We start from the raw sequence: 144,179 nt of genomic DNA on the forward strand, positions 1-144,179 counted from the left end.
CCTTTATCTTCATGTGGCCGTTTTCTCCCTGTGTGCACATCTGTGTCCGAATGTCCCCTTCTTATAAGGACCCAGTCATACTGGATCAGGGGCCCGCCCCACTCCAGGATGATCTCAGCCTAGCTTACTTAATTCCATTTACGATGATCCCATTTCCAAGTAAGGTCACATTTTGAGGAATTAGGGGTTAGGACTTCAATATACAAACTTGGGGGGAGGGACAGAATTCAACCCATAACAGAAGAGAAATGGAAATTCAAGTTCATCTGATGCCAAAGGCCACCTTTTATCTCAACACGCTGGTGCTTCTCAAATTTTGCCACGGAGCCTCCCTAACAACTGCAGAAAATGAGATTCTGAGTGATCATCCTTGGTACTGACCTCCCAGGGTATCTTTTGCTCAGGGCCACCTCCTAATGATTCACATGCCTTGGTCTCCTGATGCCTCCCTCCTCACCCCACCCTCCTCCTCACCCCACCCACCCCACACCGTCCCAACCAAGTCCAGGGTTGATTTTAAGCTCCTCGATTTGTTCCAGACTCCCAATCTTGGTATTCCAGCTTTTCTTCCAGAGGGGAGGCTTGGGTGTTACCACGTAGGAAGGATTCCCTTGGTCTACTACGCAGAGCCCCAGAGTGTCCACAGTGGCTCCCAGGTTAGTCTTCCATGGGCACCTTAACTGCAATTCATTGTCCTGCCCATTTGCACCATCCTCTAGACTGGGAGAATGTTATTCTGGCCCAGGCTTCTGGGTTTGTGAAGGCCTCCAGACTGCATCTTGAAGAGGAATTGCTTGGGGGACCATGTGGAGCCCTTTCCTGGATATGCGGCTCCTCATTTGCTGCGGGCTGTCGGTCAGAGCCTGAGGGTTCTATGATTCCCCTCTCTGCATGCTGGCCGCACATTTACTTTTAGACTCATCTCAGGAAAGCACGCTCCGATTTAATGCCTTTCAGCCACACTTTCACACTGCTCAAACCTGTTTCTATTTCACAGTGTGAACACTGAAGTGCCTTGATTAGAATAATCAATTCTGTATCAAGAAACCGCCTCCCCAGGAATGCAGAATCCAGCCAGGTGCCCCGGTGCTGAGAAAATGGTCCCGTCTTATAGCCACATTACCCTGGTCCTCAGGAGCTTTTGTGCATGGTGGGCTCACCATTCCCCAGGTCCTGCCACTATGAGAAAGGAAATCAGTTGTGATCATGTCCTTCTCAAGGATTTACCAAGGGTGACTGCTCCTCCTGCACAGCAGCTTTGGGTTTTAAGTTGTCAGCCTTCTTAGCCAGCCTGTTGTCAGTTGATGCATTTTAAGGACAATCAAGCATTCGTGATAAAAAAAAAACATTTTTTTAAAGGAAATAAATAATTTGAGGATTTGATTCAGCCTCTTCATCTGTGGGTAGGGACACTGATGTCTGGGGATAGAAAGGAACCTGCCCAAGTTCATAGGGCAAGGTGGAGCCAATGTGACTTCACAAGTCACCACAGTGGGGGGATGAAACGAGCCCCTCAGAGATCAGAAGGAGAGGCCATTGCTCTGACTTGTCTATACTTGAAGCAGTCCCAAATCTTTTGAATCACCCCTTGAGTGTCCCGCTTTCTTCAAAGGTGAGAAAACCCCAGAAAAATCAATCCTATGCTAACTCAGAATGAGGGTCTTGCACTCTTTACCTCTGGGCATTTAGTCACACCTTCAAATATTTATCATGCACCTAATATGTGCCAGGCACTGCTCTATGTGCCAGGGAAACATGAGTGAACAAGACAGACACAAGCCCCCACCCTCATGGGATTTACGTGCTAGAAGGGAGACAGCAATAAGATGGGAAAAAGTAGGAACCCCAAGTGGAGAACATGGTATGATGCCATAGAGAATAAGTGGCTTGGGTAGTCAGGGATGGTCTCAATCTAGCCATGGGAGGCTATAGAGGAGCACCGCAGGCAGAGAGACCAGCAGCTGCAAGATGCGGTGTGGAGAGGAACTTGGTGTGTTGAGGAACAGGAAGGAAGCCAGCATGGCTGCGGTGTGATGAACATGGGGCAGAGTGGTAGACGAAATGAGAGAACTTAGCGGGGCTGGGCCTGTGGGGCTTTGTGAACTGAGGAAGGGTCATGCTGATTTCTGTGGAGAAGAGGCTGGGAGTGGGCAGGAGAAGCAGGGAGACCAGTCTGGATGCTGCGGTGGGTTAAGTGGTCCTCCCCACCCCTCCGTGCCGCAGTGTGTCCACCTGGACCCTGTGAATGTGATCTTATTTTGAGAAAGGATCTTTGTGGATGTAACTAAGCCAAGGACCTTAAAATGAAGACCATCCTGGATTGCCCGGTGGGCCTAAATCCAAAGATAAGTGTCTTTACAAGTAAAGGGAAGCTGAGAAGGCATATGAAGATGGTGATGGGGGAGCAGAGATCGGAGTGATGTGGCCACCAGCCAAAGAACACCTGGAGCCACCAGAAGCAGGAAGAAGCAAAGAAGGATTCTCCCGTAGAGCCTGCAGAGGGAGTGTGGCCCTGCAGACACCTTGATTCTGAATTTCCAGGCTCTAGACCATGAGAGAAGAAACGTTTGTTGTTTTAAGTCACCAAATTCATGGAAATTTCTTACAGCAGCCCTAGGAAACTCCTACAGATGCTGCTGCAAGAATCCAGGTAGAGGTGATGGTGGTTTGGACCAGGGTGGTAGTCATGGAGCTGGAGAGGTGTGGACAGTCTTGGGATATGTTTTGAAGGTCCAACTGGTAGGACTTGCTGATGAATGGACTGAAGGAAAGGGAGGAGATTGCTAGCTACAGATCTCCAGTGGGCACCCCACACTACCTGGCCATTTTAGAAGACTGCCTGGATTTGCTACTTGAGTAATAGGGAGAATAGCAGTGCCATGTATTAAGATGAGGAAGACTGGGGCAGAAGGCTCAGGAGCAGCCAATTGGCAATGTGTTTGGTCAGGTAGCTTTGAAGGACCTGTTAGATATGCAGGCAAGGTTGACATGGCAGCCAGATATTTGGGTATGAAATTTGGGATGGGATCTTGATGAGGATGCCTAGATTTAGGGGGTTGTTGGTGTAGACATGATATGTTTTTTTTTAATTTTTTATTGTGGTAAAATACATATAATAAAAAATTGACCATCTTAACCACCTTCTTTTAAACAGTATATATTTTTTTATTTTTTAAGGATTTTTTTAATGTTTACTTATTTTTGAGGGAGAGAGAGAGAGAGGGAGAGAGCAGGGAGGGGCAGAAAGAGTGGGGGACAGAGGATCCGAAGTGGGCTCTGCATTGAGAGCGGAGAGCCTGATGCGGGTCTTGAACATACGAACTGTGAGATCAGGCTCTGAGCCAAAGTTGGACACTCAACCAACTGAACCACCCAGGCACCTTGACCACCTTAACCAGTTTTAAGTGTACAGTCCAGTGGTATTAAATACATTTACAGTGTTGTGCAACCACAACTAATATCCATCTCCAGAACTCTTTTTCATCTTGTAAAGCTGAAACTGTCCCCATTAAACAGTAATTCCCCATTCTCCCCTCCCTCCAGCCCCTGGCAACATCATTCTACCTTATGTATCTATGATTTTAACTACTCTAGGTACCTCATGTAGGTGGAATCGTGCAATATTTGTGTTTTTACAACTGACCCGTTTTCCTTAATGTAAAGTCCTCGAGGTTCACCTGTGTTGTAGCATTTGTCAGAATTTCCTTCCTTTTTAAGGCTGGATAATATTATATTGTATGGATACACCACATTTTGCTTGTCTATCCATCCATAGATGGACACTTGTGCTGCTTTTATGTATTAGCTAATGTGAATAATACAGCTTTGAAGATATGTATGTAAACACCTCCTTCAAACCTTGCTTTCATTTCTTTTGGGTGTATATACAGAAGTAGAATTGCTGGATCATATGGTAATTTTATTTTTAATTTTGTAAGCTTATTTATTTATTTTGAGAGAGACAGACAGACAAACAGAAAATCCCAAGCAGGCTGAACACTGTCAGTGCAGAGCCCAACATGGGGCTCAAACCCACAAACTGTGAGATCATGACCTGAACCCAAATCAAGAGTCAGATGCTTAGCCGAATGAGCCACCCAGATGCTGCTCTATTTTTAATTTTTTGAGGAGCCTCCAAACTGTTTTACACAGAGGCTGTACCATTTTACATTCTCATCAACAGTGCACAAGGTTCAGATTTCTCCACATCCTGGCCAACACTTGTTATTTTCTGTTTTTTTCTTTTTAGTAGTAGCCACCCTAATGGGTATGAGGTGGTATTTCACTGTAGTTTTGATTCATATTTCCCTAATGATCAGTTCTGTTCAGCACTTTTTCATGTGTGTATTGGCTATTTGAATATCTTTGGAGAAATGTCTAAGTGCTTTTTTTTGGTTGCTGAATTTTGAGAGTGTAGAGGTGATATGTTTTGATAGTCATGAGACTGGCTGATACTATCTAGCAGGGGAATACAGATAGCTAGGAAAGAGAAGTCTGAGGACTAAGCCCTGGTGCATTCCACTGTTTATAGATTGAGTTAGTGAGGAGCCAGCAAAGAGTCAACTGCTGTCAACAGATCAAGGAAGATGAGGACTGGCTGTAGGTCATTGGTGACTTTCATGGAAACATTTGTAGTGGCATGATGAGGCTGCAAACCCCACTGGAGGGAACTGCGGAGGTAGTGTGAATGAAAAATGGCATTATTCTGTGTAGAGAACTCTTTCAAGAAGTTTTGCTGTGAAGGGAAGTGGACTAGTGAGGCAGATAGCTGGAGGGAGATAGGAGTTGGGGTGGGGGGATATCTCAAGAATGATCTAGAGAAGGGATAAATCGATGCAAGGGTGGTGAAAGGGGATGACTGTATGAGCAAGACCTTTGTGAAGGCGAGGTAACTGGGGTCCAGGATGTATGTGGAAGGGCACAAGGACATGTCTTCTGTGGTGACATCAGGGAAGACAGGATGAGTGGGTACAGATGTGAGTCCTTGGTAGGTATGGTATTGTTTCTGTTTTTGGATGGGAGGGAGGAAAATATGTGTGATAGTAGTTTAGGGAAGAGAGGAGAATGTGGTAGGGTACTGGGCAGTGTTGAGTGCCCACATGGTATGTATTGCTACTATTATATTTAAGCAGACTTAGGTAACACCACGTCTAGGCATCACTGCTTGACAAGTGGTATCATAGGTGAGAACTCTGACTTTGAATGTCTGCTTCTTGGAGGGGCCCTTCCTAGCTGGGGAACCTTCACCAAGTCACTTACGTTGCCCAGGACCGCATGGCCAAAAAGTGATGGAGCTATGCTTTAAACCCAGAACCTCCAGGCTTCCTCCTGTGTGGCATGGACTCTGTTCACCAGAGAAAATGCAAAATATCAAGAAATAGCCAAAATGCTTTTACTTTTAAGATATTGTTTGGGAAAATGTGATTTGGGGGTCCATACAGTTTGCCACAGGCTCATTTCTGGTTATTCCAGTCTGGGTTTGAGAGACCATGGAATGCTCCATGGGCTGCCCCTGCCAGGTTCCCAGGCTCTGCCTCTCCTCTCCCCATCCCTTGGGCAGCTTGTCCCTGGCACCTATGAGCCCCTCTCTTGGGGCCTGGAGCCTAGCCCAGCCCAGCTCAACTCTGTGCACCAAGACTTTTGAAGAGAGGCAGGCTTTGTCAGGCTCTATGGGATTCTTCCCTCATGTTCCCAGAACTAAGAGGACCCAGGCCTGGGACTCTCCGATGGTCAGATAACTCAAAACTGCTCTGAAGGTCTTGAAGAGACTGGCAGAGAGGCAAGGGCTTCTAGTTCCATCCCACTAGGCACCCATTAAAAAACGCTCAGCCTGGTGTCAGACGTTCACGGAGGAAACATCTCAAGCACTATGATTGGTGTTAAAAAGAACTTTAGACACAAAGGTATTCTGGGCCAAAGAAAAAAATCTCAGAATTTTTCAGTGAAATCTTCCATTTTGTTTGTTTGTTTGTTTATTTATTTAGTCATTCATTCATTCATTCATTTGAGAGTGAGCGAGAGAGAGAGAGAGAGAGAGAGAGAGGGAGAGGGGCAGAAGGAGAGAGGGAAGCCTAAGCAGGATCCATACTCAGTGTGGAGCCCAACACAGGGCTTGATCTCACAACCCTGGGATCATGACCTGAGCTGAAATTAAGAGTTGGACACTCAACTGACTGAACCACCCAGGCATCCCTGAAATCTTCCATTAAAAAAATGTTGGCTGGGGCGCCTGGGTGGCGCAGTCGGTTAAGCATCCGACTTCAGCCAGGTCACGATCTCGCGGTCCGTGAGTTCGAGCCCCGCATCGGGCTCTGGGCTGATGGCTCAGAGCCTGGAGCCTGTTTCCGATTCTGTGTCTCCCTCTCTCTCTGCCCCTCCCCCGTTCATGCTCTGTCTCTCTCTGTCCCAAAAATAAATAAACGTTGAAAAAAAAATATAAAAAAATGTTGGCCATCAAATCAAATCAAAAACACAACATTAAGTGTCCCAGGCCCCTGTCCTCATCATTGTTTCTTCCTAGCACAACATGAGTCTCTTTGGTGGATTAGAGAATATGGCAACCATATCTTTAAGGCATTCATGGAAACCAAAAGAATCACAGAGGGATCCAGTTGATTTCATGGGTGAATTGAAGATTTGCTTCATTGATGAGCATTTTTGGAGACTTCTTGGAGTCTTTTTGATATTCCACTGCCGCTTACCTTTTGAGTTTGTAGCAGACCATTTTGCTGGTAAGGTTAGAACAGGAGTCAAAGAACCATGCACATAGGCTTCATTTCTGTCCAACAACAATGTCCTTGAGCAAAGGCATTTAACAGAAAGGATCAAATTGGCCAGCTGGGACTTGGCCACCCCACCACCCCTTGACCCCATACCATGCTTTGCGTTCTACCTGGGCAGCCTCCAACAGGAATGCTGACAACCTGGGACTATCCCAATGGTAGGTAGATATCACAGAAGGGCTGTTATGAACTGAATGTTTGTGTTCCCCTAAATTCATATGTTGAAGCCCTAACCCCAATGTGACTATATATGGAGATAGAGCCTCTGAGGAGATTAATGAGGTTAATGAGGTTAAATGAGGTCTTAATGGTGGGACCCTAATCTGATAGGGCTGGTGCTCTTATAAGGAGAGGAAGAGACACCAGAACTCTCTCCATCATATGAAGACACAGCAAGATGGTGGCCATCTGCAAGCAGCGAAGGGAGCCCTTACCAGGAAGTGAATCTGTTGGCACCACTGCCCATTCCCCATGCAGGTACCAAGCACATCTTGGTACAGAGGTTGCACTCCCTTGGGGGTCACTCACCCACCAGGGGTTGGGCAGTGGATTGTGGAAAGGGAGAATGACTTCCCTGGCCCCAGCTTACGTGCCACATTTTCATTCTGCAGCTTTTTTATTGCTGAATGATAGGGTGGCGTTCACCATTCTGTCTGTAACTCTTCTGCCTTTACCATAACACCCAAAGATGAACATCCCGGGTAGGACTGGGCAGGTAGTGACTCTACATGCATGTACCTGGGTGGAACAGTGCATCCAGATGGTATCCTTGGCTATCCCACAGCTGTGGTACCTAGTGGATAAGAGTGGGGGGACAGGAGTGCACCCAAGGGTTTGTCCTGACTTCACCTTTATCAGCTACATGGCCTTAGGCAAGTTACTCCACATCTCTGAGCACCAGTTTCTTCCTATGTAAAAGGACGTCATAGTACCACCTCTTGAGTGTTAGTAAGAGAAGAATACCCTATGCCCTTAAGGCTCTGAGCTCAGTGTCTGGGATATGTCAAGTGCTTAAGTGGGATTGCAAATTTACCCCCATGAAACTCTTCACATGTACAAAGAAAAAGGTCACTTCAGCAGGTGATATCACAGCTTTACCCTTGCTAATTGATGGTACTGGTCTTGTCAGGCCTGGAGGTAAATGCATCCCTTCCCTGTGCCGCTTTCCAAGACGGCATCTCAGGCAGGCCCAGGTATCACCCCCTCCACCCTCACTACCTCTGGGTCTTTTCACCTTTACTACCGTGGGCTCCTCCCATGCTCTTGGACGGCATGAGTGGAATTAGCTTTCATGTTCCCTGAACCACCGTCCAATGTGCTCCTAGTGTGCATAAAGCCTTCCTGGGATGCTAGTCCCAACGAGAGAAAAGAGACTCATGTGCCTACATCTCTCTTTGCTTTCCTTTCCCCATCAACCCTTTGGCCTGAAATGGGTGTGGGGAGCACTTTCTACCTTTTTTCATCACAGCCTGACCTTGTGCTGCCCCTAGCATAGAATAATATGGGCTCATCTTGATATGATGATAATGGGAACTCTATTAGTCAGGGTTACACCAGAGAAACAGAAACAGTAGGATATAGAAAGTGTGTGTGTGTGTGTGTGTGTGTGTGTGTGTGTGTATTATAAAGAATGGGTTTAGGGGCGCCTGGGTGGCTCAGCTGATTGAGCGTCCGACTTTGGCTCAGGTCATGATCTCTTGGTTTGTGAGCCTGAGCCCCGTGTCAGACTCTGTGCTGACAGCTCGGAGGAGCCTGGAGCCTGGAGCCTGCTTCAGATTCTGTGTCTCCCCTTTCTCTGCCCCTCCCCTGCTCATGCCCTCTCTTTAATTCTCAAGAATAAATAAACATTAAATTTTAAAAAATGGGTTTATGTGACTGGGGAGGCTGGCTAGGCAAGTCCAAAATTTGCAGGCTGGAAACTCAGCTCTTGCTGCAGCATCGAGGCAGAATTTCTTCTTCTTCAGGGAAACCTTAGTCTTTGCTTTTAAAGCCTTTCAACTGATTGGATGAAGCCCACCTCAGCTTATGGAGGATAATCTCCTTTACTTAAAGTCAACTGATTACAGATATTAACTACAGCTATGAAATTCCCTTCATAGCAACATCCAAATTAGTGTTTGATTAAATAACTGGGGGCTACAGCCTAGCCAAGGTGATACAGGAAACTGACCATCGCAGGAACCAAAGGAATTTAGAAGAAACATCTTTCTCTGTAGATAAAGTCTGGCTTTCAAGACTATTGTCTAGTCATGGACAGAAAAATCCTATTTTAGATATCAAAAGCGGACTTTATCTTTCTTGTTATATTTCTTGTTATGTTCTTCCTGTGATCAGAATATTGTGGGTAGAATGTCGCCCACAGGAAATGTGAATGAGAAAAACACATTAATAAATTTTTAGCACAACGTTTTGCCCAAGGAAGGACATTTTGTCTTTACAGCCACGAGTTATCTCACCGGAGAATAAAAGGAAGCAACTAATGAAACGAGCAAGCTCCCATTTGAAAAGAGCGTGAACAAGGGTGGGTGGTGGGGCTTGTCCATAGACTGTCAGAAAGACACCAGGAAGGCCAAAGCTGAGGGGATGGGAGGCACAAGAGGTGCCGAGGACACAGCCAGGGAGTGTTTGTAGCCAAGCCTGGTCCTTGGTGAACCCGGAAGGATGGGCTTGTTGCCTTAGGAGGCAGGTTTAATATTATCAGCTGATAGAGGTGGGGAGAACAACTCAGTTTCTAATTTACTTCTCATCCAAGAGACGATCTCACACCACAAAGGGCCCAGCTAATGTCACCAGCTGGTAATGGCCTGATTCCAGGCTCCACTCAGCCCTGGTTCATGCTCCCGTGCTCTTGGAAGACTTGACGAAGAAGCAAGAGGGAGGAAGGTCAATCTGTGCACAGTAAACTTGGTTTGCTTCCAGAAAGTGTAAAGAAGGTCCTCCCAAACCTGGACCTGTTACTGTCTTCTCCTCTTTTGATCCTCGCAGCCCAGCCAGTGCCAGGCCATGCCCAGGGGTGGGGGGCCAGGAGCTTGGGTTACATTTGAACCCCCTCCTGGGAGGCGGTGAGGATACTGGAGAGGTGGGCAGCTGGGGTACTGAGCACTGTTCTCCAGTCTTCGCAGGTACTGATGCTGTATCTTTCCATGTAATTCAATGGGAACGGACAGTTTCTTTTATTTTACTTTGGTAAATAGTTTAACATTTTTGGTGTTTCAAAAGACAGTTTTGTTGACATCTAATTCGTATAACATACATTTTACCCACTTAGAGTGTGCAATTCAATGGTTTTTTAGTCTACTCACAGATATGTGTAACCATCACCATAGTGAGTTTTAGGGCATTTTCGTCACCACGATGAGAAACCCTGTACCCCTTAGCTATCATCCTCCGTGCAAACCAGCCCCTGGAAGCCACTAATCTCCCTTCTGTCTCTATGGATTTGCCTCTTCTGGACTTCCAAATGAATGAAATCCTATAAAATATGACCTTTGGGGGGAGGGGCGCCTGGGTGACTCAGTTGGTTAAGTACCTGACTGTGGCTCAGGTCATGATCTCATGTTTCATGGGTTTGAGCCCCATGTCAGGATCTGTGCTGACAGCTTGGAGCCTAGAGTCTGCTTTGGAGTCTGTGTCTCCCTCTCTCTCTGCTCTTCCCCTGCTCAGGCTCTCTCTCTCTCTCTCTCTCAAAAATAAATAAACATTAAAAATATTTTAGGGGCACCTGGGTGGCTTGGTCGGTTAAGTGTCCAACTTCGGCTCAGGTCATGATCTTACGGTCCGTGAGTTCGAGCCCCGTGTTGGGCTCTGTGCTGACAGCTCAGAGCCTGGAGCCTGTTTCAGATTCTGTGTCTCCCTCTCTCTCTCTGCCCCTCCCCTGTTCATGCTCCATCTCTCTCTGTCTCAAAAATAAATAAAAACGTTAAAAAAAATTAAAAAAAATTTTTAAAAAGTAAAAATATGACCTTTGGTATTTAACTTCTTTCATGTAACAATGTATTCAAGGTCCATCCAAATTGTGGCATAGATCAGGATCTAATTCCTTTTTATGGCTGAGTAATATTCCATTGTACAGAGAGACCACATCTTGTTTACCCATTCATCTGTCAATAGACATCTGGGTTGTTTCCATTTTTTGGCTGCTGTAAATAATGCTACTATGAACACCATGTCCAAGTTTTTATGTGGACATTTGTTTTCATTTCTCTTGGCTATTGCCCAAGAGTGTCATGTGGTAACTCTATGTTTAATCTTCGAGAAACCTATTGGTTCTTTTACTCTGCACAACAGCCGTATGGGGTATAGATACTACTACTATCTTCATGCGGCAAATGGAGAAACTGAGGCACAGAGAGGCTAAGTGGTTTGCTGAGCTGCCCAAGGCCCCATAACTAACAAGTGGTAGAGCCGTGATTTGAGCCCAGGGGCTCTGGCGCCAGAGTTCCAGTGCTGACGGCTGCCCTTTGCTGCCCCTTGGCTCACAGACCATGTCCAACTCCCATGAGGCTCTGGGGCAGGCAGGTCTTTGACTTTGGCCGGCATCCACTCTTGCCAAGTCCTCCCACTGCTGCTTTGCAGGCCAGGATGGTCAGTGTGCCAAGCCTGTTCCTTTTGTTCCCAGAGGAGATTTGCAGCCATGGCTGCTCAGAAGGAGGCCGGGTCTAGGCGGTGCCTTGAAAGGCCCACACATTTCTTTATTTCTTGCTGACTGTGGGCCATGCTATTGAGTGCAAGGAAATTGATTTCTCAAATCCAAAGGCAAAGCAATGTAGAGAACAGGATGAGGGTGCTGCATTTCCACGAATGCTCTGTGCCCCACACCCCTTGCATCTTTAATGATCAGAAGAATTCAGTTTACAAAGAACCGGTGAATGTTTCAGTGGCCATGATGAGGCTCCAGATCTTCTAATAGAGCAGCTTCCACCTACAGCCACCCAGCAGTAGGGGGTTGGAAAGAAAAGGAGGAAAATCCACTGTAGAAGAAAAGAAATGGAGCTGGTCTGTGCCCATGGAGATGGCCTGGGGGCTGGAGCCAAAGCCAGGCAGATGGGGTCAGAGTAAGAGCCTTCTGCAACCTGAGATTTGGAAAGCCTTGCACCTGAATCAGCAGCCCCAGTCCTGTCTCAGGGTGAACCCCTTTCAACTGTGGGCTAGGTGACTTGGGGACAAATTAAACCTGCTGGGGTCATAGCTCCCCCATATCAGAAACCACAGCAGCAGAAAGCAGGATTCTCCCTCTTGTCTGCCCAGGGACAACCTCGGGTAACATCTCTGGGTGCCTTCTTCCTGATGGGTTGACCAGGTTACTCTAGGTGGCAAGAACTCTCATGAAAAGATCATTCTGTGTAAGTGTGTGTGTGTGTGTGTGTGTGTGTGTGTGTTCTCTTTACAGTCCTCCTATCCCCAATTTCAAGCACATCTCTGCCCCAACAACCTTTTGCTTCATACCCTTACTACTGGGTTGCACCTTGTCATTGACTTTAGAATCTGAAGACACACATGCACATGGGATGTGCCAAAGGAATGGACAATTATGCTAATAATCATAATTCTTTTATGCAGGTATAATTCTGCGTCTTGTTGCCACCTTGTTTTCAGCTCCCAGAAAGCCTCTTTGCAAGGCAACACAGACATTCACACCTGTATCCAACTGGATCTCCATCCTGCGTGCAAGACAAGCCATTAAAAGTGAATCTCAGATGCTTTGGAGTTTCTGTGTCATGAAGAAACACCAAGTTCCCATTTCTGCTGACTGTTTGATTAGATCTTTTCTTCTTTGTCTGGCTGCTGGAACAGCTCTTCCAGTAGGTGGTAGTAGGACTGGTGGTCAAGTTACTGAGGCCCTTAACTGGCATTCATGAGGACAGATAAGAGGGTGCTTTCTTTACTGTAAGATTTGAAGAATGATTTACGAAATTCAAATTCAAATTTCAATCGACTCTGATAAAATAAATGCTGAGTGAGGGTTAAGTGCTAAGCAAGAGCTCTCTGTTTCATTAGTTTTTCAACATCCAAAGTACTGTGTCTGTTCTCATGGCCTCTTTTGTTGGATCTCTTCCTTATCGTCCCATGCTTGGGGCAGTCAGTCTGGTGGGGGGATGGGTAGTTGGTACCAGGACTGAAGGTCAAGTTACTGGAGCCCTCTATCAGCATTTCTGAGGAGGAATTTCTGAGAAGCTGCTGTGTCTTCTCGAGAATTTTCTTTTGAAGGCATCTGGGAAAACTCAGGATCTAAGGCTAGGTTGAACTTCTGTGGTGGCTCCATGGAGCTCTAGTCACAGCTTGAAGCTCCTCTTGGATCATTGCGTCTGAACAGGAAAGTGATGCTTGAGGCTCTCATGTTGGTATAAGTTGGCTTGGGAAGGAGTTCCAGGCTAGTTTGGGCAGTGGAACCCAGACTTCCAATAAATAGGAAGCCCACATGCTTTTTCACAGCTACATAGCTGAATGGCTTTACCTAGTCCCTATTTTGGACACTTAGGTTATTTCTAATTTTGGCTAGGTCAAACAATGCCGCAATCAGTAATTCCATACACACATCTTTGAGCGCTCGTGAGTTTTCCCTGTAATGGATTTCCACCATGTTGAAGGCATAGCCAGTTATCCTCAACCCTGTAGCTTTAAATACAGATTCCTGGGCTTTCCTCTAGCCCCTCTGAGTGATATTCTCAGAGGTTAGGCCCCACATGGATGTATTTATTCGAAAGCTCCAGGTGGTTCTGACTCACAGCCCAAGTTCAAACTCTCCCATCAGGGAGAGAGAGGGCCTGTGTGTCCATGCTCCGTCTATACTGGCTGTCATCAGTTGTTACATCTGGGGCCAGTCTGGTAGAAAGGCATGACAGAACATCATTGGTGTTCCTGTAATTTCTGTCATTATGAGGGAGGGCTAGCACCCTCTCTGTGTCCACTGGCAATTTGGGTGTCCTTTGCTCTATTTTTAGTTTTTGAACCCACAAAATAATAAATGTTTATTAACATAAATAATTTAACTATGAAACATGAAAATGGGGAATTTTGCAAAGATCCATTTCAAAGATATTGAGAACATAGAGACAATTGAGTTGAATAAAACAGGCGAGCAATGGTTTGAGCGAGCAGTTGCCGCAAAATTTTGTCAGAATAGGGGGAGACAAGACCGATCTGTCTAGTTTTTCATGTAGCGACTGGCTATGAGCTCCCTGTGGTTTTGTGTTAAGCCATACGGGATTCCAGAACAGACGCTGTAGGAAAATCAGGCACTATTCCTCTTCCTCCTTCCAAATATAAACTTGGTCTCTGTGGCCTTTTTCTTTCACTTCAAATCGCTATATTTGTACTTAAAAGCACCTCTGTACTTTAAAAAATTTATTTTCTTCAATGTTTTGTTATGAAAATTTTCAAGTAGTCAGAAAAGTTTGAAGAAATGTACGTTGAATCTTCATAGACCACCTCCTACGTTCTATAATTGACATGTTACTCTATTTACTTTACCATATCTCTCTCTCTACCCATCCCTCTACCCATCCACCAATCATCTTTTTTTTTAATGTATTTCCAAGTAAGGTCCAGACATGAGTACATGCCACCCCTATGCACTCCAGCAGATAATCAACTAGAGTTCAATATTTGTTTATGATTTTAAAAAATTTTAATGTTTATTTTTGAGAGGGGGGTGTGGAGGGGCAGAGAGACACGGAGACAGAATCTGAAGTATGCTCCAGACTCTGAGCTGTCAGCACAGAGCCCAAAGCAGGGCTCGAACTCACGGACCGAGAGATCACGACCTGAGCCAAAGTGGACAACTTAACTGACTGAGCCACCCAGGCGCCCCTGTTTAAGATTTTTCTATTTTAGGTAAAACTCACTTACAGTGAGATTTCTAGATCTCAAAGGAATCATTCTCTGAGTTTTGGAAATGCATGCACCTATGTAACCCATGCCCCTATCAAGATAGAGAATTTACCATCACCCCAGAAAATTCCTTGTGCCCCTTTCCAGTCAAGCCCCATGCCTGTCCGGAGGATCTCCTAGTTCTGATTTTTTTGTTCCCCATGGATCACTTTTGCCCATTGTAGCACTTTATATAGATGGAATCATATAGTGCATATGCTTTAGCATCTGGCTTCTTTCTCTCAGCATAATGCACCTGAAATTTATCCACATTGTACCTTGTTATCAGTTCATTCCTTTTCATTGCTGAGGACTCTCACTTGGTACACACGAGGAGTACCGCGTTGCATGAACAGACCACTTTGTTTATCCACTCTCTGATTGGTAGATGCCCAGGTTGTTGGCAGGTTTCGATTACTGTGAATAAAATTGCTATGAAATTCTGGTATTTGTCTTTGTAGACAATCTACTACCTTTATTTGCAAGTATTAGGTATATCAGCCTTTGTCTACCATGTGTTCCAAAATTTGTTTCTAATTTGTCACTTTGGACTTTCATGGTGTGTTTTTCTGTATGCAAGTTTCTATGTCTTTTCCTTTATGGGTCCTGGGTTTCGTGTCATGATTGGGGAAGTTTGATCTACCCTATATTATAGGAATAGCCATCCTTGTTTTCTTATAGTGCTTTTACGGGTTATTTTTGCTATTGTAATCTTTGAATCATCTGAATTTATCTTGATGTCAGGAATGAGGTCAAGGATCCAGATTTATTGTGCAAATGGCTAGTCAATTTCTCCAACACCATGTATTGTGTCTCCCTCACTGATTTGAAATGCCATCTTCCTCATTGTCTCAGTTCCCGTGTATGCTTCTATTTCCTTTCTGCTGGCTCATCTGTCTTGCCCTGTGTCAAGGGCCACATTGGAAGAGAGAGAGAGAGAGCTAGAGAGAAACAGTTAATTATATACAGTTGAACCATGAACAACACAGGGGCTGGGGGGCCAATCCCCTATGCAGTTGAAAATTCCACGTATAGCTTTTGATTTCCTCAAAACTTAACTACTATTAGCCTACTGTTGACTAGAGCCTTACTGATAACGTCAATAGTCAGTGAACACATATTTTATATGTATTATATACTATATTCTTACCATAAAGTAAGCTAGAGAAAACGTTATTAAGAAAATCATAGGCAAGAGAAAAAAGATTTACAGTACTGTTAGTGTATTTATTGAAAAAAATCTGCATATGAGTGCCCCCACATAGTTCAAACTCATGTTGTTCAAGTGTCAAATATGTAGATAATGTTTAATTTTATGTGTCACCTTGACAGGGCCATGAGCTGCCCAGATTAAACCTTGTTTCTGGGTATGTCTGTGAGGGTGTTTCTGGATGAGATCAAAATTTCAAACAGTGGACTCAGCAAGCAGATGGCCCTCCCCGACGTGGGTGGGCCTCTTCCAATCTAGTGACGAGCTGAACAGAGCAAAAGACAGAGGAAGGTGGAATTAGCCCCTCTTTTCCCCTGCCCCGCTCCTTGAGCTGGGACACTTCATTTCATCTTCTCCTGAGTTTGGACTGGGATTTACACAAATGGCTCCCCTGATTTTAGGCCTTCAGGCTCAGACTGAACTACAGCCCTGGGTGTGTGGAGTCTCCAGTCCGTGGATGGCAGACTGTGGGACTTCTCAGCCTCCAGAATCGTGTGACCTGATTCCTCATAATAAATCTCAATCTCTCTCTCTCTCTCTCTCTCTCTATATATATATATATATATACACATATATATTTATGCCTATATATCTACAGATATCTCTATATATGTATATATATCTATAGATATAGATGTCTCCATCTTATTAGTTCTGTTTCTTTCTTTGGAAAACCCTGACTCACTCTCTCTCTCTCACTCTCACACACACATACAGACACACACCACACGTATAGCTCCCACGGGTTCTGTTCTCTGCTATAACCCCGATGGATATCCCCCCCCCAACATACCCAGTTGACTCCATGAGGCAGGGGACCATGTCTGTCCCCGTCCCTGTGCATGGCACCAGCATGCCTATTGAATCGCTGAATGGCTACACAGCAGAGAAGCCAACAGTACGTGCTTCTTCAGAACCCCATGCCCACTGGCACATCCCCTGGGCTGAACGGCAAGTGAGAGATGGTACCTTATCTAGGGATCTTGGCCCTGGGGCCTCCAGTGGCTTGAACCTGCTCTAGTGAAGGAGGGAGGCCCTAGGTTGTCACAAAGCTACCTGGGGACTTGTAGCATTTCCCCTGGGGTTGGCCCCAGAGTTGGGAGGGGTGTGATAGGAGAGGGTGTGGAGGCTGTGACTGTGGTTCTTTCTGCAGCACTGCGGGAAGGCCTTCAGGTAGCCGCCTGTAAGCTCCTCAGGAACCACGGGCAGTGGATGCTCTGGGTCTTGCGGCCCCCCTCAAGGAAGGACTTGCTCAGGCCAGGGGCGTATGAGGGACTCAGGCCAAGGCTGCTTTCTGAAGCAGACGAGGGAGAACTGTCTTCTCAGGAGTCATCTGCAGGCCTCTAAGCTCTTTCACTCTTTCTTCAAGGGGCCTAGAGGGTTTCAGCCCAATGTGCCACCCAGTCCAGAAGCATTCCCTGGGGGATTGAAACTTAGACCCTGGCCCAGATGCACCATACTCTTCTTGACCAGGCCGTCAAGATGCTGAGATGCTGGGATGCTGGGACACAGGCTCAGAAACCTATTTGTCTGCCCAGGAGAAGGAAGGCAGAGGAGGAAGGAGCAGTGTCTCCTTATAGAGGGGCGGGTGAGGAAACACCTCAGAGCAGGACAGGGCCAGCCTGCAGGCCAGAGGGGATGAAGAATCCAGGGGCCTGTGGCTCCTAGGAGCCAAGGGGCAATGTTTTTCTAGAAGGAAGGAGAGTGTAGTGCTACTGAAGGGGCAAATCCACTGAGGACTGAAAAGCTTGCATTGGAATTAAGGCCAGGAAGAAGCCATACTCTGAGCAGTGTACTTAGGGGAGAGATGGGGGACTGGAGCTAGGTTGCTCTGGGTTGAAGAGTGAGTGGGAGGGTGGCAGGGAGCTAGGGTGGCAGCTGGTTGCACTGTGGTACTTAGGGTCTTTTGAACACGGGTAGGTTGGAAGCCCTTGGGAAGAATCCAGCAGAGGAGAGGCTGAATGCACCAAAGAGAGGGGAGCTAAGCAGTGGCAGAATGGCGGGAGCTGGCACTCCCCGAGATCGGAGGGAAAGGGCTGCTGGGGGGCAGGGAGACCATGCTGGGGTCTGGTGGCAGGCATCGCTCAGGGAGCTGTCAGTACTGTGGTCCACGCTGGCTCAGCTTTGAGGTCACGTCTGGCTGGGGTGGGAAGTGGGCCCCCTAGGACTGGAAAATGGAACCAGCCCAGTGGGCCAAGCTCAGCTTTTCTTTGGGGGTTTGGAGGGCCAGCAGAGTGGGGACAGCTGTGATCCCCAGAGCCCTCTGGAAGGCTGAGGAGGCCTGACTGGGAGTGCTGGACTGGGGGATCTATGGGGATTCAGCTGCCCAACTGACTGGCTGTGAGCAGCATTCACTGGGCAGGTGGGTCCAACACAGAATCAGGAAGGGCACCTGGTCCAAATCCGGATACCCCGGGGCCATTGGAGAGAGGGAACAGGAGAGCTGGGCCCAAGTGCCCTGGCATGGGCCTGACGTGAAGCTGGGGACTGCCTGGGGCCTGGAACCCTGGGGCATTTGGGGTAACACTGGGAGCCCCCGTGAGGATGGTTCCTGGGGACATACTGCCTGTGAGGGGCAGAGGGAGCAGGGACAAAGAGTGTGACAGGGAGTGAGGACAGGAGCTCGTGAGAGACACATACATTACCCAGACCTACAAGGAACGCTCTGTCAATAATGGTGGGTGGGGGCGTCCTCTTGGAGCACTTCAGGCTCTATTGGACAGGACAGGCCTGCCTCAGTGTTCCAGCCTCCCTCGGCCCCCAGAGTGTGCCATTATCTTGGAACATTCTGTACCTCCAGGATAGGATATAAAAGTCTCCCAGCCAGTTTGGAGGGTAGATGTGATGTATTCAGTTTCTGCAACGATCTACAAATGATCACAAGCAGTGCTTCGGCTCTGCTCTCAGAGCTCACGGCAGGGGCGTCCTGGCTAGCTTCCTCGCTGCCTCTGCGGAGGCGTGCTTTCGTGTGCACCCCCTGCCACCTCCTGGGAGAGGCACAGGTCCCAGCCCTCCGAGTAAGGTTCTCTTCCGAATGAGGCCCGACCGTAAGCCAAATTCCTATTAAGCTCTGTGGAAGCCACTTTTTTGCTGTGAGGGGGTGGCTCGAGCGTGGAGTGACAGCAGTCCCTGCTGTTTCTGTGCAGTTTAAATCGGAAACAACCAGCCGCCAAGCCGCGTGCCACAAATGCCAGCGGGGAGGGGGTAGGAGGGGACCGGAGCGAGGGGCAGGGGGGTGGTGGTGGTGGCGGGCTGGGCCGGGCAGGTGCTGACCGCGAGGGCAGCTCCGGGCCTCCAGGGGGCGGGGCTCCGGAAGGGGTGGAGCTCGGCGGGGGGTGGGACCGCGGGGCAAAGCTGTGGCAGTAACTTCCCGTCCACAGCGGTCCCGACCCTGAAGCCAAGTTCTGCGCCCCGTCGCCCCCGCCCCCGCCCCCGGGCGCGCTGAGCTGCTCCCGCCCCACACTCCGGAGGAACAGGGTTGGATTTAGCCTAGGCTTTGGGGGAGGAGGTGGAGGGGAGGCGGGAAGGCCCTCCTCTCCCGGGTGTCTTTGTGAAGTGACAGGACTTCTCTCCCGTGCAGCAGACTGCCTCAGCGCCACCCTCCCCCCCCCCAACTCGCCGCCCTACATGGGTGTCCCTTAAGTGGGAAGAATACAGATCTTTAATTGGGTCTGTCACCCTCTCAGGGGTGAAAGGATAGTGGTGCAGAGGGTCTACATTGGCAGTGGGAGTCTCCCCCTGCCCCTTGCCCCCTGCCCCCAGTGCGCTTGGTTCAGTGGCCTCGGCTTCCTTCTCTGGAAAATGAAGGGCTGCAGTGAAAAATAACGTGCTTCCATGCTGTGATGCAGACTGATGGCAGAGGCAAACTTTTTACCCCTCGCCCCTCGGGTCAGGGCCTGCCCGGTGCACAAGGCACGTGTAGACTCTGAAAGAACCAAAGACACCAACAGGCTTAGCTGCCATGGCTTTGTAAGTACTGAATGCTCCCTTGAAAATTGAAAACATAGAGGCACTTTTCTCCTGGCTGTTTATTACAGAACAAAGAAAAAACGCACTGGCTTGAAACAGACGCCAGATTTCAAATGTAAAGGCGAAATAGGAGGTGGCAATTAAAATGTGATTACACAGAGTCTGGACACTGAGAAAAAGTTTACAGAACACGTGTGGGTTTTCTATAACAGACACTTAAATATACATGACAATAATTGCAGATAAAAACCATCAAAGACAAACCCCAAATCAACTATTAATGTTTACAGACTCCCCCCTCCAACCACAGACCATACATGAAAACAAATACTGAAAGGCTTTAAACCAGGTACATCTAATCTCCACCCTGCAAGGTGCCACTGGAGAAGCGTGAACCTGGGGGTTTCTCTGTCTGAATGATAAACGGAGAACACTCTAGATCCTCAAGGTGGACAGCGCAGCCAGTGTTCAGCTCACAGGCTCTCTTTTCACCCCTCCCAAATCTACAGAACTCTTAGCCTCCTGGCAAATTTCCTCTGCGGGGCACTTGTAAAGCTTCTGCTGTAATATGTGCATCAGGAAAGAGCCAGCGGAGACCCAACAGGTTTGCGAAAGAGTTTAAGAGTTTAAGAATCACACAAGACGATATAATTTTTAGTGAAAATGGCAATAAATGGCCAAGGGGTTTCTACTTGGCATTTGTCAGTTTGTACAATGCCTCTTGGTCACATCCACACCTGCCATTACATCAAAACCATAAGCAACAACCACCTGGCTTCTAAGGTAGTGCTGGGGCTTAACAACCAGCTTAACAAGGTAGCGCTGGGGCAAAGAACACAGCCTGCATATTTGCAACAATGTATAGTAAACACAAACAATGCATAATAAACACAACTCTACTGAAACAAAAGCCGTCACTTTATTTACAAAGTCACAAAATGAAGTATAAATACTTCTGTCATTAACGTTTACGAAAACCATTTACAAAATTTTCAAATATGTACAGGTAGCTTGAAAAATCACCAGCTTTCCATTTTGTCACAGGTAGAGACAGGGATGAGCACAGGCTGATGCCACTCAAATGTGATGAGGAAACTGTGTGGCTGTGGAGGTGGCTGTGAATTTGCTATGGGTCCAGCCACTGCCTAAAGTGGTGGCAGCGCAGGGTTTTCCACGGGCACTTAAAGCCCCCCCGCGCTCTGGGTGGCAGCATCGTGGGCGGCGGCGTGCTCTTCCAAAATGTCGTCGATGAGCCTCAGGTCGCACACCCAGCCTTCCTCTGGGCTTGCGCTGGGGCCCTTCAACAGAGCTTCGATGAAATCCGCCTCACTACAGTCAGGGGGTGAGATCAGACCATTTAGTTGGGGCTGGGACTGGGGCTGGGGCTGGGGCAGAAAGTCATAGGGTGGCAGCTCAGGGGGGTTGCCCATTCTGGGGAATGGACCTGGGGACTGGCTGGCAGCGACGGCAGAGGTGGCGGCGGCGGCGGCGGCGGCGGCCATGTAGCTTGGTGGCTCGATGCCCTGTATGGGACTCATGGGACCAAAGCTGGCCACTCCCTGCTGGAGGGATTTGGTGGCATTGAGCGCAGGCACGGGACCCTGCACCGGGCTCTGGCCGAGGCTCTGGTTGCCCAGCGGGCTGAAGCTAGGGTCAACCAGAGCCACACTCACTTTATGGCCTGGCCTGCCTCCTGGGGTCACCTGATTGGGGGGCGCAATTGCCTGATGCGGTGGAAATGTCGGGGCTACCATGGGAACTCTTGCGGGCGCCTTGGTGAAGATGGAGTTGCTATCAAAATGCTGCTGGACGCTATTATCTACACGGCTCAAGGCCGGTTCCCTTGAGACCGCTGTGGTCACAGCTGCCGCCGCCGCCCATGCAGCATTGTTGAACACTGCAGGCATTCTTGGCACACAGGGCTGTCTGAGCTGGTGGGGGCTCGGGGGCTGGCTACTCAGGGGCCTGGGACAGAACCCAGGCAGGGGCACTCTTGAGGGAGTGGCCTTGGGAATCTGCAGACGACGACAGACAGAACCGAGGCTACTTAGGGGGTTCTGGCCCAGGCACAAGGGTACGGGAAACAGGGGGCCGGAGTTGAAAATTCCTTGCTGCTTGCCCGGAGTTGGTGAGATCACGCCCATGCCTTCATGGCTCTGGTGCCTGGTGGGTGGGATCATTCCTGGACTCAGATTGTTCTGAAGGAGCCCAGCTCTGGGTGGCATCATAGGCTGGTTGGATGGGGGGCTTGCCTCAGTCTGGTTACACTTGGACGTGACTTGTTCTTGGACGGCTACAGAAAGGGAAAAGTGGCGGTCAGTTCCACAGTCACCTTCAACTTGGGCTGCAGCTGCCGCTGGGGAGCTACTGGCCCAGCACTGATTTCTTGCTTTCTGCACTCAGCTCTTCAACTCTTCTCAACTCCCCTTCTTTCTCCACCCTCAGCTCTCCCCACGCACACACCGACATACGATCCCACTGGACTGAAAATGCCAGCTTCTCGGTCTGTCTTTTCAGGTAGATCATAAGCTCCACAAGGCCAGGGTCCGGGTCTGGTTTTATACTCAGTACTCCGTACACAGGCCTGGCCCTGCACACGCCTTGACAGTGGTCCACCCCTTGCCTCTGGCCTTCCTGGAACTTGTCTGTCCTGTCACTGCAGCTGAAGTATGGCCTGACATGCTACTCCAGCTTGGGCAGGGAGGACATTCAGCTGGTGTCAGGCCCAAAGGAACAGGGGTTTTTGCTGGAGAATGGAGGCAGCACTGGGCTAAAACCAGGTGAGGGCATTCTTGGCCCAGCCCAGTGTCGCTCTGCTGGCTGCTAAGTATTGTTTCACACCCATCTCCCCAGCTAGTGTGAAAGTTCCACAAAGTGGGGACCATGCCTGGCTTTTTTGTTAAGGACTGTATCTGCGGCCAATAAATGTTGAGCCCATTCAGAGCTGCCGTGGTGGGGAAGGGACCCCTGCTATGTGTGCAGGCTCTGGGAACCCCCGCCACAGACTCTTTGAGGAAGAGTGTCCTCAACCCCTGTCCCACTGCCCACACCTGAGGGATGGCTCAGGAATGATTAGAGTGGAAGGTCACTCCAGCAGTGGCTGGGGTGGTGGTGGTTGGGGGGCGGGGACAGCTGCATGCTATTTAACTGAGTTGCAGACCTCCCCTTTCTCCCTCAGGAGTTTCAGAAACACTGACAGTAAAGGCTTACTCTGGAGTGAATTGTTCCCCCTCCCCCGCCCCCCACTCCAGCCTGCCCCTTTGGGAACAATGACCTTAACTGCTTACCTTGAAACTGACTCATCTGTTGGGCAATATATGTACTCCGCTGTTCAGGGGTCATTGCCATAAGACCTGATCTCTGCTTCTCTTGCTAAACAGAAGATGAAAAAGATGTGTTAGATAGCGGCTACCAAGAAACTCGGCCTTGGGATTGCTGCATGGGGGCCCAGGACTTGGCTTTGGTGTAGCAGAAAGCATGAGTGAACACATCAACACACACTTGCATGCATGCCCCACCCTCCCGCGCAAAACTCCACAGGTATAAACAAAAGTAGGATTCTGCACCTGGGTTAAAAAATCAACTGTGACAGCATAGGATGGGGGCGGGAGAGACAGAGCTTAACAGCAACAGCACACAGAGAAAAGATTCAGGCATTTTGGATGTCCTTCTGCTCAGGATGGGCCAGCAGTGAGATGTGGTCACCAAAAGAGCAAATGTAACATTAGGCTGCATTAATAGAAGCAGAGTATGTAGAAGGAGGGAGGTGACAGTCCTACACTCCTCTGCCTTGGCCAGACCATGTCTACAGTGCTGACAACAGTCTTGGCAGGCCAGCCTCAAGGAGACCCAGACGAACTGGCTATATTCTGAGGACGCTAAGCGATAGGGGTAGGGCTCGGACCCAGAACCACGCAGACAAGGAATGGCTAAGCGAACCAGGGACGCCGTGGCTGGGGCAGAGCAGACTCTGGGCTATGTGGTGGTGGGTACCCCGCTTCTGCAGGGCTGTCACGGGGAAAGGGCTCAGGCTCCTTCTGGGTGGTCCTGGCATGAACGGCAGGATGATCACATGGTCAGATAAATGCATTGTCTGCCACCCAGAGTAGCCACTTACTGCCAACTTCCCGTCATTCTCCCGCCTGGCTGTAGGATGGGTAATTGGGACAAGCTTCCTGTCTCCCTCTCAGGGGACGGCTGGTGGGCTGGGGCAGGAGCCGAGCTTCAGGGCTGCAGTCTCAGCACTGAGTCTCAGTGGCCCAAGGAGATAGCAGAGAACCGGATGAGGGGCCGGGGGCATGACTTACCCGGAGACCCTCAGCCATTTGGTTCCAGGTGGTGACTGGGACCCAGATCTCGCCCACTGCCCTCTCTCTCCCCTTCTCAGGAAGCCTGCTCCACAGTGTGCTGGCAACCAAGGCAGCTCCCACCCCTTAGCCCATGTTTTGAGCTGCAACCCCCTCCCCAGATGCCAGAGGACTTGACCTACAACATGGGCTGCCCAGCGGGGCCTGCTTTTCTGCACCCAGTGGGGCTGGCGCTTCGGAGAGTGCTGGGCTCCCAGCCTGGCGGCAGAGGACAGACACAAGGCACTGGGCAGACCACGCCAGAAGCGATTTCACCATCCTGCAGTTAGCCTGCTTCCTGTCTGGGCTCTTGTCCTCCTCCACCGGGGCAGCTGGATGTGGGCGGTGGGGAGCTGCTCCTGGGGCTGCCCATGGAGCTGCCCTCTTCCTGCTACAGTATGGGGCACCCGGGGCCAGCCCACGCATGCTCACTGTGCTGAGCCGCCTGCACCCTTCTTTCATATCATTGCAGTTAGGGATCTGGCCCCCGAGTAGCACGGGGGTCACGTGGCTGCCCGAGGCAGGAAGCAGGGCATCGAAGCCAGGCTCTGCCTGCCACACTGGGGGCAGGCAGGCTTTCTGAATGCAGGCCTTTCACCCTGGGCCAGCACTTTCACTTCTGCTCTTCCCTTCCATCCTTATACCAGCGGCCAAGATCTGGGCATAAGATCCACAGCCCCCCGCTTACTAATGTGACATGTGAGGCTCAGAGAGGTTAAATGCCATGCCCAACGTGATATGGCTAGGAAGTGCCATGTGTCTCCACAGCAGACCCGGTGCTCTGGCCTCTCCAGCCCACTGCTTCTGGGGACCAGCTGCTTCTGGGGTCTGGTTCCTGTGGCTGGCTGGGTCAACACCCACCCTAAATCCATTTCCACTGTTTGCCCCATTAGTTGCCTCAAAGAACGCAGTTGTACAAGGGGTGGGGGTGGGGGCCAGGGGGCAGGTTGGAAGAATATAGAGCGCAACCGAAGAAAAAGCCAGGGAAGGGCAGAAGAGTCCAAAGGGAAGGAGGTAGAGAGGAAAGACACCCATGGGGCAAGGGGTGGAGAAACTGTGTGGTGTTGGCCAGATGAAAGAGAATGCTTCTTGAGCAGTCCGGCGTCACAGGGACCACGGGACAGTGCCCAGTGTTCATCCAAGGAAGCAGAAAATCCGGACCTTCCCGAGTTTAAGGGCAAATCTGGTCAGCGGCATGGCTACAGAAACTCTCAAGTTCACATAGCACGGTGACACCCGGCTTGTGGGGCTGGGCCTCTGGCATCCTGGGACACAGACATCAAGCAGGAGTCTCTTCAGTGGCCTGGGGCCTCCAGAGGCCAAGGCAGCCCTCTGCTCCTGGCCTGGTCCTGTTGGCCCTGGCAGAGGAGGCCTCCCTGGGAGGCTGCTTCCTTTGTTTTGCAGACGGAGGCCCCCATCCTTTGTTCTGAATCAATGTGCTCCAAAGATAAGCCCCAAGAAAACAGTTGTTGCCTTTTGACACTGACAATTGGAATCGTTGGAAAATGGAGAAAACAGGAAATGACAAATGTTTTCAGTGACCAGGAGGAAGTGATGGCTGAAAGTTGCTGCTTAGTGACAGACACTTGTGAATGATGGCCCAGGCAACCTGTGGCTTTTCATAAGCCTGGTTCTGGAGAAGGTCATCAAATGACTCATTTTTCTAGTGCCGCAGTTGTGGAGGTGTCCTATTGTGCCAGGTGACACTGACAGAGCAGTGTCAGGTGAGTGCTGTGTGAGCCTAGCTGTGCTTTCCTCACGGAGAGAGAGAGACCAAAGGCTGGCCTGAACCCCACCACTGTCCCCTGGCACAGCCCAGCCTCACACAGCGTCCCCCACCAGCAGGCCAGGCCAGACGCTGTGTCAACCTCACCCTTCAGCCACCGCAGGTGAGTGTGTCCTATAAGGCCCAGTGCAACCACCTGGATGCTTTCTCACCACTGCAGGGAAAGTGGTTGCCAGATTCAATCACTTAATCAGAGGGACTCTAAACTGGATGGGGGATGGGGGAGAGAAGGAAGAGCAAAGGACCAGCAGGACTCATGGACAAAAGCCTACAAAGGGTTTCTGGATTTCAGCCAGATTCAGACTGAGGTTACTGTCCCCAGGGCCCTGCAGGAGGAGAGCATTCTGACTCAGAAGGGGATTCCAAAGGAATAGCTCCAGGGGGATGGCAGGGAATGGGCCCAAAGCCTTGTTTTGTATAGCACATTGAGGGTGAGAAGGAGTGGGGGAGAGGGAAAAAGGGAGATCTTTTTCTGCTTTTAGGTAACTAGGCCTCCTTTCCAAGCAGACCCACCCCCTGAGTGTCCCCAGAGGGAGCCAGCCTGCCTGGCCGCTGAAGGCACTCAGCTACCTTAAAGGTTCAAAGGTTAATGAGTTCTACTGTGTAGGTTTGTTTGTTTATTACTCCACTAGGAAAATCACCTTCTTTTGTAGTTTCTGGAAGCTAGATTTGGAAACAACTCACCCACCTTTTGACTTTTCTTTTGAAATGACAGGAAGACAGCTTTCTGCCTGGAAACTATAAAATCAAGATCAGAATTCTTGGGACTCTTGCTCCCATGGGGGTGGGGTCCCCTGATACCCATGGGCTCTGGCTTGTCATGGCCGATGGATGAAGGCAGTCAGATACTTCCATCGGGAGCCCTGTTTTGAGGGGGTGTTGACTCTTTTCGGCTATAATCCTCCTCAGTGTCCTTCGAAACCACAGGGGCTTTTTCCTACAGTGAATGACAAATGAGGTTCATAGTTTCCTGGTCCCTCCTAACTCTCAGAACCCGTGACTCAGTTTCTCCAGGAGGCCTCTCCGTGGACCGCTAAGGCCAAGATCTGGGGAGAAGGGGTTTGCCGAACACCTGTTCTTTTGAGTTGCCTTTGCTCAATGCCCTTCCTGGTCCAGAGTGCACCCAGTGACATGTGGGCCTCAGTGGCTCTGGAGCCCCCAGCGTGAACATGCTCAAGGACCGGATGGGAAGACAAGGTTTACTTAGCAGCTCGGTTAGTCCCTTTGTCAATCAGCGGACAAACACTTCTTGTGGGCTAGCGCTGGGCTTCTCATTCTTCCGGAGCTTATAATGGAGGGGGAAACTGACAAGATACAAGTTAGTCAAGGAAGATCACTTCAGATGGTGACACGTCTTCTAAAGAAGATAACGACAGAGTGAAGGGATCAAGAGTGGGTGGGCACGGCAGAAACCTTGGGTCAGGGCATGGGACCCTGAGGGTAAATCAGAGCCTGCCACACTATTCTCTAAGACAGGTGAAGCCTGGGGCAGCAGTAGTCTGCTAGGGTCTTTCTGTGCCCCTCCCGGCCCTTGGCGTTCCTACGCCAGAGACCTCCCCCAATGGAGACGCTGCTGCTTTTGGGTCGGAACCCATCTGAGGCTGTCACTGGGGGCTTCACAAAATCAATGCCACCAAAAGCCAACAGCAGAGAGCTGTAGCTCAGGTTTTTCATTCTCCGGTTTTCTGTCTTTGTACTTGATCTCCAACTGCATGGACTCTATTCTGACTCCTCCTCCGTCTTGGTGGTTTCAGGGCTGCCAGGTCCCGGAAGGGCTTGGCCTCAATGCTGGGAACAATACTGGGGCAGAGGAAACAAACGTCTTTGCAGCTCACCTTTCTTCTTCCCCTATGGTGCCTGCGTCCTCTGTCTCACACTGAGTCTGGCCTTCCTGAGTCATGGGCTGAGCTGGCAAGGCTCTGTCCCTCAAAGCCCCCCAGGAGGGTCCAACTTCCAGAGATTCTTAGGAAAGATTTGGGGGCCAAGCGTCTGCCTGGTCCTCCACTGCTTGGTGGAAGGCATTGCCTCGGGAAGAGACATAATAAGGTAGGGGCTAGGAATTTGAGGCAAGCTAGCTGGGATCCCCTTCAATGTTTGACTTCTGAGGGAAGGGAAAGGCAGGGAAGACTAGGGTGGAACAGTGACATCCTGAGTGGACCATATCCCCATCCATTTTTGCTAATTCTGTTTTCCTGGTGGCTTTGTGCTGGACGTGATTTCTCAGGTTTCAACTGAAGAGCGAAGGGCTGAGGAACACGGTGACTCTGAGAGCACACACAGAAAAGGGGGAAAGAGGCAGGAATCAATAGACCTTGAGCAAAAGGCACTGCTTGTTCTTCCCGGCTGGGGCTGGCAGGATAAGGAGAACAAGGCTGTACCTACCAAAGCAGAACTTCCATTAAAGGCCAGAATCCCGGCGCCCTTTCAGCTTGATGACCATCTTCTGATCACTATCACTTAGCAAATGCTCATTTCGCCAGTTTTTTTTTTTTTTCCTGCAGATAGGGCAGATGTCCTGTGCACACTGATATTTTATGTACCAGAACAACATTTCCACGACCCAAACGATATGCCCTGCAAAGGCCCGCTCTGGCTGGCATCCGCCATCTTGCTCCCACCACCGCTAATGTGACTCTTCAAGCGGTTCCTTCTAGGCTGCAGGGGATGGTCCAAACTCACAGCCATTGTGGACAGGCTTGGCTTGGCTTCCTTCTGCCTGCTCTCCTCTGGCTGCCAGTCTTCCAGTGAGGTGATCCAACTTCCCACTTTTAGGGCGCACGAGTCTGGAGTGGGGTCAGAGAACACTGTGGGGTGCAGAGTCCACAGCAGATCGCTGGCAGGAGAGGCAGTTCCTGAGTACCCGCTAGGCACAGAGCAGGCAGGTAATGGAGGGTATCCAGAGGTGCAGAAGCAGAGTCCCTGTCCCCCTTGGGCTCACAGTCTGGCCGCAGGGACAGACAGGCAAGGAAAGACCCGGGGTGCTGGAAGGCGTACCACAGGGAGGGAGTAATTGCAACCGGGGCAACCCCCACTCATTTCCCTGGAGGTGAGGCTCAGGCGCCTGGAGCACTCTGCTTGCTTGGGTGGTCTCTTTGCCAAAGATGGGCTGGGACACAGTAGAGAAAGCACTAGAAATCCCTCATAGGTGTACAAGAGCTTTATGGGCTGTCACCTCCTGTGTTCCTCCCAACAACCCTGTGAGGCAGGCGGGCAGGCTGAGCAGGGGACTGCGCCCCAGTTGACAGATGAGAAAGCGAGGCTCGGGGGAAGTGACTTACCTACAGCGTCGCAGCTAGGCAGTAGTGGAGCGGGCACCTGCCTCCAGGCCTTCGGATCCCAGCCGCCCCAGGGCGCTGCCTCTGAGGTGCTGTACGAGGAGGTGACTCGGGCCAGCTCATGAGCAAAGGAGCTGCCGGGCAGGAAGGACTCACTCCCCAGGGCCTGGCAGGATGGGGGCTGTCGCCCGAGGCTGACCTGGGGGGGCCTGGCTTCCCCAAGCTTGCAGGCTTTGTCTACATGAGTCTACAACAACCGATTGAACAATCCATCAGCTGTTTGGCCACAAAATGGTCCTGACTGATCTTGTCACTGCCATGACCGCCTGCCTAGCTGGGTCCTATGAGTGTGGTGCTTATACACACCACCTGGTCTGGGGCCATAAAACCAAACAGCTTTGCGCTCTTAATTGTCATGGGTCACAAACTCCTTTGAGAATCCATTAAAAGCTATGGTCTCTCTCCACAGAAAAAGCACTCCCAGTGGTGTTTCCCCTTTCCCGGCCCACCAACATTTTACATATAATCTCAGGGGTTTTCTGGACACTTAATACCCATCCAAGGATCTCAGTTAAGGATCCCCTGCCTTGATCAGTCATTGTTTTGTTGGAAACGGGAGGAAAGCTAGGTCACATAAGCTGGTTCATCGGCAATGACCTTGACCAATCCCAATCCCTCCCATCCCTTTACCGCCCCCCACCCACCCAACAGAGCACACAGTTCTAAACTGGTTTGTAGGTTTGTGTGTGTAGAAATGTTGAGGAATCTGCAAAACCAAATGGTGAGTGCAAAACCAAACAGTTAAGTGTAAATCCCACAACAGCCAAGTCCTGAACTCTAGCCCTCACCGCACTTCACCTTACCAGGGCCCCGAGGTTTTGGGACTTGTGTGTGTGTGTGGGGGGGGGGACCTTTCCTTTCTGTCATGTTTTAGATGACAGGGATTTCACCAGAACTGAACATATGACCCGATTCTTTCAGCTAACAAACAGCAATTTAAAAACCTCACACTTGATAACCGTGTCAGAGAACATTTCAAGACTCAAATGAGCTGCTGATATAGCCCTGACATCCTGATGAACACACCGAGCGTTTGACACAGCCTCTTCCCTCTCGTGCTGTAACATCTGGGCTGGGAGGCACGATCTGTGTCTCCTATCACCCCAGTAGAAAGGGAAAGCTTCATCCCCCAAACTAAGCTAACCAGCTGGAATCAATTCAATTCACTGCAATAAACACTAAGCACCTACCGTGCACAGGTCTGTGCCATGGACACTAGGCCGGTAGATATTTGGATGTATCGTTTGAAATAACACTAAACATCGCCACCACTGATTTTATTGAGCATTTGCTATGCACCAGGCACTGACCCAAGTGCTTTCAATATGCAGTCTCACTCGGTCCTTTAAGGAGCTGTCTCTGAGGCAGGAACTACTATTGTCCTTATTTCACAGATGAAGATGCTGAGGCCCAGAAAGGTTAACTAAGTTGCCCAAAGTCACACAGCTAGTTAGGAGCAGAGCAGGATGCAAACTCAGGTTCGCCTGGTTCCCAAGCCCACACGTAGTTTGCCGTGGTGTGTGTGTGTTCAGTCATTAGCTTACCAAACGCAAAATGCATTTTGAAATGTAGAAACTATTCAAATGCAGCATTTAGAAAAGTTCAAAGTTTTACAAGGGCGGTCCAGACAAATTCTTAAGAACAAATTATAGACTTCAGGAGGGGACTGGGAAGACATTCTAACTGCCTGGAGAGTTTCAGAGAGTACACCCGTCCCCCAGACAGATACAAAACCAAAAAAAAAAAAAAAACAACACACACAAAAAACACAAAAAACCAAACCAAAACAAACAAACAAACAAACAAACAAATAAAACAACAACACAAAATATCCTTAGCAAGTAAAGTCCGTGCACTTGGGAAAGAAAAGCTCTTCACCATCTGATGGTGTACCCACCGCGCAGGGCCCAGTGCCCCTCCTCTTGGGGCAGTTCACTCGTAGGGAGCTCAGCTCCCTGGCCATCTGTGGCTCCGGTTTTTCAAGCTTCAGTTTGTCCTTGGAGCAAGGTCATCCGGGACGTAAGCAGAGAGGTCGCTTTCTACAACTGACACTTCTTAGTGCCCGCACACCTAGCTCCTTGATAATTTTACACACTATTTTATAGCCACATTGGAGTTTTTACAACCCCCAAATGCAAATATTACTAGACCTCTGATTACTCACCCGCTCCATGACGACACAACTGAAAAGCAATGAATAGGGCTTATTTGTAGGGAACTGAAGCATTTTAAGCTTTTGCTCAGGAATCCCTGGTAGCTTCATGTGACTTGTAGGATATTAGTGATGGGTCAAGAAACAGGACCCCCCATCAGTGTTAACATACGCTTGCAGTGCCTCAGTAGTTTATCAGGCAGAAAAAACTGCAGATGGCACATGGAAATTACCAGCGGCGGAAGATGCCCCAACAGTGTGGGCAGTTCTATTTCGGCAGCAATTGGGAGTGGGCCTGGAGCCATTCATTCGAGTGGAGCAGAATGGGAGCAGGCACTTGGCGGACCAATGCAATCCCCAGTTGAAAAACAAAACACATAAAATACATGAGATTCAATCTTGACTGTGACTGACTAGCTTTATAGCCGATGCTCATGTGTCTCCTCTGTTTTATTTGGTTTGGAGGGGCGCCTGGGTGGCGCAGTCGGTTAAGCGTCCGACTTCAGCCAGGTCACGATCTCGCGGTCCGTGAGTTCGAGCCCCGCGTCAGGCTCTGGGCTGATGGCTCAGAGCCTGGAGCCTGTTTCCCATTCTGTGTCTCCCTCTCTCTCTGCCCCTCCCCCGTTCATGCTCTGTCTCTCTCTGTCCCAAAAATAAAAAAAAAAATAAACGTTGAAGAAAAAAAAAAGAAATGGTGGTTAGGGACATTTCAATTCCTTGAGGTTTCCAAATGTAAGGTAAAGCCATCGCTTTCTTTGGAATCACTGAAAATCTGAGAAAAGCTAGTCAATGAACAATTGGTGGGCACAGTCACTAGCTCTTAGACTGGCTGGTTCCACGTGACTCCAGATCTCAGAGAATTAGACCACAGGTGGATAGTGTCTGAGAGTAGTGCCCAATTTCACAGAACTCACAACCATTCAGTTCCCTGGATCCTGAGGTTTCCATGGTTGCAAGAGAGCCTGCTGGACTGAGGTTGGCCAAAGGTCCCTCCCCCTGAAAAATCCTCCAATGGCTCGAAGCTGCCTAGAGATGCAAGAACATCCTGTTAAATTCTGCTCTTAGGGCTGTCCATAACCTTGGCCTCCTGTCATCTTGGCAGTCAGGTTTCCTGTCCCATGGTGTCATGTACTCTATCCTCCAGTCATGGCAAAATCTCCTTTGAGCTCATCAGATCTCTCTAGACAGGCTGCCATGTGTGTTCAGCCCTCTGAGCTTGTGCCCCTTGATTCACCCAGCCTGGAATTCCTTTTCCCCAAGTTTTCACTCTGGGAATCCTACATGTCCTTCGAGATCCAGCCCCTCCACCCTGAGAATTCTGCCTCTCCTTCAGCCTAGCTCCTGTGGCTGAACACCTGTGGCTGACTGAACATCCTTGCTGGACCAGGTCTTAATTATCTCTGAATCCCTCTGGTGCCCAGGTAGTGCCTGTGCCTTTGCCAGGGGCTCAGCAAATACTCAAAGTCCAAATGACCTTGCTTTGTTATGAACTTGGCGTGATGTCCCAGGCGCTTGGGAGATGGTAATCTGGTGAGAACCGTGCTGGCCTCTTTTTGGGATGAACCTTACTGACAAAAGGAGCCTTGACCCTCATTGAAGCACATCTACTCATCCTTTTTTAACATTGTCATGTTAATAAAACCCATCCAAAGAACAGAGAGGAATCATAACCGCACCATAAAAATAACATCAGCTAACATATTTACTGGGCACACACTGTGTGCTAGGCACTGAACTCTGCATACATGCAGTTGAGACTGTGGCTAGTTTACAAGACAAAGAAGTAGAGATACGTTTACCCAGGGCACACAGTGGCAAGGAAGGGTACAGACCCGGATCTGATTTACAGCGTGGCTAAAACCCAAGCAACTCCTGGGTCTGGAAGTACAGAGGCTCCTTCTCTGCACATGAAGAGGAACAGTAAGGTATCCTCTTTCGTTTACAGTGGAGTAACTGCACCTCGTTGGCTATTCTGTGACATCATTGTAGCTCAAACGGGTTCTGGGACATGGAGTGAAGGTTATGACTAACCCCCGTAGACATTCAGCTACTTTGCAAGAAGCGGATGGGTGTTCTAACTCTATAAATTATTGGCTAGATTATATATTGGTCCAGTCTTCTCCACCATGGGGATTCAGAAGGAAGTATATGTGTACTCACAAGGTTACAGCTGTGTACTATAATTCCACCAGCTTCCGGGAGCTTGCGGATTTCTAGCCCCCATCATCCAAGAGTTCAGGTAATGAATCTTGAACTCCTTTCTTTCTTTTCTCTGGCCTTTACTAACCATGTAATAGAGGTGAGCAGAGAAAGCCCAAGAGAAGGACCTGGAGGCTTGGCACAAATGCCAGAGACCCTCAGAACCCAAGGTCCTTCAAGAGCTGGGCCGACTTCAGAAGCCAGCTCCAGTTGTTATCCAGATAGCGCAAAGAGGTCAAGGTGGAGCTGTGGAAGAAGCTGAATCTCTGGGCATATTGGTGAATGTCCCTACGTGTCAGAAGTGACAGGAGACAATTTTGTAAATGTGAAGTAATGCATTAGGAAAACAGGAAAAATGTAATGTGAGTTAGACTTCTTGGTTTTCTGCTTGCCATTTCTCTACTTGGCCAAGTGCAGATGAGAGTTCAATATATCACAATTACGTGTCTGTTAATAATAACACAAGACAGCTATACAACTCAAGTCTGGGATTTCATAAGGAATAAAATCCCAGAAGCTCTATAAGCAGCATTGTCCCACAGAACTTTCTGAGATGATGTTGAATCATCCTCCCAGAAAGGAAAGAAGGCTCTATACCTGTGCTGCCCAATATAGTGGGCACTGGCCTCACGTGGCAAGTGAGCACTTGAAATGTGGCTACTGCAAATGGAAAACTGAATTCTTAATTTTATTTACTTTTAATGGATTAAATTTATTTAAAAAGCCACATGTGGTTGCTGACTACAATACTGGAAAGCACAGCTTTTGGCAAGGTGGCCAAGAGTGCATGTAGGCTCTGGAGACAGAGGTTTGGGCTGGGGTCATGGACTTGCTGCTTCTTAGCTATGTCATTGTAAGGAAGTTACTAACTCTTCTGTGTCTCAAGTGGTAGGGATTGTGAAGATTCCTTGAATTAACACATATGCAGGGCCTGCCTATTACATGCACTGTCTGAAGACTAGTGAGTGGTAGTCTTCATTAACAGTAACACTTCTGCCATATACTGAGCACTGTTGCGATGCTCCATGTGGTGTCCCAAGAATTGTTCAGGGATTAGCCTGGAATCAGACATGCTACTTTAAGCATGGTTTGGCCAACACAGTTCAACAGGGCCATCACCTCTCCCATCTCTTGGTAACCCCTTCTGGGGGTGTCTTTCAATTAATTTTTGGGACAAACCTATGAGGAACGTACTATGATGAACCCCCTGTAAATATGAGGAAACTGAGGCACAAAGAGGGTAAGCAACTTGCCCAAGGTCACTTGTTAGTAAGTGCCAGAGCCTGGACTAGAACCCAGATATTGTCTGACTTCAAAGCCCACCCTGAGTTTTGCTCAATCAAGTGGCCCAGCTGAAACCTTTGCTATTATATAACAAGCAGACCAGCAGCAAGAACATTCTGGAAGGCCCTGAGGGGTCCACAGCTGTGAAATGGCTGCTGGGTTGGCTACTGTGTGGCCCACATGTTCTTTTTGCAACAACTGTATCCCCAAATTAGGAGAACTCCAAGTTGGAGCATTTCTGTTATGATACATGTGGTACAGGGGATGAGAGGGAGCTAGGGCTCACTAAAGAGATTCTGCTAAGAACTCTAGGGTAGCACCAATCCCACCCACTGGGTGAAGCTTTCCCGTAAATTTGCATTTTGTTAGAGTGTCCTTGGAGCACCGTATTCTGTATGCAAGAGCTGGAAGAGTTTGAGCTTTTCTGGATTTTTTCCCCTTTATAAATGTATATTTAACCTTAATTTTTCAAAGTTTAAATGTCTAAGGCTGACTAAAATTGATGAGGTCCAAAATCAAGTTCACTTAGTCAATCAAGTTCTCAGACTTGAAATTTAATCACAGGATTAAGTTCAACTGGTAAATTGCTACTTTGCTGAGAGAAGAAAAAAAAAAAGCCAAGAACACAAAAAAGGCAAAATCAATAATGTATACATCAATTAAGGAATGAAGGAATAAGTATCTTTTCTGCAGCATAAATTCCAATGAGTAGGCAAGTGGCCTGAGAAGCACCTGGGCTAAAGACTGGCATACACCTCAGTATCCCCCATCGCGTGAGGCTCAGAGCAGGTCTGCGGTAGTCTTGATATTTAGGTGAGCTGTTTTCTGTGGGGCACTTCTGTAGTGTGGCCAGTGCTGCACCTGCTGTCATTAATGCTGGAAAACGAGATAGGAAAACTGGCTGGTCAAGGCTAGGTGGGCCACTGGGAATCATCACAGGAGCAAGGTGAGGTCTAGACCCCTGCTATGGGGGACAGCAAGGGCGGGGCAAAAGGGAGGCCATCAAGGCTCTCTGGAAGCTAGAGAGCCTCAGCAGCCAGGAGAGGCCTGTGGCACTAGTTGCTCTGATAGCTTCTGGAAGGTTCCTATTGTCTCATGACGGTGATGGTGATGGTAAACCCCTACGATGTACTGAAATTGTACAACATGCCAGGCACTGAATAAAATGCTATACAGTTTTTATCCCATTTAATCCCCATGGCAACCCTGAAAGATGGGTACCATTACCACCCTCATTTTAATAGGGACGAAAATAAGGTTCAGAGTAACAAAGTAACTTGCTCCAAGTCACACAGTAAGTGGCAGAGCTGGAAGCCAAACCCAGGTCTGGCTTACTCCAAAATCCAGGCTCTTAATTACAAATACTAACCCTTATGCTTATGCATTCCCACATTCTTTCCTCAGCAGTGTCTCCCTGCTGGGCGTAGTGAGCACTGCTGACAGGCCCCAGGGCGCCAAAAGAGCCATCCGACTAACCATCACATTCGGGCAACTGAGGAAGGGAGTGGCAGGATTTCCTTTGGAGACTTCCGGATTTAGACAGCAGATTTAATGCAAGCATCTAACTTCACTCCCTCCCAAAGCCCCACTAAAAGTGCGGTAAGGGTTTTGTTTTGTTTTTTAAAGGCACAATCCCATGAGGGTAAGGAGAACAGGAGAGAAGACAGCAGCACCATAGTTTCCCAAGCCAGTGAATGGCTAGACCAAGGTTAACGGACTACACAGCCTGAAGAAACTGAATCACAAGATGTCAGAGGGAAAGGCAGAAAAGCAGCTTGGTCTGAATGGCCTAATCTTCATTGGGCTCAGAGACAGGAGCTCCAGGTTTTCTCTGGAAGGAGGTGAAGGGGACAGAGGTGGCCAACGTAATGCAGTAGATCCTGGATCCCCTCCCTCACTCTATGTCTGTGGGTATCTGCCTCTCCTTGACCCTGGCAAAGGTCTGGCTTGACCATTTGCTTCTAAATTCTTGCTCTACCTTCCAGATCCTGCTGCCTGGATCAGCTGAGGACACTCAACTTCACTCCACAGAAGTGTCCTGTGTTCACCTACACCTAAATGCTGGAGGAACTCGAGGCAGGCTGTGGTGAGCTCAAAAGGAGACACAGAGCAGCCCAATCCCTTCTGCCATATTTTCTGTGTGTCCAGTATCATGCCCATAACTCTGCCAGGAGTCCTGATGGTGGTGGGCTCTATACGTGCCCCAGTCCACCACTGTCTTTGGCCACCAACTTCCCTAAAAGGGGAGCTGGGGGCAGACAGTGGCCAGGACTACCCAGCTTCTCTTCTTTCGGAAGCCTTCAACTAACAGCAGCACTATGGTTCTTTGCTGCTTACGTATCTACCTCGTGCCCACTGCTCAGTTCTCCAAAATGAAGGGACTACTTGTTTAAGAGTTCATTAAGGAAACTATAGAAAAGCAAGAGAATGATTACATCAGAATCAAGAGAGTGGTCGCCTCTGCGGGGAGGAGAGGCTAGGATCACAGAGGCATATTGGGGGTCTACTCAGGGGGTGGCAACATTCTATTTCTCAACCTAACTGGTGGTGACACAGGTTTTCACTTTGTACTTCTTCTTTAAATTGTACATATGGGCCTTGCACACTTTTCTGCACCTATGTTATATTTCACAATGAAAATAAAAGCTATATACAAAGCTTGGTGTCAGTAATGTGACAAATATATTTCTGCATAGGAAAAAATGAAATGCTGTATTCCAACATGTTAACAGTGGTTATTCCTGGCTTATTTGTATATTATATATTTGTGTATTTTATTATCACACGGAGTTTGTGTTTTCTCTATACTTTCTTGCACTTTCCAAGTTTACTATGAAGAACACATATTACTCTTGTAATCAAGAGATCATAAAATGTATTGGAAAATGACGAGGTCCCCATCTAAAATTGAAACCAATGAGGATCAACACAAAATAGATGGGAGGAGCCATCAGTGGAAATCAGACAATAAGTACCTAAAGAGATTGGAGAGAGAGAGAGAGAGAGAGAGAGAGATTGGTGACTGTCTAATCTACCTAGGAAGACCTCAAAGCTCATCAAGGGGCTTCAGGTGCATTCCTATATTTGACTCTTAGAAGTCAGGAGAGTTGTTATCTCTGGGAAATGGGAGGGGTACAGAAAAGGCTTCTAAGATATTTAAAATTTTTTAATGTTTATTCATTTTTGAGAGAGAGAGAGAGAGGCAGAGAGCCAGTGGGGGAAGAGCAGAGGGAGAGGGAGACGCAGAATTGGAAGCAGGCTCCAGGCTCTGAGCTGTCAGCACAGAGCGTGATGCAGGGTTTGAACTCACGGACTGCGAGATTATGACCTGAGCCGAAGTCAGATGCTTTAATGGACTGAGCCACCCGGGCGCCCCTAAGGTATTTTGAATGTTTCATTTCTCAACCTGGTTGGTGGGTACATGGGTATTGGTCTTATTATTATATGCTTTATATACTCTTCTGTATGTATCATATGGATTCAAGAAAACCAGGATTAGAAAAATCCAGGAATCCTGTAAACAGAAAATATGGTGCTATGTCAAAGGAACAACTCAAGTTCATAAAAAAATCATCATTGTTTACAAGTTAAGAAAAGTTGCTTTGGAATTTTGACCTTATTTTCTTTTCTGTTGTCAATCCCATCTCTCTGGAGATGCTCCAGTCAGACAGGTTTAGGGTGAGGTCAAGGCTGGAAAGACCTAGTACAGCACACTCTTCATGAAATTTAGGATTGGCCTGGTTTCAGCTCCCTGAACCCTGGCAAGAATGCCAATACTCCCAGAGCTCAGGGTTCCTTCCCCAGATTTTGTCCACAAGGATGTATAGGTGAACTGCAAATGAACCAATGCTTTCCTGCTACCAATGCTTTCTCATGCCTACCTGTGTGCTCTCCTTCCTTCCCAACCTTTAAGGGGCATCATTCTCTACTTTCTTTTTACTGAAATCCTCATCTTCTGTTGTCTTCTGACCCATTCTGCCTCCCTGGGGCTAACACCTCACCCTACTACCCTAGCACTTTTGTAACTGGAGGGGAAATGAGAGATCACCTACTTGAGTCAACATTCCCTGTAGATGGAGAGGTCCATGGTTTGCTCAAGATTGCCAAGTAATGGACAAGCCTTGCTCTGGGAAAACGGCCTTGGTGATCACAGTATCCCTCCTGTCAGGTAAGTACAGTGGTTGCCAAGGGCTGTGCAGAGTGTGTCATGAAGAGTATTGTTTAATGGGGACAGAGTTTCAGTCTTGCAAAATAAAAAGAGTGCTGGAGATGGATGGTGATGATGGCTGCACAATGTGAATGTACTTAATGCCACTGAGCTGTACACTAAAAAATGACCATTTCTATGTCATGTGTACTTTAACCACCATAAAAAATCAGGGAAAAAAAGATTGCTGAGCAAGTTAAGGACAGAGAGTCTGAGAGACCTACAGGGAGCACCTGTCCGTTTTTTGCAGGGACTCAGTCTCTGGGAGTGGGACCTTGCAACACGACCTTCTGAGAAATACTGCTTGCTACCAACTCCCTACCTGGTGGGTGGGGACTCTGGGGCTCATGGTAGGGAAGAGCTTCGCCCCAAGTCAGAGGAGACTAGAACTCAGCACTTGTGATTTCCAGTCCATGGTGCCTTCTTGCAACCCCTTTATCCCAAAGGAAGCCACTTTCCCTGGTCTAAATGTCAGGAAAGAAGAAAAGGGCAGGAAGAGTATGCAGTGTTGATGCGGGGCCTGGTGGGAACATATCTATATGCGAAGCAGATGGCATGAAGAAGAGAAGAGGTGTCCCATACAGAGTCGACCTCTTTAAACCTCTCTGTGATTCTCAGTGAGAGCAAGAAAAAAGGGTACCCCACATTGCTGAGTTAAACAGGCAGAACAGTACTGGGAAAGCCCTGCTTTGTACACTGCTGACAGCCAGCACACCCCCACCATAGCCCGCATGTTCGAGCCCTGAAAATGGCCTGCAGGCTCAGTGCCTGACTCTGGGGTGGGCTCTCCCAATGTATTTTTGAGGAGAAGAAGTTTTGGAGGCCATGGTGAACACATCCAGAGGCAACTTGGCCAACTGGGCCCTCAGTAGAGCACCATCTGAGATGCGCAGGTGTGAGGCCAAAAAACCCACAAAACAAACAAACAAACAACCACTTCACTGCATCCTGGCTCTGCTGTGTCTCTCTCCCTGACTCTCTGAAATGTTTGCCTTCTTTTTCTTGTCCCAGCAGGGAGAGCCAGGACTCAGTGGCAAGAGCTCTCATTGGGCTAGGCCCTGCCAAAAGCCAGGCCAGCCTGGCCCTCAGCTTCTCCGGGAACAAAGAACAGCCTCATCCCTCTCTTGGCCCCACCGGCCTCCACTTCTCAGCCTTCTGGCCTCTGGCTTCCCCAGTGCTTCTTTACAGACCTCCAGTACTTGCACAGATGTTCTAGTCATTAGCATATACAAATGGCCACTTAGCCCAGATTACACCAAGGTAAGTCAACAGCTTCAGCTCTGAGAGTTGTCACACTCTGGCACAGGAGAGGGGCTCTTCCCCCGGAGAATCTGGAGGACACTTGTATCCACTCAGCAAAAAGCCCATCTATTTGGCTTGGCAGCAGATAATGTGAGAACTAATGGAACCAATTTAATCCAGTAGCACCAATCAATAAGGGGAGCAGTGATGGGTGAGGGAAAGTACCAGAGGGAGAGACAGGAGACCTGGGGTCTAGGCTTAGCTCCTCCTTGTGCTTGGCAGCTGGGTGGCCTCAGGCGGCCTCTCTATGCCTGCTTTTTCATGTGGAAAGTGTGCTTTGCCAGGGGCTATTGTGAGAAGAGGATGGAAGGAAGAGGGGAGATTCCTCAATATGGGCTCAGTGCAGTGCATGGATGTGGAAGGGCTAGTTCCACCTTCTGTCCCCTTTCCCACTACTAACTATGAAGAGCTCTGGCCTGGAAGGTAGGTGACTGCAGTTTAGCCTGGGCTTTGCCATTAGCTTCATGAGCTTGAGAAAGTCTCTTGCCTTTTTTGTCTATTGAGATGATCTTTTTGTTGTTGTTGTTCCTTGTTTTACTAACAGGGTTCATTACAATGAATGATTTTCATAGGCTGAACCAGCCTTGCATTCCTGGGATGCAGCCCACTTGGTCATGGTGTCTAATCCTTTTCATAAGTTACTGGATTTGTTTTCCTAGGGTTTTGTTGAGAATTTTTGCATGTTTTTTTCCCTAAAGGATACTGGTCTACTTTTTCCCTTTAGGGCCTCACTGTGTCCTCATCTGTAAAATGATGTTGTTGAACTAGACAAACTCCAAGGATTCTTTCAATATTCATGTTCTCTGATTTTAGCATACTCACACAACTAAAAAAATAGTGATTCTTAGGCACTAGACAGACAAAACTTATACTCTTCCTTGTGTAATCAAGAGGCTGAATATTCATTTGTTTATTTCCCAAATAACTGTAGTCCCTTCAGTCTGCCCCACTTCCAAAGCCTGGGAATCTTTTGATGCTTAGGATAGAAACTAAAGCCAGCCAGCTAATTCATTTTAAACTTCTTCCAAATGCACATGGTTGTATTTTCCTAGACCTGGGGTCAAAGGGTGAATTGAACAAACAAGGGGACAGGAGGGAAAACCAAGAATCCAAACACTAAATAAACAAACAATGAAGAAGCACAGTCCACCTACAGACTAATCAAACCAGCCTTGGCCTTGTCCTCCAAAGTAGTCAGTCTCGTTCTACCCCATGAATCTATCCTTGTAGCTATCTGTCTGCCAGGGACTCTGGGAAGGGCCTTCCAGTCATAGCTACCGAAGGAGGGATGTGGTGGCTGTGCTAAAGGCTGCTGGCATCTCCAGCCATGGGAGGCATAATTGACTGATAGCCTCCAGAAGCCATCCCTTTGGATCTGTCACCGTATCTGGCCCCAGTCCCTCTCCCAGCCATTGACTGAACATAGCAGGTATACTACTAATGCAGGCCCACTCCTGTGAGGTACAGGTCTCTTCCAACAGCAACTTTGGCTCAAGGACTCTCTACTGGCCTTGCTGAACCCTTCCTGGAGCTGCACTGCAGTCTAACATTGTTCTTTTTTTATGTTTATTTATTTTTGAGAGAGAGAGAGAGAGAGCAGAGGAAGGGCAGAGAGAGAGAAAGAGAGACAGAGGATCTGAATCAGGCTCCATGCTGACAGCAGAGAGCCCCATGTGGGGCTCAAACTCACAAACTTCGAGATCATGACCTGAGATGAAGTCAGATGCTTAAGTGACTGAGCCACTCAGGTGCCCCTGCAGTCTAAGATTGTTCTTACCCAATCCCCCTCTGTCTCCCGATCATCATGGACCACCTGCACTGTGGGCTGAGGCTCTCCCCACCTTCTCTTGCTTCCTTTGCCTTTAGCATTCATAGGCTTCCCCTACCCTCATACATTTCTTATATGTCTAACTCCATACAGGTGTCTGCCTTTCAGCAGACCTGAACAGACACAAAGGAGCACTTTGCTAGTTAGCTCTTCTTGCTTTCCAAAAATATAGAGGAAACCCTTTTTTCTCACCCCCCGCCCTGCCACTCCCCACACTGCCCGTGAAGCACCATGGTGAGCAGTGAGCAACATGAGAAGCACTCTCCTGCCTCTTCCCTTAAGCACTTGGCTCACAGCTCAGAGATTTCATTTCTGTCTGAGTTTTATTGGAGTTTCTGTAATTTCCTGGGCCAGATATCTTTTTCTGTCATCTTCCTGCCTTACCCTAGTCATGAACTGGGCAATGCGAGTTGTGGGGAAACCCTGGACAAGTCCAGCAGCTCTCAGCAAACGCAGTACGACTGGCCTGTAGAGAAAGTTGTGATATCTACCATACTGCTCTCTCGACCTCATCAAAGCTTTGCAACCCAGTAAATGGGTGGATTATGGGGCTGTTTTGCAGGAATAAGGGCTAGCTCTGGGAACTAGAAAGACAAACATATACATAACCTACCATTAAGGCTGGGCAAACAGACATCCTTTTTGATGTGTGGACATCCAATGAGAATGGGTCCAGCAGTTACACTGAACTTAGGCACAGTTTTCAACGTCAACATCTGCAGGATATACTTCTAGTTAGTTTGTAGACTTGAATAATTGGCCTTCTCCAAATAATTTATTTTAAGGGTTTGGTTTGATTTAATTATAAAATTCTATTTAATAGCAGAGGGTTGATTACAGCAATGGTAATAAACTGTCAAGAATGTATGAAGTTCATATCCCATTCCCAGATTTGAAGCCACCTGCCTGCTTCAAGATGTAGAATTTATTTATTTCCCTACTTATTTATTGAAGTTGATTTATTTATTTTGAGGGGAGGAGGGGCAGAGAGAGAGGGAGAGAATCCCAAGTAGGCTCCGCACTGTCAGCACAGAGCCTGATGCAGGGCTCGATGTCACGAACCATGAGATCATGAGTTGAAACCAAGAGTCAGATGCTTAACCAACTGACCCACCCAGGTGCCCCAAGATGCAGAATTTATGAGCTCAGAGTCTGTGTCAGAAGTCAGGGACTCCAGCTATTACTCAGAGCCAGTCATTTCATGGCCTTGTGGAACTCCCACTGCCCCAGTGGGTAAGTGCAGGGTTCACCCAGATCAGCTGTGTCCTGCTGCCTGGGGCATCCTGTGAGCTGAGGGGCCTCTACTGCCTTCCCCCAACCGCCTATCTCCAAACTGTATGGGTGTGGGATGAGAGGGAGCTGGGTGCTCAAAGGGCTGCTACCTATGGTGAGGAGCCCCAGGGTGCCTGGTAGGTAGGGAGATACCCAGGGTCCCTGAGGCACCAGGCTGCCAGAGAGAGGGGGAGGGGGCTACAAAAGAGTTGGCTGCAGTTGCCGGGGACACTAGGGTTCTCTGTGTGTTTGTTTCTTCTGAGGACTTGACTGTTGTGTTCCTTTGAAGCACCTGTCATCGTACACTGTAGAATGCAGAGTGTAGATTGTTCCACAGTTCTCCACTGTAATAAAATACTGCAGCTCAAATCTGCTCACTCTGCCTTTTATAACATTCGCACAACACATATTTACTGAGCACCCACCACAATCTGGGCCCTGTGCTGTGACAGCATTGGTGGATAAGGCAAATGTGCTTCTTGCCCTTTTACAGCTGGCACATTTGTATTATGGAGAAGCACTTAGATGAGGGTCGGTAATACAGATTGATTAAGTGCTGCACAGGAGCACTGCAGAGTGCTAGAGAACAGGAGAACCCAATCCAGTCTGGGGAAGGGTTGGTTAGAGCAGGCTTCATGGCAAAACTGAGCTTTAAGCTGTGGCCTGAAGAACAATGGCATGTTAGCCAGGTGAGAGGCCCTGGGGAGGAAATTGGGAAAGTTCTCAAACCAACTTTATCTATCATAGCGGCACCCAGTGCCACTCCTCTTCCAAGACCTGACTAATACCTAGGTTATGGATATTTGGGGGAATTCTTACAAAATGAAGCCTAAGGATATGGGTTCTCCCTGGATAAAGGGCTGCTTCCAGGAGTTGCATGGTCACCCCAAAGAGCCACCTTCACATTTCTGTTCCTAACTTATTAAATGCCAGAACTTCGTTAACCTTCTTAAAGCCCTAAGGTGTTCCGGAACGTGAGGGTGGTGCATCACCTGCAGTTTCTAGATTGGAACCGAATCCTCTTGGGGAGGGAGTAAATGGACTTTCTGTAGGGGTGAGCATCTGGGAGGCATACGCTTGGGAAGGAAAGAGCAGATGGACGTCGATGGCTGAAGACGCCGATTGTCACAATATAGTTGGCCGCTTGGCCAACATCTAGTTTTCCTTCCCTTGGCACCTTCCCCAGTTTCCGCTCAGGCAACCTCGCCTGCCCCATGCTGCCTATACGCTTTGGGGAAACCTGGCTCCACTCAGGGTTCTAGAGGTGGGGCACTTAGCTCAGCTCACAGGAAACAACGCAGTAGGCGTGCAATCAGTTCAGGCCACGAGGCCCCGAATTCCGAGGGGTTTCTGGGAAAGAAGCCTCCTTGTTTACCTGACAGAGCTTCTAGAAGCAACTCTCTCTCCTGCTTCTCTGCCTGAGGGAAAAGGAAGTTTGTAGCCCCTGGAGATGCTGGCAGCCATGGGTGCCCACAAGGGGGAGCCAGCTTTAGGATGACGGTTGAGCTGTTGATTCAAACCACCCTGCAGTCCCCAACTGCTGGACTTCCGCTTATAGGACTCAGTCTGTTCCTTTTATTAGCTGAGCCAGTGTAAGCTGGTTTTCCTGTTATTTGTGACTCAATACACCCTAACTGGTAAGGATTGAAGCCTGGGCCCCTAGGCCTCTGAGCTCATGAAGTCTACATTGTACCTCCAGCCTCATGTTGGAGAACATTGCATTTCTAATGATGAAGCACAGAGCCTGTTGGACCCTGTTCAGCCTCCAGTCATGCTCCTTTATCCCTGGACTGGTTTAAAAAGAAATCTACCACACGTGAACCACCTGCACCACCTCCTCCAGCAAACATATCTAGTGCAGATCAACTACGGCAAGCTTGGGCTCTTCATTCAGATCTCAAGTGCAATAGTCAAGCTCTTAAATACTCTATTTTGCATTAGTTGAGTGCATACACATTTTAGAAGCAATTGCGTAGCTTAACAACATTAAGGATTTCTAGTTCATATTCAATTCCGATGCAAACCTGAATATGTACTTTGTGGCTTTCTGTGAAGAAAATAATTGAGGACCCAAACTGGAATTCATCTATAGAAAATAGGCAGCGCTAGCTCCTAAAAGCAATTATTGGCATTGAGCTCCTGAATTTTTAAATCCCTTCAAAAGTCCAAGAACATACCAGAAAGTAGAGATTTCAGAGGTAATAACTGTAAACAAAAAAATTAAAAGCCCGTTAAGAGGTGTTGCCAAGTTGGATGCTGATGGCTCTAGAAACAATTATGAGGGTTCATTCTCTTTCTCAATCCCTAGTCCAATATTGTATTGCAAACTTTATTTACCAGGAGAGTGGGAAATAGACAAGTCAAGCGCAAGTTTACAGAGAAACACTTCGCCTTCACGAACCTCTTCTGCAACAGGAGAGTATATAGATTAGAGTTTGGCTGGACAATGAGATCAGGCAGGGCGGACAGGGTATGTGGTCACCACCACTGCAAGTGACATTCAGGGGGGCAGGAACAACGCGTGAACCTCTCTGTGGCCTCTGCACAGGGCTGATGCCTCTGGAGCATTTGGTTTGGTGGAATAGAGCCTTCCCTCCCCAGAGGGCCTTACTGCAACGCTTTGTGCTCCTTTCAGAGGTAAGCCATGAAGACAGGGGCGGAGGACTGGGAGGGGTGTGTGTGTGTGGGAGGGGGGGAGACTCCATAAGAACATCACAGTTGTCTTCAATTCTCCCAAGGACCCTGAAGTCAGGAGACCTTTCTAGAGGGCAATGAGAACGCATCTCCTTGTAATGTAATTATTCTGCCAAAGAAGACACTTCCAAATGAAAAGTTAACAATCAAAGAAACAAACAAGACAACTGTCAAAATGACAAAAACACACAAATAAGAACAAAACCCTCATGACGTCGTTTCTGCAAAGGGTGTAAAAATCTGTGCTCATGAACTGGTAAAAAACAAAAACCTGACTGAAATGTATTGGTTTGTCAGGAATATTGGTGCCACCCCAGAGTGGCATGAATGAATCTTAAGTGGGAAAGAAGCAATGGAAAGAGTGGCCTGAATTTCTAAGCCAGCAATTTTTTTGGGGGGTGGGGTGCAGTTCTTACGTGCTGCTGTCACTGTGCTACCTGCAGCGGCCCCCGGAGGTCCCGTTTCGGCCTTCCACCAGCACCACCACTGCCACAGAACAGCCGGTGCCAACTGCCACCTGAGGTACTAGACTGTGGGTCTGTCGGAGGTGGAAGAAACCCTGCGCTTTCAGATCCCACATTTGGGGACTGCCAGGCACTGTTTGCCCAGTGCTGCAGGAGGACACGGGCCCCAGCTGGAGCAGAAAAACGTGTCACGAGCAGGGGGTGGTGGCACAACACGAGAGCCCAAGTTCATCAGCCTCCTAGGCTTGAAGTCTGGGACTTCTGACCGATAATGACTCAGAAACACTCAAAAATCGTCTCAGGAGCTTAATTCTGCAACGCCACTTTATCCCTTCCCGCCAGCTCCCATTCATTCCCCCAAAGGGTCCTCCAGCTCACTGCGGCCGAGCCAGAGAAGACTTCTTCCTTTTTGTCATCAAGCGACAGCACAGACAAGACACAAGTGACTCTGATTAAACAGTGGACGCCACCAAGCCCTGAAATGTCGAAATCAGTGGTCTTGGGAACCGGGGTGTGAGTAACCAACCAGGTGTGTCGACTTTTCAAACGTCAGTTGGCATTGGTCAGAGGCTCTCACTCCCTACATTGTGTGCCAGCGTCAGGCCTTATGAGCTGGTTCTTGTGTGGTTGACATCCTTCACTTTTTCCAGAACTCTACCCCAGGGCCTAGCACTTGCTCCAGAGGGATACTTTGCACAGAAAACCAGTCACAGACAGCAAGTGCCTAGCATCATTCTGTTGGCTCTTGTATTAATCAGCAAACTGTGAGTCATCGCAGCGTTTCCAGACCTGCAGCTGCACCAGAGAACCAATGAAGCAAGTGGAGTTTCTTATCCCATTCAGAAGCAGAGACAATGTCCCTTCCTGTCTATAGTCGCTTCTCTGTTCTCCGACCTGCGTGTTGTCCTGTCTCCAAAATGCCCAGAGAAGGACAGAAATTGTGTTCAATTTACCAGGAGAGTTATTTCTCCATGGTGGCTGTGCCCGAGAAGTCTATCCCACGTGTTTGACATGCATGCATCTTGCTAGGACATCCAGCAAACGCAGCTGGCTCCCCGAGACGATGCGCATACCCATATCCATACCACTGCTCCCTATGACAGAAAGCGGGCAGTGCACCTTGCTGCCACCTGTGCATTGTCTGCTAATTCTATTTGCAAATAAAATATTGCTTTTGATCAGGAGAGGAATAGCAAGTGTTTTAAAACTTAATGTTTTTGGGGCGCCTGGGTGGCTCAGTAGGTTAAGCATCCGACTTTGGCTCAGGTCATGATCTCGCGGTTAGTGAGTTCGAGCCCCACATCGGGCCCTGTGCTGACAGCTCAGAGCCTGGAGCCTGCTTTGGATTCTGTGTTTTCCTCCGTCTCTGCACCACCCCTGCTTGCACTCTGTCTCTCAAAAATGAATAAATGTTAAAACTTAAGGTTTTCTTTTTTATCATGGTAAAATTTGCCATTTTAACCATTTTAAGCGCACAGCTCCGTGGCATTAGGTACGTTCACAGTACTGTGCAGCCATCCCTGCCATCCATCTCCAGAACTTGTTCATCATCCCAAACTGGAACTCCATCCCCATTAAACACTAACTTCTCCTTTTCTCTCCCCCAGGCACCCACCAGTCTGCTTTCTGTCTCTAAAAATCTGCCTACTCTTGGTGCCTCATAGAAGTGGCACTGCACAGCATTTGTCCTTACGTGTCTGGCTTCTTTCACTAAGAATAATGGTTGCAAGGCTCATTCATGTAGTAGCACATGTCCGAATTCTCTTCCGTTTTAAGACTAAATAATAATCCATAATACGAGCATATGGATTTGTTTTTCCATTCACCAGTTGATGGGCATTTGTGTTATTTCCACCTTGTGGCTACTATAAATAGTGCTGCTATGCACATTGGTGAACACATATCTGTTCAAGACCCCGCTTTCAATTCTTTGGGGTCTATACCTAGGAGTGGAATTGTTGGGTCAAATGGTGATTCTATGTTTAAAGTTTTAGGAACTGCCATCACGTTTTCCACAGTGGCTGCACCACTTTGCATTTCTACTGGTAGTGCATATGATTTCCAATTTCTCCACGTCCTTGCCAATGCTTGCTATTTTCTCTTTTGTTTTGTTTTAAATAATAGCCACTCTAATAGGTGTCAACATTTTGTCTGTTTACATTTTCCACAGCTTGTTTCTGAAAGTGTTGCCTGATAGAGGGAAAGGGTCATGGAACTATTCCCACTTATCTGCACTCAGGGGTGGTTGGGGGCCTCCCACACCTTTCAAAGCTTTGTCACATGGAAAGAAATGATCATTGCTCAAAATTGCAAGTGAGGAGTCTACCTTCGTCTACTGGCCTACAGAGTCGGCTGCTTTGGCAAACTCTCTTCTCATGCCACCTGGCCATGGGCCTGCAAAAAAGAGTCTAGGTCCCCACCACTATGCTCACCTTCTCTTCTCAAACATGGAGGATGGCCAAACGCAGCAGTGTGCTACAGGGGGAAAAGCCGGGTGGAACCTGTGCCGGCAGCTTCAAACATGAAGTCCGCCAAAGCAAAGCAAGACTTGGAATACTTTCTGCTGAAACAGGGCTACACATGTGTCAGGCCTTCAGGGCCACATTTAGGCCAACACTATATGATACTTTCCTAAAGTGCCCACTTCCCTTTTTCCTGCATACCTAGTTCCAACTCGCAACAGCCTCGCTTGTTTCGATGGGAAGAACAACAACCAGATGGAGTAACGTGGAGAAAGCATCATTTGTCACCGTGGGCAAAATTAACGAGACCAAAGAGAAACCCAAACTTTTTCAATCCCATAGGAAAAAGCAGAATCTTTTTCTTTGGGGGGGGGGATGGGAAGGGTTTTGCTTCAACCATAAAGTGTTCTACCATCTGCTGCCCCCTTCAAGCTCACCAGTAGCCGGGCCAGAGCGCACAGATCTTCGAATTTGTCAACCCCCAAGGGACAGAAGAGGCTAAGAGTACAAATGGACTCAGGAAAGGTTTCCTAAATCTGTGCTATGCGGGCCCTCAATGGTGGCTGGGGGTCGGGGGGGGATGTGGGAGGGAGGCGGAGGAATGCAGCAACATGGCAGGCTCTAGGTATCAGGGCCACAGCTGAATGGCGCAGGCCCCCCGTGACTTTCCAGCCTCCCTAGACAGTTTTTATGTCTTATAATTTTTCACGTGGGGTCCATTGAAAGGTGCTCACCACACAAATTTATGTCCTCTTCCGCTCTTTGCAAACCTTCCTTTGCTTTACAGTGACAAATAGGTAGGTTTTGCTACACTTCGTTTTAAACGCCTCATTTTGAATACCCTGGCTTCAGCGAAGTTCATGGTTTCTCATCAAGTATGTGAAGGCAAGAAGAACGAACAAACAAAAAACCCAAACAAACGTGACACAGGAGGTTTCTGAAACTGGTGGCCTTCTCGGCCTTCACAAGTCAATCACTAAGCAACTACAAAATTATACCTATCGATCTCTATGATTGAGGCGTCTGTACTGGGGGGGGGTTTGTGCATCCCCACGATTTGGCTGTGGACCTCACTGAGTGATGGGTTGTGACTCCAGGTGCAAAGCAACGTACCCCTGCCTCACTGCAACACGCCACCTCGTTCTTCAACTTCCAACAGAAAAAAAAGGTTGACGTTTAAAAGGTTAGCACTTGACAAGCAGCACATTTTGAATTTCCGCTTTTTAAAAAAGAGCCGTCGCTTTGAGGTGGAGGGTCATTAATGATTCTCAGAAACCGGAAAAGAAACAGAAAGAAAAACCTGACTCTTGGTAATATTAGTACCAAGTTCTGAGACTGCATTTCCCAAATTCAACACCCTTTGGAGTTTCGTTTCCTGGCAATTCAGAGTGGTTAAAACAAAACTTGGTCAACACGGAGGAACTAGCCCCTACATTTTCAAAAATGTATGTTACACTGTGTCTAATTATATTTCTTCCCAAATCAGCTAAAAAAAGGTTTCCCCAAATGAAATAACATGTTGCGGCCCAATTTAGGAAGAAAGGAAAAAGTAAGCCGTTACGTACAATCACGCTCACATACAAAACGAAGACGCTTATTCAGGAAAATGCTGCCCCATCTGGCAGAGAAGATATGTGCTGAGCTGGCCCCTGGCTCTAGTGCACTGGGAACCTGACTCACCTGCCCCGTCCTCCCCAGGGTGCTTAGAGCTTCCCCAGAGGCCTCCACTCTCTCATTTCAGCAGGACTAACCTTTGAAATGAAGCTGTGATGCTTCGTGCCAGAATTAGTAAAAGACAAACGCAAAGAAACTTTTCTCATAATAGGGGAGCAGTGCTGCTCTCCCCCAACCCTTACCCTCAAGACAAGAGAATAATGAAGGGGAGGAGCGAAAGGACTCAAGAGCCCAAGGTCACAGGCCACCCCCCACCCCAACAATATGTGCTGTGTCTGATTCCAGGGGGATCAAGTATGCCAGGCCAGAGAACGGCCACCTGGTTTTAAACACTAACAGACAATTTGAGACTAGAAGAAGGCTGGCTCATGTCACCATCTCTCCTGACTCTCTCTTGTTTTTAAATTAAAATTGTTTTTTAATTTTAAAGTTTTTAAATTCAAGTATCATTAACATACAGTGTTATATTAGTCTCAAGAGGACACTTATTGTGATGAGCACGGAGTTAATGTATAGAATTGTTGAATCATTACATGGTACATCTCTGAATCTTTCTCTAGTGAAAAATGGAGCCGATGTGACTTTGACAAGAATAGACAATTCTCTTGGTCTAGCCTGCTTTTATCATTTTGTTTTCCATGAGAGGTCATGGTGCAAATACAAAGATTTTAATTTGCAGTGCTAACTGAGACAGCAGTAATTAAAGGTTCTGCTCTACTGAGCAGGTGAGTACAGCCATGGAAATTTAAACCAAAAGGAATCTTGAGTTTCTGCAAAGGTTCTTGTGGGAGGCTTTGGGAGCGGAGTGAGTGGTGGAGGGGAGGGGGGAGGAGAGCGGAGGAGGCATCCCTGAAGGTTCAGCATGGGTGCTCTGAGCACCGCCATCATCCATCTGGGGCTCTTAGCAAGCCTCCCCATCCCCCAATGCCAATGACTAAGCGGAAGCAGCGGTCCTGGCCCTCGCTCTCCCTGGCTCTCTGCTCTCCCACTCTCCCGCTCTCGCTCTCTGCTCTCTCTGCTGTTTGCTCTCTCTGCCTGTCAGCCACAGTCCTGGGGTTGGCCCATTTGTTACTCAGCATTCACTGCACCACCCTCCCCATGGCCCCTAGCACTTCATTTTTTAGAAACTTATTTATTTAAATTCAAGTTAGTTAACATACAGTGTAATATTGGTTTCAGGAGTAGAACCCAGTGATTCATCTCTGACATGTGACACCCAGTGCTCATCCCAACAAGTGCCCTCCTCAATGGCCATCCCCCATTTAGCCCATCCCCCGCCCAGTCCCCTCCAGCTCATAGCACTTCTTCGGTCTGCGCTGGGAGGGAGGAGCAGCCAACATTCCCCCCTTCTCCCTGGCCAGGAGTGCTCAGAAAGCTATGGCCTGACTCAGCTGCTCTGCTCCTTTCTGGGGTCACCGACCAGTGTTGTCCACCACTTGGCTTCTCTTCAGCCACCTCGCAAATGTCCTCCCTGACTAATCCCCCCCACCCCCCCCCAAGAGCTGGAGAGGAACCTGGACACTGAGGCAGTCTAACCCATTCCACTGGGTTACTTACTGGTGTTCTAAGTTTCAGGAACTTTCCGGACGTAGTGGCAGCTAACATGTATGGAGCGTTGTTGTGAGCCAGGCCCTATGCCAAGCACTTTTACCTCACTTCATTTAATCCTCCCAGCGACCCCCTTAGATAGGTATACTAGTATCTCCATTTTATAGATGGGGAGACTGAGGCCCGGAGAGGGAAAATAGCTTGCCAAACTAAAAAGTAGCAGAGCCGAGATTTGGACCCAAGTGTTCCAAAGCCTGGGCTCTCTTGAACCTGGTCTCAAGCCCAGTCCTGGGGCCTACACCCTGCCAAGGCCCTGGGGTCCCCTCCCCTGTGCTGTCTCCATCAGGCCCTGGGCAGCGGGAGTGCTGCACTTTAGAGGGCTCCGTTTGCCAAGGCCAAGAGGGATCTATGGCTGAGGGCAGTGAGAGGGCTTCCCCAAGGCCCCACTTCGGACCAAGCTGCCCAGATCCTCATTGCAGGCCCAGCCCCTCGAGGAGGGAAGATGGCGAGTTCTCTCAATTTGCCCCTGTCTCCGCAATTGCTGGGCGCTCATCGCTGCCTCAGCTAAGCGTATGGGAGGCTTATCACTAAAGGTAGAAAGTGTAGCAAACCCAGGAGGGGCCTCATCCAGCCTCCCTCCAGTCGGGCTGGACTCCCCTCGTACCCTTCTCAAAATCTGTCCAAACAATATCATGTGCCTCTTTGGTCTGTTTCTCCACAGCTGCCCCCTTCCCCTGTGCCTCAGCCTGCCTCAAGGATCAGATTGCAGGCCTTTTTGTTCTTATTCCAACTGGCCACCATCCACATCCCTCCTCCCCAGGATGCTGCGCTCCCAGCTCTCCAAGCCATGTGCACTGAGGGCCCTCGAGCTGGGCCGCCTCCCGCCGCCCCCATCTCCTCAATGGACCTGTTTTCGTCTCTGAGCAAATGGAAGTTCCATTCACCCATGGTTGGTGGTAAAATTGAAGTTCTAACACTGATTTTTGCATGTATCTCCAATAAGTCTTCAGGGAGAAGGAGCCCTAAATTACGGAAACAAAATTCATCTTGATTAAAAATGGAGAGACATCACCCAGCCTTGGGAGTAGGGTGGGGAATACAGTGAGGAGATCTGGGGTCATTAAAATCCGACACAGAAGGGCTGGATGCCCCAACTCCAAAAAGTCGCTCCCTTAGTAATTACAAGCCCACATCCCTTAGCTGTAATTTCAAACCCCAAAAGCTCTGAAAGCCTATTTTATTTTGGTAAGTTGGGCATCAAAATTTATTTGGGGACAAAAATTGATGTGGACTTAAATATTTGTATTTCTCTGCAAAAGTAATGAAATGCTGCCCCAGGTTCTACTGGAGGCTTGTGTGATATTTGGTATATGCACCACATGATCTTTCTATAGTCCCAAATGTCCTCAATTTGGAAACGCACCTGTCCTCAGAGGTGGTGGATCCCAGCCCAGCACGTACTGTGTGCCAGGCAGGGCTCTGGGCAATTTCAGCTTAGCGCTTCCTTTGTCTTCCAATGTCCTAAGGCTCAAAGCGACTAAGCGACATTGCTCCCCACCCAGAGCTCAGTCAGTGTCAGTGCCTGGACTTGAACCCCAGTGCCCTCGCTTCAGCTGCCATGCTAAACTGCCACCCTGGAGCCAGATGGCATTTGCCTTTTACCTTCAGTGCAAACAAATGGTCCACTGAAATTGGGTCGTTTACCTAACTGGTCAAGTGAAATTCTCAGAGCTGAGAAATATGAGCTCCTGTAGATGACTGGACGTGGTTTTTCTGCTTACTCAAGAGTTGGTTTCTCACTTTTCATTTAGAAAGTACTCTTTTCAGAAACCAAAATCTAGATTAAAATGAAGGCCCAGTGCCTCTGTGGTAACCACGATCACATCTGGAAGTGCAACAAGGTAGTCTGTGTCACCACGTAGTAGGTGAAGAGTATTTTCTGAGGCTCAGTCTGGCCATCAGTGAAATTCGACCAGCTGGCCCCACTGGAAGGAAGAAGCTTGTGCTCTTTTCTCTCTCCTGGAAGGGTGAGCAAGGCTGAGTTCTCAGGCCTCAGAGCAAATGCAAAAGGCCATGAGAAGGCATGGTGAGCTGTTGATGTGCCCAGCCTGGATGTCCACTCTGTGTTTTGGCTAGAAGAGTGCCATGGACAGAACCAGGAGCCAGGCGAGGGGCAGTGAGAAGGAGATCCCCGCCTGCCAGGCAAAGATGACCTTTTCCTTTTCCTTTTTTTTTTTTCGTAGGAAGTGTATTCTGGTTTTTTTTTTTTTTTAATTAAAAATTTGTTTAATGTTTATTTATTTTTTGAGAGACAGAGCACAAGTGGGGGAAGAGCAGAGAGACAGAGGAAGACACAGAATCCGAAGCAGGCTCCAGGCTCTGAGCTGTCAGCACAGAGCCTGACGTGGGCTTTGAACTCATGAACTGCAAGATCATGACCTGAGCCGAAGTCGGACACTCAACCGACTGAGCCCCCCAGGGGCCTGTTTTTTTTTTTTAAGTTGATTCATTTGTGTGTGTGTGTGTGAGAGAGAGAGAGAGAGAGAGAGAGAAAGCATGAGCACAAGTTGGGGAGGGGCAGAGAGACATGGAGACAGAATCCCACACCGTCGGCGCAAAGCCTGATGCAGGGCTCGAACTCACGAACCTTGAGATCATGACCTGAGCCGAAACCAAGAGACCGACGCTTAACCAACTGAGCCACCCAGGTGCCCCCCGCCTTTTCCCTTTTCCACCAGGCCTGGAGTTGTGTCAGTGGGGCAGGGCCTGGGACAGGGAGAACCCGCGAGGCTGTAGGCTGTCAATCTCGCGGTAGGCAGGGGGTCTGGAGAGAGCACTGCTCACATTTTGTCTTGACACATCTCAGCCCCCACCAAATGGATCTGGAGGCTCAAGGCCAGGAGTTAGTCATAGTGATAGCAAACCTTCCTTGGCAGGTACTTTGTGCTGCTAGGCTTTGTTCAAAACGCTTTAGATGTATTAATGCATTGAATCCTCAATCAACATGTCATAACCTATTGCCCATTTTGTAGAAGAGGCAACAGTTTGGAGGTTACAGCAGGATCAGAAGGCTCTGGAAGCAGTGCCCCATGCATGGGGTTACAAGTATGGGCTCTGTAGCCAGACTCCCTTCTCTGGCCCTAACTTCCTGTGTGACTGGGCAATTCTAGTCACTTCTTTGTGCCTCAGTCTTTTTGGCTTTAAAGGGAATGATAACGGCCTCTATCTCTGATGACTAAAATGAGAAAAAGGCAGGTGAAGACCTGAGTTGTATGCCTGGCCCGTGGGCACTGGCCAGCACTGGCAGTGAAGGCAGCTCTTGGCAGCAACAGCCTCCCATCCAGGGAGCTCAGGCTCCCCCCTCTGCTGGTGGCGGTCACCTGAGCCCTTCCTAGCCTCAGGGAGCTTGGCTGCTGGTCTTTCCCCGGAGCACTTTCTCCAGCTCACCTAGGTAATCAGTTGGGTGTGATTTTCATGACTCAGGTCATTAAGGATTCTCCCTCTGAGCCAGCTGATCGGGTTCTGAGGCCACATACTCAGGCTACAAATGTACCCCACTGAAGAAAAACCCCAAACGGCTCACAGTGTTAGATGGTGATCGGTCTCCAGGCTGAGGACCTTGCCTGCTAAGGGGAGACTTCCAGCTCCACGAAGGCAGATGGCAGTAAACCCGCCGCAGACTCAAACCCAAGTGCTCCCAAACTGCACACGAGGGCCTGCGGCTCGCCCTGGCTGCACCCACGGATGCTCTGTTTCCTGCACAAGTCCATCAGAGGACCAGTTCCCTGGTGTGGAGCTCTCTGCTTGCTTATGCTTCATGAGGCATGGAGGAAAAAGACTTGGTTTTTCTCCTCCGGGGGCTGCCCCAGTCACACTCATCCAGGGCCCTCAGAAAAGAGGTCAACCCTGACAGGTGCTTCCCTTGGGCCAGGTCGCCGGCCAAGCTCTCTTCCTTGGCTGTTTTAGAGAAGAGAGAGGCAGAGTGGGAGACGGAAGTACCAAGGCTGGTCCTGGAGGGGATGGTTCCTGAGCCTTAGGAGCTGTGGGGGTGGGGCAGGAGAAAGAAGGTGGGAAGGCACTGCCAGGCACAGGGGATGGTAGGAATAAAGCCGACTGCCAGCACTTCAAATGATAGAAGCAAAGTGCCAGACAGGGCCTGATATGCACCGAGTCCAAGGAGATGGATGGAGCCAGGTTATGGGCCCCTGGAAACTTCTGGCCAAATGTGAAACATGATCAGGTCTCTGTTATGTCAGGTCTCTTGAAGGTAATGTTTTGAGTGATGGCTGGTTTACTGGGGAAAACCAACTTAAGAGTCAACTCTGAGTCCAGGCAAAGAATCAAGAGGACTTGAACTTGGGCAAGGCTGAGAGCAATGGAAAGGAGGGACCAAGATAGAAAGTGCTCTGGGTAGGCAGAAAGTGCTCTGGGTAGGCAGATATCTGACATGGTCCCCAGTGACCCCTGCCTCCTGGTATTCACACCTTCATGCTTGTGTCCAATGAGCAGAATACAGCAGAAGTGATGGGACATCACTTTCAAGACTACGTTCTAAAGACTGTAACCTCTGACTTGCTGGCAATCCCTCTGCCTCTCTTGCTGGCACATTCTGTCTTGCTTAGTCAGATGAAGCCAGCTGCCATGCTGTGAGATGCTCTATGAAGAGGCCCACGTGGCAAGGAACTAAGAGAGGCCTCTAACCAACAGCTCATGAGGAATGAGGCCTCAGTCCAAACACCTGCAAGGAACTGCTTCCAGCCAACCACCTCAGGAGTGAGCTTGGAAGCAAGAGCCTTCCCGGTTGAGCTGGAGATGATGATAACCTTACAAGTGACTCAAGGCCAGAAGACCCAGCTAGGCGATGCCAAGACTCCTGGCCCATAGAAACCGTGAGGTAATACACCTGTGTTGTCTCAAGCAGAGGTCTTGGAGTCATTTGTTACATGGCAATAGATAACCAATGAGGGCAGGGGTCAGAGCAATGACGAGGGGAAACTGTGATCAACACCCCTGGGCGGGCATCAGCTGAGCTCAGTGATTGATCATATTGTAGATGAGGGAGGGGGAGAAGTCACAGTGATTCTGAGAAGAGCACAGGCTCTGGACTAACACTTCCTGGTTCCCAGTTCCTGCTCTGTCCCCTGGCTATGTGACTCCAGGCAAGTCATTTCAACTCTCCGAGCCTCAGTTTCTTTGTAGAATGGAGATGGTAAGAGTAACTACTTTATTTGCATCTGTCCTTTTCATTTAGGGCCTGCCTCAGTGTCCAAGCCAGCACAGTGGTGAAGGGCACACTGGGGCTGCTCAGCAGAAGTTTGCTGTGGCACTTCTGGAAGGCTCAGCGTGCAGCCATATGCCAGCAGGGTAGGATTTACATGCCTCGGTGCAATTTCCTTGCGTCCTACGAAGCCTTCACTAGTCCTGTGTGAGGGAACACGCTACCTGGCCCGGTGCAGGGGAAGGCAGTTCTAGGTGATTCTGACTCATCTCCCCTGGTTCCTTCCCCTAACAGCACCTTCTGGGTGCACTTTTCCTCCCAGGGAAGTTAAGTGACTTGCACAGGAGCTAAAACCATAACCTCGGCCTCATGAACACTGCACCTTGACCACACAGAACTAGCTGCCTTCAATAGACTTCTCCAGAGTTAAGTCCAGTCTCAGAGAGGACTATGGCCAGATTTGCCTCCAGAGCCAAGTATCAATAGCACGAGACACGGTTCCTATGTCCAAAACAAAGGAACGCAACCGGACGCGAGACCGTCTTACCTGTCTGGGCAGAGAAGGCATGGAGTCCGGGGCCACTGGCCGCTGAAAGCGCGGGGGCGGCTGCTGCATCATTTGCTGCAGGAGGAGAGAGGAGTGGTCAGGCTGCTGCTGCAGCTGCAAAGTGGCAGTGGCGGTGGAGGAGGCGGTGGCAGAAGAGGCCGGGGTCGGCGTCGGCTGCTGCAGGTAGTGGAGCAGGGACGGCTGCCTCGAGGTGGCAGGCATGGAGGGCATCTTCTGGGGGCCCGGCTCAGAAACGAAATGTGACAGGGGCTTGGTGTTGCCAAAAGTGAACGGCTCCGGGGCTCCCGGGCTGGGGCTGGCCAGCCCCTGCTGCATGATCACGCTCAGGGTTTTGGGTGGGTTGGTGGCCATGGGCTTGAAGATGGTGTTTGCCGGCTGCTGCGAAGGCGGCTGCTGCTGCTGACTTAGCGGATTGCCGGAGGGAGTGAGGCTCCGGATCAGGGAGCACTGCGGAGTGAAGGACTGCTGCGGCAAGCCTGGGCTGGAGAGCTTCTCCGGGCGGTAGGGCGGGGATGGCCCCGGGTTGCTGGTGGGCAAAGCAGACATCAGGTGTCCCTGAGGACTTTTGATACTAGAGGACACCAGGTTGGCAAGGAGGGAGCTCTGTGGGCTGTACTGCGGCTGCTGATTGAGAGCCGGGCTGGGGAGCTTCTCGGGAGTGTAGAGCACAGGGGGCCCCAGGGCGGCACTGCTGCCGGATGCCATGCTGGCCAGTAAGGCGTTGGGGGAGCCTTGGAAAGCGCTCCCGGGCAGGTTGCCGGATGCCATGCAGGACACCATGAGGCTCTGAGGGCTGAACGGCGGTGGCGGCGGGTGTGGTGACGGCACCGGGCGGTAAGACGGGGAGAGGCCTGGAGGAGGCAGGCCAGACCAACTGGGGTTGGGCCCCGGCTGCCTCGTAGCAGACCCCTGCTTGCTGGCTGCCAGCACCTTCAGCTGGTGGGCGTGATGCCACTGAGGCACTGGGAGTGGGGGCAGAGCGACAGGGACCATCCCCTGGACCTGGCTCTTGGTCTGTGCTGCCGAAGAGCCCGGCGAGGCCACTTGCTTCCCGCTGGCAGGAATCACATAGCTGAGCCCGGCCGGGGAGGGCGGGACTGGCAGTGGCGTGCCCGGGAGCTGGCCGCAGCTGGAAGCAAACTCCTTGCCGGAACCGAGGCTCTCCAAGTGTGGCATCTGAACCGAAGGCTTGGCACTGGCACCGAGGGTTGCCTGTGGGTGCTCTAACACCAGTGGTTCTTCTGGTTTGCTCCCCAGTATCTTCTCAAGATCTAGCTCATTCGGAGAAGGTTCTTGAATTTTTGTTAGCTCCTCCAGGAGATCTTGAAGTTCCTGGTCCACAGCCGGCATGCTGTTGGCTTTGTCATAGTAGGGACCGGAAGGCCCTTTCAGTCCCATTTCTGCAGCCGATGGCACTGCAAACGGTGAACCCATCATGCTGCCATTCATGGGATTAGTTTCGAGTGGTAATGGATGGCCAGGTACTCCCACGGCGGCAGGGCTAGGGTTCATTGTCAATGGAGGCACCTGCAGCTCTGCACAGGGTGTGCTGTGATGGGCACCTGGGCCCATAGAAAGGGTAACATCTTCAAGGCAAGGCCTCTTGATTTTATTAGGGTAACCTCCGTCAGCCATGCCTGGAAACTGGAAGGTATCTCCTTCCTGTCTCCTTTTAGTGGGTCCCTGTGGTGGAGAGAGAGAGTGAGAGGGAGAGAGAGAGAGAGACAGACAGAGGGAGAGGGAGAGGGAGGGAGGAATTTTTATAAAGCCTTGGCACATGAAAGCTAATGAACAGGAAACTTGCAACATAAAACATCTCTCAGTTTCAAGACTTGTCAAAACTATACAATACAGCCTATTTTGGGGGACCATAATGCTTGCTTCTTTGTTGCTGTGTTTCATTTAAACTGTCTTGTTACACTTCAAATTAGGCATTATGCTGTCTGTATACTAAACACCACAGAAAGTCCCACAAAGGATCTTCTGTGCCCACGTAAGGGAGAGCTCACCAAAACTATGCGGAAGTCACTAACTGAACTGAGCCGCCCCAGACAGGCACTGGAGGGCAAACTGGAAGTACTTCAGATGCTCTCAATTCCTACCTGTGTACAGATATCCCCATTTTTAAAAAGGAAAAGCACAACATAGACAGGCAACTTTTAGGTTGCCTCCCCGTCTCGTTTAAATGCACCGGGCTGTGGTGACCAGACGGAACACAACAGAATCTTTAGAGGAATGAAGCAGATCTAGGTGTGTGCTTTGGGGCAACTGTCTGAGATGTACTGTCTAGGGGAAAACACAAGTGGCAGAACAGTCACTGAGGCATGGTTTCACTTATCTTTGCACACGCGGACACACACAACACACACACACTACTAGGTACACACAAAAATAACGTAGGAAGAACCTACATGCAACCATCGGGAGTAGGGATCTTTTGGGGAGATTGGCAAGTGCCTTTCTATTCTCTATGGTTTTCTATCACTTGTTTGTTTTTATTGAGAATGACTTACAACCGTCCCCCTCAAAGTACAGGAAAAGGCCCCGATCTGCGACCTGCACCTTGGGGGAGCTGCTCACCATTTATAAAAGCATAGCCTTTGGGAACAAAGCAGTTAGCGAGGCACTATTTCCTACTCGTTCAAGGCTTCATACAGTCATCTGTGGCTGTCATGTTAATAACCATGACCTGCAAGTAGAGGGGAAAGCAAGTGGGGTGGAGTGGAGGCATGTGTGAAAAGAGAAGGGCTTGGAAATTACCTACACGCCAACAGTGGAACACATATACAGGTGAACCTTGAAAAATGCCCTGTGGTCAAAAATCTGACTATAATTTTTGACACCACTCAGAACTTAACTACAAATAGCCTACTGTTGACTGAAGCCTTACAATAACATACAGTCGACTAAGCACATATTTTGTATGTTATATGTATCATGTACTGTATTCTTAGAACACAGTAGGGTAGAGAAAAGAAAATGTGATTAAGAAAATCATAACGAAGAGAAAATGCATTTACAGCACTGGACTGTATTTATCGGAAAACATTTAAGCAGACCTGTGCAGTTCAAGTCTGTGTTTCCAGGCTCGACTGTATTTCTCTTGACACACTTTTTCATGTAAAGAAACCCTGTTTAGCTTTAGAAGTCTTCCTGGGACATTCGTTGCTGATCCTTTGATGTCCCTTCACGTCTGGCTCACTGGTGGGGCAGAGGGTCAATGTGTGTGGTAGTGCCACACTGGCCACTACTGTCATGACAGAGTGAACATCAAAAGAAGGCTGCACATGTCACGTTTTGGTGCTCATCAGCTTCATTGAGAAACATCCAGATTCCCAGGGCTTCCCACCACAGACGAACTGCTTCAGTCTCATTCAGAGCAGGGCCCGGGTATCTGAGTTTTCTCAAGGCTCCTGGGCCGATTCTAAATGCACAGCCAAGATGGGAACCACTGGCCCAGAGCACGAGTGGAGGCAGTGTGGTGAAAGGTCCTGGTTCTGAGGCAGACACAAGCAGGTCTTTGCCTTGCCACTTAACCTCTCTGGACCCCGGTTTCTTCATTTGCAAAATGAGCCTTATTTTAGTTCTCATCTCATGATGCTACTCTGCCTATTGAGTACAATGAAGCAGATTCTGTGACACCTAGTAAATCCTCACTGATTGGTAGCCGGCGTTACCAAGGGCAGCCATGGAAGGGCCCTGGAAGTCCAACCTTGTCCTAGGAAGAGACAGGGGCCCTGACCCCAGGGAAGGGGAAGGACTTGCCCAGAGCTGCTCAGCTGGAGGGCAACAGGGTGCAGGCCAATGCAGGGCCCCTCCATGACCACTGGGCAGCCTCACAACCCACCTCCTTAAACCGCCCTGGTGGCAGGACACTGTGTCACTTCTGCAGGAGGGGTTCCACCACCTGGAGTAACGGGACTTGCCTCCTTCTTTGCCTTTTCTCTGCAACCTGAACAGGGGCACTTTGAGGGGCCGCTCTGCCATCAAGTCCATTGGGGGCTGAGGGCCACAGGGGAGGCAAAAATGCACTGGGCAGGGTAGAGAAGGTGTAAGAAGAGGCCTATCTGGTCATCTGCATCCTCTCTTCCATCCAGGGGCAGTGGACTCTCTATTGGCCCAGAGCAGGTGCTTGGGAAATAGCAGCTGAATGAATCCATGGACAAATGAACCCAAATGCCCCGAGACACAGGCAGCTCTGCCGCGTGCTTTCCCGGCCGTTCATTCCATCAGTCATGGGGCAGCCCACAAACAAGTCAGAGTCCCAAACGAAAATTCCATTTTGTCTACATTCCCCCAAGGACTTGAAAGAATTCCCATATATCAAAAATAGAAATGGATGACCGAGTACAGGTTTTATAGCAGACCCCTTGCAGGGAGTCCGAGCTGGCAATGGCTGGGCCCAGCGTGCTGTGGTGGTATCCTGGACTGCACTACAGGTGTAATGACAGGGAAGCATATGTGGCACCAGACAGGGGAAGGAAGGGAGGGCGGGGGCCGTAAGTTCAGCAGCCTGGAATCCCTGGCAGACTCTGTGGGTTCCCAGACCGTTTCTTTAATTGTTAGTCTGCCGTTACCTCGTTGAAACCAAGGTAGCAGGACGTGGGGAAGACCAGGCATGGCCACGGGACGCAACAGCTAATATTAGGAACCACTGGCAAGGGAAAGTGGTCTCTAACTCTCTGAAATGAGAGGGCACGTGCATGCAACTTTCCAGGCCCCCAAGCCAATGGTCCCCACTCAGTCCCAATTCTGGAACCCAGCTGTCTCCTCAACAACAAAGCGGACCCCAGGATGCCCCTCCAGGGTGTTAGCTCACTGCTGGTGAATCCAATTTGCTGGAGTGGGTGCCCCCCCTCGCTGCGCCAAGTTGGCAGCTGGATGCCTCACTGAACACTTTGGGAGGATGCCTAACCAGGGGCCACGTTGGCCTCTCTGTCCCTGGGAATGCAGTTGCGGGGGTTGGGGGGGGGACGTGCTGGCTGAGGCCACTGGTTCGGCAGGGCAGGCGGGAGCCTCTTTGGCGCTTCCCTTTTTCAATGGACGTTAAGGGAGACTTCGCTTTGTTAGAGGCCTCAGCTCTGCGTTTCAGGTTTTATGCTGAGAGCTTTCAACAGCCAGCCTGAAGCACCCTGGCTGAATGGCCAGAACCCCAGCCAAGCGTGCACAAGGCCAAGGGAAGGTGGCTATGTTCACACAGAGGCACTCAGCCTCTCGACATCATCATCTGCCTCCCCCAGGCACCGCCAAGGCTTGGAAGTCTGCTATCCAGTGACTTCTGCGCCTAGATACAGGCTTGCATGCATGCCTTCTCTTGTGCACCCCCGGGATTTGTTACTCATCTCAATTTCCAGCAGCCAGCTGGGCTTTCCTCCTTTCCTAGCACCACACCGGCTCCTCTGCGGGTCACCTGGGCCAGTGGGTGCTGGGCTGAGGTCTGCCTGACTGGGCTGGTAGCTGCTGACTGAATCCCAAGGCACCCTTGGGTGCACCCTTGTTGCAAGTGCAACAAAAGCTGCTACTCTGGAATGACTTCCCTCTCAATGTCATGTTATTGGTGGCAAGTCCCTCCCTAAGCTTCCAGAACCTTCTTAAACAAACCTTCCAGCTTTGCACGTGTCCTGTTTTCCAGTCTCTGGACTCTATGACAGCAAACTATTGGTTCCGGCTACCATCGGCTCCTCTTTCCTCAGGCCATGTATTGTGCATGATCCTGCCCACTTGCTGTGAGTTTTTTTTTTTTTTACAATAAGTAAATCAGAAAGAAAATGAAGAAATCATTGGATGGTAGCAGGATTTCTAGAGACCACATCTCATCCTTCTCTTTTTACAGAAAACAGAATGAGATGTGATTTGCTTGTGGTGGACACAGCTAATTAGTGGACGATGACAACACTAGACCCCAGGTGTCCCCACTCCCAGCCTGAGCCCTCACAGGCCCTTTGGTGGCAGGAGGTGGGGCAGGGAGGGGAAGTGAGGGAGGTTCCCTGGTGTCTTTTAGAAAGGAATGACCATCTCCATCCCCAAATGCCTGCAGAGTCCCATTTCATAAGCAGGCAGACACAGCCACCAATGGGTCCCCAAAACCTTATGAAAATTCACTAAACTGCATTTAAAAGCATATGATGGCTTCCCCACCCCCTAAATAATGAGAAAAGAAAGGCAACCCTTCTGATAGGGGCCAAGTTCAGCTCTGAACTCAATATTATTTCTGGTTCTGTCTGGATAAAAAGAGCAAGGATTTCTTGGGAAAGGTCTAGATTATAAGAGTACAGTCCAGGCTCATAAAATGGGCATAAGAATAAAGAATATATGTGTGTGTATATATCATAAATATATACGCATGTAAAATACATAAATATATTACGCTTCCCAAAGAAACCTGGCAGGCTGGTATGAACACTTAATTTTGGAAACTGTAGCTAGAGGTTTAACATGGACACGGTTCCTGTTGGGTAAGTTCATAGGAGGCCAAAAGCGTCTAGAAGAGATCAGTTCAGGGAGCCTCATTTCCCTCCGGAGGTCGCTGGGCACATGGGGCCTGAGCAAAATTGTCAAAAAGGTGGAAATGGCCTGTGGCTTATTAGTCTCCCCCTTTCTCCCCCACTGGTGCCTCCTCCAGGTCAGCTTAAGCCAGTCCGCTTGCCGGTTCTCTCAGTCTCTCTCCCAAGTACATCTGTACTCCATCAACATCTTTCTTCAGTACTGTTCCACATTCCCTGAGTTTCTGAGGGCCTGACGTTGCCTCACTAGATTGGATTTCAAGCCCTCAGAGACAAGCATGATCCCTAGTACGCTTGCTTGGAAGGAAGGAATAAAGGTATCATGCATGGTGGATGTAGCCTCAGAATAGGTAAGACGATGCATCGGGATTGGGTTTGCAGGAGCAGAGAGAAGATGGAAGGGAGGGAGGGAGGGATAGAATATGCCCAGATATATTCAGGGGATCAGATGAGTGTCTATGTGTACAGTATAAAGGCCTATATTGGGGCATATATTCCATTTGCATGTTTGTTCTTCAGAAAAACCTCCTCATACACTGAAATGGACCTTCTTGTAGATCAAACAGGATTTTCAGCATTTCCAGAATTGTAAGATATGATGCTTTGGACAACCCCAGGTTAGCTGAGAATGGCAGAGAACCCTGAAAGCCAATTGGCTTCAAGAGGAGTCAGTTGGTCCCAAGCAGGAACCTCTGCTAGTAAGCGGTTTGGAGCGAGAGTCTGATGCTACATATAGGGGATTTATTGGTGCCCCTGGCTTGCCCTGATCCAGCAGAAAGTGCAGCCTCAGCACCTGATGCAGCCGGCGGCAGGCAGGGGTGCAGGACAGAGCCTTGAAGGAGGCACCGAAAGACCTGTATTGAAGTCCTAGCTCCTTCATTTGCTGTGTGACTGTGGGCCAGTCACCACCCCTCTCTGAGCCTCAATATCTTCTGTAAAATGGGCACTCAGCCTGCACTGTGTGCCTCACGGCATCACTGAAGCATGTACACCAGGAGCAGTAATTGTTACTGATCTCATTCTCCAGGCCCTGGGTCCCCATTCCGCCCCACTGCCCTCCAGCCTCGGCCTTGGCTTGCCCTCTGAGAAAGAAGGACATGCCCACTAGGACTGGATAGAGGATTGGAGGGAGCAGAGGGACGTGAGCAGCCTAGACCTGACAGCCAGCAGTGCTGCCTCCCTCTGCGTGCCACCGCCCCATAGTCTGGGCACTGTCACACTGCCGGTGGCACTCTGCTACCCCAAACTGGGGACTTGTGGCTTTGGCAAGCATCCACCAGACCCATCTAAGCAGCAGCCCCAGCAAATGTAGAAATGAGCAGACCTGGGTGGGTAATTTTCTAGAACTGCATTCTCCCTTTCTCTAGTGTAGACACACTAGTTGGAAGAAGAGTTGGCAAGTCTTAAGAATGGCTCCAAACCTATAGACACATACAGATCCAATGAGCTCATAATTCATATTGCCCCCCTCACCCCGAGAATTGAAATATTCTGTCACTGGACACGGGTTTCTGGAGTGCTACCCTTGCACTCCTAGCTTGCCAGAGCTTCCAGGCTCTTAGAGACAGGCTGGGGCCTCCCACTCATGTTAGGACTGGTGATGCCTGGAGCCAGAGACAGATGCGCCCATGGGCCAGCTTCTCTGACTCTCAGGTTGGTCTTTCTTCACAGGAAGAAACCCTGACCTCGTTTCCTCTGAACACATTCCCATGTAACCTCAATGGTGGGATAAGGATGATCACTCTGGGGAGAAGAGAAAGATGGGGAGAAGAGAAAGTCTCAAATGGTTGGACGAATTTGGCGAGGCTGGCCTACAGATGAAGCAGGTACCGCGTGGGGCTGGAACAGAAACTGAAGGCCGAAGGCAAAGGCCCTGCCTGAGTCCAGACAATCCCATCTGTGCAGGACCCAGGTTAACAAGCTTCATCTGCGTTTCACTGGAATTATGCTGATGAGCCCAGAATCATGCAAAGAAGGGGAACAGTGGAGGCGGAGCCAAGGTTGGAGGCCACACACCTGATGTTGGGAGGCTGCCAGGGCCGCTGGGCAGACCTGGGTCTCTATATGTGAAGAGGGCAGAGGAACCTTCAGAGGTCATTTAAACTGAACCTCCTCACTTCCCTCTGGGCTGTGCTTCTAAAGACCCTGTGGTATGACCTCTCCTAGGTCTCTGCCTCACTTTGGGCTTCACTTTTCCTAGCTGTAAAGTGAATGCCTCCCAGCTTTGGTAAGCTAATGCTGTGACTTTCTTCCTCTACTGCTCCTGTAGGGAAATGATGGATTCTCTTCTCTTTCACCCAAGGGGGCCTCTCTCCCTGGGGCGGGAATAGGCCAAGGACGGCCCAATGGCCCACAAATGCCCTTGCCATACACAGGAAGCACATTATTGCCAATTGCAGATACTCTTAAAGAAAGCACAACATCCCCCAACCCAGTGGGGGTCAAATTGTGGTCGTTCCCGAATATCTCTATGTCTTTTTAATAAGGGATTACTTGAACGTGTGTGTATGTGTGTGTGTGTGTGTGTGTGTAGACTAGCACTGTAGTCCTGAGAATAGCAGATCTGCTCCAGTTGAATCGAGAAAGGTGGCCTACAATTTTGGTCAAATGAGCCGTGCTTACTTACACATTCTATTAGAAACCTACCAAGTCACCAGTCACCAGGAAGGCTGCCAGCTCCCCAACCAGCTCAAAGGGCATGTGAAAATCAGTGATGCTGTTTTAAAGCTTGTTCCTAGAGATCTATACAGAAGGACAACTTGGCAATGTGTTATGTCAGTCATCTGGGCCTCTGTCCCCCACCTGCCTGCCCTTAACTGCTTCAACCAGTCACTGGAGGCATTGTCCAACTGCAACTTTGGATATCTCCAGTTGGAATCCAGCACATAGGAAATGAACAAAACTGAAGGGAGGGTGACTGAGCTCACAGAGAACACTATACCAAAGGCATCACAGTGCTTCCAGTTTTCCAGAGGTCGTGAGCTCTTATATTTTGATGGCAAAGCCTCCTGGCAGGAGTCAGGCCTAGCTGCCAGGGAGTGCTTCTGCAACTGGGGCCTGGCATCCCCTCAGCCCTGTAGCTTCAGTCCAGCCTGGTTCACCTGTGGACTCTTAGGTATGGACAGTGTGAAATCATGGTCACAGAGCTGTCATTTCCTGAGGTCTAGGTCATCTCTTGGTCTACCTCATAGCCAAAAGAAATCTCTGTTGAATCCAGGGAGGCAGCTCCTGAGAAAACACTCTGTCTAGAATGCTCGAGAGGTGGAAGGATTCAGAGGTGAGGAAAGAAAGTCCCCACCAGGAGGCTAGGCAGTTTTCATTGAAGCCAAACTTCCCTTCATCCAGAGGCTGACACCAATGGAAAACACCCTCAAGCAGTAACCCACAGACACCCTGTTGAGCCAGTGGGGTCTTGACACCTCTTATGCTGGCAGACTGTTGAGTCTGGTTGTCATGTTGCTAACATCTCTCTGTTGCCCTGGGCTGTGGCTGACCCTGTCCACAGCTCTTCACATCTCTAACCAGAGCACATGCACAGGTGGCCTAGTGCTCAGAGCCACCCAGGAAGGTGGGGCGCAGCCACACTTGTAGCTCTGGACCCACTTGGTAGGCCCCGCATCCATACCACGAAGCCTCCAGTGAGGCCCCCAATTTGGCTGATGACCATACATTGGATGGGAAGCTCTTATCCCCCCTCCCTTGCTCTCTGGCTCCTGGCTCCCCAGGCCTTCCTTTCACAAGTGTCTCCATATTGGCTGGAACTCTGGATGTGGGTTCCATCAGGCAGTGGTTGTCTCCTTCCTGATGCTTATGGGATTAGGAGTGGGGTCAGCCAGGACACCTTTGGTCTGGGCCCTGATGGGCTGAGTTCTGAGAGGGGGTGTTGGTGCATTTCAGGGATGTGACTTCTGGCAGAGCTAAGCCAGGGTAACAACCAGCCACTGATAATCCAAGAACTGGAAACAAGTCCTGGGTCATTTGGAGCTGGAGCAGTTTGAGCTGTATGGAAATCATGCACCCCATTGGGTACTCATGGCTCTCCATCCAGATAACTCTAGAGACCTGTGCTTGTGTACGGGTGAGCACAGCAGCAATATCTCTCCTCATAGCAAGGCCCCATTGGATTCCTGTGGCTGAGTCAGGGCCACGGGGACAGTCCTGGTTTTGTGGGAGGCGCTCCTCCCCATTGCTGGGACACCAACTTGAGTAGTTTAGAAAACAGAATGGTTGCTTATTGTTCAGCACCTCCTCTGTTTGCAGGAACAGATCTCTACATTGTGGGGACTGGCTGATGCTTATAGTTTGGGGGGGCCCTCTTCAGGGAAGAGAATATAACCTGAAAATAACAAAATTAGGGGCATCTGGTGGCTCAGTCAGTAGAGCGTGCGACTCTTGATCTTGGGGTTGTGCATTTGACCCCACGTTGGGTGTAGAGATTACATGAAAAAAAATCTTAAAAAAAATCTTAAAAAAAAAAGAACAAAATTAGGTGCCAGGCCTTGGAAGGTTTGAAGGGCGAGTCTTAAAGCTTACACACAATGTGACCTCACTTCTGCCTGCGCCCCAACAATGGGCTAAGTCAAATGGCAACAGGCTTTCAAACACGGCAGGGATTCCCTTGCCTGAGAAACCCAGCAGCTGTGTAGGTGGGAGAAGAATCCAGAGCCACCTGGTCAGTCTCGTGCATTCTGAAGGTCACATGCTCGGTGAATAAGCACATTTTAGCAGCTGAGTGCCAACTTCTGACTCTAAAATCTACTAACTGTCTGCAGATGTATCAACCCCCGTCAGTAGATTTTAGCACCAGGCTGTTTGAGCTGTGACGCCACAGACACAGAGGCTGGGAGGGGATATGGGATAAGGAGCATCAGGTCAGTCCAGAGACCCTCCCCATGGTTAGGTCCTCTTTTATCCACAGCTTTATCGAGTGACACATGATTGATAAATAAAAATTGTATGTATTTAGGTTATACAATGAGATATTTTAAATGTACAGTGTGATGATTTAACAGACACATACGCTGTGAAATAATTTAGGTCTTTTTTTTTTTTTAAACTGAGGTTAAATTCACAGAGCATGAAATGAACCTTTTTTAAATGTACAATTCAGTGGCATTTCGGTCATTCACAACGCTGTGCAACCAAAATGGGGATAGGAGGGCCCACTTCACACATTTTTATAAGATCACATGAGTTTAGAAATGTGAAGTGAGCATCGTGTCCAGTATGGTGCACATGCCAAATAAATATTCTTTCTGTTTCCACTCTTGAAAATGCAAACACATTCTTGGTGGTCCCAAAATAGCCTTTAACATGGTTTACTCAGCAGCATTTGTCATTCAAGGCAGATCTACATTTACTCACTGGCTGTACTTCTGAACAGCTGTATGCAAGGCTAACTTTTGTAAGCTAAATCATAATAAAATGCAAGAAGACTTTGCCATTGGGAAAAGAAAGAATGTGCCATTGAAAGGAAATCCTTAGTCAAACCTTTTATGAAGTAAAAGATCTTTCATCCAAAGTGACATGCTCTTTAAGGTGTGCACTTGGGGATATAGGCTTTTTTGGGTAATGAATCCTAATTTAATTTTGCCCACAAACTCATGCTGACGTTCCAAAAAGTACACAGCAACAGGAGTGGGTTACATATCGAAAACAATGACAATTCAAAATATTCATTTCTTTCACTGTATATGGAAAGTGTCTGTGATTGCCTCATGGAATATGTCATAGAATCTAAAAATTTCCCCTGCCTCGGTGCATATGTGTGTGTGTGTGTGTGTGTGTGTGTGCGTGCGTGTGTGTGCGAGGGTGGTGGTGCCATGGTATAGATGGCAGTGATGGTGGTGGTAGTGGTAGAGGTGGTGGCGATGACGGAGGCAGCAGTGACGTGGTGGTATTGGAGGCAGTGGCAGGGGGTGGTAGCGATGGAGGTGGTGGCGGTGGTGGTGGCAGTGGAGGCGGGGGTGGCGGTGGTGCTGCGGATCTGGGGATAACCTAAGGACACCTCCTCCTTGCTCTACATCTCTGTCAGAAGCTCCACGAGCTGGGCCAGAGGAAGAAGACTCTCTCTGAATTAGCAAAACCCTCAAAACGGTCTCATTGCGGTCATTTCTAATTCTCTTTTTCTCATCCAGAAAGCAAACTGAATTACTGGTGAAAACGCAGGAGATTTTTGTTTGTTAAAATGCTGCCGATAAAGTAATTTTATGTCAGATTTAACTACAGGAAAGGGCAAGGCATTTCTCAGTTCCTTAGCTGTCATGTGGCTAAAATAAATAGGATGGACAGCAGTTAGCCCCCGTACACTTAGCTCTTTGAAGCCATATATTCAGAAAGCAGATGTTGGGTGTTGGTGTTTGGGGGCTGGCTTCCTGGAGATATTTTATATTGGCCAAGCTCATTGTTCTAAACCCCAAAGGCTTGACTTAAAGGACAAAAAGAGGCAAGAAAACGTTCAGCTTTCTTGACAGTGTCCCATCAGCAGTCCTATCACTAGACAGCATTAGCACCAGAGGCTCATTCTAGAAAAAGAGGCAGCTAGAGAGAGTGGCACATGGCTTCTGTCCACTAATTGTGCAAATCAAGGCTGTCTAGGGGGTCTCGGGTGAGCACACACCAGAGAGAGAAGTGGTGGGGCAGCCTGAGGAGAAGCTGGAATTCCAGCAGCACAGACAGTAAGTGAGCACAGAGTGAGCGGTGTTCGTCACAGGACTGAAGAAACGGCTACGTGACAAAGGCTAGGTGGCTCCCCTTAAAAGGAGACAGTTAAGTGGACATCTAAATGCAGGCCTCCAGGCAGGAGGACAGAAGTGAGAAGGCCCTGCGGGGAAGCTCCTGGCATGTTCCGGGGCAGGCAGGTGGCCAGCGGGCTTGGTGCGCAGTGAGCCACGGAAGCAGCCGTGTGCTGGCACAGGGCGCCACAGAAGGCGGTGGAAAGGTGGTTGTCAGCAGTGGGAATGATCAGTTCAGCTTGTTTGTAGAAGACCTCTCTGGACGCTGACGGGACAGGGAGAAATGGACGTTGTGGGAAGAATGGGGAACAGTCACAGAGGCAAGGACTCCAGAGGAGGGAAAAGCTCCAGAGCAGGGGACCGAGCCGGCTGTGGCATAGCAGAGGAAGCAGAACATTCGGGGAAGGTGTGAGGGTCTGTGCTTCCTCCCCCAAGCGGTACCCACTTATTAGGAGAAACTGTGGCTTCAGAAAAAATGAACCACAGCCCAGTGACCTAGGTCAGAGGACAGCAAACTTTTTCTGTAAAGGCCCAAACAGTAAATATCTCAGACGTTGCAGGCCCTGTGGTCTCTGTCGCCCTTCTGTAGTAGACAATATGTTAACAGCCGGACGTGGCTGTGTGCTAATAAAACTTTACAAAAACAAGCTCCCGGCTAGATTTAGCCCACGGGCTGGAGTTCGCCACCTCTTGACCTAGAGCCCGAGCTGAGCATTTTCCCCGAGGGACATAAGTTATTTCCAAATTGCCCTCCTTACACTGCAGGGGGCCACGGAGGTCTACCGTTCACAAGAGTGTTATGCGACATTTCCAGAGCTGAAAAGCTTCACGGTTTCTACCATCGCCCAAGTTAGGTGACCATTTCTGAACCGGGCCTGAACTGGGCAATGTAGGCAGCAGTCTCAAATGCCATGTTTCACCTTCACTAATGACAGTGAAAGGAGAGAACACCACCTCCTCCAGGATGCCCGTCTGCCTTGCTCTTCCAGCTTTGGTATACCCTTGAACCATTCACATCTTGTCTATCAGCTTAAAACACCCCTTCTTCCCTCAGGCCTTCACGGGTCTCTATGATAATGCAGCTTCGTCTTCTACCCCTTTCACCCCCAGCCCACTGCTCTGGCCCACCTCCAGGCTGCCATGTTAGGCCTATAGCTCTCTGACAGCAAGGATTGTTTCCTCCTCATCTCTGTACCTCCAGAGCACCTAGCCTTGTGACAGGGCTCAGCTGGCATCTGCAGGTTTGAATGAACCATTGGAGCAAAAGGTTTCCTGCAAATTATCCTGTTCTTTTTGTTTCTAAGCACAAGGCCAAGAGACAACTGCTTTACAGAAACTGTGATTAAATTCACTAACTGGCCCAGTGACCTTGGACATGTTCCTTCTCCTTTGTGTGCCGTTGGCCTCTTATGTTCAACACAGGGGGTGGACTGAACGATTGCTAAGGGACTTTATGGCGAAGAGGAGCAGTAGCCACTGCTTACTGAGCATTTATTATGTGCCCAGGCCTGAGCCTCGGGTGGGACAGGAGACCTCGGGGTCACAGGGCTGCCTGTGCCCGTTGGGGACAACTGAACTGTGAGGGTGACCAAACCCTGCAGCACTGGAGGAGACAGACAAAGGCACATTTCTGTGGAAGGGCAGGGTAGCGGGAGAGTGGGAGGTAGTGGCAGTGATAGCCACATCTGGGCCTTGGGCCTGGGCCTCCAGTGGTCAAGTCCAGTGGCCTGTGGCTCATGTCTGCCTTTCTAACTTTGGTATTTTGGGGGTTGGAGGTCTGGTGAGAAGGGAGGAGCAAGATGAGGAGAGAGAAAAGGCAGGAAGGAAGGGGAGAAGGAAAGGCAAAGGGGAGAAGGGAGGGTATTAAATTATTCTATGTCGACTGCAGAAATCAAAACCTGAACCCCAAACCTCAGAAGCACATGCTTCCCTCACTCCCCTGTGAGGTCTGGAACTCCGCACCCCAGGGGTAGCTCATGACCCATATATCTGTCTGCAAGCAGAGTTATATTGAGTTCCTAGCTGGGGATTTTCAGCAAAAGCAAGAGGCCTTAGCTGACACAGGCCAGCCCAGGGTTTGGGGGAGCCCCAGGCCCTCATCTCCAGGGCTTGCCCCCAGTTTGCACATATCCTGTGGGGAGTGATGCCTGAGCTTCTGCTCAGCTGGGCCCTTCTACTGCCCCGATCTAGGGCCCAACAGAGTCCACTCTCCTTCCCGGGAAACTCAACCTCCAGAAACCTGTCACCTTGGGCCTAATGTCAAGGCAGCCAGGGGCGGGGGCCAGGCAGGAGTGCAGACAAGGCAGCACCGAGCCCCCAGATGCCAGCAGAAGCCAGCTGCCAAATGGAACTCGCCTCCCAGCATCCTCTCTTTCAAACAGACTGCGATTTTCAGGTCACCGGCTTGCTGAACTGGGCTGCCCAGGCAGGACCCAGATGCGGAGCCCAGCGGTATCCTGCCGGCTGAGCAGCACCGAGACCTGGTGGAAGACATCAGTCTGGAGGCAAGGCCTCTGCCTGGTGGCCGCCCTGGCTGAATGTCTGAAGCAGGAAAGGGCCCTTCCTGCAGGAGGAGGAGGAGGGGAAAAGGGAGCGAGCAGCTGCGTGCTCCGTGGGGAGGATCCCCAAAATAGAAAGGCGCATACGCACTGCAGGCCTTGACCCAGAATGCTCAGAGCTACAGTGCAAATCCAGCTCTTCTTAGTCAGAGAGGCTGCTGATGAGACTGAGGTGTCCTCAGGGGTCCCGTGAGTTTCTACCTGAGCTCCAAGGACACACCCCCCACTGCCTTCTGAGTCAATGCCAATCTCTGATCATTAGAAAAAAAGTGCAAACAGCAGTAACACCTGGTGGTGTTTAGGCTGCGTTTATATCCACATCTTGATCGTCATCATCCCAGAAACCCTGGTATGGGAAGAGGGTAGATTATCAACCCTACGGTACTGGTGCGGACTGAAGCCCAGACACTCAGGCAAGATCTCACTAAGCGTCAGGTACAGTGACCTACGTGAGGAGCTGGTCCCTGGACCACCTGCTGCCTGGAAATGAGGCCATACACATACCTCCCATCTCCTGGGGCCAGACCTGTACCTGCAACATGCCCACAGCCTGCATGACGCAAGGGACACTGGGCTTCCCCTCCAGGATTCCAAGAAGGCCGTTTGGACGAAGTCCAGATCCTGGCTGGCTGTCCCTACCTCCCTGTAGGGTTTTTAATCAGTCTGGCTCACTGTGTACAAGCTGGGCTGTAGGCAATGCCGGTCAGAAGGTTCCAGGGAACCACCGGGATGAAATAAAGACTCATCCACTCTATTTCTGTTGATGGGCTGGAATGAAATGTCCAGGCAGCCTGGGACTCTGATCCACTGCTCTGGCCTGAGTCTCCAGAGTCATGGCCAGCCTACAGAAGACTCTCTCTGGGTTCCTAATCTGGGAATGGGAAGCAGCAAAGAAAGAGGACCTTTGGAGTCAGGGCGCCTGGATTTGAGATCTGAGTTTCCAACCTACTGACTGTAACGTTGGGAAAGTCACCATCCTCTCTGAGCCTCAGTCTCTTCATCACTGAAGTGGATATACTAATCCCCCAGTCACAGGAGCAGATGAGCCAATGTATACAAAGTAGGTCACGCAAGAGAGCCACTCCACTCTTCTCTCCTCCCAGTTTCAAGGTAGGATAAGTAGAACTACAGAGTATGACTGATTTGTTCCCACTGCAGAAAGCCTGGGAACAGTCCACTCCTCGACTGGGAACTGCTGGAGCCCGGGGTGTAGCACTGGGTTGGGCACACAGGAGAGACCCTGGAAATGTGGTGGGAGGCCAGAGACAGGCCCCCCAGCTCAAGAGGAAAGGGACATGCTCAAGGTCTCCCGAAGCACTAGTCTGAGGTCTCCTTACAGGGTCCTGTGCTTGTTTTGGAAGGAAAAGCCATGTGCTTCCAAGGACGATGGATATACATCCTGAACCTGATCACATGCCACAGCAGGAAGTCACTAGCCCTCCTCCTCCTGGGTAACATTCCTGGTTACACTTGGGGCTCCTCTCTCCCCCTCACTCAGCCCCACTTGCCTTTAGAGGTGAGAAGCAGAAGGGGTGATGGGTTGGTTTTGGGCAGTCTGTGGGTTTGGAAAGCAGGCTGCACTTGGGGCTACCCACATGAGGACTCTGTTGCTCGCCACCTTCTTGATGGGCATCTTTCTGTAAGTCACTGGGTTTCTCAGGCCTTAGTGTCCTCATCCATAAAGAGGGAGAATGGTTGGAAAATTCAGAAGTAATGCCGGGCATGCCAACTCACTGTCACCTATAGCGAGCCATTTAGTATGATTAAATGACAAAACACAGAAGATGAGCAGAGACCACAGTGTCTCCTTCCTTCTCCAACTGTGTGCCCTTGACACCCCCATCTTGTCTGGAGCCGAATGGACTAGGTGGCTGCTCAGAGCTGGGCCATCTTTGCACCTGCAGTGGTTGTCGACTGAGACAGAGATGACATGTGACATGTACTCCGAGTTCTACTTCAGTGCAGGCTCCAAAGCACTTCCATCTGCAGTGCTAATGTTTTAGAGATTCTCACACTAGTAATCAGTCAGCCCACCAATCTGGGGGAGAAATGGAGATCTTAACTTCAAAGGGAAGGACCAAACATTCTGCCTCCTGTTAAAACTCCATATACACTGATGGCAGAGACTGGATGCCTTATTAACCTTGGGTGGATGCCCAAATGTTCAAAAGGTAAAACTCTGCTTTTCTCCAGATCATAAGACTCATTAAGCAATCATGCTCCTGAATGAATGAACAAATACTGAAAAGGTACTTGTGCCGCTGAGATCTCTAATGATGGCTACTGCTGCCTGGTATGTGCTCAGCGCTTTGTGATTTTCAACATGCTCTATGACTTCGGTCAAGTTGCTTAACCTCCTTGAGCCTCAGTTTCCTGGAGATAGCCTCTTCATCTCAGGGTTAGCCTAAGGATTACAAGAGCTAATGCTCCACAAGTGCCTGGCACCTAGTCAGTGCTCAATTAAATGTGGCTATCCTTACTCCTGGCTCATTTGACTTTTGGCCTCGGGGAGGGCAAAGGATGGACAAGGTCCCAGAGCTATTTAGGAGCAGAAGCAAGACTAGACTCCAGGTGTCCCGAGCCCTGGTCTTAGGCCAAGAATAATCATCACATCAGATGTACGTTTTCCTGCAAGGGGGTTCTCGATTATTCGCATTCCTGGAAAGCCTGGGGCTAATTTAAAAGAATTCTCCTTTGAGGGTGATAGAATTTTATTAACAGATCTTTACTTGAAACATTTTTGTTGTTGTTGCTTTTGTTGTTGTTGATTGTTTTGGGGGAAAAGACAAGAGAACCAAGTCAGCTGAGTGTCTCAATCAGGTCACCATGGGAAAAAGATGCTTGCAGGATGAGGGAGAGTGGTGTACACGGTTTCCTGCGGCTGGGGGCGGGGGCAGGGTGTCATCGTTGGATGTTAGTAAGCAACGAAAACAGTGGAGATACAGCTGAGGCAAACCAACAGGCCATTCTGCATTTCATCTGTCTGTCTCTGTCCCTCAGGCCACAAACACCCAGGCTGCTGAGAACCTCAGTGTGTACTGCAGAGCTCCATGTTAGAGCCAGTGTCTTCCCAAGGCTGCAGAGATTTAACAACCAGGAAAACTCAGCTATGCTCAAGCCAAGGACTGCCCTGGCTGCTGGCTGATAGCAACAGCAGTACCTGCTGGGCCAGACTCTATGCTTACCTATCAGGCCCAGCCAAAGGAGTGGGTTCCTTCAATGTCATCCATCACCTTCAGAGGCCGCATGCATCTTCCAAGAAGACACATGTGCTTTTTGTTGCAAACAAGACTCATCTGACAGAGGTGCTTTTGGAGCCTGAGGCATGTTTTTTGGATTCCCTCAACTGGGGCAAATCCTTGGTCTTCTAGGACAGCTTGGAATTTTGGAAACAGTCAGGTCGCTCAGTCAGAGCCAAGGGCAGTGAACAAGGTGTGCCACAGAAGAAGGAGAAGGACTGATTTTGAACAAGTCCAAGGAGTGAGTCTAAAGCAATAAATGTGAGTTTTTGGCAAGGCTTACAAAGGGCTGTAAAGGCCATCTGCAAAGAGACGCCAAGCCCAGAAATGGCATGAGCAATGGCAACTTCTCCCACGTGAGGGCATGGATGGCTGTTCCAAGGGCCTATTCTAAGGAAAACCCTTTCAGCATTGAGTTTATACTGATGAAAACCAAAGCAGTTACTTACTAGTCATAGTTTTTTTAAAGGGTGTTGGTGGGGCTCATGAGGAGAAGAAGAGGACCCTTGCAAATACAACCCACCCATGGCTCCTAGGAACAAAAACAAGTGTGAAACAAAGGAGAAATTGAAAGTCACACCCAAATGAATCTGGATTCTGGATGTGTTATCATGAGGTTTTCCTTCACTGATTCATTTGTTGATCATAAAAGAGAAGCAAGAAATCTGAGGGGTAATTAGGATGGAGGTTAGAGATTCCCTGCTACAAGATGTCTGACTGAAGGGCTGGCAACTTGGAGGACAGGTGGCTGGCCAAGTGATTGCTCCATGACTGTCATCCCATCTGACTGCCATCTCTGTGAGCTGGAACTCTAGTAATCAAAGTCTGTTAATGTCTATGTACTCAACCGGATACTACATTCTCAATACACTGTTGGTGGTAGACAATGAGGAAAAACAGAGAAGCAAGATTTCGACAATCTTTCCCAACACCTGTGCACATTTCAGAATCCTAAACTAAATAGAAAGCTGACTTACTGAAAGTGGATTGCCCTTGGAATTGGAGAGGCCTGGCCCTCTAGTTATGTGAAATGACGTTACCTCAGAGCCCCAAGCTCCCAGTTCTCTGAACAGGAAGGAAGCAGACCCATGGCTCTATAAGAGCCATTTCCTCTCTGCTCTATTAATTTCAGAGATTAAGTAAGCCACTCCTCTGTGGACCCAATACACTGAGATAACAGCCATTGTGTTTGCTGCAACTCCTACTAATGGAGCTAATCTTGGTTGACTAGTGATGTTGCAGGCTTTTGATGTCAAATTCAACTAACCAGTGGCTCTCATGGTCTCCTCTATCATCCTGGCTCCTAGACCTACCACTGGAAGCCCTAACCCCGAGTTTCAGATATTTGGATGATGTCTGGGTCCCAAGGGGAGAAAGTAGGAATTTGTCAAATGGGTTTTTAAAAGGACACCAGAGCCAGAGAGTTGAATGGGAATCTCATTCTGTTCCCTACTCACTGGCTTCTTGTTCTCAGTGGTACTAGGAAGCTAATGAAATATATCTAGTGCCCATCAGTCCCACATTCCCTGGTTTCTATTAAGAGAAAAAGAAGGCTTTTCTTCCCTCTCACTCTTCCTTTCTTTCTAGCTGAAGGGGTGCAGTGCAGAGATCATTAGACCGGGAATCCAGATGGAGCCTTGGACTATATTTCCTGCTCTTCCAGAAATTCATAAGGGGTAAGGTCAGCTCATCTCTTACATCTTTTCTAGGTCAGATTCTAGTCCCTTACATTTTGGGTTGGTTCCCTGCCAACAAATTTGCACAGAGAATTTCAATAACACATCTTACGTTCAAGTTTAAGATTAGAAGCATTCAACACCCCCCTCCCCCCAATAGCCCATTGTCTGACCGATTCCTGGAGCTTTCTGGGCTCCTGACGATTTCCCACCATGGCGAAATGGGGAACCATGCTCTTGATTACAAGCCGACTTTTCCAGTCATCCATTGTTTGACCTGCAATTTTATTCTTGACTCTCCAAGGCGCTTCCCAAACGACCTAGACACAGGGCTTAGGGAGACAAAAAGTACACTGTCTTTCAGATATGAAGATGAGACCATAGACCCCGTGAATCACAGACTTTCACTCTGAGGACAGGTTTGGGTGGAGTCAGCCACATTCCCTTTCATGTCTCTCTCCCCACCCCACCACCCTCATTGAGCCCCTCCCACCCCCAGGGATGAGGGGCACTTCTGTAAAGCAGTTGGCTGGGATGAGATGGCAGTCCCCAGCTATGGGGCAGAGCAGAATTCACTGGAGAGCTGAAGGATGGGTAGAGAAGCAGCCTGATGTAACTAAAATAACACTAGGCTTAAAGGCAGGGAATGTGGGTCCTAGGTCTGGCTATTTTGCATGTGTGGTAGATGTGCAATGAAATTGAGGGAAAGACTCTTCTGTTCTCTAGCACAATTTTCTTATACTAAAACCATGGTAGGTGGGTCAGGTGACAGCTTATGGCCACTTCTGCTCTACTAGAGTAAGCCCACTCTACCAGAGTATGGCCCACTGAAGGAGCAGCTCCCAACTCTGGCCCCACTGCACCCAGCCAAGTGATCTAACAGTTTATAGCCTGACTGTCAGTGGAACGAGGCAATGGGTGTTGGAAAGGGCTCATGAAGCCCTGCTGTACTGGTTTATGAAAAAACCAACAAAGCAGGCTGTGATCAGGTCTACCCCAAGGTATGCTCTCCACAACAGATAAGCAGACCTGTGCTAAACCAAGTAAAGCTTTTTTATTTTTTTTCATTTTATTTTATTTCATTTCTTTTTGTTTTTCATGATGTAGACATGAAATAGCTGCTCTGCATTCATTCATTTCTCCTTCTCAGAAATCCCCTTGACAGTATGGCATCAGGCACTAAAATGCAATGTCTACACTTCTGCCTCTGGAAAAATGGAAATGTACTCTTCCCATTTTCCCACTGAGTACACTAAAATCTCTGGATATTTATATAAAACAAACATAAGAAGATCCCAAAAAGTGGAAAGAAGAAGGGACCTTGGGACTTGAGGAACGATGTGGTGGTGAGTTCTCTGGGTTTCCTTTTGGCTCACCAATATCAGACATGGACCTGAAGAAGCTGGCAACCCCAAAATGCCAATGGACACAGGCAAAAAGTCCCCCAACAAAAGTTTACTTTCTTTAGCTAAAGGACTAGGACAAGGGAAGACTACCAAGGCAGAAAATTTGTATCCAAGAACTGGTACAATTCACCTAAATACCACAGAAAAAAAGTGTGGTCCCACCAAGTCCCAACATCAAAGGCCAAGTGGGGCCTAGACTCCACCCCCATCTGGCAATAATGATTTATTTCTTCCTGCCCCCCTGGGGTGGTATCAAAGGAGGCCTAACAGACAGGATCTTTTACCCTGCAGAGTGGTAATGAGTCCACATCCCATCACCGCCAATTTCAGTGGAGATCATATGGGGAATGGTAATGAGGCACTTCCACTGATCCCAGCCAGGATGGTATCAGTGAAAGCCTAGTAGGAAGCTAGAACTACCACACTGCCCAGCAGTAATGAGCCACCCTAACCTTGTTGTCAATGAAGGCTAAGTGAGGAGCCTAGACTTCAATACCCACATGAAAGAAATGAGATGGTGTCTCCTTCCCTGCCAAAGCATTGTCAGAGAAGTCAGCTAAAACAGAAGAGCTAAGTGCTGAAATAAGAGAACTGTCAACCCGGAATCTTATACCTAGGGAAAATATGCTTCGGATATGGAAGGGGAATCCAGATATTCTCAGATAAAGGGACACTAAAAGTATTTGTTAGTAACAGACCCCTCCTAAGAGAATGGCTAAAGGAAGTTCTCTAAACAGAATGGAAGTGATAAAATAAGGGATTCTGGACACCACCAAGGAAGAATGTACAATGGAAAGAAAAAATATGGGTAAATATAATACACTTTCCTTCTCCTCTCAAGTTTTCTAAATTATGGCTGAAGCACCAATTATAACATTGCATGCTGTGGTCCTAAATGTTATGTGGAAGAAATATTTAACACAATTACATTATAAACAGGGGAGGGTAAAGAGGTGAAAAGAGGGGTAAGGTTCCCATACTTCACTCAAACTGGTAAAATGTTGACATCAATGGACTATTACAAGTTATGTATATATGACATAATACCTAGAATAACCACTTAAAATGGCACACAAAAAGATGCATGCAAAAACACTCTACATGAATCATCAAATGAATTTCAAAAAATGTTTAAGTAACCTACAGGAAGTCAAGACAGAGAAAATAAAGAAACCAAAACATGTCTATACACCAACAGTGAAGCAGCAGAAAAAGAAATCAAGGACTTGATCTCATTTACAATTGCACCAAAACCCATAAAATACCTAGGAATAAACCTAATCATAGAGCTAAAAGATCTGTATGCTGAAAACTATAGAAAGCTTATGAAAGAAATTGAAGAAGACACAAAGAAATGGAAGAACATTCCATGCTCGTGGATCAGAAGAACAAATATTGTTAAAATGTCAATGCTACCCAAAGCAATCTACACGTTCAATGCAACCTCTTACAAAATAACACCACATTCTTTACAGAGCTAGAAACAAACAATCCTAAAACTTGTATGGAACCAGAAAAGACCCCAAATAGCCAAAGAAATCCTGAAGAAGAAAACCAAAGCTGGAGGCATCACAATTTCGGACTTCAAGCTATACTAAAAAGCTGTAATCATCAAGACAATATGGTACTGACACAAAAACAGACACATAGATCAATGGAACAGAATAGAGAATCCAGAAATGGACCCACAAATATATGGCCAACCAATCTTTGACAAAGCAGGAAAGAATATCCAATGGAAAGACAGTCTTTTTAGCAAATGGTGTTGGGAAAACTGGACAGTGGCATGTAGAAGAATGAACCTGGACCACTTTCTTATACCATACACAAAAATAAACTCAAAATGGATGAAAGACCTAAACGTAAGACAGGAAGCCATCAAAATCCTAGAGGAGAAAACAGGCAACAACCTCTTTGACCTCTTTGACCTTTGAAGAAGCAACTTCTTACTAGACATGTGTCTGGAGGCAAGGGAAACAAAAGGAAAAATGAACTATTGGGACCTTATCAACATAAAAAGCTTCTGCACAGCAAACAATCAACAAAACTAAAAGGCAACTGACAGAATGGGAGAAGGTATTTTCAAATGACATATTGGATAAAGAGCTAGTATCCAAAATCTATAAAGAACTTATCAAACTCAACACCCAAAAAATAAATAATCCAGTGAAGAAATGGGCAAAAGACATGGACAGACACTTCTCCAAAGAAGACATCCAGATGGCTAATAGACACATGAAAAGATCCTCAACATCACTCATCACCAGGGAAATGCAAATCAAAACCACAATAAGATACCACCTCACACCTGTCAGAATGGCTAAAATGAACAACTCAGGAAACAACAGATGTTGGCGAGGATGCAGAGAAAGGGGAACACTTTTGCATTATTGGTGGGAATGCAAACTGGTGCAGCCATTCTGGAGAATAGTATGCAGGTTCCTCAAAAACATAAAACTAGAACTACCCTACAACCCAGCAATTGCACTACTAGGTATTTATCCAAAGGATACAAAAATGTTGGCTCAAAGGGGCACATGCACCCCCATGTTTATACCAGCACTATCAACAATAGCCAAATTATGGAAAGAGCCCTAATGTCCATCAACTGATGAATGGATAAATAATACATGGTCTGTGTGTGTGTGTGTGTGTGTGTGTGTGTGTATATATATATAATTACTGAGCAATCAAAAAGAATGAAATCTTGCCATTTGCAACAATGTGGATGGAACTACAATGTATTATGCTAAGTGAAATAAGTCAGTCAGAGAAAGATAAATATATGATTTCACTCATATGTCGAATTTCAGAAACACAACAGATGAACATAGGGGAAGGGAGGGAAAATAAGTTAAAACGAGAGAAGAGGCAAACCATAAGGGACTCTTAAATACAGAGAACAAACTGAGGGTTGCCAGAGGGGAGTTGGGTGGGGGGGATGGGCTAAATGGGAGATGGGCATTAAGGAGGGCACTTGTTGGGATGAGCACTGGGTGTTATACATAAGTGATGAATCACTAACTTCTACTCCCGAAATCATTATTACATTACATGTTAACTAATATGGATTTAAATAAAAATTTTTTAGAAAGAAATAAAAACAGAACAAAATAAATTGGTATAATTAAGCACTAACTACCAGTAAGTTTGCTAAAATGAGAATGATCTAAATCCACCAATTAAAAGACACAAATTATCAATATTGGAATGAAAAAGGTAATATTGCTACTGATCCTATAGACATGTAAAGAATAAGGAAATACTACAAGTATCCCTACCCACATGAATTTGGAAATTAGATGAAATGGGCCAATTATTCTAAAAGCACAAACTACCAAAATTTACCCAAGATAATTATTAAAGGAATTCCTAATTTAAAAAAATTCCGGAAAATGACAACTCCAGGCTTAGACAATTTCACTAGAATTATTCCAATTGTTTAAAGAAGAATTAGCACCAATTCTTCATAATCTCTTCAGAAACTAGAAGGAAACTTGTTTAGAAGAATTAGAAGAAACTAGAAGGGAATTGTTTAAAGAAGAATTAGCACCAATTCTACATAATCTCTTCAGAAACTAGAGGGAACACTTCCCAAAACTGTGTTACCCTGACTGTAAGAATGAAGACTGTACAAAGAAGACTACGGACTAATATTTCTCATGCATACCAACACAGAAATCCTTAACACAGTTCTAGCAGTTTATGAGAAGAATTATACACTATGATCAAGTTGGGTTTATTCTAGGGATGCAAAGCTGGTTCAATATTCAAAAGTCAACCCACATTATCCACCATACTGACAAGCAAAATAATAAAATTCATGTGATCCCCTCAAAACAATGTTGAAAAAGAACAAAATTGGAGGATTCACACTTTCCAGTTTTAAAACTTACTGCAAAACTACAGTAATCAAAACAGCATGCTATTGGAATAAGACGGGCATATAAGCCAATGGAATAGACTCGAGAATCCAGAAATAAAGCCATAAAACTGTGGCCAATTGATTTTCAAAATGGGTGTCAAGACCACTCAGTGGAGGAAAGAATAGTCTCTTTAGCAAAATGTGCAAATGTGTCACATGCAAAAGGATGATGTTGGACCCCTCCCTCACACTACATTAAAAAAAATAAACTCAATGGATCAACCTAAACATAGGAGCTCAAACTATAAAACATATAGAAGAAAACACAAGGGAAAATCTTTATGACATTGGGTTTGGCAATGGTTCTTAAATATCACACCAAGAGCATAAGCAACAAAAGGAAAAAATAGGTAAGTTGGACTTCATCAAAATGAAAAACTTTTATGCATCAAAGGTCATTATCAAGAAAGTAAAGATAGCCCACAGAATGAAAGAAAACAACTGCAAATCATATATCTGATAAGGTTCTAGTATTTAGAATGTATAAAGACCTCTTACAACCCAACAATGAGAAAACAATACAATCTAAAAAATGGGCAAAAGACTTGAATAGACATTTCTCCAAACAAGATAAACTTATGGCCAACAAGCACGTGTAAAGATGCTCAATACCACAGGTGTTAGGGAAATGCAAATCAAAACCATGACATACCACATCCCGCCCATTAGGATGGCATACTTAAAAAAAGGAAAATGACAAGGGTTGGCAAGAATGTGGAGAAATCGGAACCTTCGTACATTCCTGATGGGAATTTAAATGTTATAAGTGCCGTGGAGAACAGTTTGGCAGTTCCTTAAAAAGTAACACAGAATTACCATCTGACCACACAATCCCACTCCTAGGTATATATCCCAAAGAATCAAAAATAGGTATTCAAATACTTTTACACAAATGTTCATAAGCGCATCATTCATGATCATCAAAAGGTGGAAATAACCCAAATGTCCATCAATGTATAATGGATAAGCAAGTTTTGGTATAACCATACCATGGACTGTTACTCTGTCATGCAAAGGCATGAAGTACTGTCTGCCACATGCTGCCACGTGGATGAACGTTTATAACATTACACTAAGTGAAAAAAGCCTGTCGCAAAAAGTCACATAATGTATGAAGTTATCTTAAATGTCCGGAATAGGTAAATGCATGCAGGCAGAAATCAGATTGGTGTTTTCCAGAGCTGGGGGAGGGGAGAATGGAGAATCACTGCTTTATGAGTATGGGGTTTTATTTCAGTAAATGTTTAGGAACTAGATAGAGGTGATGCTTTAGTACATTGTGAATGTATTAAATAACACTAAGTTGTTATGTGAATTTCACCTTTAAAAAAATAGTGACCAAAAAAAAAGAAAAAAGAAACTAGTGACCACACTAAACACTGGCAACAGTAAGAGGAATCAGATCGCGCACACATTGCTGGTGGGAATGAAAAAGTCACTCCGCAAAAACAGTCACTGCAAAACTGTTCAGTGGTTTCTTTAAAAACTAAACACGCAACCATTATAGGACCTAGCAGTTGAACTCCTGGGTATTTATCCCAGAGGAACAAGGACTTGCGTTCATACAAAACTTCGCAAAGGAGTGTTTGTAGTAGCTTTATTCATAGTAGCCAAAACACGGGAAACAACCCAGAAGTCCTTCAATGGATGAATGATTAAACAAACTGGTGCATATATACCATGGAGTACTATTCAGCAATACAAAGACATAACTGTTGATCTATATAATGACCTGGATGAATCTGCAGAGAATTCTGCTGAGTGAAAAGAGCCAATCCCTTCAATTTACATACTGTGTGATTCCATTTATGTAACAATCTCGAAATGTCAAAACTATAAAAATGGACTGATTGGCGGTTGCCAAGGATTAAGGAAGGAATGAGTGAGGGAAGGAAGTGGATGCATCCACACATGGGCAACATGAGGGGGTACATGTGGTGATGGAAATGTTCTGTACCTTGACTGTACCAGTGTCAGCATCCTGGTTGTGATATCACACTATAGTTTTGCAAGATGTTATCATTAGGGGAAGCTGGCTAAAGGGACATGGAATCTATTTGCATTATTTCTTACAACTGCATGTTCATCTACAATTATCTCAAAACAAAAACTTCAATTAAAACCACATAATCATATCATTTGATGCAGAAAAATCACTTCACAAAATTCAACATCCATTCATGATAAAAAAAAAAAAAGACCCTCAGAAAACCAGGAATAGGTGGGAAATTCCTCTACTTGATAAAGAATGTCTACATTGAACCTACAGATAACATCACACTTAATGATTAAAAAATAAATGCCTTCCCTATAAGGGGCGCCTGAGTGGCTCAGTTGGTTAAGAGTCCCAATTTGGCTCAGGTCATGATCTTGTGGCTCGTGGGTTTGAGCCCCCCGTCGGGCTCTGCAGAGCCTGCTTGGGATTCTCTGTCTCCCTCTCTCTCTCTGCCCCTCCTTGACTTGTGCTTTCTTTCTCTCAAAAATAAATAAACTTAAAACATTTTTTAAAAATGCCTTCCCTATAAGATTGTTAACAAGGCAAGGATGTCTGCGTCTTCATTGCTTGTACCAAATCAATATGTTGTACACCTTAAACTTACACAGTGTTGTCTGTCAAATATATCTCAATTAAAAAAAACGAAGCACTGGAAGTTCTAGCTAGTACATTAAGGTAAGAAAATGAAATGAAAGGCATGCATATTAGAAAAGAAGAAGTAAAACTATCTCTATTTGCAGTTGACATAATTGTCTACATGAAAAACCTTAAGAAATTTACAAAGAAACTCCTAGAACCAAGAAGTGAGTTTGGCAAGGTCTCAGGATACAAGATCAACAAATAAAAATCAATTACATTTATAAGTACCATCAATGAATAAATGGACACTGGATTAAAAATACAGTACCACGGACTACTGCCCCAAAACTTCCTAGGTGAGACCCAAACAAAACATGTATAGGACTTACATGCTAAAAACTGCACAACACTGATGAAAGGAAAGAGAGAAGAGCTAAATGAATGGAGGGATATTCTGTGTTCATAGACTGGAGGACTCAGCATAGTAAAGATGTCAATTTTTCTCAAATTCATATGCAGCTTTAACCAAGTCCTATCAAAATCCCGATTCCTTTGTAGATACAGACAAGATGATTCTAAAATAAATGGGAACAATTTTCCAATATTAAGTGGAAAGGCAATGGAAGTAGAAGAGGTGAAACGATTTTCTGGTTGCTAGACTCATTATATGGCTGCATTAATCAAGACTGTCCGGTATTGGCAGAGGGACAGACACACAGATAACTGAAACAGAACACAGAACCCAGAAAAAGACCCGCACTAATATGCCCAACTGATTTTTGGCAAAAGCACAAAAGCAATCCGGTGCAGGAATGATAGCATTCTTAACACATGGTTCTGGAGCAAAGGAGCATCTGTAAGCAAAAAGTGAACATCAACCTCAACGTCACCCCTCACACAAAAATCAACTCAAAATTGACCATGGAATTAAGTGTAAGATGTCAAAATATACAAGTTTCACGAAAAGAAAAAAGTAGAACATCTTCAGGATGAAGAGCTAGACAAAATGTTCTTTCTCAGATGTGATCCAAAAAGCATGCCCCATAAAAAATATCGACAAATCAGACCTGATCAAAAATAAAATCTTTGGCTCTGTGACCCTGTGAATAGGAGAAAATATGTGCAACCTCATATGTGATAAAGGACTAGTATCTAGAATATGTAAGGAACCTCAAAACTCAACGGTAGGAAGACAAACTACTATCCAAGTAGAAAATGGGCAAAAGACATGAAAAGGCATTCCACTGTCGAGTTTCTATGGGTGGCAGATAAGGACATCCAAAGATGCTGAATGTCATTAACCATTAGAGAATTGCTAAAATCAAAACCAGTTATGACAGCAAAACCAGGTGAGGATGTGGAGAAATGGGTTCACCCATGCACTGCTGGTGGGAATGTAAAATGGTACAGATACTCTGCAAGATGGTTTGGTAGTTTCTTCTAAAACTAAACATGCAAGTGACAATTTCTTTTTTCTTTTTTTAAAATTTTTTGAAGTTTATTTTTGACAGACAGAGTGCAAGCAGGGGAGGGGCAGAGAGAGAGGGAGACACAGAATCCGAAGCAGGCTCCAGGCTCTAAGTTGTCAGCACAGAGCCTGACATGGGGCTCGAACCCATGAACTGTGAGATCATGACCTGAGCTGAAGTCGAACACTTAACCAACTGAGCCACGCAGGTACCCCTGCAAGTAACAATTTCTGTCCATGCGAGAGAGCTGTAGCAAGACTCATCAGAAAAAAAAAATAAAACTGTAGCAGGGCACCTGGGTGGTTCAGTTGGTTAAGCATCTGACTCTTGAGCTCACAGGTCATGACCTCACAGTTTATGAGATCGAGTCCCGCACTGGGCTCTGTGCCGACGCCGACAGCATGGAGTCTGCTTGGGATCCTCTCTCTGCTCCTCCCCCACTCATGCATGCTCTCTCTCTCTCGTAAAATAAAACTCTAATAAAAAAGAAAAAAAACCTGCAGTAATATTGATTTTTTAGTTTTGATATTATACAACTGTGATTTGCAATTTCCCATGCATCTGTAATTACTTCAAAATAAGAATCGAACTGCTATTCCAAACAGATTTCAGTGTCCAGATCCAGAAGTTTGTATAGACCTTTTTATTCTTTAAAAAACAATTACCACCCAAATCTTTCTTGAGTACTTCAGGGACCAAGCCCGAGGCCTTGGCTGTGACCTCACTCAAATACTAGGATCTGGGGACAAAATGGCATATAACGTACAATGCACCCAAAGAAAACTGGAAAAAAGAGACCCCATTTACCACAGAGGCCATCACTAACTCTCTGGCCCGGCATCTGGAGCCCGTGTGGGGGACGGAGGCCTGGATCTTATTTCAGGGCTGGCAACACAAAACCTATCGACATCAAACAAGCTACCCATTCAGCTCAAAAGAAAAAAGGCAAAAAAAAAAAAAATGCCGCTTTTGCTTTTAAAGACTTCACTCCACTGATTTCTTGTCCTGCCCCTTTGTGGCTCCCAGCAGCCAATGTAAAGGGGACAAGTGGGGGTAATGGCCAGAGCTTCCTGAACAAAGGCCTGATTCTCTGGTCCACAGTAGCAGCCTACTGGCCCAGCATCACATCAGTGCACTTGGGTACTGGCTGGACCCAGGGCTGGGGATCACAGCCAATGGAGGAGGGCGCTGGCAGGATGTCCCACCTGGAAATTGACTTTGTTTGGTCCAAGTCATAGGAGTCTCCCACCCCCAGCCTTGGGACACGGTCTCGTTTTCTCTTTCCCTCTAGATGAACCTGGGCCTGGGAAAGAGCCCTTGGGCAGACCTTTCTGTCCACAGCAGGGGTCTGCCACCTTCCCACCCCTGAGGCCTGCCTGGGCTTCTCCTCCCCTGGCAATGCCCATGAGCACCTGTCTGGGAAGTCTACGTCCCTTGCATTAAAAGAAACCAACCCCCAGCAATTTTTCTCAGCCAAGCACAACCCAGGGCTGTAGACGAACCCTAAAGCCATCTGCCACGCAGTTTGGATTTGAGTCTCACAAATCCATGTACACTCAACTTGCCATTTCATAAAGAAATGAAATGCTCCAGGGATATGTGTTGCTTTGTGACTTTGTGGACTGAGCACGTGGGGATCAGGGTGGGGCAAGGACTGATCTCAGACCTCAGCTTCAGAACAGAGGCCGGTGGGCAGTCTCTCTTTCCCCCTCAGGCTCTAAGTGCATACCTGGGAGCTCCTGGCCACCCACATCTGGAAGACATCAGCCTGAGCTCTGAAGGCACACTAGTACCTCTGGGGCTATCACCGGCTCACCCCACCCTGCATTAGCCATGCCTCTAGTGCCTGACCTCTTGCAGGTCTGCAGACTCTGCCAGATCCCTGATGTCCACCTCTAAGTGCCAGCTGGGGCCAACTCTACCTTGCTGCTGACTAACTTCATGTGTGACAGTGGAAGGAAACGAGGGGCCAGATTAAAGGCACGTGGCAAGAAAGGAAGGGGAGCATGAGGATATTGCTGGAGCAACCCTGAAATCTTCTTTTTTTTAAATGTTTATTTATTTTAAGAGAGAGAGAGAGAATGCAGGGAAGGGGCAGAGAGAGAGGGAGACAGAGAATCTGAAATAGGCTCCAGGCTCTGAGCTGTCCGCACAGAGCCTGATGCGGGGCTCGAACTCACGAACCATGAGATCATGACCTGAGCCGAAACCAAGAGTCAGATGCTTAGCTGACTAGGCCACTCAGGGGTCCCCTGGAATCTTCTTTAAAAGCACAAAGCAGTCCTGGGGCACCTGGGTGGCTCAGTCAGTTAAGCGTCAGACTTCGGCCCAGGTCATGATCTCACAATTCATGGGTTCAAGCCCCGCGTTGGGCTCTGTGCTGACAGCTCAGAGCTTGGAGCTTGTTTCAGATTCTGTGTCTCCCTCTCTCTGCCCCCCCCCACTTATGCGTTTTCTCTCTCTCTCTCTCTCTCTCTCTCTCAAAAATAAATAAACATTAAAAAAAAAAAAAAGCACAAAGCAGTCCTCACGCCTTTGACCCCCAGCCCCTACCAGCTTGGCCAGGAATAGCCTTGGGTTTTGGACCAGAAGAGCCAAACGGCATGCTGCACCGTGAGGTCTACTTCTCAGCTTCACCAATGGACCCGAGAGTGTCCCTCATCCCAACCACTTCTTCCTCTATGTACCCTGGGTAGGGTGAGGGTGAGGAGACGGGCACTGCTCAGCCATTCCCCAGGCAACCTCTGAGCCCATGATGTCCCACCCCGAGGCTCCAGGTTGTTGGGCACATTTTTCGTCAGGACAGAAGCCATTCAATAGGAGAGCCCTCATCTTTCAAGGGTGAAATTTAGCCCCCAAAGCAAAGAAAAAAGCCCAAAGACCTCCAGGTTTCAAATGGGCTTGCAGATGAACACATCTACGATATGGATGGCTAAATAAGTCAAATCTGTTTTCGAACATGCGCACTACTGCTATAGGTCAGGTGGAACTGTGTCCCCTTCCCAATCATATATTGTCATCCTAACCCCAGTACTTCAGAATGTGACTTTATTTGCAAATAGGGTCATCGCAGATGTAAGTAGTTAAGATGAGGTCATACTGGAGTAGGGTGGGCCCCTAATTTGGTATGACTGGTGTCCTTACGAAAAGGGGACATTTGGATCCAGAGGCACACTCACAGGGAGAAGGTCATGTGGGGACTGGGGTGATGCTGCCACAAGCCAAGAAGTACCAGATCCTTCTGTGGCCCCTTCAGAGGGAGTGTGGCCCTAATGACACTTTGATTTCAGACTTCTATCTTTGAAGTGTGAGAAAATAGATGTCTGTTGTCTAAGCCTCCTAGTCTGTGGAATTCTGTTATGGCAGCCCCATCAAAATCATACACCAGGGACAAAACTGTTTTTATGGGAAGGTGGAAACCAGCAAGGAGTGGCCTGTGTCCACAGCAGAGTACACTCACTGGTTGGGCTCAGGGTACTTCTTCTTTTGTGGCGAAATATAATCTCTCATTAGGATGTCTAAGAGCTGGAGCGTTCAGAGCCCAGGGCAGTCTTCGGCTCTGGGCACTTAGAGAACACTCAGTTCTGGACTATTATTCATCTGCCCACCCCATTAACCTAAAGCCAGGGATCATCCTACCTATCCCAGGCAGCTTGGAACCAGAGCACCTGATGCAGTGCTGTGCTCATGGCAAACAGTTTACAAAAATTCTCTAGACAAAACTGTGGTGCAGGGGCCACGTGGGAAAGGAGAAGCAAGGAAACAAAGGGAAAGAGGTTCCTCCAATGAAGATTCCCTTGGCTTGATGGCTGGCTGCATGCAGACCAGGAAGCTAAGGCCACTCATACCTTCCAGACTTCCAGGCTGGATGGTGGGAAGAAGTATGGGGCTGCTGATAGGCAGAGAACATTGCATGAGGAACAGACTCAGCAGCTCACTGCCATCAATCATGGCCACTGTGGGTACTAATCACAGCAGATCACTAAAAGGTACTGGCTAACTGTGAATAATTACTATCTGCCACTAGCAATCTTAGTGTTAAGCTGGGCACAAGTCAAGTAGGATGCTATGGTCCAGCAGGATTCAGACCTAGGAGAAGCAGGCAGAACCCAGGCTGGAGACAGGCAGCTCAAGTGTTAAAGAGGCCAGGCTTCTATGTCAGTATAGGCAGGGCTTTGGAGCCCAATGACAGGCCTTGAAGCAGGAAGACCAGCTTCTGAGTCATGAGTTATGGGGCTCTGGGAAAGCTGCTTAACCTTAAAGACTCAGTTTCCTCATGTGTAAAGTGCAAACTTCTATGCAGAAATATAACAGCTACCACTGGGTGCCGACCATGAATCAGGCATCTGTTTGGCAATTCACACAGAGCATTTCACTGGCTCTGTCCAACCTTCCTACAAGGTACATATGAAGAGCTCCCTTTGTGTCCCCATCAGCCAGGGCAGGATGTACTTGTCTAACAGTTGGCTTCCCCTCTGGTTTGTAAACTCTCTGAGGGAAGGAAGCATGACTTCCATGTGGCTGCAGCTCCAGAGTCAGAACACACAGTAGGGGGCCAGGAACTATCTGCTGGATGGATCTGTAGAGTGGATTCGAGCTTGGGTGGAAGGCTGGACTAGAACCTTCTAAAGCAGTCCCTCAGCCTAGGGTGCTGATGACCTGGTGTTGTTGGAGCCCATGTGTCCGTAGGAATACATGACATGTTCCTCAATATTTCTGTGCATTTGAAAGGACTGCTTTGATAGTGCACAGAACTATAAGGCATAGAATTATATAGCCTTGTGCTAATAAATATATCAATATTCCAAAACACCAATACCACTCTTACTTTTTAAAAGTTGGCTTTAAAAAGTCCAAAGTGATGTGGAAAAATTGGAACCCTCAAATATTGCTGGTGAGAACATAAAATGGCGCACTCTGGAAAACAGTGTGGTGGTTCCTGAGCAAGTTCAGCAATTCTGCTTTTGGGTGTATACCCAAGAGACCTGAAAACATGTCTACACAAAAACCTGCACATGAATGTTCATAGTAGCACTATTCATAACAGCCAAGAGGTTTAAATCACCCAAATGTCTATCAACTGGTGAATGGAGAAGGAAAATGTGGTCTATCTATACAATGGGATGTTATTCAACCATAAAAAGGAATGAAGTGTGGGCCACCTGGATGGCTCAGGTGGTTAAGCGTCCAATTTCGGCTTGGGTCATGATGTCACAGTTTGTGAGTTCAAGCCCCGAGTCAGGCTCTGTGCTGACAGCTCAGAGCCTGGAGCCTGCTCCCGATTGTGTGTCTTCTTCTCCCTCTGCCCCTCCCCCACTCACATGCTGTCTCCCTCTCAAAAATAAATAAACATTTTTTTTTAAAGGAATGAAGTGTGATATGTACTACAACATGGAGGTACCTTGAAATCAAGATGCTAAGTGAAAGATGTCAGGTACAAGAGGCTACAGATTGTATGATTCCATTTATATGAAATGTCCAGAATAGGCAAGTCTGTAGAGAAAGAAACTAGATTTGTAGTTGCCTAGGGCTGTGGGGAGAGGGGAGAATGTGGCGTGATGGAGGCTGGGATTCTTTTGAGGGCGATAAAAATGTTCTAGAATTAATTGTGATGATGGTTTGCACATGTCTGTGAATATGCTAAAACTCATTCATTCATTCTAAATTTTCAAACAGTGAATTGTACGATATGTGAATTACATACTAATTGAACTTTTTCAAAAAGCCCAAATTATCACTCCTTAATCTAACTTGGGATTTTAGAAAGACGCTCCTTTTAGAGAAAGGATGAATGAACATCTTGTAAGTTTTTGGAAAAAAGAAAGTCTATATCCTCTACTCTTTTTTTTTTTTTAAGTTTTTATTTTAATTTCAGTGTTATGTTAGTTTCAGGTGTACGATATAGTAATTCAACACTTCCATGCATCACCTTGTGCTCATCAACACAAGTGCTCTCCTTAATCCCCATCACCTGTTTCACCCATTTCCCCCCCCCCCTCTGGTAACCATCAGTGTGCTATCTATAGTTGAGAGTCTGTTTCTTGGGTTCTCTCTCTCTTCCTTTGCTCATTTGTTTTGTTTCTTAAATTCCACATATGAGTGAAATCATATGGTCTCTCTCTTTCTCTGACTGACTTATTTGGCTTAGCATCATACTCTCTAGCTCCATCCATGTCATAGTAAATGGCAAGACTTCATTTTTTATGACTAATATTCCACTGTATATATAAACCAACTCTTCTGTATCCATTCACCTATCCTCTACTCTTAGTAAAACTGGGTCCTTGTGAAATGGGATGTCAATGGGCCTTTTCACCTGTTGCTGGTGACCTTTCCCTAGTAACCCACATACTCAGGAAAAAACTTACCAAGTTGATGTGGAAATGATATCTCAAGCTCTGGTTGATTACACTTTTCGCACTGCCACTGCTGCTCCCCAGGAACTCCCCACTCTGCCTCCTTTTTCCTTTGGGGTTTCATGCCACTGATGTTAAAAATGTCCTCCCTCCCCAAATGACCCCCATCTGGGTGTCATGTGCCACTCAGTGACAGATACACTTGGAGTTGGGGCTTCCTGGCAAGTACAAATGTCCTGCAGTCCCACACAGTGGGCTCAGATGGCAGAGTCCTGCTTCAAGGGGCTAAGACTGGTACAGACCACTAAGTTAGCTGAGAGTACTGTTTGTCCAGTTGGCCCCGCCCTGAAAGGGATTTGACTTTAAACCTGAGCAGTGCATGATGGCCACCCATTATGGCAAACAGAGAACAGAGTTTTCTGGAACATGGGGGCACCAAGAAATTAGGGCAGACTGAGACAGTCTTAGGGCAGTGATGACAATGCTAATCTTGTCACGAATGACTGCAGCAGGACTGGCCTGCGAGGTGATGTGAGGCCAAGTTTTGTCAAGACGTCATTTTTTATTAGACTTGTGCAGCATCATCTTTTCCTGTTATAGACATCATATACTTTGAGAACTGAAAGAGCCCTGAGATTTAACATGGCAGTGCAAGTGAAGGCCGGGCTCACTACTTGCTGACTTTTCCATGTGTTGAATGCCTATAAGCTGAGTTTCTCTAAGCTTCTGCACGGCTGATCATTAAATTTGGGGTTGTGTTGGAAGGTTTCAGGAAACTGCTGTGGTGTCCTCTGCAGAACCAGACCATCCCACTCACATGTTGTTACATGAACGTACACAGAGACACAGATGCACACAGTCATATATGCACACAGAAACACATTGACACACACACAAATGTCACACATACACACACACACACACACATACAGTTGCATGTGCATTCAGAAACGCACACAGACATAGACACAAATGCACAGTCACACATACATACAGAAACAGAGATACACATAGACATGCACGCACAGGCAGACATACACACATGCACAGACACACATGTGCACACACACAGACACACGCACACATGCACACAGACACACACGTGCACACACATACACAGATACACAGAAATAGACAGACACACAGATTTCCCTCCATCTCCCTGCCGGGAGCACTAGGTGCCCTGGAGAAAGCGGTCCCTCTCTCAGCTGGGAACACTGCCTCAGTACTTGTGGGAGCCTGGCCTCTCTACCTTCTGGCTGGGCCCAGTGGCGGCTGACAGAGGGAAGCGCGCGGCAGCTGCCCTCCTCCTTTCCAGCCCTTCCTGCCACTTAGCTGTGGGAAGGCACACACTCAAGCAAGGTCCATTCCCCTCGAAGTGACCAAAAGCAGTGTTGTCCCTGGACTTCCCATACAAGTAATACTGGCAGTGCTGGGCTACGGAGGGGGAAAGCGTTGGACACGGTTTGACTTTGCAGTAACTTCACCAGGCAATACCCTCAGAATGTAGAAACAGCTTGTAAACACCTGCCACTTGGGCCCAGGTGCCAGCAGCCAACCGTAACCACAGCCAAACCAGGCACATAGAGGTGTGCAGCGTGCTGTTAGCTGGTGGCCAAGGTGAAATCGCAGGCAGGACCTGGGAGCCAGGGGACCTGGGTTCCACTTCCATGTTACACAAACCACTTGACCTCTGTGAGCCTCAGGCTCCTCATCTGCAAAATGGGACTGATCTCCTTGGCTCTTCTCCCCTCACATGTATCATGTGAGGGTCAGAGGAGAACCTGAACTGGAAAGCCCATGGGACAGAGGGGCAGGGGCATGGGGTGGGTAGGCCCTTTCTACAATGCAGGAAATGGAGCAAGCCACTGTGCTGAAAGGAAGTAGTCCCTTTTTGTGCCCTCCTCCTTTACAGTAAAGTTTGGTTAGGATCCTAGAATGTTAATATTGGGAGGGAAAACTAGAGATTATAGGTATACCAGTATGGAAACCAAGGCAGAGACTTGTTCAGGATCACAGGAACGATGGGCAGGGAGAGCTGACAATGAATCCCAAATCAGGGCACCATGGCAACAGCTGGACTGAGGACAGGCACATGAGCTAATGTTCCCTTGGGTTCACATTCTGAAAGGTACCGGGCAGAGGAAGCCTAATAAAACCCTGAGGCTGCCTCCCAGGCTGTCCATGACCCTGCCTCCCTTCAAAGTATGACCCTGCCAGCCACACTGAGGTTTCAGCCTGTCCCTGCCAAGGCTGATGGGCGAGTCTCTTTACCTCTCTGGGTTTCACCTTCTCTCAACGTCTTAATGACTTTGGCCTGGAGGACCCTATGAGGCTTGCCAGCCGGCACCACCTCAACATCAACTTTCTTCTACAGCCATCTACCTGTTCTGACTTCCTTGCCAGAGCTACTGGAAACACTCTAGACTGGCTCCTGATTCCCAGTGGGGCTGGGTGGACTTTGGGATCCTCTCTTTCTGCATTAAACCAAAGACCCATGGAATCCCCTGCTCCCTGTCCCCTGGGTGGTACACAGGCAATCTGGGGATCAGAGCCCTGGGTCACTAATTAGGACAATGCTCAAGAACTCTTCATCAACCTCAGAGTCCAAAATGCTCAAAAAAGAAAGTGGGAGGAAATGAGGCCACAGCTAAGAGAGGAATGTGGCCAGCTGTCACTGGGCCTGGCAAGAAGATGTCCCTGTAAGGCCTCCACCCACAGTCCAGCCTTCTGTCTCCAACTACACTGTCAAGGGTCCACTCAGAAAACTACCTAAGAAGGTGAGCAGTACGAGGGAAGCGTACTTAACGGCCTATAGGAGCAGTGAGTTAAAAGAAGAAACTCTTTCAAAATAAAATATTCTTTCAAAATAAAGATTACTGTTATTAGGAAAGAAAAGATTTGTGAAGAGTTCATGTTTAAGTTGTCTTTCTTAACACATTCCACTCTATAGATGGATTTAGAATAATGGGAAAAAAACCCTAGTGTTGCACTTACAGACTTCATGTGAAATCTCATTTGATGGGAGGAAAATGTGCTTTCAGGACTTACGATGATGAAATAAATTCTCTCCATTCTTGGAAATGCTTCTTTGCAAATATTTTAGATATTATTTCACAAATGAAAGAAAACAGTCAAGGCTGCTACCACCAGCTTTGGAGAAAACATTCTAATTTTCAAGATATTTATCACGAGTTGGCAACAATGGCCCTGGTTTCCACAAAAAGTGGGAAAATTGCTGTGCATTTCGGAAATGGTTCCCAGACACTCCCCTTTGAGGACACAGTCAACAAAATACACACAAGTGTGATCAGCAGGCAACTGGCTGAAAGGGAAAACTGTCATGAATACTTTTGGAGGCTACTTGGCTTGATAGCAAGAGTGAATTTACACAGTTCAAATTACACGAGCCGATTCCTGTTCCCAGTCCTACGCCGAGTTCGCCTACTTATCCAACATGAAACTGCACTGCTGTGATCTGTCACGAGCAAAGGACAGGCTGCTGCGTCCCAAGCAGATCTTACATGCAAATCACTTGACACATCCCATAAATTCAAATGCTAATACAGAGTGAATAAGACATCTTTTCTTGATCAAAACTGTCTTGCCTGAGACAGAAAACAAACAAACTCATGCCATTGTCTGCGGCTTAAGACTGTGAGGCCACATGTACAGTGTGCTAGCTCACCAGGAGGAAGTTTCAGGAAAGTGACTAAAGTTCTACTTCGGGCTGATTCTATCCTGCTCAAGGGACCCAGCTGGCTCTGATCACCTGAGGAGGCATCCTGAGCCCACTAGGAAAGATGTAATTCTAGCTTCTCCTGAGCCTGACTCTATCCACTGCATTTATTTCTTCTGGACTGATCTCTTTGCAATCCAAATCAGTACCACCTCCACAACTTCACTAGTCCATCATGCTCTAATTCCTTCAAGGAGAAATATTTAACCCTGTTCTTGGATTAAATGTAAATGTATATTTCTGGGGTTTAAGGGTTCAAACAGCCAGAGCTTGAAAGGCATATCACTAGGGCATGTTACAGAGCCACAGAGCAACAGGTTCTTCACTAGAGTGTCATCCATCACACCCATCAACTGTGCACAAGGTTGGTTAGGAATTCAGAAACATTCCAAATACACACTTCTGTGCCAAGACCACAGTTCATTCATCCAATCAGCCATCCATTTATTCATCTAATCAAGCTGCCTGTGTCATACTGGTTCATCCTTCCTCTTTTTACTTATACAAAAAAAAAGGATGGGAGAAATACTGAAGGTATAAGACAAACTTTTCATTGTTTATTGCAGTGAAGTTAAGGTACAATAAAGTTCTGCTAGCTGTATAACCTTGGTGCATCCAAAAGGTATTGTTTTGTAATTGTAATATTTCCCTTCTAAAACGGTTAAGAAGGTTCTGATGGTTTCTGAAATTGATTTCATATTCATTTAAGAAATTGCTTTTTATGACAGAGTATCTCTGCTGAGTTTCTCTCGGGTATCGGAAGTTAGAGGGAGGAGCCCGCACATCTACAAAGGCTGATAGGGTCTCTGCTTTCTATTAAAATGTTTTCCAACTCTCAAAGCATTCGTCAACATGCTCAGAAGAATCAGAATGAAATGATTCCAAGGCTTGGTGTTCAGTGTCTATAGTGTCTTGCATGGGTGTTTATGAAAAAGCTCTGAAGTTGGAATCAGGGTCCCTGGGTTCAAGTCCCAGCATGGGAGGTTGCTGGCTGCGTGCACGTAATTTTGAGCCTCTTTATCACCCCGTCTCTCACCATCCTGCTGGCTACTTCTGCTTGTCTATACCACTCGATATGAACCAAGGACCAAGCTCCAGGGATGGACACAGCAGTACCTTCAACATCACACCCAACAGCCCACTGCGGGCACTCAGCCTAAGATCATGGTGACACCGTTGGCAGGCCCAGCAGGCCGAATTATTCTGGCAGGCCGAATTACACTGAGGTCACGGTCAATAAAAAGTCCCTAGTTTTTTCTCAAGCAACGGTTCCCGCATCCTACACTTGGGCAGATGGGTTCACAACCAAAATGGAAGACTTGTCATTTGTCCCTGTTAAATTTGCCATGACGATCTCAAGCTTGTCAAGATCTCTTTGGATCCCAAGTTCATGATACAGAGAATTTATCATCCTCTGGCACTATGTCAGGGACAAACACCAGATTTGGGTTTTTCTATTCTCACCCAGATCATTGAGGAACAAGTGAAACTGGCCATGAGAGAGCCCTGGGTCTTGCCTCTAGACTTCCTTCCCTAAGGGAGGTCATTAATCCATTACCCATGGCCTTGAGATCCAATCCTTTAATTGGTTACACAACCACATAACTGGGCTGTAAACAAGGATTTCACAACTGACACTACCAATTGCTTTGCTGAGGTTTAAAAAAACACTTGCTTGCTTTTCTCTGACCTACCTGCCCAGTGAGCAACTCCAACAAAAAAAGGAGGCTATTCTAAAACTTTTTTTTGAGAGAGAGAGAGAAAGAGAGCCGAGTAGAGGGACAGAGAGAGAGGGAGAGAGAGAATCTCAAGCAGGCTGCACACCCAGCGAGAAGCCCTATGTGGGGCTCCATCCCACGAACCATGAGATCATGACCTGAGCCGAAATTAAGAGTCAGACGCTTAACCAACTGAGCCAACCAGGCACCCCAAAAGCAGGCTATTCTAACACAATAAACTGCTCTTAATAAGTCCATGGTGGCTCCACGGGGTCCCTACTTCTTCTGCTTTTGTTTTAGACTCGCTTTTTACTGGTTTCTTTTTCCTTTCTTTTTTTTTAATGTTTATTTATTTTTGAGAGAGAGAGCGAGCGCGCGCCAGAGAGAATGAGTGGGGAGGGGCAGAGAGAGAGGGAGACACAGAACCTGAAGCAGGCTCCAGGCTCCAAGCTGTCAGCACAGAGCCCAACGCGGGGCTTGAACCCACAGACCTGTGATATCATGACCTGAGCCAAAGTCGGATGCTCAACCAACTGAGCCACTCAGGCACCCCTACTGGTTTCCTTTTCTAAGCATGCATTCGCTCACTTTCTCTAATAGCATGTTCCACAGTTTTTCCAGGAAGCCATACCACTCTGACTACAGCTACATAAGATATCCAGCATGGGGAACTTCTTTTCTGGCAGTATGGAAGTACGTGCCCATCTGGTGGCTTATGGTTCCTTTTTGCAGTTGTGTGTGATTCCTTAATGCTCCGTGATGAAGGTTCACGGTTTTGTTAGCAAGTGCTCTCCCTTCAATACCTGGCCCTTTGGCTCCCTCTCTCACAATCCCCTCATCTGTCATGGTCTCCAAGTCTAGCTGAGCAGCACCAGCAGCCCATGAATCTCTGCACGACGAGTCTCTTCACTATCCAGGGACTCCAGGCCGTAGGGTTTCTTTGCAACCTTCTCTCTTTCGGGTCACATCCCTCCAGCTCTCCACCTCGGACTCCACTGCATCTCCGCCGCTGCCATCAGATGCTACTGCCTCTCCAGGAGCTCTCAACTCTTCCTCTCAGTGTGATGAGCTCTAAACTATTGTTTCTTGCTCGTGGAAAAGGGTTTCTTCTGGTCTTCCCTGTATCATGCCTTTCTCCATGTTCCTGACTCAATCTTCTGTCAGAAAGCAGCGTTCCTGGGAAACGTGCAAAGGGGAGAGATGCACTTCCATAACAAACTCATAAATGTCCAGTGTAAGCTTGTTAGGAATTGCCCTGGGCCCCCAGCCTTCCAGTGATGGCTGAGTGTCACTTGCTGCATTTCCAAAACAGGAAACACACAATGCTTGTGCAGAAGAAGAGATCTGAGAAACACTGTGCAAGAGAATCCTGGGGAGGTGGGGGGAACTGCGCGGTCATTGACCAAAAAGACATCTCAGATTATTTCTCAAGATTCCTGAATAGATAGGAGAGGTGATCTGATTACCCACAGTAACGGGAAATACAGGGACCAGCAGCGAACACATCGAAAATTCCAAAGTTGAGTTTGTGACGCTTCAGGTAGCTAAAGGAGTGTTGTGGTTGGAATAAAATTGATAGTGTTCAGTTTAATTGAAAAACAAACTCACGTGGCTATTTATGAGAGAGAGAGGTAAGGGATCTGAAAAGTGGCTGTGAACTCAAATTAGTGGGGGAAGTTGTCACAACTCCATATGGGCTTGAGGCACTCACACTCACGATTATTTTCATGTGTTCTGACATTGGGTCATGGGTCTCAGGGCCCCCACATTACTCTCTGTGGCTAAAAGTACAAAATAGAACCCCAGTGTTGTTGATTTGCTGACACGTGGACTCTTCTCTTCCTAACGAGTGAGTATGTCCCCTTGAATGAAAATCTGTATGGCCACACTAACACCATTTTAGCTCTAGAGCATTTTGTGGGGCACTTGAAAGTCCTTCGCTTTTAACATGGTTGTCGATCACATGGTTTTAATCACTAAACTTTGATTCCTTAAATGTGACACCAAACAATGTGATTTGCAAAGTGCACAGGCCAGTTAAATAAAGTGGATTCAGTTCACTGGTGGCCTTCCTGCTTCTCCGGCCAGTAAGTGCCATTTCTGCTCTCATGGCTCTGACAGCTGGCTTGCTGGGACCCAGGAAAGAAGGAAATGGGCCAGAGAAAGCCACCCTGGCAGCAAAGGGTCCTGTTAGGCAGGTTTGTAGGGCAATCCTGAGACAGGGCAGTGTGGAGTGTGGTGACAGCATCCCAGGCACATTGACAGCCTCTAGGCAGCCGCTGATCCAACTTGTACAAGTCTCCTCCGCTCATCACAGTGGCCTCAGCTACAGCTTCTCCAGCTGGTTTGGAGGCCAAATCCAAGAAGCACTTTGCACGATAAAGGCAGAAATGGCCTTGCAGCTGGCAAGACTGCTCCAAATCACAGGCAGAGCTGGTGCTCATCTGGCCCGGCAAGACAACAATCTATGGTTCTCTGCAAAACCTGCTGTCCCAGCTTGGACCCAGACTGGGGTGGGGGATGGTCAGTGCTGCTAAACGTTTTGTGGGGAGGGAATTGGGAGTGATCGGAGCTGGACCTTCCTGGAACTTGGTGGGACTTCACATTCTGAGGGGCAAGGTAGTAGCTGAGCAGTTAAAACACGGACTTTGGCACTCAATGGTTTGGGTTTGAATCCTAGCTTTGCCTCCAATTAGTTATGTGACCTTGGGGAAGTCACTCAACCTCTCTGTGCATGTTTCCTTATCTGTAAAAGAGATAATAATTGCCTCTGCCCATTAGGTTGTGATAAGGATCAAAGGCATGATACCTATAACGCACTTAGAATAGTTGCTGACATGTAGTAAACCCAACCAAATGTTGGCTAGTGGTACTGTCTTCCTCTAGGCCCCCATCCAGGCCCAGCAGAGGGGAACCTGGCCACTGTGGTAGTAACTGCTGGGTGGAATGAAACATGTCAGGTGCACAAAGCAACGTCAACTGTTTTTCTGTCCAGTCTCCCCCCACTGGATATGAGCCACATGCTGAATACCCGCTTCCTGGAAGACAGCCTGGCACATGGTAAAAGAGCAGGTGCAGGAATCCCCCCTGGAAAGAGTCCCAACATTTAAAAATTCCTAACTTGGGTGCAAACACAGGTGGGTAACAGACAACAAGAGACCTAAACAGGCTTCAGACACTCTACAGAGCTAAGAGCTGGCCTAGGAGTCTGGAGGTTGGGTTTTGAGAACCTTTGCTGCTCCCTTGCTGTGGGGCCTGGGGCAGTCCCTGCCACTTTCTGGGCTTCAGTGTCCTCTCTGGATGACAGTGTGAGTTGGGACCATGGTCTGTACCCTCCAGGAAGTTCCTTTCCATCAGGTCCCAGAACGCACGTGCGCGTGCACACACACACACACACACACGCACGTGTGTGTGCGTGTGAACAAGGCACTAGCACAACAAGAGGGGAAGGGATACACCCAATTCTAAGGCTTGGGCTCACTACTTTCAAGTTCAAGGTCAGGCTCAATCCCTTCCTCTCCTCCCCTTCCCTTCCCTCTATGTTTCTTTCAATTCAAGTTAATTAACATCCAGTGTAGTATTGGTTTCAGAAGTAGAACCCAGTGATTCATTTCTTAATGTGACACCCAGTGCTCATCCCAACAAATGCCCTTCTTAATGCCAATCACCCATTTAGCCCATCCCCCCAACGCCGCCCCTCGAGCAACCCTTAGTTTGTTCTCTGTATTTAAGAGTCTCTTATGGTTTGCCTCCCTCTCTTTATCTTTTTTCTCCTTCCTTTCCCTATGTTCATCTGTTGTGTTTCTTAAATTCCACATATGAGTGAAATCTATGATATTTGTCTTTCTATGCCTTATTTTGGAACTCTAGTTCCATCCACGTTGTTGCAAATGGTAAGATTTCATACTTTTTGATCGCCACGTAGTATTTCATTACATATCTATTCATCAGTCAATGGGCATTTGGACTCTTTCCATAATTTGGCTATTGTTGATAATGCTGCTATAAACATTGGGATGCATGTGCCCCTTTGAATAAGCATTTTTGTATCCTTTAGATAAATACTTAGTAGTGCAATTGCTGGCTCATAGGGTAGTTCTGTTTTTAGCTTTTTGAGGAACCTCCCTACTGTTTTCCAGAGTGGCTGCACTAGCTTGCATTCCCACCAACAGTGCAAAAGTGGTTCCCTTTCTCCCCATCCTTATCTGTTGTTTCCTGAGTTGTTCATTTTAGCCATTCTGACAGGTGTAAAGTGGTATCTCATTATGGTTTTGATTTGTATTTCCCTGATGATGAGTGATGTTGAGCATTTTTTCATCTGTTGGCCATCTGGATGTCTTCTTTGGAGAAGTGTCTATTCATGTCTTCTGCCCATTTCTTAACTGGATTATTTGTTTTTTGGGTGTTGAGTTTGATAAGTTCTTTATAGATTTTGGATTCTTACCCTTTATCTGATATGTCATTTGCAAACATCTTCTCCCATTCTGTCAGTTGCCTTCCAGCTTTGTTGATTGTTTCCTTTGCTGTGCAGAAGCTTTTTATCTTGATGAGGTCCCAACAGTTCATTTTTGCTTTTATTTCCCTTCAGGCTCAATTCCTGACAGCAATATCCACACACCATTTCTATGTCAATTATAGGAGCCAATTTCTCTGGCTTACTTTATAATATGTTCACTTCCCCTCCCCCATGCCTAAATGTGAAACTCATATTTAAAAAACACATTTTGTGAAGCAGGTACATTTTGACAGGAACAATTTGAAATTGCCACGGGTGTAAACACACATGAATAGCGAGTGCTGTCTGTCTGGTTTGCTTCAGAGAGCCACATCGTCTATGCAGAGGCTCCTCAGCTGGCCCCTTTCTCTGAAGGGCATGAACTATGGCATACCAGAGAAAAGGAGGAGCCCAGACTAGCCAAGTGGTTGGCATTGTTTTAGGTTGTCAGCTTATGACTTTTGCTTTCAGAAGCCAGTGCCCATGTTGGCAGTGATGGTCCCCATCCCTAATTCCTTGTCATCTTTGGGTAATGACAATATTAATATCCAGTCTGGATGATGAGGCTGGCTCATCTACCTACTGCCAAGCAGCCAGCCAGAGGCATTATCCGAGTGAGGTTTTAAGGGGAGGAGAGACAGAGACATGGATGACTATTGTGCGCATCACAATAATGCTGACTACAGGCAAAGGAAAGAGTGGAATGCGCTGAGGCACCCAACCCACTGACCCTAGCCACATTTCATGAGAATCCCTACGATCCCAGCGAAACCCGCATCGAGGTGGGGAGAGCATCAGACCAATGCTCAGCAGGCCGCACAGTCTCTGCAGAGCTCCACAAGGCCATAGGGAGTGTAGCTACACACTTCCCCTGGCATAGCACCACACCACATCCCCACATAAGAGGCTGTGGCCCTCCGTCCCTTCCAGAACCCACTTCTCCGTGGTTCTAGGTTCTCTTGCAGCCCACCTCCACCATGTTTGCCTTTTCCATCATGTGTTAGTAGACACACCAGGTGGAGAGCAGCAAATACAACTGGCTTATAGACTGTGGCAAGCTAGCAGAGAAGCACTGGAAAATAGCTCATGCAACCAAATGCCAATGTTTGAGCAAACCACCACCCTAGGCCTGCCTCCCCCGCATTGGCCCTGCAAGTCTAGCTACTCAGCGCTTCCATTTGCAGACATAAACATCCACTTACGGGTTCTGAAAACACCATCTAAGCCAACATTTGGACTCAAGTAATGCTAACAGGGCTGCATAATCAGTAAACTCCCTTTTCTGCTGTGTGGCTTTGCAACACTCTCCGGGAAGGAGGTACCGGAATCTTACAGATAAAAGCTGACATGGAAGTAAGTTACCAGTACATAAAAATATTGGATTTTAAGTAAAAAATATCGTCCCCTGCAGATAAAGAGAACAGAGATTTTTTTTCCTTATCTAAAAACAGATCCTTTTGCAGAATTGCTGAAATGGAGGTAATTATGAAGAACTGAGAACATTAATCAAGAAAAACCTGTTCTTTCCTCAATCCCAAACCGTGTAGATAGATGAATCAATAGACTGAAAATGGAATTAACTTACACCACAAGGAACAGTTAGTTTTCTCCTCCGAAATCCATCTACGTTCACGTCCTCCCCAGATACAGCAGAGGTTGTCCCACCATCAGCAGGGTGAGAGGCGCCCCTCACCCTCCTCTCTGAGTGCTGTGCTGGTAAATAATTAACATGCAGCTCTCCAGGGGAAAAAAAACTCTCTCGGGGGCCAGTTTCTGGCCACCAGAAAAATTCCTGCAAATGTAACAATAGGCTTTCGGGAGCAGGTGTGCCCCAGCTCTAGCACACCACCGTCCCCCGCAACTCCCCGTCTGCGTGTATCCTAGGTCTTCTACTCCAGGATTGTAGAGATGACAAAGAGATAAATCACCAGAGAATGCAGATTACTCTAACGGTCATACACATGCAGCCTTCTGGTTTAGGAACTCTTTCCCTAATGATAGTTATTAAAGCTAGTCTTTATTAACGACTGACACCAGGCCAGGATGCTTTACAAGCATTACCTCATTTAATCCTCATGTCAACATAAGGAGGTGGATACTCTTGTCATTCCCATTTCACAGAGGAGAAAACTAAATTCAGAGAGGTTCAGGAAGTCACCCAACGTCACACAGCTCACAAGTGGTGTGTGTGGGGGGGTGATGACCAGAACGTAAGTTCCCTGGTTGTGCTTTGGCAGTAAGAAGAAAGCACAACACTGTATCAGAAAAAGTTGTAAGGTCAACAGTTTGACTTAGCTGAAGAATCAGGAAAAAAAAAAAAAACAATCAATGAACTAGGTTTCAGTGTTGCCCTAGCAGAGGGCTCTTAACCTAGGGTTAATGCGTAGAATTCAGAGAGACTGTAATGTTCAATGCAGGAAAGAATTACATTTCTGTTTTCACTAACCTCTAACTGCATTCCTTTCGCTTATGAATGTTGGCAACACACCACAGTAATATTTACAGAACCTGTGACTTTGTCACCAGAGAAATCGCAGATATTTTTATTTCACATTATGGTCATAGCAGGAATCTCCAAATAGCACTACCTTGAAATTACAGTAATTATGAGACCTGCTGCCAGATCTTACCTCATGTGTTAAGAAGCACTTATTAACAGAACAAATTTGTGATATATGTATATATGATAGCTATCTTGATAACGATTTCAGTCTAACTGGTATCCTTTGCGATCCCATTGCTTTATGTGTGCATTTGAGAACAGTTTTTTTTTTTTTTTTTGAAAAAGGTCCATAAGTTTCACGAGAAAGCCTTCCAGAAGGTTTGAGGACCAGCTTGGTCCCAGAATGCTCAGGAGCCACCCCTCACAATTGCTATAAGAATCCTAGAATCTACAGCCTCCCCTGCCCCCATCTCCAGGTATAATGAGCTTTTTGATTGTTAGTTAGAGAGGTTCTCCCGAGAGCTATGTGTCTGGTTTCCAGAAACAAGCATGCTTGTTTGTTTAGGATGGCTGGGCCCACTCGGACAGAGGCCATGCCCATGGCTTATAATCGTCCACGGGCACTCCAACATTTTTCCCTGGTGAGACAGCTTGGGATCATGAGTCAGTCCTTCCTGGGAAATGGCTGAGAAGCAGCTTTCAGAGATGAGAATGAAGTGGAGGGGGTGACTGAGGGATGGGCAGGGGAGAGGTTGAGTCAGACCCCAGACACTCTTGTAGGCTATCCTAGAAGCCCTGCTCTGAGGAAAGGGGGCCCTGGTCTGCCCTCCCCGGGGCTGAATCACTTGGGGGCGGTTCGGCTCCTCCGCCTGCATTTCCTTTGGTGGGGCCCCAGACCCAATGTCCGCCCCAGAGAAATTCTAGAACAAGTGTGTTACTATCTTGCTGGAAAAATACTAATAGGGTGGGTCCCAGGGAGTATGACACCCACCTCCTCTTGGCTTGGGCATCAAGGGAACCCTAAAGGCACCCACAGGATCCAGAGGCACCTGTATTCTAACAGACTAAGGAAGCAAAGCTGTAGTTTGGGGTTTGGAGTAGTTCTGTTTGGACGGCACTTGGTTTTGCTCATTTCTACACAGGCTCTGTGAGGCGATGGCGGTCTGAGGGCAGTGTGCCCTTCCTTCCTGACCTGCATGCTTGAATTTCATCTTCCCTGGCCATATGACAGGGAGCAAGGACTTCACCCCGAGCTCCCTCCCCGCCTTGCCTTTCTCCAGTCAGTCTTTTAAAAGATAATAGAAGAAAGAAAGGCTATACAAAAGAGGAAGTAAGCAACAGGTGGGAAACAGGTAACCTCACAACTGCCCTCTCTTTCTGACTTAGCCCAAGTTATAAGCCAAATGGGCGCTGCCCACTGCAATGGGTTCTGATACCCAGGCAATACTGTGGCCATATAGGTAGGATCAGGGCCTGGAAGTGGGTGCCCAGGAAAATTGCCCATTCGTTCCACAGAGAGGTCCCAATTCTCTGGCAGGCAGCCAGGAAAAAGGCTCTGAACACACGCTTAGTTGTTGCTGCTCCCGTCCCTCGGCCACTGGCCATTATCAGGCTTCCTTCAAAGGAGCCAGTTTGACTCCTGCTGACGTTCCCCTATCCCCAATGTGCCTCTGTCCCCCACATCCAGTTTGCCCTTCACCACATGCCCTCCTTCTGATCTGGTTTCATAATATAGCTCCGAGAACTAGACCAAAGGTGATTTCTGGACACAGTCTAATGTCTGATTTGCTACAGAACCGGTCAAAACCCCACAAACCTCTGCCAACCCCACAGAAAGGCATGGATTTTAAAAATCGCAGCAGCGTAGGGGCACCTGGGTGGTTCAGTCGGCTAAGCGTCCAACTCTTGATTTTGGCTCAGGTCATGATCTTGCGGTTCGTGGGTTCAAGCCCCGCATCGGGCTCTGCGCTGACACCACAGAGCCTGCTTGGGATTCTCTCTGTCTGCCTCTCGGTCTGCCCCTCCCCCACTGGCTTGCACTCGTGTGCTCTGTGTGTGTGTGTGTGTGTCCATCAAAATAAATAAATAAACTTGAAAACCATTTGGGAGTTTCTTTAAAAGTTAAATATGTATCTCATGACCCAAGCATTCCACTGCTGGCCATTTACCTAGGAGAATGAAAGATTATGTCCACACAAATACTTGTAACTTCTGTTGACAGCACTTGTATTTATAGTCACCAAAAATTGGAAGCAACCCAAACGCCTACCAACAGGTAGATGGACGAACTGATGCGGCATAATCTATACAACAGAGTATTAGCAATAAAAGGGCATGGGTGTCAATCATTATGCTGAATGAAAGCCAGAACATGGGGCACCTGGGTGGCTCAGTCAGTTAAGCATCTGACTTTGGCTCAGGTCATGATCTCGCAGTTCATGAGTTCGAGCCCTACATCAGGCTCTGTGCAGACAGCTCGAAGCCTGGAGCCTGCTTCGGATACTGTGTGTCTCTCCCTCTCTGCCCCCCACCCCTGCTCACACTCTGTCCCTCAAAAATGAATAAATGTTAAAAAAAAAACACTAAAGGAAAAAAAAAGACGCCAGAACAAAAAAGAGTCCCAATTCTGTGATTCCATTTATGCAAAACTCTAGAAAATGCACACTGCTCCACATTGATTGCAAGCAGACTAGCGGCTGCCCACAGATGACGAAGAGGGTCAAGAGGGAGGGACCTACGGTGGTGGGTACATCATTATCTGGCCTGTGGTGATGCTGTACACACGTGTCAAAACTGATTAAATACGAGCAGCTTGTTGCATGCCAGTTACCTCGACAACGCAATGAACCAATCCGATTGGTGGCTCAGCTGCCAGCTTTGTGTGCCACCCCTGAGCTTTGGACTATGGCAGTATGGGCGACTTTTGGCATCTCATATGATGCATCAACACGCCTTCTCATTGTTTTGGTGCCCGTGCTTCCTTAGCTCTCTGGATGACAATCTCCAGTATATTTTCACTTGAATTTTCTGGAGGGTTACAGGAGACCCCAGCCTAGGGAGAAGCCACCAGTGAAGGAAATCCCTCTTTAAACTCATAGCCATTTGTGGAGATCCTTTAGCAGCAATGGAGTGAGTGCAGTGGGCCTTGCCTCCTTACACTTGGGTTTCACCCTTTCCCACCACAGGATGCTGCTAATCCACCCAGAGGCCAGAGAGAGCAGAGAGTGCCCCAGCACACGGTGATCTGCGGTGGCTCTCCTACCTTGCTCTTTATTTCATGGGGACAAATGGGAGCTCTGTGTTGCCTGCTGCTCAGCTGAAGGTGGTGGCAGGGCCACAGATAGGGTTACTGACCTCTCAACTTTCAGAAAATGAATAATAAAACCTCGTGTCAGGCCTGCAGTGACTTGGTTTACTGAGGTAAAAATCATGCAACATTAAGCTAACCATTTTAAAATGGTGTTTAGTCTCTTCACAATGCTCTGCAACAGGCTTTATGTGATCCCAAAGCATTTTCATCACCCCAAAAGGAAACTTTGTAGCCATTAGCAGTCACGTCCCATGTCCCACCCCCCAACCCAGCTCCTGGAAGCTATTCATCTGCTTTCTGTCATTATGGATTTAGCCATTTTCGGACATTTCATATAAATGGGATCCTACAACAATTGGTCATTTGTGTCTGGCTTCTTTTCCTACAGACTTTGGGAGGTTGTCCATGTGGTAACACAGATCAAGAGTTCATTCCTTTTCATGGCCAAACAATATTCCACTGCATGGATTTGTAGGCCGCCATCTTGTTTCTCTGATAATAGCATGTGACAACTTCTGAGCAACACCCAGAATTTTTTTTCTAATGTTCCTCCTTTTAGAGAGAAGTGAGGCAACCTGGGTCTGAAGTATAAGACAATCTCTCCCCAAGCCACGACAGCCACTGCCAGACTTTTATGACATGAATGTCCCCCTCATAACCTCCTCAATAGTCCCCAAAAGCCCATTCAGTTGTCTTTCATACCACTTGTGTTAGTTTTCTGTGGTGGCTGTGACAAGTAAAACACTAGAAATGTATTCTCTCCTGCTTCTGGAAGCCAGAAGTCTGAAATCTAGGTGTGGGCAGGGTCAGTTCCTTCTGGAAGCTCTGAGACAGAATCTGTTTCCTGGCTTTCTTCTAGCTCCTGTTGTGTTGCCAACGGGCCTTGGTATTCTTTGGTCTGTGGTTCCATCATTCCATCTCTGTCACTCTTCATGGGGCCTTCTCTTGTGTCTCTGTATCCACCTTTCCCTCTGCTTGTAAGGACACCAGTCAGATTGAATTGGGCCCACTGCCATGACCACATCTGAACTTGAATACCTCTGCAAGGACCCCATTTCCCAGTACAGTCACATTCATAGATGGTGGGGGTCAGGGCTTCACCGTATCTTTTTAGGGGACACAACTCCACCCACAACACCGTTCAAGTCTCCAAGTTGAACACCTTCCACACTCGTTAATAACTTATTTTTATCACAAATTCTAGCTTACATCCCTGTGTGGGTGAGACATCAGTCAAGCCTGTCTTCGGAGTAATAGCCATCTGTTGATTCTGCCTCTCAGCCGTCTGTCAGGCCTGTCTCCTTCCACTGCCCTGGCTTATCCTCATCATTTTTCCTCTGGACTCTTGCCACAACCTCCTCTCGGGGGACCTCCTCTGCCTCTGGTCTCTTCTTTCCAATTTTTCCTCTACACTGCATTCAGAGCCATCTTTCCAAAACACTGATCTGACCATCTTCTCTGCTCAAAACTATGGGTGGTGCCACAGTCCCTTTTGGGAAAGTTCCAAAGCATGGCCTTTGGAGTCCCCCATATTTTCCTGCTCCTTTCTGTCCTGCCTTCAGCCCCCTGGAGCACCTGCTGCTCCCAACCTGACCACCTCAGGGCCTAAACAAAGGCCTGGCTGTTTCAGTGGTGGCTTCTGCTCCTCATGACCTCTTCCTCACTGCCTGTGACCTCTGAGCCATACATCCCCCTCCTTTCCCTGAACCTGAATATCACTTGGTTTGGACCCTTCTGGCATCCATTCATCTGCCCCTCTGAGCATTTTTTCTGGGCTGCACATTAAGCTTGGATCTCAGTGGGAGATATTGACCTATGACACATATCAGAAGGTGCTCAACACCAAAACAGAAGGGTTTTGAGGGTGATAAAGCCTGACCAGATTGTAAGTTCCTACAAGGCAGAAAGCACAACACACCAGCATTTCATACTCAGTAGTTAGTACAGTAGCTGGCACAGAACAGGTGCTTGGGAAATGTCTGTGGAATGAATTCTGACTAAGAAGACTGATAGGAAAACAAGACAGAGTGGTTTCTAGCATGCTTCCTAGCATCAAAATAATTCTAGGTCCAAGGACCTAGGACAGTTCCTACAGGAACTGCCTAGAAATAATTATACTGCAGGGCTGGAGGCAACCGATACCTTCAGAAAACAGAAATGTCCTTTGGAGATTAATGGAGGAAGTAGCATTCTATAGTTTACTTTCTATTTATGGTCACTGGTGTTATATTTATTTGTTGGTCTGTCTCTTCCACTAGCCCAAAGTTTTTCGATGGCAATATATGTGTGTCACTATACCCCAACTATGTCAAGGTAGTAGGGAATGGCTGCTGAACATCCGTTATTGAATTCACATCAAAAATGCCCTGGTGTAATTATCACTGACCACTGACAGCCTTCCTACAAAATGTGCCAATGCTGCCAGTTCTCTTTACCTGCACTGATAGAGTAGGAAAGAAGGAATATCTACAACTAATATTGAAATGAGCCTTTGGGAACCTAGTGTGATCTCGTTTCTTACTCCTCCTATTCCTTCTCCTCCTTCTCTTCCTCCTTTTCTTCCGTCTTTTCTCCTGCCTCCACCTCTACCCCCAGCCAGAATAGTTGGAGGTGATGTGGGAGAGGAAGGTTAGGTCAGCTCAGAAATGCCCTGATATATATATATATATATATATATATATAGAGAGAGAGAGAGAGAGAGAGAATAAAAGGAAAGAGAGAGTGAGAGACAGACAGACAGAAATGACCAGGAATAAAATGGACTGCCCATTAAGGGAATAACCTTCCTGCCCTTGGAAATGTATGTTCAAGCAGGAAACAACATAATGAAGAAAATGAATAGAGAATTTAGGGAGCAGAAGTGTGGTTATGCTAGATGACTTTATGATTCCATCTAACATGGAAACGAATGGCTTCTAAACTGCTAGAGAATCAGGACTGAATGACGAATTAGCTGGCTAGGGGGTGAATAAGAATGAGTTGGAAATAACGTATTGGAGTGAGAAGGAAAGAGGAGCAAGTGATCCTTGCACACACTGACTTGAAGGTGTGAGAGGGCCAGCCAGTGAACAGGCTCCCTGGGACTGGAGTTCACGTGACAGGCTGTAGATCTAGATTTGAAGGTCACTGGTTTACTTCATGTACCCAAACAACCAGGGAGGGTATTCACACAATAGGAAAGAAAACCCCATTTATAGAAACAACAAAGAAAATAACATTCTTAGGAAGAAACAAATGGAAAGACACTTTTTGCTCTTGAATAGGATGACTCAACTCACAAAAACATCAGTTCTCTCTAACTTAGTGTATAAATGAGATGCAATCCTAATAAAAAGTACCAACAAGCTTCTTAACGTTGCCACATAAGTTGACACTAAATTTCATATGGAAAAATAAACACACAAAAATAGCCAGGAAAACCTATTTTAGGACATGTTTGCTTTCAACCAAGATGGAGTAGTCCCATTTGTCCCAGGTCCTCCCTCTTACAACTAAAAACCCTGCATATTGCCCAACGATGTGAATATATTTAACAATACTGAATGTACACTTACAAATGATTATGATGATAAATTTCACATTATGTGTATTTTACTATAATTAGAAAGTTTGGACATAATATAACAAGCATAGGAAAACACTAGAAGAAAGAGAAGGTGGTCAGCCTAGGGACTTACAGACTTGAAGAACAGCATGTCAGGGAGTTGGATGGGTTTCCTTATGGACTCCCATAGATCTTGGGCAGGATACTGCAGAAACCTACAACCTATAACTGCCAACAGGTACAGGTGATAAATAATAATAATAATAATTGTTATTATTATTATTATTATTATAGTCTTTTCCCACTAGTCAAAAAACTGAGGAAAGGTGGCCAAAATGACAGAGAACTTTCTTAAAATTCCCTACCCTACACCAGCCAACACCAACAGAAAAGCCATCCTTGTCCTGTGGCTTCAGCCAGGCAAAATAGGAAGTTGATATTCCACATCACCTCACTCCCAGCCCTATGTAAGCAGATGGCCATGCTCTGATTCCTTGGCCCAGAGGTGTTGGGGGTCCAAGCATGCTCCCATTTTCCCACAGGAGTAGTGTCAGCTCAAGAAATTACAAATACTCCTGAAACAAATTAATGAAATAGAAAATCTCAACAAAGAAATAGAAGTTATAAAAAAAGAACCAAATGGAAATTATAAAACTGAAAAGTATAGTAACAAAAATAAAATTACTCACTGAATGGGCTAATCAGTAGGATGGAGATGAGAGAAGACAGAGTTAGTGAACTTGAGGACATATCAATGCAATTCAGCCAATGTGAACAACATAGAGAAAATAAACTAAAAAAGGAGAAGGAGATCTTCAGGGACCCAGAAGAAGAGGAGAGAGTGAGATTGAAAAATTAGTCAAAGAAAATATAGCTAAAAATCTTCAAAATTTGGCAAAATCATAAACCTACTCAAGAATCTGAGATAATCCTAAACAGGAAAAATCCAAAGAAATTCACACCAAGACACTTCATATTGAAACTTTTAAAAACTAAAAGACAAAAAAAAAATCATAGGGAAATATCAATTCAAAAGAAAGGGGATTTCTTTTCAGGAACCATGGGGTGCAGAAGGAAGTGGCATAACATTTTACAAGTGCTGAAAGAAAAGAACTGTCAACTCCAAATTAGAACTCTGGCAAAAAATATTCTTCAGGAATGAAGGGGAAATTGAGACATTCTTGGATGAAGGAAAACTAACATATGTTGTTGCTAACAATCCCACCATTAAAGAATGGCTTAAAAAAAAAAAGAATGGCTAAAAGAGGTTCTCCAGAAAATAAATAATACAGAAAAAGAAACTTTATAAAGGAAAGAAGAAATTCAGAATAGATAATAACAGTGATAAGTATAATAAATGCTTCTCCTCATGAGTTTCTTGAATCTTATATTTGATGGGTGAGGCAAAAACTGTAACACCATCTCATGTAATTCTCAGTGTATACAGAAGAAATGGTTAAGACAATTATATTTAAAAAGTGGGGATGGAAAAGGGATCTAAATGGAAGTAGGATTTCCACACTTCACTCAAAGTGATAGTGTAGACTGTAGACTGTGATAAATTACTTATGCATATTGTTATGAGAATAACATTAAGTGGTTACTAGAGTAATGACTAAGAAAAATTATACAATGTGATACTCAAAAACGCTAAGTATAAATCAAGATGTAATTCAAAAATATGTCTCAGTCACCCACATGAATGCAAGGAATGAGAAACAGAGGAACAAAAACCAGAGGAAGCAAACAGAAAACAATAAAATAGTATACTTAAGTTAGAACACAGCAACAATTACCTTACATTTATATGGTATAAACACCTCAATTGAAAGAGACTGGCAGAGTAGATTATAAAAAATAGCGCAACTATATTCTATCTATAAGATATTCCAAATATAATAGCATAGGTAGGTTGGAAGTAAAAGGATGGAAAGATATGCCACGCAAACAGTAATTAAAAAAAACAGTAATGGCTGCATTAACATCAGAAAAAAAACTTGAGAGCAAAGCAAATTATGGGAGATAGACAATACCTAATGATAAAAGAATCAATCCACTGGTAAGACCTAATGATCCTAAATGTGTACACACCAAACAACAGAGTCTCAAAACACATGAAGCAAAAACTGAGAGAACTAAGGGTAGACAAATCCACATGATACTTGGGGACTTCAACGCCCCATGTAAGTAATACAACCAACAAAAATGAAGAACTCAACAGTACGTTGTGGACTAACAGGATCTAGATGACATTTATGGAACACTCCACCCAACAACAACAGATTACACATTTATTTCAAGGGCCCAGAGAACATATACCAAGATAGACCATATCCTGGGCCCCAAAACACACTTAAACAAATTTAAAAGCATTGAAACCACACAGAGTATATTCTTTAATCACAATGTTTTTGATCAGAGTAGAAATCAATAACAGAAAGAAATCAGGAAAATCTCCAAATACTTAAAAATTAAGCAACACACTTTTAAACAATCCATGGGTCAAAGAGAAAGTCTCAAAGGAAATAAAAAATGCATTTAACTGTAAGAAAATGAGGACACAACTTCTAAAAATGTGTGGGGCACAGCTAAAGCAGTGCCAAGAGGGAAACATATAACACTAAATGCATACACTAGAAAAGTGGAAAGGTCTCAAATTAGTATGTAAGATAAATCAATAATCTAAGCTTATACCTCAAGAACCTAGGAAAAGAAGTTTAAAATAAACCCAAGGCAGCAGAAGGTAAGAAATGATAAAGACAAAGAATCAATGAAATTGAAAACAAAAAACAATAGAGAAAAACCAATGAGACAAAAAGCTGATTCTTTGAAAAGATCAGTAAAATTGACCTCTAGGAAGACTGAAAAGAAATAGAGAAGACACAAATTACCAATATCAGAAATAAAGCAGGGAGCTATAGCTTACAGACCTGGCAGACAGCAAAAGGCTAATAAGGGAATATTATGAAAACTTTACATGCACAAATTTGACAACTGAAACGGACCAATTCCTTGCAAAGCACAAGCTACCAAAATAGATTATTTGAATAGCCCTATCACTACTAAGGAAACTGAATTCATAATTTTAAAACTTTCTCCCCAAAAAACACCAGACCCAGGTGGTTTCATTGGAGAATTCTACCAAACATTGAATATGAATGAATACCAACTCACACATTCTCTTACAGAAAATAAAGAGGAGGGAACACTTTCCAACTCATTTTATAAAATTAGTATTGCCCTGATATGAAAACCAGACAAAAACAGTTGAAGAAAGAAAACTAGAGACCAGAGCCCATCATGAATAAAGATGCAAAAATCCTTAAGAAATTGTTAGCAAACTACCACAACTCTAACAAACTACCACAACTTCTACAATATGAAGAACTATAACTGTTAAAGAGATGAATTTGCAGTTAAAACCTCTCAAAGAGAAATCTCCAGACCTAGGTGGTTCCACAGGAGAATTTTATCAGATGTTTAAAGAAGAATTAGTACCACTTTTACACAATCTCTTTCAGAAAACAGAAAATGCAGGAAAACTTCCCAATTCATTTGACGACTCTGCTATCAAAGCCAGACAAACACAGTACAAAAAAAGAAAACTACAAACCAGTATCTTTCATGAACATAAATTGAAAAAAATCAACCAGATATTAGCAAATAAAATCCAGGAATATATAAAAGGAATAATATATAATGATCAAGTGGGGTTTATCTTGGGATTGCAAGGTTGGTTCACCTTTTAGAAATTAACTCATGTTATCCACAGTATTAACAGACTAAAAAAGAGAAACCACATAGTCATATCAATTGATGCAGAGAAAGCATTTGACAGATTCAACACCCATTCATTATTTAAAAAAAAAACCACTTTTGGGGCACCTGGGTGGCTAAGTCGGTTAAGCGTTTGACTCTTGGTTTCAGCTTAGGTCATGATCTCATAGTTCATGAATTTGAGCCCTATGTCGGGCTCTGCACTGATAGCTGAGGAGCCTGCTTGGGATTTTCTGTCTCCTTCCCTCTCTGCCCCTTCCCCGCTCACTCTGTATCTCTCTCTCTCAAAATAAATAAATAAACATTTTAAAAACAAACACCTTTCACAACATAGGAAATAAGAACTTCCTCAATGTGACAAAGAGCATCTACAAAAACCCTACAGCTAACATTATGCTTAATGGTGAAACACTGAATGTTTTTCCTCTAAGATCAGAAACAAGGCAAGGATGTCTGCTGTCACCACTGCTATTCAACAAAATACTTGTAGTTCTTCTAGCTGGTGTAATAAGGCAAGAAAATAAAATAAAAGTCATACAGATCAGAAAGGAGGAACAACATCTGTCCCTAGCTGCAGATGACATGATTGTCTACATGGAAAATCCCAAACACTTTACAAAATAGCTCCTAGCACAAATAAGTGAGTTCAGCAAGGTCACAGGATACAAGATGAACACACAAAACCAACCACATTTTCATATATTAACAACAAACATTTAGAAACTGAAATTAAAAACACAATACCAGAATGGCATAAGGATAGTTGTATAGATTAATTACACAGAAGTGAGGGTCAAGAAATAAATCTTATATTCATGTTCCATTGCTTTTTTACAAGAACACCAAGGCAAAGCAATAGTTTTTTCAACAAATAGTGCTGTGGCCACTGGATATTCACAGCCAAAAGAATGATGAACTCCTTTTACACCATACACAAAAATTAACTCAAAATGGAAGACAGACCTACATGTAAGAACTAAAATCACACAAACTCTTATCAAACATAACAGTAAATTGTGGTGCCTAGATGGCTCAGTTAGTTGGGTGCCCTACTTAGGCTCAAGTCATTATCTTGTGGTTTGTAGGTTCGAGCCCCACGTCGGTTTCTGTGCTGACAGCTTAGAGCTTGCTTCAGATTCTGTATCTCCATCTGTCTCTGCCCCTCTCCCGCTCACGTTCTCTCTCAAAAATAAATAAACATTAAAAAAAACATAGCAGTAAATCTTTGTGTCTGAATTAGACGAGAGTTTCTTGGATATGGCATCAAAGCATGTGATTAAAAAAAACTAGATAAATTAGATTTCATCAAAATTGAAACTTGTGTGCTACAAATAATACCATCAGGAAAATGGAAAAATGACCCAGAGAATAGAAGAAAATATTTGCAATTCATATATCTGATCAGGGTTCAGTATCTAGAATACATAAAGAACCCTTACAACTCAACAACAGGAAAACAAATAACCCAACTTAAAAATGGGCAAAGGATCCAAAGAAATATTTCACCAAAGAAGATATACAAATGGCCAGTCAACACACAAAAAGATGCTCAACATCAGTATCTATAATCAAAAAGACAAAATTGCAGATGTTGATGAGGATGTGGAAAAATTGGAACCCTTATATATTGTTGGTGAGATAGTAAAATGCTGAAACTACTTTGCAAAACATTTTGTCAGTTCCTCAAAATCTTAAAAACAGAGTTATCATATGACCCTGAAACTCCACTTGTAGGTATAGACCCAAGAGAAATAAAAGCTACATCTACACAAAAACTTGCACGTTAATGTTCATAGCGGCATTATTCATAATAGTACGAAAGTGGTAACAACTGGTGAATGGATCAACAGAATGTGGTATATCTTACAATTGAATATTATTTGCCAATAAAAAGGAATGAAATACTAACACATGCTTGAACAAGGATGAAAGTTGAAAATATTATGCTAAGGGAAAGAAGTCAGTCACAAAAGGCTACCTATTGCATGCATTCATTTATAGGAATGCCCAGAATAGACAAATCCACAGAGACTGAAAGCAGATTAATAGTTGCTAGAGGCTGAGGGTAAAGGGGAATTTGGAATGGCTGATGATGGGTATGTAGTTTCATTCTAGGGTAACTAAAATGTTCTGAAATTAGATACGGGTGATGGTTGCACAACTCTGTGAATATACTAAAAACACCACTGAATTGAACACTCCACTTTTTTAAGTTTATTTTTATTTATTTTGAGTGAAAGAGAGAGAATTAGTGGAGGACAGGCAGAGAGAGAGGGAGAGAGAGAGAGAGAGAGGGAGGGAGAGAAGGAGAGAGGGACAGGGAGAGAGAGGAGAGAGAGAGAGAGAGAGAGAGAGAGAGAGAGAGAGAGAAGCCCAAACAGGCTCCACAATGTCAGCACAGAGCCCCACTGCAGAGCTCAAACTCACAAACCGTTGAGATCATGACCTGAGCCAAAACCTAGAGTCGGACATTTAACTGACTGAGCCACCCAGGCATCCCTGAATTTAACACTTTAAGTGAATTTTATGGTATGTGAATTATACCAGAAAAGAAACATGTTTTAAAAACACAGTATCGGGGCGCCTGGGTGGCTCAGTCGGTTAAGCGGCCGACTTCAGCTCAGGTCACGATCTCGCGGTCCGTGAGTTCGAGCCCCGTGTCAGGCTCTGGGCTGACAGCTCAGAGCCTGGAGCCTGCTTCCGATTCTGTGTCTCCCTCTCTCTCTGCCCCTCCCCCATTCATGCTCTGTCTCTCTCTGTCTCAAAAATAAATAAAACGTTAAAAAAATTAAAAAAAAATAAAAACACAGTACCATTTACAACTGCTCCAAAGGAAATGCAATACTTAGATATTAAAATCTAGGAAAATATGCATAGGGTCTGCATCTAGAAAATTACAAAATACTAATGAAATAAATAAAATTTCAATAAATGAAGAGACATCCTCTGTCTATTGATTAGAAGACTCAACATAGTAAATATTTCATTCAAACTGATCTATGGTCTTAATGTGATTCCTATCACAATCCCAGAGAGGCTTTTTGCAGACACAGGTAAGCTTATTTTAAAATTTATATGGAAGCTTCAGGTCCTAGAATAAAACAATTTTGAAAAAACAGAATACAATGGGAGGAGTCACTCTACCTGGGATTAAAGTTTATTATATAGCAGCATTAATCAAGACTGTGTGACAGTGGCTGAGGGATAGGCACATAGATCGATAGACCTATACAAATATGCCCCGCCCATTTTTGACAAAGGTATGAAAGTAATCCAATGGAGGAGAGAAAGCCTTTTCAACAAATGGTGCTTGAGCAAGTGGGCATCCATGGGCAAAATAAATAAAGAAATAAACCTCAACCTAAACCTCACACCTTATGTAAAAATTAACTCAAATAGATCAGTCATACGTGTAAGGTACATAACCAGAAAACTCAAAACATACATGAGAAAATCTTTGGGACCCAGGGCTTGATGAAGAGTTCTTAGAATCAACAACAAAAGCATGGTCCATAAAATAATCTTTCTGTGAAAGAATATGTTAAGAGGATGAGAAGGCAAGCTACAGATCGGGAGAAAATATTTTCAAATTACATATTGGATAATGGACAAGTATGTAAAATATATAAAGAACTCTCAAAACTCAATGGTAAAAACCAAACCAAACCAAACAAAAATCCCACAAATGATCCAATTAGAAAATGGGCCCAAGTCATGAACAGACATTTCAGCGAGGAGAATATATGGATGGCAAATAAATTCAAGAAAAGATGTTCAATATCATTAGGCATTAGGACGCTGCTCTCCTCCTGAAGAAAACACACAACAAACGAACGAACTCCGACAATGAGATAGCACTACACACCAATCAGAAAGGACCTCTCATACATTGCACTTCACCACTACCAAAATTATGCTGACTGAAAAAAGCCCATCCCAGAGGTTATATGTTGTTTAATTACACTTATATTACATTCTTTTTTTGAAGTTTATTTATTTATTTTGATATAGAGATAGAGAGCACAAGTAGGTGAGGGACAGAGAGAAGGAGAGAAAGAATCCCAAGCAGGCTCCATGCCATCAACACAGAACTGGATATGGGGCTCAAACTCACAAACCACAAGATTGTGATCTGAGCCGAGATCAAGAGTCAGTTGCTTAACCAACTTAGCCACTCAGGAGCCCCACTTATATTACATTCTTGAAGTGGAAAAATTATAGAAGTAGAGAACAAATTAAGTGGTTGCCACGAATTTGGGACTTGGGGTGGGGCCGGGTGAAGAGGAGGTAGGTTTGGTTATAACAGGGCAACATGGAGGTGATGGAACTGCTCTTACTTTTGACCATAGTAGTGATCACATTAACCTGCCTATTTGATAAAATGGCTTTCAATTAAATGCACACACATACATAAATAAGTGCATGTAAAATTGGTCAAGTCTGAATAAGGTGGATGGATTGTATCAATGCCCATGTCCTGGTTGTGATATTGAACTACAGTTATGCAAGATGTTACCTCTGGGAGAAACTTGGTGAAGGGTTTATGGGATCTCTGTTTCATTATTTCCTAAAACTGCATGCGAATCTACAATTAACTCAAAATGAAAAGTTTTTGAAAATCACGATGTAAGTCTTTTATATTAAAAGAGTGTCACATTAGAGGAACAGACAAATTGACCAGCAGAATAGAGCATACATCTAGAAATAGACTCAAGTATATGTGGAAATTGAATATGTGATAAAGGTGACATTTAAAATGACTGGGGAAAAGATAGATGTTTTTAAAAATGGGGTTGTGATAACTGAGTAGCCATTTGAAAATAAGCAGAGATCCAACCCATATAACCATCCATAAGAATAAAGTCCAAATGGATTAGGAATCTAAATATAAAACTTGAACCCTTACAAACAGTGGAAGAAAATCAGGTAAATTCCTCTTTAACCTGGGTATGAGGAAAAACTTTCTACATGTGACACAAATCCAGATGCAATAAAAGAAAAGGCTGATATTTGACGACATAAAACCACTTTTGCAGGGTGCCTGGCTGGCTCAGTTGGTGAAGCATGCAACTCTTGATCTCAGAGTTGTGAGTTTGAACCCAAGGTTGGGTGTAAAGATAGCTTAAAACTAAAATCTTTTTTTTTAAAAACGCTCTTGCATGGCAAAGAAATAAACAGCATCAGAAAACAACAAATTGGGAGAAATTACAACACATATCACAGGTTAGAAAACAAATAGCCTTAATATAAAAACTCTTAAAAATGAGGATAGAAGACCAAAAACTCAGTAGAGAAAGGGAGAGAAACATAAACACATAATTCACACACACACACACACACACACACACACACAAGGCTCTAGAGCATATGAAAAGATGCTCCAAGTCACTCATAATTAGAAAAATGCTAATTAAAATTACTGAGATGCCATTTCTAACCTATCAGATTTACAAAAATTAAAAAGTATAGCAAACACTTTATTGGCAAGGTTTTAGGAAAACAGACCCAACTCTCACTCGTTACTGATAGGAATGCAAACCGTTCAGGAGGGGAATCTGGCAATCCCTAACAAAACTATATAGGTGTTTACTGTTTGATATGCCAACATCATTTCTAGGAATCTGCCCTGAACATATATCTTCAGCAAAATGAAAATACATATGCACAGGTTGCTCACTGCAGCGTTGTTTTAATTGCAAAATACTGGAAACAACCCAAAGCTCATACATAGGAACGTGGTTGAATAATCTATGGTATATTCACATAATACTATATTATGAGCTGCAATAAAAGAATGAGAGAGAGCTCTGTGAAATGATAAGAAGTGATTGCTAGGATGTACTGTCATGTGAGAAAGCAAAGCTCCCCCAAAAGGATCTGTAGGATACTATTCTTCATGTAGGAAAAAAGGGCTGTGGGAAAAGACGTGCGTATCTGCTCATTCGTCCAAAAATGAATGGAACGAGGTAGGAAGGGTAGACGTAATGTGAAGTGTCACTTTCTGTACAGTTCTAACTTTTGGAATTCTGTTATTTTTCACATGCTCAAAAAAAAAAACCACAAAGAATTAAGATTAACAAATACGGGGAAACAAAAACCCCGAAAGGAATCTAAACAGAAACAAGTCAACTGAACCATACTCAAATGACCACACTGGGGATAAGGGGATGGAAAACTAGCTCAGGTAATTTTTTAACACAGTCTTTGGATGATATAACCTCAAGCTAAAGACAAAAAGAACTCTAAACAAATATCATACTCTAGTTAATGGGCTTCTTCTCACAGAGTTATGGGTTAGCAATTCTGGGACTACCTTCTGTGTATTTTAGGGTTCAGTAAATGAGTAAATACATTATGGATAATAGCAGAGAGATTTCTCGCTGTCCTAAAAGGGAGTTACAAATATGGACAGGGAAAGAGAACTGACTTTGCTGTTGGATTAGAATTTAAATGTATCAGTGTGAACTGCTGGATGATAGAGAGAGAGAGAGGAAGAGAGTAGATAGATGGTAGACAGACATGTAGGTGGGTAGAAAGAGAAATTACCACAATAATAAAAACTGATAAAATAGTAAGATAAAATGAAATATAGATTTAGGTTAATTATTTTCCTACCTTTGTAGGCTGAGAGAGTCTATTAGGAATGATGCTCTTGTAGAAATAAGCATATATCTAGTACCCAGATCTTGGTTTCTAAATACCATTCTCCATTAAAAGAAACTAGGGCTCCTTGGAAAAATGCCTGATTTTTAGGGCTGAGGCAGAAAATGTACAAGATGAGCCTGGAGCATCTTGTTATGTCAGAAACTAAGGCCATGCTCAGATAATAATTAGAGATGTGTCAAAAAGACTTAAGAGCTAGTACAAAGGGGCTCCCACTGGCCAAATAATGGGGCAGTTTAAGCATCAAAATAATGATAATAAAGGATTATAAGTCAATGAATAAAAAAATAACCCACGAGCTTATCTGATATAAATATATAAGAAATTGGAGGGAGGGTGGGGGGAGGAAAACTCTCTATTATAGTATAAAGCTGAACAATACATATAGAAGGCACGATGAAATTAGAAATTCATTCTTTGGCAATCAGCATAATAAATTTGCCTCAGGCAAGAGGATCTTCAATGGACGCTAAACTGGTGAGTGAAAGTTTTCAGAGTAACAGGATATTAACACTTCTTCCAATATATCCCCATTTGATCATTTCAGCAGGAAAAATAGTACCTTGGCAGTGGAGAAACCTGGCAGACAGTGCATTAACCAAGCGATCGAGGTTAACATCACCAGTAATGAGACATCTAGATATCACAGACCTCATGATATGATGCACTGAGAACGACACAGCATCACCTCTATGGCAATTCCTGCCAAAAGTGCAGAACCCGAATCTAATCACAAGGAAACATCAGACAAACTCAAAAGGAGGGACATTCTGCCAAATAACTGGCCTATAATTTTCACAAATATCAACACTAAAACCAAAAAGACAGATTGAAGAATTGTTCTAGAATAAAGGAGACTAAAGGGACATAATGACCAAACATACCATATCACCCTGAACCTTCTTTTGCTGTAAAAGATATTATTGGAAGAATCAGAAAAACCTGAATAAGGTCTTTAGATTCGATTGGAAACGATGTTAGCTTCCTGATTTTGATCATCATCCTGTGCTTGTACAAGAGAATGCCTGTTTCTAGGAAATATACATTCAACTACTTAGGAATGGGGTCATCATGTCTGCAATTTATTCTCACACAATTCAGAAAAAGAAACTGTCTCTCTCTCTCTCTCTCTCTGTGTGTGTGTGTGTGTGTGTGTGTGTGTGTGTGTGTGTAGGGGAGTGGATAAAACAAAATGTGGTAAAATGTCAACATTTAGGGATCGAGTGAAAGGTATCCAGAAATTATTTGTACTATTCTTGTAACTTTTCTTGAATCTAAATTTATGTCAAGGTAAAATATTAAATTAAAAAAAGCTTAGAAGCCATCAATTAACCCCCGAGGATGAAGGTGTAGAGAGCAAAGAGTAGAGGCCTAAGGGTCAACCATCAGAAAATGATCACAGTTGATGGCAGGGTTTCCCAGAAGCAAAAGGACAGGAGTCTCTAGGCATACGCAGGAATTCAGGGAACAGTTACTGTCATTTTGATAAATTTCAGGTCAAAACTGGAGCCTTCCTTGGACAAAAGACCTGTTGCCAATCTTCACAAAGCCCAGCTCAGGGTGACAGAAACCAGCTGTTTCACTGAATTCCCTAATGCAGAAAAGGGAATCCTCACGAGGCAGAAAAACTGAGTCATTTTGGAGGATGACTGGATGGATAGATAGATGGATGGAAGGATGGATGGATGGATGGATGGACAGGAGACGGAGAGTTAAGATGCAGCTGCTGAGCACTTATAATGTGGCTAGTCTGCACTGAGATGTGCTGTGAGTATAAACTACACACTGGAATGTAAAGAGTTTGCGTGATAAAAAATGTACAATATCTCAGTAATTGTTAAGTTGATCATATGTTGAAATAATATTTTGGATAGATTGGGTTAAATAAAATATATGATTCAAATTAGTTTCACCTGCTTTTTAACTTTTTAAATGTGGCTATTAGCATTACATTTCTATTGGACAACAGTGGCCTAGTTGATACATGGTTTTGTAAGTTTCTGTTCAAATCTCACCTTCTTGGCAAGGTCCTTGCTTCCCACCCTATTTAAAAGTGCACCCTTCCCTGCCACTCCCCAATTCCCTTCCTTGATTTATTTTGCTGCAAGTCAGTTATCACCTCAGACATATTATATTTTTTACTTATTAATCTTGTCTCCCTTTGGTCTCCCCCACTGGACTACCTTCCATGAGTGTTGGTTTTTTTTTTTTTTTTGTCTGCTTTGTTCACTCCTTCATCTTTGCCCTGACAAATCATTAATTTGCATATGTTCTTTCACATTGGGTACTTAGTAGCCTTTTACATCTTATGTCTCATGTATCTGCCTATCTTTCCTTCCTTCTGTCCATCCATCCATCCATCCATCCATCCACAGTGCCCGGCACATGGTCAATACACAAAGTATCTTCACTGAATCAACTTTTCAGAATGACTTTTGACCTGTTCTTGAATTGAACAGCATCCAAGTTCAGTTTTGAATGACTTTGGGCTCCAGTTTCATACTGGCTCCTGACCTGTCCAAATCGGAGAGGAGAAGCAACCCAATGTACCCTACTACCTGTAAAGGTCCACATTACAGAGAAGGGTCTTGGGCACTGCCTTCCTTTCCACCTCCCTTCCTGCCTTGGTTTCAAGGCCAAAGCTCCTAAAAAATCTGAGGGGAAGGAGATAGATACGTTTTTCCAAAAGGCAGACAGCCGTCAGGAATTATGTGGGCAGAGGAGCACATATATTAGAGAGTGTTTGTCCATTTCCGTTTTCTTGCACTCAATGTCTACCTACCTCTTTCAGTGATTCAGGCAATCACTGAATTTTACCTCTAGAAAGGATTTAAAGGTCATATACTCCATTGGCCAAATCACAGCCTCTAAATATAATCCAACCCAAGAAGAGGAAAATCTCAGAGAGCCGTTTACTCTTCTCGGCCAGCCCAATGGAGTGATGGGGGCCATGGGGCCCAGAGAGGGGAAGAGAATTGCCAAAGGTCACACAGTGAGGCAGCAGAGCTGAGCCTAGCACCTAGGCTGCCTCCCTTCCAGATGCTGGTCATGTTTCAGGCCAGAGAAAGGGGTGGCTGGGCACAGATAAGAGGCGGTTGGGTGGGCCACAACCAAGAAAAATAGTCCCAGGGTTGGTGGCTGTATGGGGATGGGCCGGGTAGATTTAGTAAGCACCCCACGAGCTATAGGTGGCCAACACAGACCCTTTGCTCTGTGGACACTTGCAGGTGGTGGGACACATTGGGCTGCTTCTCCTCTCCAATTTGGACAGGTCAGGGGTCAGTATACACCTGGAACCCAAAGTAATTTTTAAAACAAACAATAAGCAAATATGCCAAGTAATGTGGGTGCAAACAGTTGAGAAATTTAAAGCTTCTTCTAGACAAGAAAAAACTGTTACTTGTTACAAAAATAAGGGTGGGGTGGCTTGAGGGTTTTTTTCATAATGAAAATTAGCAAATATGAAGTCCAACTTAAACAGCCCATATGTTTAAATTAAAATAATTCCAAATAACAAGTACCCAAGGACCACATCCTTACCCCCGCCCCATTGTTTTTTAAAAAATCTGTTTTATCTTAAATTAGGCATTTGGTACCAACAATATTAAATATTTACTTTAGTTGAGAACAACTCCTAGTTATTGGGGGCAAGGACTTTTTGATAAGCTACTATTTGATAGCTAGAAATCAAAATCAGCCCTATCTTCCTTCTGCTGCCCACAAGCTGGATGATGCTTCTGTAAGAGTCTCTGTACAATGGGGTGGAGCAAACAGTGCCACAGTGGGCTGAGAGTGGGAACACCTGAGTCCTGGACTAGCTCAGCCCCAGAATCCTCCTGTGTAAAACCAGGGTTCTCTAAGGGAACTTCCACTTTTCCCATTCATTGGTCCTACATAAATACATATCAATTCCTTTTGTCTTTACCCAAACTTTCAGAACTACTCTTGCCTATATAACAGTCACAGCCCCCACCTACCAAGCTAACACAAAGCTCCCACATTGTCAAGTCTCTGGTCAAAAAAGAATAAATTTTGATATTGGGGCATCTGGGTGGCTCAGTTGGCTAAGCATCTGACCCTTGATTTCAGCTCAGGTCATGATCTCACGGTACAGTTCCTGAGTTGGAGTCCCGCTTAAGATTCTGTCTCCCTCTCCCCCTCTGCCCCTCGCCCTCTCGTGCGTGTGCCTTCTCTCTTTCTGAAAGTAAATAAAAATAAAAACTTTCAAAATATTTGACTTACCCTTTTCAAATATTTTAAGTAACTTAGAGTTTAATTTGCAACCAGAGAATCATGGAACATCGGGGCTAGAGAAGCTCTTCAGATTCCCTTTCAGATTCAGTCAGTTCCTTCATTGTACAGATGGAGAAACTGAGGCTCAGAACTGGACCTGGAGCACATACTGGCTGACCCCCAGGTGGATGTTCTTCCCACTATAGCACTAGGGACCCTTTCCAGACTCAAAGCTGGTCCTGAACAGTGAACCTTCCAAAAGGCAAGTGCCAACTGCCATGATTTCCAATTTTCAGTTGATTACTCCACGTGCCTACAACCGCTAGAGGTCATCTGCTTTCAAATGACTTGTACAACTCCTCCCCCTCCAGATGAACACTGAAGCTGAGGCTAAGACACCCCAGCAAAGGACAGAGTTGGTGCCACTCCGCATGCATAAGGACCCAGTACCGAACAGCCATCTTCAATGTGATCCCTACTTAACGAGCCCCCTGGCAAATCTGGCTTTCTTTAACACAAGAAACAAAGGATGGGGGGACACCTCAATCTGTGTGCAAACCAGTTCAAAGCAAAACAGCACGCATCTCTTTATAAAGGAGAGAGAAAGTCCAAGCTCCTAGCAACATACTGCCTTCCAAACGGTTCTACCTTGAGGGTGGGGGATGGGCATAGCCAGATCTGCAAATGTGTGGCAAGGCACAGCAACTGGCTAGGCAAGGCCAGGATCATCCTCTGAGGGTTCAGATGGCTTCACAAACCTATTCTTTACTGTCTCAGCTGACTCTCAGGACCTGAGAATTCTTTAGGGCCAGACAGGCTTGTCTCTAAGAGAGGTAAAAAGCCCCTGCTGTAAGGAGCCAGGGGGCCTGGAAGAGCACAGGCCCAGCAGGGGCCAAGAACTCATCTTCATGCTCACCTGTGCTCTTGCGCAGCCCTTCTCAGTGTCTCAGTTTCCCTACCTATGGTTTATGAGCTCTCCTGGCCTTGCCACAAATCTTTCCACATTTGCAGTGTTGGACGTGGATGGTGGAGGAGGTCCTCTGAACTGTGCCCAGCAGGCTAGCCCCCTCTCCGATCACAGTGCCTGCATACCCCTCCTGAGGCTGCTCTCCTCACCACGGAGAACACAGGGAACACGACGCTCCCCTCCCTCAGGACAGGGCCCTGGCCAGATACCCGGGCAGGTCCACCACCCCATTTTCGCAATGAGCTGGCTAGACCTTTTCAGTGGTTTGGGGGAAGTCAAAGACCCGCTTTGACCTCCTAATGCCAGGTGTGACAGTGGAAATGTAGAAAAGCAAACCAAATCATTGGCCTTCTCAGATTCATTTGCTGACTTCCCTGGCAGGCAGACAGGGAACCTCCCCCAGGGCACGGGCCAGATACACATGCCCTGGCCCCACTCTGGAGCTGCTGAGGGCTGAGTGAACAGGATCCCTAACCAGGGAAGGCCTCCAGGACTGTCTAGATCCCAGAAACACTGCATGGCCTTGGGGGTCCCTCCTAAGCCAGAGAATTTTTCATGCTGTTTGCCTGGGTGTAACTTACACAATTATCAAAGGAAGAAACAAAAGGACTTTCTGTGTCAAAAGAGACCTGTTTTTATTTTGTTACACTTCTCAGGCCACATGGGAAGGCAAAATGAAGAGTAACCAGTGACAACCCAAGAGTGTATCCTGAGCCTGATGTCTGCAAGACCATCTCACCAACACCAGGTCTTTTGAATCTCCCATGATGCCATTTCACTGGGTTGGACTGGCATTCTCATATTGCCATTTGTCAACTGAGGACACTGCAGCTCAGGTAGGTTCAAGGACTTGCCTAAAACCCCACAGTTGGTCAATGACCTATGCCCAAGGCAAAGCTCATTGTTCTTCCTGCCACATCGCAGTATTTCTATGCCCATGAGGTGACCAGGGATGACCATGCAATCTGGCACAGCCCAAGGCACCACATTGAGGTGTCCTTAACCTGGATTAAAGAAACCTTGAGGGAACCATGAATGGGCTTCCAGAAAGGCCTATGAGCCCTTGAAATTAGATGCAATATTGCATATTCTTGTGTGGTGGTCTAAGGAGAAGACCCACGACTTCCATCAGATTCCCAAAGAAGTCTGTGACCCACAAAAGGCAAGGAGCTATCCCTGCTCCAGAGACAGGTATTATTTTTGTTACGATTTGGGGCTCAGGAGGCCAGCTGGAGTCGGCTTCCCTGGGGGCAAGCTCAGGAAAACCTTGGCAGCCAGGTGGTCCTGGCCATTCTCCAATCTTATGAACAGAACCAGCTTTATGCAGGGCATGGTGCCACTCTGGGGGGTGTCCAAAAGGGCCTCCCTAAACCCCCAAACCCTCCTACCTCCAAGCTAAAGAGACAACATGACAACCCTTGCATCCCATAATTCAAGTTGGAGGTTCCAGACTCTTTGGAGGAAGAGAATGACATCAGAGCATAGAAGGCTAAGGATGGTGTCTTTCCAGGTAAGGGGGAGGGGTTGTGAGGGGCAGGTCTAGGACCCAGGAAGGGGATGGTAGGGAGACTGGACCCGAATTTGGTTTGCTCAGGATTTTGCAAAGGGCCAACCCAAAGGCGTGACTGAAAAGGCCAGAGAGCCTGTCCCCAGCCATGTGGGGAACAAGGGCTTCAGACTTAGCCCTTTCTATCTGGGTCCCACCTTCCAGAAAGGATGTGGTGAGGATGAGAGAGACCATGTCAGCTTCTAGTTCTCAACTTCTGGGGTGACATGAGCTCTAGAAGGCAAAGTGCTTCTCCTTCCTGAGAGGTAATGAGGAGTGATCGTGCTTTTCTGCTCCTGAGACAGAGGTGCCTGTGAGAGTACAAGTCTGGCTCTCCAGCACAACGTGCTGCCTTGTGCACATTCCGCGCCAGAGCCTAGCACGATGCACTCGGAAATAGGAGCAAAAATGATGCTTTGGGGGCCTCCAGCCTGGGGTCTGAGAAGCCAGGCTTCCCAGCTACCCCAGAGAGGGGAGTGGTCTCTGGCTCCCACACTCACCCACTGCCCTTTGGCGAGAGGTGCAGAAAAGGCCCGTAGGGCCGCCAAGGGGCTGTCACTCTGGAGGGATGCAGGGAGGAGGAGAGAGAGAAGCCTGCTTGGAGACCTCCTGTCAGGGGAGCCCTGTGGTTTCTATTTCGTTGTTGCCGCCTCGGGAGCAGATCTTTGGGGGGCTCCACTTTGACTTCACCTGCACCGTGGGACCAGCGCTCACCACCCAGCCTTGGAGAGGCGGGAGGCAGGGCTCAGGCCGTGCTACTGCACAGGGCATCGCGCATGCTCCACGGATTGTTCAAATGGCATGGATTGTTCAACTTTAGTTCAAATGGCAGCCCGATTATTCTAACACCAAGTGTGTCGAATTTGACTCTGTATCCCCCAAATTAACTTAAGAGTGGCAGTGAAATGAAATGGCATACTTCTTTGAGCTTTTGTTACAGCACGTTTGCACGGCAAACTGCGAAGAAAATGTAGTAATTAGGGGTTAAATTAATCCTTGACAGACAAGCAGCTTAGAGACACTGTGCCCTCCTCCCTGGACCTAGCATAACGCATGCCAGTCTTTCATGTGACTCTGGCAAACACACCACAACTACTGTCCCACTCAAAATTCTGAGGTCGGCGCTGAAACTTCCGGAAACAGATGGTAACCCTGAGATCTCTTTAAGAACCAAACCCAAGCAATCCCCTAAACTGCCAACAGAGCCCACCCGGCCAAGCCCTCGGAGGGGCTGGCTCTGCGTGACTGTCCATCCGCGACTTGAAAACAGGATGAGTGGAGACACACTCTTTTCTGAGGTCCCCAGGCCCGGGCCCCAGACTGCTCCTTAACTTACAACATGCCATCTTTGCTGGTTTAGATTTGGAGCTCTAATCACAAGGCACCCCTCTGCCTTCCTAACAATGCTAAGAAGCCAAGCACACCACGATCTCACGGCATTGGCTCCTCCTCAAAAGGAGAGGCCTGTGTGCCCATAGCATGGGTGCAGAGCGGGGTTTCCTGACTCAAATATGGTTAACTGAGAGTCAGTGTACCCTCGGGAAAGTTGGGCCCCTCTCTGGGCTTTGCCTTCCTCTTATGTAAAGTCACAAGGTGTTCTCAGCTAGAAAATTCTCCACCTTTTAGCACGGGAATTTGTACGTGACTTGGGGCATCTATGCCAACCATGTGCAGGAACTGTAGTCAACAAACTAATGGGGCCATGCAAAGGAAGACAGGGCTGGATCCTGTCCCCCTCCTCTCTGTGTCCCTGAGCCTCCAAAAGAAGCTAGCAGGGGATAGGGTTCAAGATCAAACACTGGGCAAAATATGAAAGCTGATGCCATTGACTAGCTCATGCCCCGTGGCGTCCAGGGGCCTTTTCTAGAATCAGCAGAAATACATCCCTATGGCCCAGTGTCCAGGTCCTGGCACAGGTGAAGGGAACAGGGAGACACAATGACCAGCTGGCCAGGCCCCCTCCCAGCACGATGGAATGCCATGTTCAGCCCCATCCTCCTCTGGACCTCATGGAACAGCTCTCGGCACTCAAAAAACAGCACTGCCCAAGCCCCACTTAATGGTTATTTACTGGGCAGAGTGAGCAGCAGGGCATACTGGGAGGGGAAGGCAGCTGGGCCCCCCACCCTGAGGAAATGGAGGGACTTCCAGGCTGGCACCCAGGCTGCACAGAAAGGGACACTGGCTCTCCCCAGGGTCAGAAGGCAGTCAGGGCAGGACTGGATTGCTATGGATGGACTCCTTCTCCATGGTCTGGTCTGTCGGGAAGAGCCTACCCTCTGTGGGCCATGGAGGAAAGGGGAGTCTGAAGCTGGGGCTCTGTCTAGGCGAGGACAGTTCTCACAGACTTTGCAAAGGGCTCTTTCTTTCTGGTGCTTGTTAGGCCCTGTCTCTAGGAGCTTTTACTCCGGGGAGCCCGTAGTCAGCAAAACCCCTCGATTTGCCTCACCCTGGGTGACCTTTCTGGGCTGTGACAAATCTGATTGCTTTGGAAAATCTAAAGAGGTCAGATTTTAGGGGTGGACTCGAGGCCCAAAGGAAATCGGGGAGGCTCTGTGAACAGGGAGGAAAAAGAAAGCAACTGCAGGGTAGGGAGGAAACCCAACTCTTTTGCTTCTATCCCCTCCTCTTGCACAAAATGCTCCTGGGGCTTCTGAAGCCCGGGGCTGGTCATTTGGGAGCAGGACACCACTGGGGTTGTGCGGCCACAACCCTCGAAGGTAAATATTATATCACGCAAGCTACTGTTCCTCACCTCTGAGGGACCCCTGACCAGTGACTCCATGGGCCTGTCCTTCCTTTGCTACAGTTGCAACCCAATGATGACAACAGTGACAATGACAACAAGTAATACGCCTTGCCATACAACCCCATCAGGGTCATGTGGATTTAGGAAGCTTCCCTGCTCTCCACCTGGAAATGTTTCAGGACTCAATGCCTGCAAAATCAGACTGCTTCCAACTGAACTTCGAGAGGCTTCTTTCCTACCGTACAGCTGACTGATGCTGCCTAGGTTACCCTGGGTGGCGGAGCTGGGAGGGGTGTGATGGGAATCGGTTTATTGTGCGGGTGCATGGTAACCGGCTGCTGCTCCCCGCCATCTATCTCCCTCCCCGGCCACATCTGTCTGCTCCAACAAACACTCAGCCTTTTCTGCTTGGATAAGGAGATTTTCTAGTTACATCCATTATATGTGTATCAACATTTATGGCAGCAAGATAATTGCCAAAGAGCTCAGAGGATAAAAGGTCCTTCCCCATAATGTTCGCACCCCCCTCCACGTTTAAAAAAAAAAATCAATATTAAAATCAAGCAGGACAGTGGCAGGTTCTTACATGGCTGCTGTGTCCTCAAAGTTGGAAATGTGATTTTTAAAAAATACCCAGCTGGACTAGGAAGAAAAGAAAAGGTTCAACAGCGAGTTCAGAGCCCAAACTCCAGCGGGGCACGTGTGTGTAGAGGGAAGGCCTTTTTGTCCTTGAAATCTTTGCTAAATAACTGCAAAGCAGCAAATCTGTTCTCCATTAGATGAGTCCTTTGGAAACATGCCAGTCTAATTTCAAAGAGTTTGAATCCCGTTATCTGTAAACCAACCCAATGATTAGGAGGCCGGCCGTCAATAGGCCCTGAGATCACCAGATTAGGGTTACTGGACAAGAAGCCTTCTGGGTTGCCTCCCAGCCTCCAGGATCTATGTTTCTGGGTTACAAGTTCACACTGGCATAAGACACAGAGAGAGGGAGCACTTCCCACTTTTATATTGTTTTGATTGGACTTCTGCCATTTTTTTTTTACTTCTCCCTCTTCTTGCTGCCCCTCAAAAATCTCAGCCCCATTTCCCTCTATATGTAGCCATTTTCCCCAAAGGTGTTCCACTTTTCCAGAAAATGACTATTTCATTTACAAATCACAGTGTGTGTGAGCTGGAAGGCACTGACTCCTAGGTGATGAAGGTTGGGGGGAGGAGGAGGAAGGAGGGGGACAGACTTGCCCAAGATCACTCAGCTAATTAGTGGGGAGAGTGTTCTAGAACACAAGTTTCCTAGCTCCTAGGCTGATTATCTCTCTAGTGCACCACTGCAGAAAGACAGAAAGAAAGAAAGAAAGAAAGAGAAAGAAAGAAACAGAAAGAAAGAAAGAAACAGAAAGAAAGAAAATCAGACTCTTAAAAAAAGGAAAGAAAATCAGCCTCTTAAAAAAAAAAGAAAGAAAATCAGGGTCTTAAAAGAAAAAAGAAAGAAAAGGTTTACTGCATAGAAGAAGCCCCTTTAAAGAAGGAGAGTAGTCCAACTATTGTCAGATGAACTGCTGATTTAAGATCAGTTTCTGCCCATTTTATAAGCCTGGATAGCCACTGAGTTTCCTAGGGATGATCTATTAACAGGTGCATTTTAAACCTTTAGGTGATCTGCTTAAAATGGGGGGGGTGGTGGAAATGTACTAAACATGCTGGCACACTTCAGAAAAAAAGAAAAAACAAAAAACCTTTCCTTATTGAAAAGGATCAACAAATCAACAACAGTAAATCTCCTAACTTAAGATGCAGTGAATGGATGCCCCCCCCCAACCCAGCAACAGGCTATTTCCTGGTTGAGTTTAAAAATTCAATGACGTTCCTGTTTCAACCCACACATCTGTGTCACTGTCAGCGTCAGTGGCAGGAAAACAGACGAAGTCACCCTTTGCTAATGATTTCCTAACATGGAATTTCCTTGTATCTCCTCAAACACTTTGTACTGAAGGAAAACTGAAAATGGTCGCAGCCGGAAGATCTTTGTGATATTTTTAATGTGTGTATGTGTGTGCGGGGTGGGGGGAGAACTGCTAGTTTTTCTAAAGCTAATAGGAAGAAAACAGAGAGATTTCCTCCCAGGCATCTGGGACCATCTCAGCCCCTCTCCTGCCTCCTTCTTCCCAAGTTCCACTTGGGGCAACATTCTTTTATCAGTGTTAAAGGAAACACACCCTGTAGGCACGCATGCGGAGAGAAGCCAAGGCAGCACGCAGAGTAGCGGGCAAGGCGTGTGGAGAACCACCAAAGCACAAAGCAATATAGAAGCCCATCTCCTATCTCCTCTGGAGAATATCCTATTTAATATGCAAACTGGTCATCAAGAGAAAAGAGGGATGTTACTTTAAGGCAAAGAAGCTGATTAGTTGCTCTGGCTGGCAGCAAACAGCTGGTCTGTCCGGCAGGTTCAAGGCCATTTCAGCTACTCTCTTATGGAGGCACCATATGTTCCATCTCGCACATCAGCAGCTTTATTTTCCAATGATCTTGCTACAGAAGGGAAGCACAAAGGGGGGAGGAGAAGGTAGAGCCTATGGTTTACCCTTTGAGTACTTTCTTGTGGTTTTAGATGCAGTTGGGATGTGTGTGTGTGTGCGCGCGCGGGCGCGCGTCTGTGTCTGTGTGTGAGAGAGAGGAGGGGGTGGGGGAGGTTAATGCTTCACCTTCAATTCCAAAAACCAGAGAACAAATGTTTGACCAACACTTTCGAATAACCTCCAGAGATGGGAATGGAGTGGATTAGGGGAAAGATATGCAAAAAGGTACAAATAATATGCCGCCACAAGATTAAATGGGAAGGGGGACGGAGGCGGGCAAGAGATCGGGAGGAATCTGACTTCGTTGTTCGGACCCCGCCCACTTCTCCTTATTTGTCAATTTTTTTCTTATTGTCAGTATTCTTTTTCGGAACGGAACAAACTTTACGAGAGAAGCGGACAGATTTGGAGAGGAGGGCGGAGGCGGGGCAGACCAACAGGATGGCGAAAGGTTACTTCTAACATGTTTAACATTCCTCAGTGCAAGTCCGGGTTCCCACAAGTTTGGGGGGAAGGGCAGGTGTAGGGGATAGGGGCCCGCTAAATTTTCAATCCAACTAATGCCGGCAGCCCATGCATCCTGGACACCCTCAACTGTCCGGCGCTGGGTCCATGTAGAGGCGACAAACCGACGCATGGTCGGGAGGTGCAACCCCATCCCCACTGTCCACTCAGGTATCAGGAACCCCCGAGGCTGTGGTTCCGACTCCCTCCCTGCCTCCAAACAAAGGGGGTCCGCAGAGCATTTGAGCCCCGGTGTGTGTGTGTTGGGGGGGGTGGCCGGCAGGAGGGCGCAGGAAGGAGTGAGGAGTGTAGCCGCAGGGTGGCGAAAGCCTCAGTCACTACCGTCGTCTCCGCCACGGGCGGGCGCGACAGCCGCCCTGAGCCGGGAGGTGAGGGGCGCGGGCTGCAAAGCGAAACCGAGGAAAGGGCGCCCCCTATGCCCGCGCCCCGCGAGCGCAGCGGCGAGCCGCGTCTGCCCTTCCCGCGGAGCGTGCTCGGTCTCTGGCCTCCGCGTCCTTCTGCTCGCCGTGCCTCCCGCCCGGCGGTCCGTGCCGCCGTAGCCCCGGGTGTCCGCAGCCAGCAGGCGGGGCGCGCAGTGGGCGGCAGGAGCCAAGGGCTCCCCACGCGTTCTGGGGTTCCTGGGGAGGGTCTTCGAAATACAACCCCCTCCCCCACCGCCTACACTTGCCCTCCTGTCCCGAGCGACTCGAGGCCAGTGGGAGGCAGCCGCCCCCGCCCCCTGCCTCTGCGTCCCTTTTCCCCTTCCCTCTCTCCAGCCTCCTGGGAAACAAAGGGGCTTTTTATAAAGCGGATTGTTGGCGGCTGCGGCGGCGGGGGTAGGAGGGAGGGGGATCTATAAAGACAAGAAGAGGTGGGGTGGGGGGAGAAACTGTGCGGCCTCCGGGAGCCCCATGCGGCCGGGCGGCCGGGAAGCCCCCACGGGTGCGCGGCCCACCCCGCCCGGCCCGCGGGCACACTCGGGCGGCGGCCCGCGCCTGCCAAGGGTTGGGCTGAGCCGCTGCGATGCTGCCCGCCGGCTCGCCGCAGCCCGGGAACAGATCACTCGGGCCGTGGGGCCCGGGCGCTGGGGACCGCACGGTTCCCGCGGGGGTCTCCCCTGGGAGACCCGGGCCCTCTTCCCGGCCAACTCTTTCGAAATTGCTTGGGCTCGGGGAGACTTTGCGTCTTTGTTCCAGCGCGGCCGCCTCTGGTACGCTCGGCTCACTAGCCCTCACAGACAATGTCCCGGAGCCGGCCTCGTTCGGCTACCCGCAAAAGACACGTTCGCTGTGGGGACGGCACCCCGGAGGCGGGGGGGGGGGGGGATTCCTTGCGCTGCCAAACAACGACGACAAGCCACCCCGGCAAGCAGAGTCCCTTCTCCCCGAGTCCCCCAGCCATCCTGTGCTCCCTCCCGCGCACACATTCAAACCCACACTCCGGGTGCCCCGCTTAGCCGCCCAACTGCAGGAGCGCGGTGGGGCTAAGCCCCCCGCCCGAGGTGCGTCAGTTTGCTCAGGTTCCGACGACTTCAGGGCAGTTTTCTGGCAGGCTAATCCTATTAGTGTCTGCTCAGTCCGCATTTAATCACGGATCAAAATCAGACGGTACCGCCAGCTTTCCAAGTGGCTTCGGACACACTCACTGCATCGGGACGGAGCCTAGCCGAGCCAACTGGCCCAGAAAAGTATTTGGCGGCGCTCCGGGGGGCTTCCCGCCCGCCCTTGCCGGCGCCGGGCGCCCGGCTCCGCCGCCGCTCCGAGGCCTGGGAGCTCCGAGCGCGGGGGCGCCGGGAGCTCCGGGCAGGAGCCCAGTCGGGGCTGCCTCGAGCCGCCAGCTCTGCTCGGGGCTGCTCTCCAGAGGAGGATTTGGCAGGGGAGGGAGCGTAAGGCAGCGGGCTCGGCGCACGCACACTCCACACTCCGAACTCGGTGGCGGCAAACCGGGTTGGGGGGGTGGGTGGAATCCTGTGCCCAGCGCCCACTGTCGACTGGCCAACGCTCAGGGAGCTGGCATGCGATGGCAACGTCGCCGGTGGCATCCGGGCCGCCAGCGGCCCGGGGGTCGCCGGAACGGAGTGGGAGCTTCCCGGTAGCCCGGCAGGGCCAGAGAAGATCGTGTGGCTCGCGCCCCTCTGCTTTCCCTCGCCGGTACTTAACGGCCCCCGCCCGGTTCCAGACGCCCGTTGGGCGCTGGGGAGCAGGCAGAGGCCGAAGTCCCGGACGATGGGAGCTGCGCTCAGGCCGGCCCCGCCGGTCGGAGAGAGGGGCTGGCCGCGCATAGCGCCAGGTGGGCCGTGTGCTCGGAGCAAACTTTGGGGTCCCCTCAGCTCCTCCGCGACGGGAACCACAAGTGGGGGCCACAAGTGCCCCCTGGACCCCCCAGAGCAGCCGGACCTCCCGCTCCCGCCCTCAGCCTTACCGTGCTGCGGAGCTCCCTCGGCGGCGGCGGGGGCAGTGCCCGAGGGGCGGGCGGCCGCCGGCGCAGGCAGCCTGGCCTCGGGCACCGGCTGAGTGGCCCGGCCCGGTTGCAGATCACCCTCTGGCTAGCGGCCGGTGCCCCCGCGCCCGCCCGCCGCCGGCTGCTTCAGCTTGCGGCCAAGTTCATGCCGGCGGCGCTGCAGTGGCGGCCTCAATCTGCTCGCTCCATTCCCACCGCCCGGCTCCGCGCCGCGCGCCCGGAAGGTGGAGTTTCGGGGGTTTAAGTTACTGATAGGCATTTCTCACTGCTGTGTCACTCGGGGAGGAGGAGACACGCACGCCGCACACTCACACACCCTCACACTCACGGCGACGAGCGGCTCGGCCTTAAAGGGGAAGCCACGCTGCCCCGCCCGCGACCCCGCCAGCCCTGAGCCCAGAAAGGCCGAGTTTCCAGGCAGGATGGGGCCGGGGGCAGCGGAAGCGCGGCGGCCGCCCAAGGGGCCTACCCGACCCTCCTGCCACTCTTTGAAAGGGAAAGCGGCCGCAGGCTGGCTTCGCCGTGGTCGCCTGGTTTCTCCAGCCCACTCGAGCCAGGGCAGCTGGGGAGTGAGGGAAGGAAGGAAGGGCCACGGCCGCACGTACCTCGGTGGCTCCGCTCTCAGCGGGAGACGGTCTGTGCCCTCGGCGGCAGGTGGCCCGTCTAGACGGTGCGCTGATGGGGAAGAGCGACAGCGGGGTGACCGCGGGTCCCTGGGCACGGGCGGATGGAGCTCGCGGGAGGGCCGCAGGCGGAGCCCGGCGCACTTGGAAACCCGCACGCGGCAGGTAGCCTTCCCGCTTCTGGGCCGAGCGAGCCGGTGAACCGCGCGCGCCCCTGACAGACGGAGAGCGAGCAGGGAGAGCGAGAGAGCCGGCACTCACCGGCGGCAGGGCGAGACAAGCGCGCGAGACTGACAGAGACCGAGAGGGACCGAGGGAGAGACGGAAACCGAGACGCACGGGCAGACCGAGAGAAAACGACGGAGACAGAGTGCTAGAGAGACACCAGGGAGGAGAAAGAGAGACAGAGAGAGAGAGAGAGAGAGAGAGACAGAGAGAGAGAGAACGCGCGAGCCGATCCCGGAGGACGCCGGAGAGTCACAGGGACGGGAGTCTCACCATAAAGTAGCCTGTTCAATCTCCTCCCCACACACCCCTTCCCCATTCTGAGCACAGCAGAGACTGACCCAAGAGCTGGGAGCCGGGCCCCCCTTCCCCCTCGCCCTGGGAGGGCGCTCACCTTCAGCGGTGGCTGCTTGGGTAGGTAGCGCCCGTCCCACTGGCAACGCGTCTGCTAGCTGGCTCCCGCCACGACAGCCAAGCCGAACTGCTGTGACGGCAGTGGGGGCCCATGCTCTCAGGTGGCGGCTACTAAACTACACACCCCTCGCCTAGCGTCCTCCTTCGCCCTCTCCTGTCCCCCGCCCTCTTCCCCCTCCCCTCCTCCACTGCCCGCCACCACCCCGCCCCCCGCCTCCGCGCAGACCCTGGGCCGCCCGCCGGTGTGCTCAGCCGGGAGCCCAGGGGCGCCAGCCGGTCTCCCTCCCTACTGGCCCCGGGGCCGGCGAAGCCCCTTCCCGAGCTGGGCTGGACCTGCCGCCTCTCCGCGCGGGGTTATCCCAGGGCAGACACCTGCGGCTTCTGTACGGACATGGGTTCCTTGTGAACCGCCCGGAGGGCCAGAGCACGCTGTCCGCCCTCTTCCCTGGCGCCAAAGCCAGCGGCTCCCCTCCCCCCATGCCCGGGGGACTGGCTTGCGCCCCTTCTCCGGGGCCCCCGGCCGGGGTGCGTTTCCTTACCTGGACTTCCTGGGTGGTAGCGGCGGCGGGGGCTGAGCTCAGCCCACGGACGCCGCGTCTCGTCCCGAGGCAGCAGCGCCCGCGAAACCCCAGAGCCCAATCACAGTTACTGCCCGCACCTCTGAGTAGCGACCTGTCACCACCACATCTGGTCGCACTCGGCCGGAGCCGCGGGCCAGGAATAAAGGGGTGGGCCCGCCGCCCACTCGGCCCCTCCTTCTCTCCGCGCCCACGCCCTCGGCCCGCGGAAAGCGCTGGGGCCCCCTATGTGAACCAACCAAAGTCCCTTCGTGGGCTACGTAGGCGCAACGGAGCTGGGGAACTGGACACTTGCCTCCGAGCGTTTCACAAAGTTCCCAGACTGAGGAGCTGCGTCCTGCCTACCGCGAGGCACAGGTGTCAGACGCCTCTACAGCCCCCCCCCCCAAGCACCTTGAGGGTGCCCCTCAGCCAGGCTGTTGGGTAGGAATCCACCTTGGCTGGGTCCAGCCAGGGCTGCTCTGGAGAAGTTATTGCTCTCTGGTGATCAAACTGATCGCAATCCCTACCTTCAACCCACACAAGGCTGCCGGGAAGTCCTGGCCGTGGCCTGTCCCTTCCTGCAAGGAGGGGGAGTCATCCTAGAGCTACCGTGTCCCCTAGAGCGATAGAGAGCTCATGAGTGTCTTGAAGAGAATCTGATTAAACGCAGCAGATCAGGGGATAACTGAGTCCTTCACAGAGAATTGCAGAGTGCTTTTAAAATTTGACCCCAAGGGTCCTGTCCACCTGGATGGCCACTAGGCATCTCAAACTCCACATGCCCCCCAGCTGAGCTCTTGGTCATCCTCAAAACACTCCTCCTGAGGTCTGCCACCTCAGTTCATGACGGCTCCATCATTCAAGGGTCCATCTTCAAAGTGCATCCACCATCCCAGCCTTTTCTCCTTCTCCACTGGTGCCGTCTGAGCCCAGCCACCTGCATCTCCCACCTGGGTTACTCCAGTGGTCAGCTAACAGGTGGCTCTGTTTCCTACCTCCTCCCCGTCACCTTCTCCCCAAACCCCAGTCCAGTCCCTCATCTCTGCACACCTGCAGTGGCTCCCCATTTCACTCAGTAAAAGCAAAGTGCTCCTGGTGGCCTAGAAAGGCCTGTACAACATGCCCCTACCCCCAATCTGGATGTACCATCTTCCTTCTTGCCCTCCCTGGCTCTGCTAGTGAACTGCAGGCTTCCCGACTCTTTCCCAACACACCAGGCACATCTCTCCTTAGGGCCTTTGCACCCTCTGTTCCCTCTGCTGGAATGCATTCTCCCAGAAATCTATGGGGCTGGCTCCCTCATTTCCTTTAATATCTACACAAATGTCACCTGGCCTCCCAATGTAACGTTTCAAAGCCTCACACCCATCTGTGGCACTTCCTCTCGCCTTCCCTGCTTTGTTTTCTCTCTAGCGCTTACCACCAGCTGACCTCTATAGGTTAGAACCCACGAGGGCTACTGCCAGGGCCTGCTTTGCTCTATGCTGTCATCCCAGCTCCTAGCACAGTGCCTGGCAGGGAGTATCTGCTCAATGAATGTTAGTAGGATTCTATTTTTCTGGAAATATCTGGGGAGAAACTTTCAGGAAACTCTGGGGGCCATGGAACTGTACACACACACTGGGAAAGGGGTCCATACTTGTCGTACATTTTAAGGAGTTTTATGGCCTGAACAAAGGTTAAAGAGGATGGAGGTCAGGCAAAGAGCTTTGTGTTAATGTCCTGAAGCCAGCCTCAGGTCATGTGACCGAGGGGCACTGTGGCCCAGATGTGTTGTCATTCTTTCAGTTACTGTTGGAAACAAAGGTTCCCTTATGGTTGTCACCTTGGGCATCCCAAGGTTGATGGAGAAATGGGAGGAGAGGCTGGATGAGGGCTTTCTCCTCACTGAATAGACTGGCTACGAGACCCTTTTGTCACCCAAAAGGCAGACAACGTTTGGAGCTGACAGCTCCCTACATTTACCTAGGTCTACTATGTGCTTTATCTGCATGGGCCCATGTACACAATGAGGTGTAAGCCGTCATCACCTCCATGTTCTAGATGAGGAAACGAGGGGCTCAGAGAGATGAAGGGACATGTCCAGGGTCACACAGCTTGAGAATTGCAGAGCGGTAAACAATTGGGTCTCAAAGCTTAGGCTGCTTCCACCTGCAACGGGGCCACTTACGTTTAGTGTGTGTAGTCCTGGCCGGTGGGTCCATGTGAGGAAAAGAATTCCACCAGGCTCTCAAGGGGCTCCTCTTCTCCTGGGACACTCTCCTGGCCTTGATGCTGAGAGGGCTGCCAAGCAAAGGGTTGAGCTTGGGCTGTGCAGGTCCACGCACATCATGCCAAGGCTGATGTGGGCCCTGCCTTTGGTCTGACTGAAACCTGGAGCTCAAGGGATATGAAAACAATCAGTGGCCATCTGTCACTCATTGTCCTATTCCTGCGAACATGCAGTGAGTTTTCCCAAGTTCTCATGACAAATGCTGGGAGCTTAACTGGGCAGCCTGTAGAATATGGAAAACAGGCGTGCTGACTGCAGATAAGAAACACATATCCGGTTGTTCTGTTCTTCGTCACTCCTCTGCTCCAAAGCATCTTGTGGCTCCCTACTGCTGGTGGCACTGAATCCCAGCTCCTCAGCCTGGCATTCAGTGCCCTCCATTTAGTGGGTCCCAGCCTCCATTTCGAGATTCATCACCTGGTGCTTTCGCACACGCCCCTGGGCCTCCTGCCTGGCTGGACTATTAATTGGACACCAAACAATTCCCAGTTCTTCCCACCTCTGCACATTTGCCTGTGCATCTCCCCTGCCTAGAATTCCAGCTCTTCTGTCAAAATCCCACATGATGTTCAGGGCTCATCTCAAAAGTCTCCTCTTCCGTGAAGCCTGGCCTGAGACCCATCACAGTACAGCATGGGTGCCCTCCCTCCCTTGACCATCTATGGGCCTGTCTGTGTCTCTCTGATTCCTCAGGCCCTTGCCCTCAGCCTCTCCCATTTCACTGTTTTACTAGAGACTTTTGGGGTTC

The 144,179-nt window shown here is 47.6% G+C and overlaps 1 protein-coding gene across 1 annotated transcript; it reads right to left on the minus strand.

Annotated features, from left to right (window-relative positions):
• Positions 1–20,727: 20,727 nt before the first annotated feature.
• Positions 20,728–79,148, minus strand: MAMLD1 (mastermind like domain containing 1). The gene is made up of 5 exons (XM_047097751.1): positions 79,053–79,148; positions 58,149–59,852; positions 23,118–23,202; positions 21,562–22,123; positions 20,728–21,498 (listed from the first exon to the last, which is right to left on the minus strand). Exons 1-5 carry the CDS (start codon positions 79,146–79,148, stop codon positions 21,012–21,014), a joined length of 2,934 nt encoding a protein of 977 aa, XP_046953707.1. The 3' UTR covers positions 20,728–21,011.
• Between the last annotated feature and the right edge of the window lie 65,031 nt (positions 79,149–144,179).

This window comes from Lynx rufus, unplaced genomic scaffold (genome assembly GCF_022079265.1).
Source record: "Lynx rufus isolate CCGP_SWC_20201006 ecotype Redwood Valley unplaced genomic scaffold, mLynRuf1.p SCAF_40, whole genome shotgun sequence".
NCBI classification, from domain to species: domain Eukaryota; kingdom Metazoa; phylum Chordata; class Mammalia; order Carnivora; family Felidae; genus Lynx; species Lynx rufus.

Bases quoted from the DNA above. Each gene is read 5' to 3' on its own strand.
- MAMLD1 (XM_047097751.1), bottom strand. From the start codon at position 79,148: ATGGATGACTGGAAAAGTCGGCTTGTAATCAAGAGCATGGTTCCCCAT. The intron at 23,203-58,148 runs GTAAGACGGTCT...TCTTCTGTTTAG, and splicing joins TGCCTTCTCTGCCCAGACAG to CAAGAGAAGCAGAGATCAGG. The intron at 21,499-21,561 runs GCATCAGGCAAT...CCATAAAGTGAG, and splicing joins GTAGCCCCGACATTTCCACC to TGTGGCTCTGGTTGACCCTA.